General features: G+C 44.6%; 5 protein-coding genes across 13 annotated transcripts; 2 read left to right on the plus strand and 3 right to left on the minus strand.

Moving 5' to 3' along the window:
• Positions 1-249: 249 nt before the first annotated feature.
• MYOC (myocilin) lies at positions 250-5,846 on the minus strand. The gene is made up of 3 exons (XM_060232428.1): positions 5,169-5,846; positions 3,116-3,244; positions 250-1,079 (listed from the first exon to the last, which is right to left on the minus strand). Exons 1-3 carry the CDS (start codon positions 5,740-5,742, stop codon positions 295-297), a joined length of 1,488 nt encoding a protein of 495 aa, XP_060088411.1. The 5' UTR covers positions 5,743-5,846; the 3' UTR covers positions 250-294.
• Positions 5,847-13,278: 7,432 nt separating this feature from the next.
• On the minus strand, positions 13,279-30,046 carry VAMP4 (vesicle associated membrane protein 4). Its single transcript, XM_060232429.1, has 8 exons — positions 29,842-30,046; positions 27,274-27,393; positions 24,850-24,896; positions 23,256-23,306; positions 18,764-18,864; positions 16,572-16,651; positions 15,571-15,622; positions 13,279-13,924 (listed from the first exon to the last, which is right to left on the minus strand). Exons 2-8 carry the CDS (start codon positions 27,337-27,339, stop codon positions 13,896-13,898), a joined length of 426 nt encoding a protein of 141 aa, XP_060088412.1. The 5' UTR covers positions 27,340-27,393; positions 29,842-30,046; the 3' UTR covers positions 13,279-13,895.
• A 4,588-nt stretch (positions 30,047-34,634) lies between these two features.
• ITPA (inosine triphosphatase) lies at positions 34,635-42,881 on the minus strand. Its single transcript, XM_060232430.1, has 8 exons — positions 42,748-42,881; positions 41,279-41,336; positions 41,134-41,198; positions 40,260-40,333; positions 38,389-38,420; positions 37,163-37,278; positions 35,649-35,725; positions 34,635-34,867 (listed from the first exon to the last, which is right to left on the minus strand). Exons 1-8 carry the CDS (start codon positions 42,805-42,807, stop codon positions 34,750-34,752), a joined length of 600 nt encoding a protein of 199 aa, XP_060088413.1. The 5' UTR covers positions 42,808-42,881; the 3' UTR covers positions 34,635-34,749.
• Positions 42,882-43,029: 148 nt separating this feature from the next.
• On the plus strand, positions 43,030-52,433 carry METTL13 (methyltransferase 13, eEF1A N-terminus and K55). The gene is made up of 8 exons (XM_060232431.1): positions 43,030-43,265; positions 44,239-44,992; positions 45,938-46,137; positions 47,088-47,283; positions 48,327-48,491; positions 49,301-49,513; positions 51,188-51,319; positions 51,627-52,433. Exons 1-8 carry the CDS (start codon positions 43,104-43,106, stop codon positions 51,899-51,901), a joined length of 2,097 nt encoding a protein of 698 aa, XP_060088414.1. The 5' UTR covers positions 43,030-43,103; the 3' UTR covers positions 51,902-52,433.
• Positions 52,434-61,765: 9,332 nt separating this feature from the next.
• Positions 61,766-95,554, plus strand: UAP1 (UDP-N-acetylglucosamine pyrophosphorylase 1). 9 transcript variants are annotated; one of them, XM_060232434.1, is made up of 11 exons: positions 61,766-61,855; positions 67,549-67,843; positions 72,950-73,154; positions 75,184-75,359; positions 79,577-79,749; positions 81,107-81,300; positions 83,201-83,344; positions 85,149-85,337; positions 86,217-86,264; positions 91,864-91,930; positions 94,966-95,554. In XM_060232434.1, the coding sequence occupies exons 2-11, from the start codon at positions 67,552-67,554 to the stop codon at positions 95,056-95,058; spliced, it is 1,581 nt and encodes a 526-aa protein (XP_060088417.1). In that variant the 5' UTR covers positions 61,766-61,855; positions 67,549-67,551; the 3' UTR covers positions 95,059-95,554. The 9 variants fall into 9 exon arrangements, with proteins under 9 accessions (XP_060088417.1, XP_060088420.1, XP_060088418.1 ...); XM_060232437.1 differs by having other exon boundaries at positions 61,804-61,855; positions 86,220-86,264; XM_060232435.1 differs by having other exon boundaries at positions 61,804-61,852.
• Positions 95,555-107,530: the final 11,976 nt, after the last annotated feature.

Here is a 107,530-nt window from a genome sequence, read left to right on the forward strand (position 1 = left end):
CCTAGCTAGCAAAGACACTGATGTACAAACACAACCTAAGCCACATTGCTGTAAATGCCATTAGGTGCCAATAATACAAGCCATGGAGTGAGAGCTTTGGACAGAGCTGACTTATGGAAGGTCTCCTACACAAACCCGAGCCCTACCATGCTGCTCTGCACAAATCCTGTTCATTTCAACAGAACTTGCATAAGACAACTTCCTGGTGGTTTGTGCCACACGTTCATCAGTGGGAGGGAGGTGGGTAGAGGTGGATTGTCATATCCTCCCATACCACCAGCCTCTCCATGATCTTCACATCTTGGAAAGTTTAACATCATAGGCAACCATGTTGAAGTTGTCCCAAGCTAAGAGTTTTCTCTCTGCTGGGTTGTAGTCTACCATACTGCTGTATCTGTAGCGGTTCTCAAAGCGGATGTTCAGTGGTGAACTGGTGCCTGTGCCGGTGTGGTAAACAAAATTCACACTGGCCTCAGGCGACGAGTAGCTGCTGATGGTGTACAGGGAGCCACAAATCATGAAGGAGTTGGCTATTGACTGCTTGCGTATGTTGGTCTTCCAGGTCTGCTCAACTTCAAGGGTCTCTGGTTCCAATTTAGAAAGCACAATAGCTCCCCTGGCTTCTGCAGTGCTGTAAATTGCCCACAGTCCTATCTCATCAACTGCTAGGTCAATATCTGTGTATCCACCCCATGAGTAGGGGAATTGTCCATGGTAGCCGGCATTGGGCAGCTCCTTTTGGACCTCAACAACTTCAGTCTTCAGGTTATACTTAGCCAGTATTCTGGACTTGCGGCGCTGAAAATATAGGGAGCCCCGATAAACAACAGCTCCTGTGCTTTCCATGGACCGAGGCAAAACGTGAACTTTCGAAGGATAGCCCTTTATAAACTGGTCGGTATTCTCATACTCAAAGACTTGGCGGACATCTGTGCCAACGGTGTCAACTCTCCAAGTTGTCTCATGGGTGTATGGAGTCACAGGTTCTGGATCCCTCATCCACACACCATACTTACCTGCAATGGTCTCTGCCTTGCGGAAGGTCACAGGCTCACCAACCCACACCAGCTTTCCACATCCTATTTCAGGGAATAAACAAGCCAGTTACTCTATCTAGTTGCAAGAGGTAACTAGCTATTTCTCAACCCCCCTGCGTAAACTGTTTAGGCCAAGACAGAAGCCATTTTGCTAAGTTCAGGTTCTGCCTCCAAACTGGGAGACAAGGGAAGGGAGTGTCCTTAGCATAATGGAGTCATACCAGAAATCAAATCAGAGCACATGTATAGATATCTGAAATGACTTCCTATTGAGTCTAACCAGAGCTCATTCATCTGCTGTATCTGGCAGTGTTTTTCCAAAGCCTCTGTCACTGGGGGCTGAACCTGAAAACATGTGCTCGGAGTCACTCAGCCCCCTACCACAGAGCTGTGAGTTATGTGCTTGCAAAAAGTGAGAAATTGACTCTGCTTTCTGAGGTGTCTGAGGTTTCGTGGAGTAATTGTATATGGACATTCCCAGGGCTTTTTTTTTTTAGCAGGAACATACATGAATGCAGTTCCAGCTGGCTTGGTGTCAGGGGGTGTGGCCTAATGTGCAAATGAGCTCCTGCTGAGCTTTTTCTACCAAAAAAAAAAAAAGCACTGGACACACCTGGAGGTCTTTCACATTGTCTGCTAACTGATCCTTTAACTAGAGATGCTAGGGACTGAACCCGGGACCTTCTGCATGCCAAGGATACCCTCTATTGCTGAGCTATGGCTCCTCCCCTACATAGGCTAGGCTGAGAGAGACTGTTTGACCTAAGGTCGCTTAATAAACTTCATGACTGAGAAAGAGTTTGAATCTGAGTTGCCCCAGTTGTAGTCTGGCACCTTTCACCATATTTCAATGTTGGTTAAAAAAAAACACAGGTTAAGGGATTCACTAATCAGTTATCTTGTTCTTAAATGTAAGTTATTTCTGTCAAATGCACTGATATAACTCTCTTTTTGATGAGGAATAAGATAATAACTTCAGTCAGATTTTCTAGACACGCCTACCTTGAATTTCCCTATGGAACTCCAAAGCTGAAACACATGTTAAATGCTGGCATTTGATGCTGTCTATTTAGTAGTATATTAGGCTCAATACAGAATTACTGCCGTGCAAGAATGCAAGAGGAAGGAAAAAACAAAGGGATGGCGGGAGAGTGGGGGGGAGAGAACAGCCAGGATCTGTTGGTAAAAAGAGAAGGAAAGAGGAAATATGTAATAGTCTGCTGGTCTGTCAAGTACCAATTTAATTAAGAAATATCTTGGACAAAATGCATGGTATTTTTTACATTGGCAGTGCAGATTATTGGTGCTATCGTAGCTTGTCTAGCACCTGATGATGATAAATTAAAACATTTCTGTTATTTGATGTCATAAAAATGAGGATGCCGCTTTGCATTACTGGAATTGATGGAGGAACTTCTTCACAATCCTTATAGAAAGCTGAAAAAGCAGCTTGGAGCAAGCAAAGTCAGAATTGCTGCAGGTTTATATGACTATGGATCATGTTTATTTTACTACAGTGAAGAGCAAGGCCAGAGATTCCTTCTCAAAACAGTCATTAAAAAGTAGTTTAAAAACATAAGAACTCTTCAGCTGGGTGTACCTACCAGACTCAGAGGTCTAGTTTGGCATAGTTTTGCACAACAAAATCTCATGCAGAAGTCATGAGGGAGAGAGCCAGTCCCAGTTGCCTGTCCCTCAATAGACTACTTCTTGTTTAAAGAGTGTGGTATAGAGGTTAGAGTATTGGACTAGAATCTGAGAGATCCAGGTTCAGATTCCTACTCTACCACTCTTGTGCCCTCTGCCTGCCACCGCTGCCTTCTAGCTTTTGTTCTGCAGTGAAGCAGGAAGTGTTGCTTGCATTGTTTTAAATACAGTTTCTGGAATGCCAACAATTTAAAAATATTGTGAGATGAGACCCTACAGCATAGCAGGACCAGTTCTCTTGCCCCCACCCCAATCTATGCCTTTTCAGGTACAGAAATGTGTTAGAAGGGGCGCGGGGGGTGGGGGGGAGGGTTTGGCTGGTGAAGCACAGCTAGAAGAGAAATCCACAGGAAATGACATGAACTTTCTACCTGTATCTGCCGCTTCGGTACCAGGAGGGCTGGGTGATGGGTTTTCTAGGAAAAGGTGAGATGCAGGAACCTCTGTTAGTTCCGATTTCATCTCTTGGTAGTCTAGATTCTCCATATCCCACTTAGACACTGTAAGGGCGGGGGGGAGAGGAGAAATAAACACATGAATATGATATCCAAGATGGGAGAAATAACAATCGTGAGCATTATTAGAATGCAAGCACTTGGCATACATTATCTCAGTAATCTTCAAAGCAGTCTTGCAAAGTAGGTGAGTATTATCATCCCCACAATACAAGTCCCTGTTCTTTGCTTCCCTCCCCAGTTTAAACAGGCAATCTTCCCTTTCCCAGTGCTGCAGCCCTGATCCATTCTGCTACCCAGCTGTTTTAATGCACATCTGGGGATCTGAATGTAAAGCGTTACATTTGGCTCCAACAGTGAACAACGAAAAGGCCAAGAGGGAAAATAAGCCCATTGTTTTCTGGATCCTGGACCCAAAGCTATAACCTCGGCCAAGTCAGCTTTTTCTTCTTCTAGGCAACTACCTCATTTTCTTCAGCTTAAAATATGATCCCACCTGTAAATTTATCAGGACACAGAAGCCATTTGTCCTCAAAATTCTGTGTCGAGGGGAAGGGATCTTCTGAGGTACAATGGTTATTTTCCAGCTTGCAAACAGTGTGTCCTAAAGTGATGATGCTCTCGTTCCACTGCTCAGGCATCCCTTTCCAAAAATATTCCCTGGATGGACATGAGATCCCAGCACCAGTATTCCATCACCCCCTATTTCTGCTTTCTGGAGATGAGGTGAGGAAATTACAGCTTTTAAAAAAGGCCTTCTTGGAGCCAGTGGGTCTGTGTTAAGCAAACCTTGGAATGCCCCTCTGTGAAACCTCTTGCCCCCTTCACATTCCCCCCTCTAAAAGGCAACTGTGGACATTCTGAAAGCCGGGAGATGCTGCTCCATAGGACCAGTCTTTGTATTTAAACACACACACACACATAGTGGAAGGTACTGTTTAAAATTGTTAGCAGAGACCACAGGGTGAGTTTGCTCTTCCACTGGGCTGCCTCTGCTCCATTCATGAGGGGAATCTTCAGTGATATTTATAGTTTCTGGCAGGCTGAATGAATTCATGGCAAAAAGGGAGAGGAGGGGAGAAAAAACGATTGATGCTTGAGACAACAGAGAAGAGTTTTCTCTAACCTGGTCACTTTTTGTATAGCTGGTATTGTCATCTGCGCACCATAACAATTGATTTAACTCAGGACCAGCCCAGAAGGCCAAGCATCACCAAAGTGCAAGTACGACTAAGAAAGGAGTAGGAAATACAACAAAATAATTCATGATGCCGTTACAGAAACCAGAGAGAGGAACTCAGTTAGGCTACACAGTTTGGGCTGTCCCATCTCAAAAGCCTGTTCTGGGGCTAGGGAAGAAACTGCAACATAAATAAATGATCAGGGGACTGAAGCCCCTTGGAAGAAGTGTGGTTGTTGTTGGTTTTTAATCTTTTCTGACTTTTAGAAGAGATAGTGCCTCTTTTCTATCATAAAGAACATTCGATCATTTTTAGAACATTGCTTTTTTGTTTTCCTAATATTACAGTATTTTGGCTCTGTTCTGAACCTGTAGAATGCATTGACTGGTCTCAGACATACAGACTTTCTTGTTTTCCAACAGAAGGCAGAATCCCTTGCTGTAGTCCAAGGGACCCAAACTGCAGCTCTCAGAGACTCCACCGCCCCATTGGCCAGCTTGCAGAAGATATTTCTTTAAATAACTTCTCCAAGTCAAGCCAGCTGGCAGCTTGGAGAGTGCAAAGTTAAAGTTGCTTTCTTTCTACCTGTCCCTCACTCCTCCCATCTGTTTTCTTTTCTTCCTTCTTTCCTCCCTCCCTCCCTCATCTGACATTCAAGTCTTGTGGCGCTCAAATATCTGACATTTATTCTGAGAGCCACAAGACATTTATTGTGTGGCTCTTATGTTAAGCATGTTTGGTCACCCCTGCTGTAGTCTAGTCTAAATGACACTGGACATGCAGCCTACCTTCTCGAGAACCTTGCAGGGAATCTCTGCTGGGTACCTCTCCGGTCTGAGTACATTGGTTTGTTCTTAGCTGAGTCACCTCTTGGGTGCTGATCTCTACCCTCCTCACCAACTCGTCTTTCTCTTCCTCCAGCTGCCTCTTAGCCCCTTCTAGGTCAGCTTTGTCTTGGAGGAGGTTACTGATCGTAGCCTCCAGCTTGCTGACTTGGGAGTCCCTCTGGGCTTGTTCCCTCTTCAGGCTGTCTACCTCTCTTCGAAGCAGTCCCATCACGGAAAGAGATGAACCCCTCACCACCTGGCTTCCATGCAGCTGGTCCACCAGGTTCTCTAGAAGGCCAAGCCTTGCTCTAGCCGACTCCAATTCCACTCGCTGGGCATTGCCCTCCCGCTGGAGAGCCCGGATAGCTGTCACTGTTTCATCTGGGCTAGGACAGCTGGCTTCATTTTCGCTAGGGACTGTGAAGGAATAGATGCACCTGCCATCCTGGTCGTTCATCTTGCGGAGATGGACAGTGCTCCCTCGTGCTCCCCACACCACCCAAACCGAGAGCAGGCAGGTCAGCAGCACCTCCATGGTTTCAGCAGGACCTTTGAAAACCCCCACAGACTTTCCCTTAAAAGCAGAGGCTGTCCCTGGAAGCAGAGTGAGCAAGCGGCATTCCCCACAGCTCACTCTGAAACCGAGCTCCCAGAGACCTTGTTTTTATATAGCTGGGAGTTGAGGGAGGTGCGGGAGAGGGTCGCAGTGTGTGCCAGCAACCACAGCACAGAAAAACAGGAATCTCCCTGAACTTTTTTTTTTAAAAGGGATTGTGTTTGGCTTGAAAAGATGGACAACAGTACCCGTGTCTGCTCTTGAAATCTTCACTCTCAACGTTTATACTGACAGGTGTATTAAGATGTGTTGTCTGTGAAGTGGCCAGCTTGATGGTTTGAGTGTGTGCTAGATTGTTTAGTGCAATTCCAAACACTCCACTGAAGTCAATGGGCACAGAAGGAAGTAGCTCTGCCTAGGACTGCTCTGTACTTTTGAAGGTAGGGAAGAATTGTGCTGATCTAGCTTGTTTCTTGCAGTTGCTTTGTTTATAAATATAAGGTGCATTTACAATTGTGCATTCTGAATGCATAACTGCTGCTGGCAGTGTGTTATATGTATGTTTTTTGTTTTTTTACATTTGTGAGTGTGTGTTTGCCTATGCCTGGAAGTTATGGTGACCTCTTGCAACTCCTACTGGGCATGGAGGACATTCAGAGAAGCAACTTGATATTTCCTGCCTCTGCCTCCCAGCCCTGGTATTCTCTGAATATGTGTTGGCTCCTACTCAGGGCTTTTTTTTTTTTAGCAGGAACGCAGTTCCGGTTGGCTTGGTGGCAGGGGCCGTGGCCTAATATGAAAATGAGTTCCTGCTGGGCTTTTTCTACAAAAAAAAGCCTTGTGTGAAGCAATGGAGATGGCAGTGGCCATGGCCTAATATGCAAATGAGTTCCTGCTGGGCTTTTTCTACTAAAAAAGCCCTGCTACTAGATTTTCTGCTTGGTCTCACCTATTTCCCATCAGAATTACAGCCTGCCCTTTTCTCCACTCAGGTTCCATAATAGCTTTTGCTGTGGTCAAAAGGGGCCCTTCCTCTTGCCCGTGGAAGAGCTGGACTTACCATGGACCAGTGTTCATGTCAGTTGCATGAACTGGGTCCCTGGTAATCCTAGAAAAGGAGCTCTTTATAAGCAAGAGTCCCTGGCCCACTTTTCCTTCACTTTACAGTGGAATACTACTACTAAACATTTGATAACCCAGAGTTCACATAAGTGAATATGAGCTATTCCGGGATACCAAATATAAACTCAGCATGGTGTAGTAGCTAAACTAGGATCTGGGAGACCCAGATTTGAATCCCCCCTCTGCCATGGAAGCTCAGCTACGTTGTAAAGGAAAATGTACCACACTGGGTGGCTGCTGTGAGCATAAAATGGAGGAGGGGAGAACAGCACTGCTATACGGTCCCCATTGGGGAGAACAGTGGAGAATTAGCACTAAAGCTCTCTCTCTGAAGTGTTTTTGACTGCTGGGTATTTCCATAAGAATCACACACGACCCATCCCAAAGTTGAAGAGAAGAGGAAGTATTAGCTTGTCCCTCTAACCAAGAAAGATCAGGTATTGCCTTCCCCTTTACATTATAACCCCCAGATACTTCTGGGGCTCCCTAACCAAACACATACAAAGCAGATAATTTTCTAGATAATACTCTCCATATGTAGCAGACGTGCATGACACTTTGAACAGAAGTTTTCAGAGAGCTATCCACAAGCAAGCCAAGGACTCTTCATCAATTTACTGACAGACCACCAAGCCCCCCCCCCTTTCAATGTTACTGCTTCCAGAGTTTGGTTGCCAGGAACAGTGGAGCTGTGGGTGTTCACATCCACGCTCACCCACAACTCGCTACTTGCATTCTTGTGTGGCTATCAGCCTTTGAATTGATACCAGACTTTTTTTTGCTACTCATTTTCCTGGTAATTGATGAGCAGATCCCTTTTTATAAGACTCAGTGTATGAAATAATCATTGTCCCTTTGTATACCTTTCTCGGGTCTCCCACCTCCCCCCAAAAGAAGAGAGGCTACTTCAGCTGCATCCTGATCAGTTCTTGCATCAAGAGTATAACTTGCCAAACAACACGTACCGAAGCGAAGAGAGGGGCAAGGCCATGGGGGAAAGGCTCAGTGGTAAAATTCATACTTATTTAATGCTGGCCCAGGATAGGCAGCTTGCTACACACGGGGTGCAGACCAGTTTAAATGAGACACCATTTGAGGGCAAATACTGTAGTTGATTTTCTTTGCCTCAGCCAGCAAGCTTTACATCCAGAGGTAAAAACTGGCAGAGTGCAAAGTGCTTTCAAGATGCAGCTGAGTCACAGCCTGGCCATCCTGTAGGGCTTTCGAGGCAAGAGATGAACAGAACACAGCTGGTTTGCCATCGTATGCGTCTGCAGACCAAACCTGGACTTCCTTGGTGATCTTCCATCCAAGTCCTAACCAGGACAGACTCTGCTTAGTTTCTGAGATCTATGAGATCAGGTTAGGGCAAAAGGTACCCCCTGTCCCAAACAGAACAACCTTGAGAGGTTTCCCTAGATCAGCGGTCTTGAACCCAGGGGTCAGGACCTTCAGTGGGCCCATCTGCTGGGTTGCATGCTCCAATACAGTCAGTGTGGTGCAGTGGTTAAGGCTGCTGAACTGGTTCCTGAGAAACTCAGGTTCAAAGCCCCACTTATGCCAGGGAAGCTCACTGGGTCACCTCTCTCTCAACCTAACCTACCTCACAGGGTTGTTGTAAGGATAAAATGGAGGAGCAGAAAATGATGTAAGCCCCTTTGGGTCCCATTGAGGAAAAAGGCAGGGTACAAATGAATTACATATTTTTGTTGCTTTTTGGAAGGCCCTTTGTGCATACATAAGAGCAAAGATGTTCTCTCTCCAGCTTCTGTCGGCATACTTTTATTTTTATTTATTTATTTTACTTCATTTGTATCCCCCTTTTCCCCAGTGGGGACTCAGAGTGGCTCACAACATTCCTGCACTTTATCGTCACAAGAACCCTGTTCGGTAGCTTAGGCTGAGAGTATGTGACTGGCCCAAGGTCACCCAGCAAACTTCCATGGCAGAGAGCAGGGACTGAACTTGGGTTCTCCAGATCCTAGTCTGACCACACTGGCTCTACATGCTGAGAGGAGGAGTAGGATAGCAAGGCGTGGTCACTCAACAGAGGAGGGGATTCCTTTTTAGCATAGGCAAGTTTAGAGACTGGCTCCTCTTATTCTCATCACATGTCATGTGGCTTCCTACCAGATGCTCGCAGCTGTCACCTGGGAGAAGTTGAAGAATGCTGCGCTAAATGCAACACAACACAAAAGAAGGCTCTCCAAGTTTATGGCCCTGCAAAATAGGAGGTATACTGCCCCCGCACCGCTGCCATCCTCTGGGATTGTGTGATTACAGAAGAGATTTCAAATATGAACAGTTTTCAGCAACAGACACAGGCAGATGCTTGAAGCAGTGCCCAACTTGTATAACTTTTCAGAATTTCTGGCTCATATTTGCTTAGAGAAATAGAAACTCTTCAGTTGTATCAGCCATTGTTTGTTTCCTATGGATTATCTTATCGCTAAAAAAAATATTCAGAACATTCCATTCAGTTATTGCTTCCTGTTTAGAGAATCCTTAAGAGGCCCTTAAGGAAATTATTAGCACTTGCTTTCCTTCAGAATTCACTTTCATTTAAAAAAAAAAACAATAGAAAGGGGTTCCAAAGTACCTAGATGATAATCCTTTTAAAAAGTTAAGTAAATACCACTGAAAACAAGATTTTGTTCTGAGAAAGCAAAATTAACATTGGTGATACAGTTGCTGACCCAGATGCCACACTCTTTGCCTCCATTTACCAGGAGCAGTTCCCCTTTTAAGTAGTCTCCATCCTTACTCAGTTCCTGCCCCAATTCTGGCCCCTGTTGGGTTTTACCTTGTAAAAATGTTGATGTGAGTTATTAGAAGCATCATGCTGCAGAATACAGCTCCCTCCCAGCAATTCACAGAATCATAGCGTTGGAAAGGACCTCCAGGGTCATCTAGTCCAACCCCCTGCACAATGCAGGAAATTCATAAATACCTCCCCCTAAATTCACAGGATCAGCATTGCTGTCAGATGGCCATCTAGCCTGTTTTAAAACTTCCAAGGAAGGAGAGCCCACCACCTCCTGAGGAAGCCTGTTCCACGGAGGAACCGCTCTGTCAGGAAGCTCTTCCTAATGTTGAGCTGGAAACTCTTCTGATTTAATTTCAACCCATTGGTTCTGCGTCTACCTTCTGGGGCCACAGTAAACAATTCCACCCCATCCTCTATATGACAGCCCTTCAAGTACTTGAAGATGGTAATCCTAAGAATTCAATGTCAAAGTGAGAATGTGAGCACCTTGCCTGTAGCACACGTACATAAATGCTTGCATGTCAGCACTAATGCACCATACAATGCACAGCCTTCTGCACTACACTGAGATGCTGTGCATCTCCATCACATTGCAAAAACCATCCTGAGACCTGTTGAACTGGCTGGAGTGCCTTCTGGTATCATGACCGCTTGTTAGCAGGTATCTACAGCTGACTCGAGAGCAGTGGCTTTTACAGAAGAAAGGCTACTGGATCATTTTCTGTGGGGGAAGCAAGGAAACCAGAGCTAATCTGCTCCTTACACCTGAAGTTTTAAAGAAACTAGGAGGGAATGGTAGAAGAGGCGATACAGAGTGCTGATAAAGATGCAGAAAAGGACAATGCAAATGAAGATGTCAAAACAGTATATTCAGGACAGACAAAATACAAGATATGAAATTCACTACAAGATGACATTATGCCCAGAGACTCAGATGGCTTTAAAAGGGAATCAAACAAATGTTCTGAGGATGCCAAACTAGCTAAATTAGCTCAGTTTAAAGGCTCCCAATTTAGAATGGCATACAGAACAGAGAGCCTCGTGGTTAAGATCAAGTCCCACAGCAGCTTCAATATTAATCACACCTACCCCAATCTGAAGTAGTACCATTTGGAAAAAGGAAGGAAAGGTGCCCTTTGAAAGCACCAGTCATTTCCGACTCTGGGGTGATGTTGCTTTCACAACATTTTCACGGCAGACTTTTCACAGGGTGGTTTGCCATTGCCTTCCCCAGTCATACAAGCGGGGTACTCCTTTTACTGACCTCGGAAGGATGGAAGGATGAGTCAACCTCAAGCCAGATACCTGAAAACCCAGCTTCCACTGGGGATTGAACTCAGGTCATAGCAGAGTTTAGGACTGCAGTACTGCAGCTTTAACACACTGCGCCATGGGGCTATTTAGCCACCGGCTAACATGGATAGCTGCTGCTTGTCTGTCTTTGCTTCTGAGATTCCTGCTGCAACAGAGCAAGGTGAATGAAACTGGGAGATGCCGCTCTTGTCAGCATACAGGTAGCAATAAGTAGCAAGGGCCAAGATGAGAGAGATCATCCAGAGGCTGAGGAAAAATGTTCAGGATCAAGACCCACAATGAGCAAGAAACCAAGAAGCCCCAAAGGGGTCAGAGAAACAAGAGTTCAGTTACAAGCCAAGAGTAGTGTGGAAAAAAAATCAAGACAGACTGGATGGCTGATGACATCCAAAGCAGAAAACAGTAAAGTTGGATGTGCATGAAGAAGTCTGGACTGGGAAAAGTTTTCAAGGAATTCTGATGAGAGCCATTTCTGGAGAGTGGAATGGATTTGAAAACGAGAGGGAAAACTTGGACAACAAACTCGTTTGAGGAGAAATGAAGGAGAAATTGAGTGGGAGACTGGAAGAAGAGGCAGGGCAGTGGTTTTATTTTAAGGGGTGATGTACTGAAGCATGTTTGAAATAAAAAGTTTAAATGTGTGTATGGGGGGGGAGAGAACAACCAAATTTATCATCTTAGTAGTTCAGCCTCATATTGTGCTTTCTTAACAAGTATGTAACTCTTATAATCCAAGGTCATGAAGAACAAGGAAAATATGCAGAATGTAGTATTTCTCCAAATACTAGCAAGCCTACAGTTCTTATCACACAGCCATGATAAGTATTATCCTGATATTATCTTGTCCTGCTACCTCCAACACAGTTTGGTAGTGCTAGCTGGTGCCATCTTAGTTCCACAATATAAACAGCAAGAGCTTATACAAACTCCCCAGTTGCTGGTTTGGGCAGATGCAATTTTTAGAGTTACGCAGAGTTCTTCAGGTTCCAATCTCTGCCCTGGTTTGTACAAACCAAGCAATATCCAGATAGTGAAGATATTTTCCAGTGCTGCTCCACTGCTGTCAAACTCTGCTGTCCAGAAAGGTCCACCAAAGTATGAAGACCACTGGTAGTGCTTTTTGCTAACTGGGATAAAAGCAGATAGCCGGTTTTAAGTACTCCTGATGCTTCAGTTTAATTTTTGGCTTAGATTCCCTCTGGAAGGTTTTTCACAAGCAGAAGAATTTGCGCACATGGAATGCAGCGTTCTTGCCTTCCCCCCTCCCACAGCAGCCAGAAATGTCTCCCAAGATCCACTACACCCAGGAACAAGATTTGCTTGGGGAGAGAAGGGCACGTTTCAGGATGCTGCAGGACACAGGCAGTGCGAAAGCTGTCCTTGACAAGCAGAAATCCCTCCACTCTCAGAAAACCTTAAAGGGATTCAGTATATGAATATATGTATTATTAACATATTACTTTAAAAAAAATACCACCAGACAACGCTTCTGCGATGCAATGGTGGTTTGTGATCTGCTTTTATTTAGCCACTTTTTTGGTATGGATGGTTCATGGCTAACACAAAAGGAAACACACATACTGGCACTATTTATGAGAGGCTGCGGAAGACTCCTGTAATTGATCCCAAAGTCTACCCTCAAACAGATGGGAGGTGAGTACCTGTAAGCAGAGCAGAGTCCAGGAAACAGTACTAGGAGCTTAGGCCAGGTGTTTATGTTTTGCAGCTGAGAAGCAGCGGCACTCCCTATATTCTGACTAGGCAGTTCGACTAGTGACTGCACCATACTAGTTGCACACTTCAGCCAGAGGACAGGGCCCTTTGTTGTATAGCTTTTTGAAACACCTACCTATTAGTGTGCAAGCTCAGAGAGCAAGGGTGCAACATCCTCTGGTTTCATTAGCATGTATGCGCACTAAGGAGGAAGAACAGGTCAGGAAGACAAAACCGTTTCCTTTTAACGCCGGTATGTTCAGGAATTCTGCCTCCTCCTCTTCCTGTCACAAGACTGATATGCAATTTTGTGCCAAATGGCTGCAGCTCAGTGGGCTCCTCTGTTGCTTGACGTTAAGGAAGACTTGCTTAACCACACCCAACATGTCCATAAACACGCCGTTGCACATGTTTTTTGAAACCCAGCAACACATTGACTTTTATGCCTCTTCATGACTGGACAACAGAAAACCCTAATGCTGTTCAGGTTTCAGCTGTACAGGCCAAAAGCTGGGGCTTCATATGCTCACAGATGACATATCATGGATCGCCTTCATTCAAAAGAGAACTGCTCCAATCACGGATCAGGAGTCATACACTTACAGTCAAAAATAGGTTTTTACTGGAATGCTTTTTTAGGTCACATTCATAAGCAGTAATACTGAGAACATGGAGCTTCTGGATCCCTTATAACAAATACAGAAAATCCGCTTGCAAAATCAAGTTGGTTTTAAAACATAAAACGTGACATCCTTGCAGTCATTCAACTTGGATCGTTAGGGTTTTCTTAAAACAGTGATATGGATATTATATTCTTCATCCTACCCCCCCTACTCTTCCCACCACTGACCTCTGCAAGCAGTGGTACGAAACAGTTTTAAATTATAAATAACATCATTAGCAGGTAGCAATATATACAATGTAAAAAACAAAGAGAGAAATAAACGGGCAAGTTTCTGGTTCCAAATGGGGCTTCCCTTCAACAGACGGATGGTGAGGTTTTAGATTCAAAGTTGACAAGGACATTAACTTTTGGCTGGGGGGGGGAAGAGGATGACTTGTCAGGTCCTCTGAACGCCCTCGTCAGAAGGGGTCACTTGCCTCCGAGGAAAGAAACATTTCAAAGCTATATACATGTTGCGTTCCACTGAAAGCACGCAGCCACTTGCTTCGCTGTCGTCCCAAAGCCACGTCCACAGCAAACTCCATTAGCCAGTCAAGTGTTGTACTTGAGGATGATGGGAACTGCACAAGACAGAGGAACACACGTGAACTGCCAACCGACCAATTGCTCCCTGTTTTTAAGACTATTATTCTCTAGCAGTGCAGCATTCTCCACAAGGTAGACCCAGAGCACATTCTTAAGCCTACTGTTTGTGCTCCATGGTTATGCAGTAGGACGTCATACACTATAGCTGCTTTGGGCCTTTTGAGGCTGCCTGAGCATTGTCTCAAATGCTTCTTCAGCTGGGCCAAACATTCACAGTGCAATTTTAAACAGTTATACTCTTCAAAGTCCAGTGAAGTCAATAAGCCTGTTGCTCTCCAGAATGGAGCTGGCCACTGAGATACCAACAAGGGGGAGATCTTCTCACATAACCAACCCCTTCTCCAACCCTCCCCCGCTCCCGGCCAGTCTCTCTAGGACTATCTACCTGAAAGCCACGCTACAGATGCAACCCTCTCCAGAAAGCTTCTGAAAAGCTACTCAGTCTATTTACTGCACTGGAACAGAATATGCATCAGTCACATCTGACCTGTGGGTTCATTCCATCCTGGTGCAGTGAACAGACCTAGTTACGACCCCCCAAAATAAATCTGCATTCTTAAATGGAGAACCAGGAGAACAGGTAACAGACTAAGCCCATGAATACTTGGGGTTCTGTGGGGATTTCCACTCCCTCTTTTACAGTATTCACTGATACTCCTTTCTTACACACATCTACCTTGCCCCTCATTCAGCCATCTGTTTCCATCTGCCACATTTAATATATAAATACATATCTGAGTGCTAAATAGAGTGGAATTTGACACTGAGTAAGAAACACCTCAAATGAAAGGTCTCAGACACAGCTGAAATCTATTTCTAGGCTTGTGCCTCTCTGCATATTAACACAACCCAATCCTGCATGGTGCACCAACAGAACCCAAATTCTGTTGCAGACACCAGTGAATTCTGCAACCTAAATAAATTATGCAAACTGAGGCTGAAATCCACTATTGAGGGACTACATTACATTTAATCAGTGGGCCTCATAGGATTGTAATGTAAGAAAAACTGCATATTGGACTGATTTTGTATAACCTGGCTTTTGCTGGTCACAAGGAGATGATCCAAGACAATCAAGGCAGGCCTTAAAAGTATATATCAGCTCATGTCTGCTGATTTTAAAAAGACTCAATTCAGACCCACAATCCTCTAAAACTAAAGGGATGCCACTGGGTAAAGTGGACTTTTTGGCAAACCCTAAACTCACACACAGCAATTTCCTTTATTAGCACTTTTTATAATGCAAATAAACCCTAAACTTGTAAATTCGCATGGCAAAAGGCTTGTGATGCAGCAACTTCACTGAAGCTAAGTCAGGCCTGAGTGGGAGATCTCTTGGTAAGCTGCCTGTTCTTGAATTGAGCAGCAAAGTAGTTGGTGTAGATTGCTTCTGAGGGCCCTTTCAACTCTGTGGACTCCCAACAGCCCAGCGGTACAGTCCTCAATGATGTCAAAGAGCAAGAATTGAAGGGCTATACAGGTTTTCTTCAAGAGAGCAAAACCAAGGATGTCCACTTGAACAGGCTGGGGCTATTTGACATGTGGTGTCCTCAAAGAAGTTATCTAGCTACAAAGAGAGCATTCAATGTAATGTACTCCCTCAACAATAGAATTCACTCACCAATAATGACTAGAAGAACTGCAACAGCAACCAGAGCCACAATGGCTTTCATCTGCAGAAAGAAGAGCAAAAGAGTACAGTGCTCTCATTATTCATTGAGGTTCACATAGCTTTCAGTCAGACTAACCATTAAAACACCTCTGTAAGAAAGGCCAATATTATTTCCCCCATTACTGCAGACCAGGAATGAGATATGAACTGACAACATCCTAGATCATTCTCTTTGGCCAAACTAGATGATACGTGCAACACAACAGACTCACAGACACATGACATCAGCAAACTGATGTTCCCAAGCATGCCAACTCACCTCATGAGTACAGCAGCCTTCCCTCCTGTGCTGTTTAATAGAGTGGAAAGGGCCATGAGGCTGTACACGTACTCACTGTGGAATGCAGGTCCCCACAGCAGAGCAAACAAGCACAGGAGGAAATCCCTTAATCCCTCCCTTCCCTTGTGAATCGGGCCCTGGCCCACTTGGGAATGTTAGTTTCCTGATGCCCCTTGTGTCTGCAAGTCAGATCAGGGCACCAGTCCAACTTGTATCACAAGTATCATCTAGTTTGGTCCTTAATCACTCTGCAAGACCAGGCAGCCAGGCTACTGATCCCAATTTGCAAGTAGAGATGCACAATGATGTGAAGTTGCAAAATAAAGAATGCACTGATTTGCAGTACAGTAGGGTGAGTTCTAATCCCTAGTCAACTATGATGCTGCAAACATATACCAACTATGAAGGTGATGCAGCTTGGCTTTAAGACACTGAGCAAATGAGCAAGTAAAAGAACCTGCTTGGATTCAAGAACCTGCTTGGATTCAAGCACATTATAAAAAGCAGAGCATGGTCTCCTAGGAGAAAATTCAGTCCCTTAATTATTTCAGTAAATGCAGAGGGCCACAGCAGTGTAATTCCTGAGTGAGCAGTGTCCCAGGTTCACCCGTAGTAATGTTGCCTTCAGTAACATTGCCTCACAAAAGGAATTCCCCTGTCCACACCTCACCTTGCAGCCGCGCCACCACATTTGTCTTCGGAGCTGTTTAGATCGGCTGCTAAAAGCTGTTGCATTATCCGACAAACTCTCTACATTAGAGAAATCACAAATCAGAGAGAAACAGTTAACATTTTACAAATCCAGAAGCTTGCTGCAACTCTGTTCTGATTTTTTTTAAAGCAAAAGCCAATCATACGTTTACTTGCAGGACTGTGCCAACTTCAGATGATCTATTTCCCTAACAAGGAATACAGCCAGATCCTGTGGTTACATAAATGATTAACAGATGCCATCTCAAGAATATCGTGGAGTACTACACCAGCAGAACCTTAGCACTGGCATACACTGGCAGAGGGGCCAGAACTGGATGGCACCAGGGGCATGCTGAAGACAAGCATTTGCTATCATTTTGAAACTTTGTTCTTCACACCGCTTTCTTTTCCCTACATCTTCCTCTGTTCAATGAAACTCCAAAATCTGATCGGGTACTGTGTGACAAATCACTGCCAGTCTCCCGCAACAGTAGGCAGCTTGAGCCTTGTGCTACTAGAACACTAAGTGAAGAGAAGTAGGAGGCAGCTTGTCTCAAGAAAATGTGGTAGGAGCCCCCTTGGAAAAACATTCTTATATGTACTTCAACCTCTGGAAGTGGTACTCCATCTGATCTGTTACCTGTTGGCAAATAGCTACATGGCCTAAAACATCTAAAATTGCATTACTGTAAATAACAAGGTACCACCAGAGTTTGTGTATGTACCCTAAAAGGCATCCAAAATTCAATGCCTGAAATACAATCAAATGGACCACATAACACTGATCTATTTTCTTATTTTGTGCAATATATACCTTTAAAATGCTTTTGGTGAGGATACATTGCACAATCAGAGCTGGAAAAACAGAGTTCCTAGTTCCTATAGCGTCAATGATAATGTTATGGTTTGCTTTAATTAATGCACTAACTGGTTTTTAAGGTTAAATTAATGCTCAATTTTAATGTTCTTAATGTAATTGTTTTATTAATGTGCCATTGGTCATTGGGTTGTTTATTACTGTTCTATTTATAATGTACCATTGGTCATTGTGTTGTTAGCCGCCCTGAGCCTGCTTCGGCGGGGGAGGGCGGGATACAAATAAAATTTTACTTACTTACTTACTAGACTCTAGTACAAGGGTCCTCAACCCCCAGGCCATGGACCGGGGTCACGGTCTGTTAGTAACCAGGCCGCAAAGCCTCGCCGCCCCCCTCACGGTGCCACACAACCTCGCCGCCCCCCGCAGCACCACGAAGCCTCACTGCCCACCCCCGGCAGCGTCACCTCCTCCTCCCTCCATTTTATGTTAAGGCTGGGGAAGGGGCCGTGAAGCGCCTTCTGGGCTCTGTAAAGGCCGACACCCACCCCTGCTGATCAGCGGGGAAACCGCTGAGAAACTGCAGCAGCAGCGGCCAGCTGAAAAAGCCGTACTGCCCTTGCCTCCTTCCCGCTTTCTTTCTGGGCAGGGGAAGGAAGTGGAAAGGAGGCAAGGGCAGCATGGCTTTTCAGCTGGCCACTGTTGCCATGGTTTTCCTGCCAATCAGCTGATCGGCATGGGTGGGGGGTCAGCCCTTATAGAGCCCAGAAGGCACTTCATGGCCCCTTCCCCAGCCTTAACATTGTAAAAACGGAGGGAGGAGGAGGCACTGCAGGGCGGCGAGGCTTTGCGGTGCCACGGGCTGGGGGGAGATGCCGAGGCCGAATTCGGTGCCCCCACCCTGCTGGCCCTGGGGCTACGGTGGGCCAGCCCCTGTTGCCAAAAAGGTTGGGGACCACTGCTCTAGTAGGAAATGTTAGAAGTCAGCATCAGGTTTAAGCACCATCCCAGTAAATAAATCTGGTGGGGTGGTGGGGAGAAGATGCCATAGAGCAGGGGTGGCCAACGGTAGCTCTCCAGATGTTTTTTTGCCTACAACTCCCATCAGCCCCAGCCAGCATGGCCAATGGCTGGGGCTGATGTGAGTTGTAGGAAAAAAATATCTGGAGAGCTACCGTTGGCCACCCCTGCCATAGAGGGCTCCTGCCATGTTCCTCAGAATCCTATCTCAAGACTCGAAGGGAGAAGGAGCCCAAGAGTGCCAATCCAGGAATGCTAAACATTCCTATCTAGCTCCTCAGAATCCTGTCCCACGACTGGAAGAGAGAAGGAGCTCAAGAGAACATCCCTACCTGACTTATCCTGCAAGTCGTCCAGGCGCTCTCCCCTTTCTATCACCTTGGTAATGTTTTCTTGCATGACATCAATGACTTCATCAACTTGGTTTTGGACACTGGATGAAACAAAAACCATTATAAATAATGTATCATCAGTGATAGCAAGCACTACAAGCAATTAATAGCAGTTCAGAGCATTTCAGAAGATGGGACACAGAAGTTCTATGGTGCAATGGTGTTCAATCCAAAGTTCAAGATTAAGATCATCTCCTGGATCGTCCCCCTCTGCTACTAGATCATTCTTAATGCACTTTAAAAGGAATCACAAAAAAGTTTATAAAATTATTCATGGGGCGAGAGAGTTGACAAAGAGAAAAATTTCACATCAATAAACACAATAATTGGTACAGTGCAGACACAGATTTCCCCACCTTAGTAAGAATTAGGCTGAAACAACACGTCTAACAAGGCCTCCATAAGTTTATTCCATCACTTTTGGTGGGACTGGGAGCAAACATGAGGTGGCAGCTTATTTCAGACTTGTACAGATACTTTAAAACCTCTAGAAACCCAGCTCAATATTCATTATTCTAGTGGTTTGAAGGCTTGAATGAATTAACTCCCTTCCATTTTAACAGGAATCCCAATTGCAATATTCAAAGCAAGAGTCAAATGAGTGTTAAGGGAGTTTAACAAAGGGCAACAAAAAAAATAATGTGGCAACAAACCGTACCCATTAGCCACACAACTAAGACTGAAATTAACTTCCAGTGCCCAAATGACAGGAAGCTCTTCTGGTATTTAGGGTGTCTTCTTCCTGTTACTGCTCATCTTGGAATGTTCTCTCTCCCTCCTGAGGACAATTCAGTTCAGAGAAGGGTGTGGGGAGGAGGGATAAGCAAATCAGAAAAGAAAGTCCTGGCTCTGAAAGCACATCCACCCCCACACTCCCAGTAGCCTTCCAGGAGCTTTATATGCAGAAAAGCTGGCAAGGCTGGGTCCATCCAGTGTTCACTTACTTCCATTAAAATGGATTTTAAAAATGTATTTTTGGCTGCATTCAGACTTTCTTATATAAGCCAGTAGGGATATCCAGGAAGAAAATAATATTCACTCCTCTAGATCGTGAAAATATACGCAAAGGCAGCCAGCACTGGCGTATTTATGCATTATTCGCACTGTACTGATTTGCTGTCCCTCAACTAATGCGCCAGCTGAAATAAATGTGCATTTGACAGCTGGAGTAATAGATCAGAGCATAGTGACAAGCCTGTGGGAAGGAACTGCCCTACAAGGAGCCATTAATGTCTGTGCAAATACCTAACAAAATATTTAAGTTACAACCACAGTGACAAACATGTAAGCAAGTCCTTTCCCCCCGCCGCCGTCAGATTTACAATAAAGGATGTGATAGGCCAAGTTTTCCCCACCACTATGTTTGCAAACAATAACACTGCTTGTGTCACTAGTATCTGCTTCAGTCTGAGAACACACCTCGACATTAAAAATATGCACGTTAAAATTGTTTTCCCAAAAAAGTGTTATTTACTGGGAGTCAGCAAAAGGCCACTGTGCTGTTTTACTTCTGGCTCTCTCTGCTGCCAAATTTCCAAGGCAATTACAGTCAGGAATGCAAGTGAAAACAATTAAAAGCCCAGCTAAGAATCTTTCACTTGCACACTCTGTTCTCCCCCTTCGAGATTCTCATCTCTTTACTTGTTTTGACAAGGATGGACAAGAAAACACTGGCAAATGAGGTCAGTGGCACTTTAATCAGGTGCCTTCCCTTGGGCGTTGCCCTTTGTTTGGATGATACACAACCAGGTAAGTATCTTCCTGCCAGGTTGAGCACTGCACTGCCAAATCAAAAAGGTGACTAAACAGGCTACCTCTGACCTATGCAAACAGCACCCTATTTTGGTACGGCCTAAGGATACAAGGTCCAAGTCCCTAATTCTTCATAAGCCACTCTGCTTCCATCTCTCTCCACAATCTGTCCCAATGCAATCTTTGGAAACAGCACTCTAGCTGTACCATCACCTAGCCGACCACTGGGGATCCTCTGATCCCAGCACAAAGCAGGAAGGAGAGAGAGGGATGGACATCTCTATTACAGGCAGGGTATACCAAGCTTCTTCCCTGATATCTGTTGTAAGCAAAAGTTACAACTGAGAGATCCCTATTTTACAAGGGAAAGGCAAAGACACCCAGCTACTAGTAAGTAACCACATCTCTCAACACCCATGTAAAAACATGCTGTTATGTGTAGACATTCACCAAGGTTATGCTGTACAGCAATAGAAATAAGTTACACCGCAGAAACCCATATTTAAACTCACTATGAGAAAGGCTGAAGACTGTTAGCTTAGAAGAACTGAGAACAGGAGAAGACAGAAATTCACACAGGATGACCTACATGAGCGGTATTAGTAGAGGCATTATATACACCCAAGCATCAATGGTACTCCACCATAGCCAACTTGCAAGCTTCCACAGGCATCTGATTGGCTGCTGTTGGAAACAGAATCTGACCCAGTAAGGTAAGCGTGCTTACAGGGGGGAGCCAGATACATTCCCAGGTGTCAAAAACTTTTGATACACTGAAAGCATCTCCAGACTGAGCAGCAGAACAATCACACAGCTTGTATCCCAGCAGCTTTCAAATAGAAGATTAGCAGGAAAAGTGAAAGATGACCACTTTGGTAAGTACCATGTTGTTCAGCTAACTGTGTCAGAGAAAAGAGAATGCCATACATGGATCACAGAGCTACCAGACACCTAACCCATCACTCCTACAGCCTCCCATAGCCAGAGCCGATAGAGCGTAAAGAAGACTCAATTCTCTTCATCCGCTGTCTTGGCATAGCAGACAATTACAAGAATTTGTCCTTCAAGGCATACCAAAAACAAAAGGCAGAAGGAAACCCCATTCATGACTTCAGCAATCCCATATATTCTGGAGTTAGAGCTTACATCCAGTTTTCGGATATTGCTTTATTGTTAGCATGTTTCTCACTTGCTTTTCATGCAAGGAACAAATACACTTCCCCAACCACCAGCTGATCTCTGATCTAGAAAGCAAGTCATTTCTTTCTCATTAAAAAAAAGGCAGTAGGAAGCACTACTAACAGCCACTACCAGTTCTGAGCTCTTTTTAAGGACCCTTTATAATGAAAATGTGCAGATCTGGGGGAGGATTATGGTCACTGACAATGATTACTAAGAGACTGACTAAGTACATCAGCTTCCCCAATTCTAATAGGATCGCAGGACACAGTCTTCCAGTCCATGAAGGCACATGCCACAAGGACACGTCTCCAAAGTCCTAGTCTAAAAAGGCTGCACACAGGAGAAGCACCACTTAAGAAAGGTGATCTATTTCTTCAGGATCTATAGCCATGTACTGTGCAAGAGAGACATCAAACTCGCTTGCTCCAGATTTTTGGCTGCAGCCTTTAGAATTTGCGAAGACCACACAAAGGAGTGATAAAAATGTCCCTTCGGCTTTGCATTCTTCTTCTTTTATTTTCTCCCCCCTCCCCCTGTCAAGAATGCTATAAGGTCCTCTCTCCCCTTAAATACCTCCTTCTTAAGTCGTTGTATTTGTACTATAATACTCCCATTGGCTGTGCACTTTCTGTATTTTATGTAAATTAGTTTGTTTTGATCTATGCTGGCCATGGACCGTAATAATAATAAACTGAAACATCAAACCACCATTGGATTTAAGCAGCCAAACTGAACTGGTCTGTGGGAGTGAGATGAGGTGTATTTCCTCTTCATTGAAGGAATTCTTTGGATTTCATCAAGCATCAGACCTTAAAACCTATTAGCAGCAATTATTCCTAGAGTTGTTTTGACTTCTCTATTGTTCTGGCGCAGCTGGTAATTGATGGTGACATTTTAATTGCTTCCAATTGGTCAGCTGCTTTGAACCTATTCAAAAGGGTCCTATGAATCTTGTGTCAGATGGAGGAAAGGGGCATCTAGCACCCAATAGCAACAGCCTTTTGAACACTGTCATGGATACAGCACAAGGCCCCCAAGAGGCCCACTCAAGGACTGCTAATCTTTCTAGCTTTCACCTCTCCTCATCACAGTCTTTCCCTGACCTCTGGAAAGTTTACCCCCAGGATCACAGAACCCATGTGTAGTTATATGAGTCAGGAGGCTGCAGCTGAGGAGAAAATTGCTTCCGGTTATTATTTTTTTTTTTCAATCACGCAGGAGGAATAGTTTTTTCTGAGATTCGCAAAGTCTGATGGGGGGAGGGTATAGTCAGAGACCTCAGCAACTGTCAGAGCCTTCTGCTGACAGATCACAGGATCCAAGCCATTAGGAACATTTACTTGGCCATTCTATGGTTGTTGAAAATGGGATCCGCTTTCTCAAATCTTCAAAATGGTGCATTCTTAGATTCCACACCAATACTGTGAAAACCATGACTGGAAGTCTGAGGTGGTTTTATACAAACTGGAAATATGACAATATGCCACAAGATACTTACTGCCTGATCTTGTCGTTTTTGGGTCCAAACCTTGGACCAGATGGACCTCTCCTACAAAGAGATGACACAGGATATAAGATTGTCATTAGATTAAACTTAGGAGCATTTCTTATTTATTTGATTGGCAACCTGTATGGCTGATTTAGAGACAGATATCTGGACTTTGAAAATTATGTACAAGATAGGAATAGCACAAAGTGGACTAGTGGGAATAGCAATTATCCCATCTTTCTCCTGCTTCAGATTCCTCAGTTTTGCACTGAAAAATTCATATTTCCTGCTGCTTACGGTGGATTATGCACAAATTCCATTGAATTTTGGAGACAAGTCCCTGGTGCTGTTTTAAGAACATAAGAACATAAGAGAAGCCATGTTAGATCAGGCCAATGGCCCATCCAGTCCAACATTCTGTGTCACACAGTGGCCAAATATATATATATATACACACACACACACACACACACACACACTGTGGCTAATAGCCACTGATGGACCTGTGCTCCATATTTTTATCTAACCTCCTCTTGAAGGTGGCTATGCTTGTGGCCGCCACCACCTCCTATGGCAGTGAATTCCACATGTTAATCACCGTTTGGGTGAAGAAGTACTTCCTTTTATCCGTTTTAACCTTTCTGCTCAGCAATTTCATGGAATGCCCACAAGTTCTTGTATTGTGAGAAAGGGAGAAAAGTATTTCTTTCTCTACTTTCTCCATCCCATGCATTATCTTGTAAACCTCTATCATGTCACCCCACAGTCGACGTTTCTCCAAGCTAAAGAGCCCTAAGCGTTTCAACCTTTCTTCATAGGGAAAGTGTTCCAGCCCTTTAATCATTCTAGTTGCCCTTTTCTGGACTTTCTCCAATGCTATAATATCCTTTTTGAGGTACAGCAACCAGAACTGCACACAGTACTCCAAATGAGACCGCACCATCGATTTATACAGGGGCATTATGATACTGTCTGATTTGTTTTCAATTCCCTTCCTAATAATTCCCAGCATGGCGTTGGCCTTTTTTTATTGCAAACGCACACTGTCTTGACATTTTCAGTGAATTATCTACCACGACCCCAAGATCTTTCTCATGGTCAGTCTCTGCCAGTTCACACTCCATCAACTTGTATTTGTAGCTGGGATTCTTGGCCCCAATGTGCATTACTTTGCACTTGGCCACATTGAACCGCATCTGCCACGTTGACGCCCACTCACCCAGCCTCAACAGATCCCTTTGGAGTTCCTCACAATCCTCTCTGGTTCTCACTACCCTGAACAATTTTGTGTCATCCGCAAACTTGGCCACTTCACTGCTCACTCTCAACTCTAAATCATTTATGAACAAGTTAAAGAGCATGGGACCCAGTACCGAGCCCTGCGGCACCCCACTGCTTACCGTCCTCCACTGCGAAGACTGCCCATTTATACTCACTCTCTGCTTCCTATTACTCAGTGAGCAAGGTCAATAAAAGATCAACTAAGTGAGCAAGGTCAATAAAAGATCAACAAAAGACTTGGTACCAGGGACTGGAGGATCACTCCGTAGTGATCCATCCTACTGAATGAACTAGTTCTTGCTCCAGTCTTGGGGATACTTACAAGAAAAAGTCCTCCTCTTCATCTGAATCTTCCTCCAAGAGGTTTCTCTGCAAATACAAAAGGTTCACGTATCTCAGACAACAAAGCAATGCTACCTCATGACAGCATTTCCCTGTCACTGTTGCTTGCATAAATATACTCCAAGATGAGAATGAAAATGTTTTGTCAGGTAGGACAATCCATCACCGTGGGGTGACATTGTATGATAAATGAAGTTAACATGCTCCATGAAAAAGATGACACACAGAAACACCTATGTTACACAAACTGGGAGAGAGAGTGGTCAACATAAATCCTCCTCTATAAAGAAATATAAGGATTGTGCTGGAGGTATGGTTTAGATTAGAAGCACAGCTTTCTGGAGATAATCCTCCTAGCACTCAGAAAACTATGGCAAACACTGAGTTGTTACTGACCCATGGAGGTACTATTCCAATTTAATTACTTCGTTTTTCTTTTTGTTGTGTGCACAGCTGAGAGAAGTTCCAGCTTCTCATGTTGTTTGGTCGCAACCTAACACCAACACAGGGTAATATAGTACATATTCAGTTTAACCTGTTTAGCTTTTTTTGGTTTGGAATAGCAGTGTTCCATAGAAAAAGTGCTGCATTTCAGAGACTTCTAAACTACACTTTAGTTACAAACCCGCTTCCTGGGTAAGGCTCTTCTCAATTCCTCAGCTATAAAACTAATGTGACATCGATCAAAGGCTTATATAGATGAATAGGACAAGATCTGTTTCCACACCCTAATTACTCAAGGATATTAAATAAAATATTAAGAATATTAAAGTGCCAATCTCAAGCATTCTTATTTTGAGGGTTAAGGTGGTTCCTTACTAGCATATCCACAAGTAAGGCTCTTTCTTAAATGAAATTTAGGTGAGACGTAAAACTCTTGTACCATCCCCTACTCTATGATCCTTTGTGCGCAAGATCCAGCTTAAAATTGACAATTGGTATTAATTTTTAGACTCTGCAGCTTGTGGTTGTGGCTCAGTGGTACAGCATTTGCTTGGCAAGCAGAAGGTCACAGGTTCAGTCCTCAAAATTTCCAGTTAAAAGGACCAACAAGTGAGTGATGGAAGGACCTATGCAACACCCTGGAGAGCTGCTGCCGGAGATAATACTGATCTTGAAAGACCAACAGACTCACTCAACTAGATGGCAGCTTTATGTATGTGTTCTAATTATTACTGCAAGAATTCTCCGTTATCTCTCATTAGTAAACTATGCATGGAAAGAACTTTTTACTTTAATAATCCAGGCCATGAAATACTAACTGGGCTTTTTTCGGTAGAAAAAGCCCAGCAGGAACTCATTTGCATATTAGGCCACACCCTTGAAATCACCATTGTTTCACACAGGGCTTTTTGTAGAAAAAAGCCCAGCAGGAGCTCATTTGCATATTAGGCTGCACCCCCTGACACCAAGCCAGCCAGAACTGCATTCCTGCTAAAAAAAAAAAAGCCCTGGATACTAACAGTCCCTTCAATGTAGTTTCACAGAATGTATCGGTGAGGAAATTTCCACAAATTATACCTGGTTTGTTAGTTTAAAAACCCACAAACCTTTGGGTGATCTCAAACTTAAGGCACAGGCATAGCTGTGTAATGATTTCTAGACAAACTCTAAGAGCAGCAGTGCACTCAGCCACTTGCCAGGGCCAAGAGAATGGCCATCTCTGAACAAATGATACTGCCCCCTCCTTCCCTCTGAGCCCTTTTCTAGGGAAAGAGAGCATGTTACACAACAACCATGCTGGTTTCTCTGGCCAGGATGGGGTAGTAGTGATGTCAAAGCTGGGAAATACAATCCTGACAGTTCTGTGGCCTTCCTTCCCATATGGAGAAAACTATTACTGGTCTATTGTGACTATGTGCATTGCCTCTTTCATCTCTCTTACTTGTATAGTATCTAGATGCTGGGACATGAGAATGAACTGAAGAGCCAGAAATGCTTAGGTTATCCCAGGAGATAAATACTCCTTTCAGGCTTCCCAAGTGCACAGGTGTCCATCAGTCAAACTTCGCTTATATCCTGCTGATTCTCTGGGAAGCTCAGTGCAACTTATATAGGGCTACCATGCAACTTCCCAAGACATGAACAACTTTACCAACATGCTGTTATTGACCTTTAAAGCCCTGTACGGCCTGGGACCAACATACTTTAAGGACCACCTTTTCCCATACAAACCTACCTGCCCACTCTAGTCACCCTCAAAGGCCCTGTTTTGGTTGTATTTTAAATTGCTTAAATTTTTTATGTTTGCTGCCTTGTGGACCATGACTAGATGGAAAGGGAGCATACAAATGTTTTAAATGCATGACATAAAAACAAAATATATACTCCAAAACCTCAAAATGTCCTCTGACTGGATGACCCAGCACACTTAAACCAGGCCAAGAAAGTTTAAGGCACTCACCCTCTCACTTTTCACTGACCCAGTAACATCATCATCATTGAGGTGGCGCTTGAATTTTGGGGGCATATTTTCACACAGGTGTTACTTGCCCAATGAGAAGAGGGAGGGAGAAGTCAACACCTAGGAGGAGAAAGGGTGAAGAGATGCTGCTTAAAACACACACACCATTTAGCCTGCTTTCAGCCACCATGTAAAGACTTAACACTTCAAAACTGGTTGCATGCCAGTAGTGATGCCTTGGTCCGGCTGATACAGTATATATAGAACATAAATACAAAAAGATTCTTGGTAGTTTTTAAACAGTGGTGTATCCCTTCTTATATTACTCTATATTCAGTTTTGTGTCAATAGTAACACTCAATAGTAACACTGGAGAGCCAGCTTGGTGTAGTGGTTAAGTGTGCGGACTCTTATCTGGGAGAACTGGGTTTGATTTCCCATTCCTCCACTTGCACCTGCTAGCATGGCCTTGGGTCAGCCATAGCTCTGGCACAGCCCTCTCCAGACCCACCCACCTCACAGGGTGTCTGTTGTGGGGGAGGAAGGTAAAGGAGATTGTGAGCCACTCTGAGACTCTTCGGAGTGGAGGGTGGGATATAAATCCAATATCTTCTTCAAAAATAACATTTCGATTGCACTTTTAAAACATACCCCTCCTTCTAGCCAGAGTATTAGTACACTTCCCAGATCTTCAAAAGCCTTCAGCGTAGGCAGATAAAGCTTTAAAAAGCCAAAATAACTTTTCAAAACATTCATCTTCATTATCGGAGAGTATTATATCACTGGGGAAAAGTTAAGGGGGGGTTAACTTCTCCTCCCCCACAAGTTCAGGAACAGCATTTTCTCCCCAATAGAGACACAAAATGTGAGTTAAATTAGGCAGAGAGAGGCAGTGATTGAACAACAAGATCACCCAGTAAACACTTTCATGACAGCATGGGTTGAAATCATTCTAATGACTGGTACTCATGTTCAAAAGAATAGCAGCGAGAAATTTTGAAATCTATTTCTATGACCTCAAAAAATCAAGAACTGTTTCAGTACAACCTTAATTCAGTGTAGACACAAGCAGTTTAGATAAGAACTGCATTTATTGGATTTTGTTAATGACATTTCTGAAAATAATTCCAGAAAGATTTATAGTTTACAAGTGATATCTTCTGTTGAACTACATAGATTGTTTTTTGTTAAAGCCTGTTGACCTATAATGGCTTGGCACAGTAACCTAAGGTCAAATTCAGAGTTCAGTTTGTAGCTTTATATTCAGCCTCCAGCCATCTTCCGCTTCTGTTCCCAATAGATGAAATACAATATTACTGGTTCAGTAGGCACTTCAGATGTCTTTGGAACAACTCCAGCATTCTCCCAGGTAAGAGAGCAAAGGCACCATTATATCGCAAAAACAGATCACTCCTCTTGAGAGCACAAATGTTAGGCACAGCTCTCTTCCAAGATCACAAGCCCCAGGCCAAAGACCACATACAATTTCCAGGACTACCAACACGCCCTAACCTGTATATGTGAGCTTTCAAAACTTAGAATCTTTCTGAAAATGCAAGTAACTGGAAACCAATCTTTCCTTGCACCACATCAGGACTTGGTGGCCCTTCCCAAACCTTTATTCCCCCCCCCTTTCACCACAGCCCTAATTCAACTTCTTTTTAAGGCACCTAGAATGCATTTCCCAATAACCCCCTGCCTCCACAGTCTCCCCCCACCGCTCCCATTCCCTACTTCCCTGACCCCAAGCCTTACCCTTCTCTTTCTTCTCACTTCCTTCTTTCGACAACCCCGTCTTCCTCCCCAGCTTCTCAAAGTATTTTCAAAGCCCTTCTTCTCAAACCCGACTCCCATGACCCCCTTTGCTTTAATCAGGATCAAATCTATTTTGGGTTTTTAAAGCTTTACCTGTCTGCACAGCTTTTAAAGAGCTGGGGAGTGTTTCTTTATCTCCATACTAATACTTTTGGCTAGAAGTGGCGGGGATATGTTTTAAAAGTGCAATCAAAACATTATTCAATTTGTTTAAAGCAGGTCCGCCTTGTAGGCGATGTCTGAGACCAATTTCACACCAGACTTTTAATCCTGGTTTAGCCCTGTCCCCAAGGTGAACTTCTACACTAAAATCATAGAGTTGGTTTCTCTGATTGTCACTTTGGGGACAGGGCTAAACCAGGATTAAAGGTCCAGTGCGAAAGTTGCCATCCTGCCCTTGCCTGTCTCGCCTAATGGGGCAGGACTGGGCCCAGGGGACCCTGCCATTCCCCAGCCTAACCCGCGGGCCTTCCCACCCTAACCCCCAGCCCTTCACCTATCCAGAGGCCTTTCAGCATCACTTCAGCACACCCTGGCCACGAGCTTCCACCGGATCCTCCAACAGCTCTGCCTTTCCCCAGCGATCCCCCCTTCCCGGCCTCCTCTCCACAGGGCATCCCCTCCTTCCCATCTTTCCTCTCACTCCATGTCCCTTCCCTACCTCCCCACCCCCTTTCCTATTCTAGGGTCTGTCTTCACGAGACGTCTACGCCTCTCCCTCTTCGGTTCCCTTCCACCCAAAGCCCTCCTCACCTAATTCCCGTTCAGACCTGGCACGGAAATGGCCGGTGCACCGAGGATGAATCGCCGTCGTCGTCAGCTGCAGCTCCATCGATCACTCGGCACTCTTCGCAGGGGAAGGAAGCCGAGCACCCAGCATATCGATGACGGCAACCTGCGGCGCCGCGGCAGACGTCCTATTGGACCCTGCCAGTGTCCGTCACTATCCACACCTCCCACCCGCCCCGAGCTCATTGCCCTGGAAGGGGGGGGGCGGGGGAGAGGATCTGCTCCGTCCCTCGTGAGGATGCAGGAGTTTTCAATAGGAGCAGATAAAAAAAAGGTTTTGCCCCATTTTATCCTAGAATAGGGTTGCCAAGTCCAATTCAAGAAACATTTGCGGACTTTGGGGGTGGAACCAGGAGACTTTGGGGTTGGGGCCGGGAGCAAGGTTGTGACAAGCATAATTGGACTCCCAAGGGAGTTCTGGGCTCCACATTTAAAGGGACTGCACACCTTTTAAATGCTCTCCTCCATTGGAAATAATGAAGGATAGGGACAGCTTCTTTGGGGGCTCATAGAATTAGACCCCCTGGTCCAATCCTTTTGAAACGTGGAGGGTGTTTTGAGGATATTTACAGCTGCTCCTTACAAGTGCAAACATTCAACAGAATTGGAACAGTACTAGAACACTTTGCTAGGAGTAAGCCCTGTTGTATAGTCTTGAGTAGGAATTGAAGTAAGTCTGTTGAAGGTAGGATGGTTCTTTTGGTTGCCCAAAGACTCCAGTTTAACTGACTACTAGAAGCCGTTAGGATTCTCCTCAGGGCAGGGACCTCTCTCATTTATTCATCTCAGATAATATGTATCCTGCTTTTCATGTCCAAAGACCTTCTCAAAGTGGCTAACAAATTATTTAAACATTACAATAAAATAGTAGTGCTATTATAAGCAGAGTTACATCCTTCTAAGTCCGTTGAAACTGATGGGTTTAGGAAGGCTTAACTGTGTTTAGGATGCCACTGCCATCTGTTCATTCAGCAATTCCTTTTGTTCCAGAGGAGAGGCAGGTTGGCAAGAGCATGGGCTGCAGCTGGATCTTGCTAAGCCCTTGATATCAGCTGATCTTTTCTTCCTCTTGTTTCTAATTCTGTGCAGCTATAATTTGAAATAACAATCTGCATTGTGCTTCTTTCACTGGGAGGTTTCGTGGCATGTATTTATTTTCTCATGAATTTTGGTCCTGGGGGTGGGGGAATTATCTTATGGCAGTGTGTGTAGAATAGCCGGAAGATCCTAAGATTGTCTGGCAGACAAAGGTTCTTAGATGTTTTTGTGTAATGCACCACTAGGTGGTGAGCTAGATGTGTTTTGGGACTGAGAGACCTCTGAGACCTGTGACTGGCCCAAGGTCATCTAGCTGGCTTCAAGTGGAGGAGAAGTGGGGAATCAGACCCAGTTCTCCAGATTAGAGTCTGCTGCTCTTTACCATTATACCATGCAGGCTCTCCTTACTTGTGGAAATCACAAGTGAATACTGTTTGCAATATCAAAAGGATATTGCAGAGCTGGAAAAAGTGCAGAAGAGGTCAACAAAGATTATTAAGGGGGTTGAAGCACCTTTCCTATGAGAAAAGGCTAAAGAGTTTGAAAAAACAACTAAGGGGGACATGATATAGCCTAGAGGTTTATAAAATTATGTATGCGGTAGAGAAAGGGATATGGGGAACTTGTTGTTTCTCCATAATACAAGGTCCCGGGGACACCTAATAAAGTTGTTGGGCAATAGATTCAGGGGGAAATTCTGTATTCAAGGAGTAATTAAACAGTGGAATTCACTGCCAGTGGATGCAGTGATGGCCACTGGCCAGGAGTGCAGATGGCTTTAAAAGGGGATTAGACATTCATGCAAAAGAGGCGTATTAGTGGCTACTAGTCATGATGACAGAAGGGAACCTCCACATCCAGAGGCAGTAAACCTCTCAATACCATTTATAGAAGCCAACTTCAGGGGAAGATCTTGGTTTCTACATCTTGTTTTGGCAGTCCAGGGCAGCATGGTAGGCTAAATGGACCACTGGACTGATTCAGCCGGGCTTTTGTATTCTGTAACACAAGGGAAGAAGCTGCACAGTATATGATGGTTGTTTGTCATGCACATAAAAGGGATGATCAGTTAGAGGTTTCTCAGTACATGACTGGCCAGTTGGGTTGAACACAAGAAGGTAACAGCTTCCTATCAGTTAGATCTCTTTACTGTCTGTAACATTAAGCACCAAATGGCCCCAAAGCCAACTAAAGACCACGGATTCTTCTTCTCCAAGGCTTTGCCCTAATGGGTGTTAATAGGCTCCTGCTGCTCTAGGTTGTTTCTACTGGAGGACAGAGAGTACAAAAGAGCACGCCAGGAGGGGGGCTGAATTCCTGATTGTTTTGAACAAATCAGCCAAATCTTTAGCTGCAAAACTCTGGTTAGATGTTCTTGAGGCTTTTAGGTGTTTCTGTTCCCACAGAGCTTGTGACTTCCTACTTAACCCTTCCCAATTCCAGTTTGGGAATGGGAAGGATGGGAATTTGGGAAGGGAGCTCAGTCGAGATGTGAGGTAAAAAAAAAAATACATACTCCAACATTGCCATTTCCTCCAGGATAGAAAAAGAGTCCAGTAGCTCTTTTAAGACTAACACATTTTATTGTAGCATAAGCTTTCAAGAAACACAGCTTTGTCTGATGGAGAGAGCTCTGTTTCTTGAAAGCTTATGCTGCAATAAAATGTGTTAGTCTTAAAAGGCGCTACTGGACTCTACTATTTTGCAGCAGCAGACTAACACAGCTAACTCCTCTGGATTTGTTTTTTCCCAGGGAAACTGATCTCTATAGTCTGGAGATCAGTTGTAAATCTCAGAGGCCGGCAAGCCTACTCATTGGCTATTCCCAAGAATGAAATACTTATGCTCACATGGTGACAAAAGAATTGATGAAGATTGCAAAGCAGGCAGATGCATTGAGAATTCGATAATCAGCTATATATTTAGAATGAGCATTCAATCAGAAATCAGTAACACCTTCTTTAATGTTGATACTGAAAGAATGCAACTGAAAAAGTGGTATGAAAGCCCAGAGGCAGCCTCTCTGTAGGGTTTGTCTGCTTGCAGTGAGAGCACTGTCGATTTATGCTGGTCTGGTAATATGTTCATTTAAACAAATAGTCCAATGCAACATGTTTACACATATTCCAAGTGGGACAGCCTTTTATTTTCTGGCATCTTCCCTAAGTCACTTTCTGCTACTTCATACTTCAGGAAATCGGAACAAAATTTCCTCCAGAGGGTCTGCAGAAGTTAAATCGTCAATTTTACTTTACTCCATTTATGTCTCACCTTTCTCTCTAGTGGGGACCCAAAATGGCTTATATTGGTTCAACCTCTTCTGTTATTTCCTCAAAACAACACTGTGAGGTCCTTGACCTGGATAGCCCAGGCAAGTCCAATCTTCTCAGATCTCAGAAGCCAAGCAGGGTTGACTCTGGCAAGTACTTGGATGGGAGACCTTCTTGGAATACCAGCAGCCAGGAGGCAGGCTTTATTCAGCCACTTCTCTGAACATCCTCCAGGCCCCCAGTAGGGATCCATCACCAGAGGTCATCATGACTTCCAGAATACAATACAGAATATAACACCACCCCACCCCACTACAATGCTGTGAGGTAGGTTAGGCAGTGTGTGACTGTTTGTAGGATTTCTCAACCGGCTAAGAATCAGGGAGGGAGTGTGCAGAGATTCCAGCCTTTTTCCTCCTTAGTGGTATTAGAGCTAATCCTTTTTAGTAGTTCAAGCTTTATTCTACTCTCATTGTTATCCACTTATTGAAGAGTATAACTGATATTATGGCTTATTTTACAGTTAGTATAGTAGCTGGCCTTATTTTATAGCTTGTATAGTAGTTTATTAGTTTACATAGCTCACCCTGTTTAATTTGTTCTCTGTTTTGTTCAGCTTTATTTTGTTGCTGGTTTTTGTTTGTTTGTGTGAAGGCTTATCAAGTTGAAAAGATCCTGGCTATGTGTTAGAAGGGAGTGGGGAGGCACACACACAGAGTTCTTTAATCCACAGCAGCAAAATAACAATTGTTGTTTTTTTAAAAAAATCAGAGTGGAGTGGCTTTAGGGCTGAAATCAATTGCAAACTTAATATTAGTTTAAAAATAAGTATGAGGAAAGAAGGAGAAACTCTGCTTCCAGGTGCAAGGCTTATCTAAACCAAGGGAACTTATTTGGAAAGGGCTTGGGAGAACAATCTGCTGGAACTTTTGCGAAAAGCTTATTGAAGTGCACAGAGGCATAGAAAGAGATCCTGTCTGGGTATATCCTTTCCCTGCTTTTCAGAGAACTGCAGGAACACCTGCATTGCAAAATGAATCTGGCCTTAAACTAATTTAATAGCCAAGGCCAGATAATGCGTAGGGTTCTCAGAAGGCTGCATACTTCACCTGAAATAATTACACTTCTTAGGGTCTTTTGAAAAGCCAAGACCAGTTTATATTTACACTCTACCCCTAAGCAATAAAGAGTTCAGTTTGTTATAGATGACCTACTGCCTGAATTATGTATTTAGGTAGGCAAGTGTTTAAGTCAAGATTGGCCATGATCTTGAAAGGACACAGAGGCCAAGTGTTGTGAGGACAGATATAAGCAAATCCACAGGTTGGGAAACACTGTTCCAGAGCATCTTCAGATTCAGTGGCGCCCCCTAATGTAAGCCTCCATTTTTCGCTTTTGAAATGCCATTTTTGCAAGTCCTTTTTCAGCAACAGCAAAGCCAGACATGGGTCATCTTTAAAGGAAGCAGCTTTATTAGAGATGGATGTATAGATAGCCAAATGCCAGTTGCACATTTCACACATAACTTTCTATGCAAAACCCTCAGACCCCCTCTCCCAGCAGGCTAACTGGGACCACCTGTGACCTCTTTGTGCTGCTGAATAAAGTACGTAGATAGTTCGTTCAGGGCTTTGTAACGGTGAGAGATGGAGTTCTTCACAGACTTGGGCAACTCGGCATACCTGCGAAGGGTCAGAGAAAGGAACACCCTCAAGTGAAGCAGAATGTCTTGAAAGCTCATTAACTCGTTCACTGTATTCAATACAATCAATCATTTTACATGGCACCGCTCAGCCCCTCCAAGCTAAAAACAATTATGTTATGCATCCTTCGTTTCCCTTTGGAAATCTCAGCACAAAACACGTGAATTGCTTCCATGTGAATTCCTAAGCAATCCTAAACAAAGTTATACCTTTCTAAACCCAATTAATTCAGTGAGATTAGAAGGGTGCAATTCCTTTTAGGACTGCTTTGCAAGTGTTGATGATGATAATATTGGATTTATATCCCACCCTCCACTCCGAATCTTAGACCGGCTCACAATCTCCTTTACCTTCCTCCCCCACAACAGACACCCTGTGAGGTGGGTGGGGCTGAGAGGGCTCTCACAGCAGCTGCCCTTTCAAGGACAACCTCTGCCAGAGCTATGGCTGACCCAAGGCCATTCCAGCAGCTGCAAGTGGAGAAGTGGGGAATCAAACCCAGTTCTCCCAGATAAGAGTCTACACACTTAACCACTACACCAAACTGGCTCTCAGTTATCCTCCCAACCGCTATTCAACTAAGGCAACAGAATCTAGGATCTTCATTACAAGATAAGCATATTTGACTGGGCAGAACTGGCATCTCCCTGGAACAGAGTCTGCATCTTCCTAGAGGATCCAAGCACACAACAGGCCCAGGTTATTCCTTGCAGAAACTGTGATGGTTTAAAACTGCAAAACAAAGAAGCAAAGTACTTACGTCCGGTCATATCCTTCTGGCTGGAAGCATGGATCCCATCCGAAGTCTCTGGGTCCCCTTGGATCAACTATACAACCCTGTAAGTGAATGCATAAAGGGAAAGATCTTGAGAGCTCGGTTATACTTTACAGTCCTCACTTCACAAAGTGATGTACACTAGCCTGTGGTTGCTGAGAATTCTGAAGCCTCCTCCAATCCTCAGAAGCCCTTTGGGAAAGCAGGTGTGGATAGCAGGTAAATTCACATGGAAGCAAAAAGTACTGCCACTTCCAATGCATTTATCTCATCTTCAACAATCAATCCTCCCTGCTCCTTCTTTGTCCCCAAAGGAAAAACAATCTCGTGACAGAGGAAACAGGTTCTTCCCCTGTGCATTGATTTCTTCCAGTTTCTCATCTGGTGTCGCAGCCATAGATTCAGAATGCTAAACTGCAAGAGCCTAGTTTACCTGTGGCTACCTCAGCTCAGCTCTTAAGCGTAATAAAGAACAAAATTCTGAAGTCTAGCTTTGGATCCAAGAAAGTGTCTTTCCTTGGCCTCCTGCAGATTAACCTATCCAGTGGGACCGTACGTTTCTTAAACAGGGAGGGAGAGACCAAGCAACATGCTACAGAATGGCATGGGGCATTGTCTACCCCATCAGGAGCAATACAAATGGACCAGGCTAAATTATGCCAGAGGTCACTGAAACCACTGCTTCTGGGAAGTTTTCAGGAATGCAACCTTAAGTGTATCTTCTTAATCTGCTGCATCTGCATCTTTGAGTGCATAAGATGCCCTGGACAAGGTTCTAATCAGGTCTCCCTCCAGCCTTCTCCTCCCTCCCACTTTGTCTCTTTTTTTCCTGGAGCTACCACAAGCCCAAAGCATTCAGCTGCTTTTTCCATATCCATGGGAAGACAAATATGGCTATAATGGTTGAGCAGCAACATTAAACATTGACCTTCTATCCTGGAAGAGGGTCCCTCCCTACAGCTAAGAGGGCAGTCACTTGTTGGGGTCTGCAGTAGTCCAGAAGCTAAACTGAAGATCAAAAGGCCAGAGTAGTGGCCAAGAGACTGAACTGGGAACTAGGAAGTCCTTGAGTGACATCTCACCTTGGCTATGAATTCATGAGGTGATCCAGGGCTTTTTTTGTAGGAAAAGCCCAGCATGAACTCATTTGCATATTAGGCCACAACCCTGAAACCAAGCCAGCCAGAACTGCGTTCTCGCTCAAAAAAAGTCCTCGATTTCCCCATCTGCAAAAGGGGAATAATAATCCTGGCCTCCTTTACCAGGCAGTTCAAGGGATTACTAAAACAGCTTGACTAAAGAGCTATAAAATGCTAAGCATGTTGGGCATGAGTGTGGCTGCCCAGCAACTTTTCATCGAGTGTCTTCTACAGGGCAAGTGTCTGGAGATAAAGGCTGATTTGCCCAGCAAGCAGACCTGCTCTCTTCCATTCTTCTCTAGCTTAGGTGCATCAAAACCATATGACGGTGGTGGAGGGCACAGGCTATTTGGTACTCACATGAGTCTGACCTTTAAATAACTTCACTGGTTCCTCTGGATTCCCACTGCTGAAGGCAAATGTGCAGAGGGCATAAGCAGTCTTGTCTTCAAATCCTGCCAACAGTTTGTACAGACCTAAGCCACAGAAAAAGGGGTGTCAGAAGATTTCTTCAGGAGAAACAGACAGTTGCACTGAAATCAAGAAGTATGCACTTTTGGGGAACCTAGGCAGGACTCTCACATTTCCCAAGATAACAAAAGCCAAAGCACACTACATGATTACAGCGATTACTTCTGTGGGACCCCTGCACTCCCCTGTAACTACAGGCCATGTTCTTCCCTTGGTATTCAATTGTTTCCACAACCATCTCAGCATGCACCATGAGAAAGGGAACTTTTAAAAGATTTGACAAGGAGTTCAGCTCAATGAGTGGTTCGATCCAATGGTCAGACTGGGATTGAGACGTCTCTCTCAAGAAGAAAACAATGGCCATTTTTGCCAGGCTGGTATTGTAGCCCTGAAACAGATGCAGTCCTGGAGTAGATAAACGTATCTGTCCAGAATTCTATTTTAAAAATGACAATCAAAGTTGAAACAGAAGGAAAGCAAAAGAGCCCCACTAAGGAAGAAGTACAGATTTACAGCTGATTTGGGGAAGAAGGAAGGTGAACAGAAGCAAGTCTGCTAAATAAAAAATTTCAGAGTGCTACACCAGGATAAAGTCAATTGCATGGGTCCTCAAATCTTGCTGAGTCTGCGGGCACTTTTGAAATTTTGCAAATAAGTAGTGGGCACCACAAAACAACTGCCATGGGGGAGGGACTCAGCCAATCACAAACCATCAGGAGGTTGTATGCCATGGGTCCTCCCAAAATGGAGGCAGCTGTTTCTGTATGGGTGCTCCCTGCAGGCACAAAGAGTCCCTGGACTCTTCTGAAGAACCTCCTGCTGCAGTTAGGTGGAGGAAAGCTAGGAATAGCTTTTCACTTTGGGGAAAGGGCATATGAGGTCAATAAACCCATCAGCTGGCATCACGGAATCCATGGTGCCATGTTGGGAATCACTGGTTTATTGGAAAAGAAAAACACAACAGCTTAAGAATTAAAAATAGGCAGAAAATGAAGAGCAGGAAGGTGATGGGATTGGTGGCACACAATGGAGACACTTCCAAACCAACCAAGCAATCCAAAGGAGCGTCCTTATTGCAGCAGCAAAGCAGTATGTGCATCCCCAGGCTGAATTACCTTCTGGTTTCAGCTTCTCCAGAAACCATTTGCTGAAATGAAAAGACACAGATCACTTTAATCATTCCATCCGATATCATTCCAACAGCAAGGAAGTCTAAGCCTTTTATAGTCGACAGGCCTTTAATACCTAAGTGGAAGAGGACTGCCACCCTACACTGCTGACCCACATCACTTATGAGGAATTACGATCACTATAGGATCACTGTCAAAAGGACGAAAGTTATGATCCCGCCTATACTGACGTTTGAGCAGTACCACAAAATGCATTTTAATTGTTATTTTATTGTTTTACATTGTAACCTTAAAATTGTTTTTGAATTGACTGTTAGCTGCCCTGAGTCTGCTTGCAGAGAGGGCAGAATAGAAATCTAAAGAAAAAAATAAATAAACAAAACAAGCAAAGTCTGTCCACCTGCCAGGAAGGACTCCTGGAAGGAAGGGAAATCATGCTTGGACTCTCCTTGCTCTTGTTCAAGTGCAACAGACCATTCTTGTCAGCTGTGCCACAGCAAGACCAAGAAACCCAATGGAATGTCAATGTAGCCAAAGAGATTCGAGGCATTGCCCATCCCCTACTACTATCAGTTCTGCCTCCATCCTAGCTCATTCTGCCTTTTCACCCCTATGTTAGGAATAAAAACAAAGCCGGATAGGCTACTGGGCTTCAGGCAGCACAACTAAACATATGTTTAGAGGGAGAAAGGAAAAGAGGAAAAGAATGAAGGAAAAGGAAAGAAGGGGAAGAGTGAATGAGTGAGAGCAGGTCTACAAACTGTTTAACTAAGCACCCCCTGATTGTTAAGTTTCTCTTATTGTATAGTTGTAATTAATGTAATATCTGAGATCACTGTGCTGTATTTTACTATTATCATTATTATGTAGCGCTATAAAGTGCTGTACTTATACTGTGTTGTTATTTTTTTTCTTTGAAGTTATTGCTATGCCATTAAAGGTTTTTGGAATTGGAAAACCAAAGCCAGAAGGGCTACTGGGTTCCAGTGCTTAGATCCACAGACTTCAGGCAGCAAATAGAAACAACCATGTGTGTTGCTGGGATTGAGTTAGGAGGGACAAGGAGATGAAACTCACTCCTTTCCTTAGCAAAACTGTAGCACCTCCAACCAGTTTGATATTGTAACTCTGCATGCAAGAGGATCTGGGAGAGAAATTCTCTCACTCAGGTGCAGTCAGCCCCACCCTCTTCTTGGTTAGATGCTGAGCCTCTTTGGCTCTTACTTGCCTTCTGTGTCTCATCTTACATGGACCTCTCTTCTCTCTCTCTTCCCTAGGCTTGAAGCTGTAGTAAATTAACCCGTTTGAAGTTAATCTGTCCACAGTAAGTTAAATGTACCTATGTGAATACATGATATAAGGTGTGTTTCCATTTTCATAAGTAAAATTTCTTTCTCTTGTTACCATTGGGAAATGTGGAGAAGTGGGGATACTGTGAAAAAGCTTCTGAGCTTTCAAGGCAAATGGTATTTTTTTGAGGAGGGATGAGATGAAACACACCCTTTCCTTAGCAAAACCATAGCATTCCCACCTACATACCTGTTCCTCTGCAGGGGTCCCATGGCTCTGAGGAATGCAGAAAAACTCTGCTTTCTATGCACAGGGTGGTACAATACAGCCCAATGTTTTTTAATACTATATCTTCCATTTAGCTTTCAGAATGACCGCTAACAGCAGCAAATCCATTTTCCTTTCTTTCCCTCTCTCCTACTACTCGCTGCTCCAAGTGCTGCTTGAAGTAACAGAACAGCAAAGATTTGGCAGATTGCCCTGACAGAATTTACACAGCCTAATTAAAAGCTTTTTTTTTATCAATGTCAACTATGCTTTGAGCAAGTGACTCAACTCCTACTTACATATATGGCCCTGGGAGCCCTCCGAGGGCGTTGAAACACAAACAGGTGTCTTCTACTATAACTGGTCCTTGGACCTGTTAAACAGAATGCAGCAAAGTAGGTATTACAAGCAAACTAAGATGAAGAGCTCCTAGATTAGATTATAGAATTCTTTAGACTCTCTAACAATGCCTAGTAGGTAGAAATACCTGGAGATTAAGGGAGGGGTGGGGAGTCTGGGGACATCAATGGGGTATAATGCCACAGACCCTCACCTTCCAAAGCAGCTACTTTCTCCAGCTGAACTGATCTCTGTTACCAGGAGATCAGTTGTTAGTCCTAGGAGATCTCCAGCCACCAGATCATGCATTTAAAGAATGTTTGTAGCTAACAGTCTTTGCTTGGGAAATGTTTTGGGCCACACAGCATTTAAACTTTGAAGAATTGTTTTGAAAATGTCTGAATTTGTTCAAGAACCAATTACAAGTTGTCCTGCTGAACTATCCCAACTCTGAGGAATTGTGGTGTAAGCTGGCTGCCTGTTGTGGGGGAAGTATATATAATTATCAGAACATATTGCTTGAACATTTGGACAATTATGAGATTGAAACATTCCTGATGAACTGAAACTTTGCCATTTGGACCTCAGATCTCTGAAAGGACTGTGGACACTGGATTCAAATTGCATCTGTTTCATGCATTTCTACTTGTATACATTCAGTTTATTAGAACATAAGGAAACAATAAGTAAATACACATTTTTGCTATTAATTTTGTCATGTTTTTGTTTGTTGTTTGCGAGTTTTCCATGATTCACTCTTATTCTTTTCCTTTACCAACAAGAGGTTGGCAACCCTACTGGTAGGGTATGAAAGACAAGATCAGGAAAAAGCACCTGCTTTGCTGCTTCTTGGCACTTCTGGATAGAAATATCATCAGGCTCCCCTTGGTACTCAGGCACTGCAGAAAGCAAAAATGACTGAGGTTAATACAGAGCAGCAACAGCCAGCTAATTACAGACTATGAAGGCAGGCACTCACAATCTATCTTCTTTGCAACCAGTTTGTATGGAAAAGAGTCCCCTAGGATCTGAATCACCTGCAAAAGAGGAAAGAGAGGTTGCCAGGCTGTAGAACTGATAAGGAATCTGCTACAAAGTAGTGAAGACTTGCTTGGATAGATCTTCCCTGCCACGAACAGCAGCCCCCATCACCACCGGCTGGGCCAGCCGCTCTTTAGACCATTGTTTCCCAGTCTGTGGATCAGGACTTAAAGTGGGCTGCAAAACCTCTGAAACTGGGTCACAGGCAGCCCCCCTGAATGGCTGCCTCTGTCCTTTCCATTGTTCTGTTCTGTATTTTGGAAACCAAGATCTGACCCTGAAAACAGTATCTTACATTGGTATTTTTTTCTTCACTGCATATACAGGTCGGTCAAGTAAATATGTCCGTATGGTTACTAGACTGAGTTTCGTAGGGGAGGAGTTAGAGGGAGTAATGGAGAAGAGGGTGGTCAGAGGTTGGAATATAACCTCCATATGTAAAGGCTGTATATATCAGAATATCACTTCTGTTCATAGTGGGGGCAGCTTTGCCCTTTGTGTGATATTTGTTGGTTTCTCAAAAACATCTGGTTAGCCACTGGAGAAAGCAGAATGCTGAACTAGATGGGTGCCAAAAGTAATAGCTTGCCAGGGTGCCAAAAAACCCTGGGTTAACCCTAGATGGGTCACCATACCAAATAAATTTAAACCTACCAAACTAGACAAGGTGGCAGCATGTATTTTTACTCCAAGCACAACCAGGACTCCCATCCACTGGAAACTAGGTGTCTCCACAATCTCAAATATGAGACAGTACACGAAAGAGCCTTAGTCCATGTATTATTGCACACCAAAGGGTAAAGAGATAAACAGTCTATGATCCTGGATGAGAAAACCTGGGTTTGAATCCCACCTCATAAATCTCAGAGGGGGTAGCTCCAGGTACATCTGCGATATAGCCCATCAGTGACATTTTGTTTTGTTCCTGATCTACTGTTAGCCTTTATGGTTTCCAAGTTCATACATGCAATATATTTGCACAAAGTGCAAAAGAACGACAAAAAAAAAAGAGTCAAGCTGAAGATCTGTAGGTAATTAGATATAGCAAAATTTAAATTCTGTCGTTTCCTAAAGGGCACGCTTTTCAAACCAGTATTAGCAAGGCTGATCCCTTCTGGGCTGATTTGATCTTCAGTGTACGAAAACAGCAAAATCAGAATAAATTTTATTTCCACTTTACAGTGCACTTAGTTTCCTGTTCTAAATGAGTACAATAATAGTTTTACACTGAAGTTCTAAGTTGTTTCATAAAGCGATACAAATATAATTACAACTGTTTGCAATTTCATGAATTAAGACTGCAATTTCATGAATTTAGGCAAGTCTCATTATTTGGTGCAGGCCCATCCCTTCGATTTAAGGAGATACGGTGCCTCAGAGGAGGCAATCCTACCACTCGTATCTCACCTCCTCCAGCTTCTTCGCATTGCCGGTGACAAACACCACGCTTCTCCCGGCAGCCGACATTCTCGCTATCGCGGGTCTGCGCAACTGCAGATGCTCAGCCAATCACAAAAAAGCAGCTTCACTCTCCTACTTATACTGGCCAATGACAGGACGCATTTTTAATTATTTCGCTGCGACTGGCTTCCGAGATCGCTACGCACAGGGAGAAATCCAGCCTATTGGCGGGAGGTGAAACTGGCCAATGACCTTTGAGGATAGCGGGTGAGCGGCGAATAGTGTGGCGGGAAAGGGGGAGAGGAAGATAGTAGTTCGGGCATCTTTCTCTTTGGCGGAAGCCATGCTTCTGGTTAGTCGCCATGGAGGAGCTGCGGTTGCTGCCGAGACGGGCGCAGGACTTTGGTTCGGCTGGCTACTGGGAGCGCTTCTTCCGCGAGCGGGGCGAGCGCGCTTTCGAGTGGTACGGCGAGTGGGAGGAGCTCCGCGAGCCCTTGGAACGGTACCTGCGCCCGCGGGACTCGGTGAGACTTCATAGGTGACGAGGAGGCGGGAGTGGGGCTTCAGATGGGGGCCGCAAGAAGCGTCGAAGTAACTGAGGAACAGGGAATTCCCGTGCTTTATACTGTGTCCTGGCAGCTGTGCTTAATCAGAAATAAATTTCATACCGTTCAGTGAGGTTATTCTCAAGTAAAGTGGCGCAGAATTTACAGTGTGAAGCAGTTAATAGATGTGCTCCCATATATGGTGGTAAAACCAATCAGGAGTCTAGTGGAACTTGTGAAGGCTTATGTTAGAATAAAAACTGCTAGTCTTTTAAGGTACTTCGAAAACAATGACACCTCTCCGTGTATAAAGTGGGAAAATCCTCCAGTGTTCTATAAACGTGTTTACTAAGGAAATCCAAACGATAATAACATTCAGAGCATATAGTAGTTACATAGACATAATTCAGTGAAAATCAACCGCTACCCACCATGCAGCTACTGACCGTATGTAACAGCTTGTTTAGATTTCACAAAATTTCTGATATGTCTGACAATGGGAGAACCGGTCCAATATCATTTCAGATTAAACAGTCCTTCCTGGGACCGTCTTGTAGTATACAAAGTCCAGTAGTGTGGTAGTGTCACAAATCTTTTCACAATTCACTGTGATTACATTTTTTCTGTACAAATAATATGTCATAATGCCTTGTCCAGACTGGACAATCTTACAATAAGCATAATAAAATCCAACAACTATTACTCACCCTGGCTTCCTCTAATGTATATTCATTTGCTTGTGGAATGCTGCTGCCAGCTTCCCCACATGTCAGCATTGAAGGCATTCGATTCTCTATGGAATTAGCCAAGGATAAAAGCCAAAAGTTAATTGTGCCTGTCTGTTCTGCAGATGTGCTCTTTGACCAGGTGCTGGAGCACTGTTCTCATGTTGTTCATGTTAAACAGCATCTTCTGGCTCACTTATGAGGGACTTTGCTTTTCTTCCCACTAGATCCTTGTTGTTGGATGTGGCAACTCAGAAATGAGTGAGCAGCTCTACGATGACGGGTACCAAAGTGTTGTCAATGTGGACATTAACGAAATGGTCATCAAGCAGATGGGGAAACGCAGTGCTCACCTGCGGCCCAAGATGAGCTACCTGGTCATGGATGTACTGCAGATGGATTTCCCTGATGGGTGCTTCCAGGTGGTCCTCGACAAAGGCACTCTGGATGCTCTCCTGACTGACGGAGAAGAGGCCACTTTGGCCAGGGTGGAGAGAATGTTTACCGAAATTGGCCGTGTCCTTCAATTCGGAGGGCGTTATCTGTGTGTCTCCTTAGCCCAAGCACATGTCTTGAAAGCGGCTGTGGAATATTTCTCCAAGGAAGGCTGGATGGTTCGAGTACACCAAGCTTCTGGGAAGGAAGCTACCACTTCCGAAGGCAAATTTGCCCTGCCAGTATTTATCTACATTATGACGAAGATGAAGCCAGTGCCCAGCTCAGCTTCTCGAATTTTAGAACTGTGTGCAGAGAAACATGACAAGCCTGTCCGGTTTTCATCTTTGGAGCATCTAATTGAGGCAGTGAAAGAGCGGCAGCAGTATGCTCTCCTACGCAGCCAGCTCAATAAGAACCCTGGCATGGGGGGCACCTCTCTGGATCTGTGCAGCAAGGACAGTGGCCAGGTCCGCTACACCTTGCATGTGGTGCACTGCCCAACCGTGAAGGTGTCGCGGGACAATCGCTTTGCCATCTTCATCGGTGAGCTTATTTTGTCCTCATTAGCTGCCTGGGGAGAGCTGACAGATTTTTCTCCCTCTCCCAAAATTTTAGAATTTGAAGGCATCCAATGAAACTGATGGGAGAGCCAGTTTGGTGTAGTGGTTAAGTGTGCGGACTCTTATCTGGGAGAACCAGGTTTGATTCCCCACTCCTCCACTTTCACCTGCTAGCATGGCCTTGGGTCAGCCATAGCTCTGGCAGAGGTTGCCCTTGAAAGGGCAGCTGCTGTGAGAGCCCTCTCCAGCCCCACCCACCTCACAGTGTGTCTGTTGTGGGGGAGGAAGGTAAAGGAGATTGTGAGCCGCTCTGAGACTCTTCGGAGTGGAGGGCGGGATATAAATCCAATATCTTCTTCTTCTAGTAGGTTCAGGATATAGACAGAAGGGAATACTTACTTACAAAGAGTGATTAAAAAGTGGGATTTGCTGCCTGAGGATGTATCAATGGCCACAGGACTAAATAGCTTTAAAGGGGGAGTAGATAGATTCAGGGATGATTGGTCTATTGGTGGACAGTGTTCCCTCTAAGCTGAGTTAGTGTGAGCTAGCTCACAGTGTTTTAGCCTCTGGCTCACACATTTTTGTCTTAGCTCAGGAAGGGTGGTCCCTGAGCAAATTAATTTATGCAGCAGCTCACAACTTTAATGCCAGTAGCTCACAAAGTAGAATTTTTGCTCAAAGAGTCCACAGCTTAGAGGGAACATTGTTGGTGGGTACTAGTCATGGTGGCTGAGGGGAACCTCCACATTCTGAGGCACTAATCCTCTGAATCCAAGAGCCAGGAGGCAACATCAGAGGAAGGCCTCAGCTATCCAGAGGAACTGGTTGCCCACTGTGTGTGACAGGATGCTGGGCTAGATGGACTATTGGTCTGATCCAGAAGGGCTCTTCTTATATTCTTATTTGCTGTCTCGTTTCTCCCTAGTTCCACAGGGCAGAGAAACAGAGTGGGTCTTTGGGACTGAGGAAGGACGAAAGCAATTGGCTGCCAGTGCAGGGTTCCGACGCCTGGTCACTGTGGCCTTGCACTGGGATCAGCACTATGAAAGCATGGAAACCATCCAGGCGGAGCTGTCAGAAAAAGTGATGGAGCTGGCCCCACCTGGTCTCCAGGCCCAGCAAAAGGTAAACTGTTGAAAAAGCCATATAGAAAACTTAAGTGAAATCGCTGACTCTCTGCCTTGAGGGGACAGGGTTTTGTACGCTGCTGCTTCAATCCTGAACCTTTATGTGCTGTTCAAGACAGGCAGCTGTCTCAGGTTTGTTGGAGTCACAGACAGATTTGCTGCCTTTGTGGCCAAGTCGGTTTTGGCATAAGATTATGAGCCACATGAAAAATAACAGGAAGCTTCAGACTCCCCCACCCCTTCCTGGATGTGGAAGCTGGCATTGCTTTTGAATTCAACCCCCCTCTGCCCACTTTGGGCTGGAGTCAAACCTAAACAGTCAGGCTTTTCCCGAAAGGAGTGAGAGTTTTCACTCTGTGACTGGTGCTCGCTTGAGAAAGAAACAGCACATGTGCTTTGGGATGATAAGGTGTATTGTTTTTTGTTTATAGGATGGTCTTATTGCTCAGAGAGTAGTTTTTACACATGTAAGGTACCAGGTTCAGTTCCCATCTCCAAGGATCCCAGGAAGTGGGTGTTAGAAACTCCTAAGACCCTGGAGATTTGAAGCACATTCAATATGCTTGGTGGTCTGTGACAGAAATAGAGCTTTGCACGTCCCTGTGCTTAACCTTGCTGTTTTAGTGCATTTTGCTAGACCCAGAACATAGCTTTTTTCAGAGGTTGTGTCACACCTTTGGAAGGCCTACTTTAGATTCCTTTTTGTTAGGCCAAAATGTATCTCTTTCGTCTTAGCTGAGGGTTCCATTGTTTTAGCTGTCTGTTTTTGGCCTGGAAACTGTTTTTTGAATAACATTTTAGGCTGCTCAGTTCATTTTTTAATGCTCTGGCTCAATATTTATTTTATTAGTTTAGTGTAGTTGTCTCCTTGATCAGGTCTCTGGAGAGGTGGCCGAAGTATTTCCTAAATAAAGTTGCCTGTGGCAATTTCCTGTTCTCCTCTTCCAGGTTCCTTTTCTGTCGGTGGGTGGAGACATTGGGATCCGCACTATTCAGCATCGTGATAAGAGCTCCCTCAGCGGGGAGTATATCATTGAGGATGTGAAGGGAGATGATGCCCACTACTTCCGCCATCTTATCTTCCTCAGCAACAGGAATGTGGTGCAGTCAGAAGCCCGATTGTCATCCGGAGCACCTTGCAAAGGTGAAATATGTGGGGCATGAAATCAGACAGTGAGAGACACCCCACCCCCCAAGTGAGTGCAGGCTGCTCTGTAGTATGAGAATTTGTCGGCAGGACTGATCGACATGGAGCGGGTGAGTGTAGATGCCAGAATCACTTGGAAGTTATGGCAAAAACCCAGGGTCAGGTGGCCTTAGCAGAATCCAGAAATCTTGACTTTAATTATGGCAAGGATAACATCCAGTTCTCATGGCTTTAAAGATAACTGAAATAGGAATTGCTCTGGTGCATCCGAGGAGGTCTGAGCAGTGAGAACCAGTGTGGTGTGATGGTTATCGTGTCCGACTTAAGATCTGAGGACTCAGGTTCAGATGACTTTGGGCCAGTCACACACTCTCAGCCTAATCTACTTCACAGGGCTGTTGTGAGAATAAAACGATGCCGAGTGGCCTGAGCTCCTATTAGGAAGGCTGGAATCAAAGTACACAAATAAAATAACTTGCTCTTCGCAGAATGCTCCTGGATTCCTAATTCTTTCTATTGCACTGCAAGGAACATGCTCCCAGTCTTGATCATCAAATCCCTTGAAGCTAAGCAAACCTCTCCTTTGTAGAAGTGCCAGGTACGCAGGCAGCAATAGAAAAATGGCACTTTTGGACTGGTGGTCCAGAACTGGTGCAGTTCTGGCTTACAGAATAGGACACAGATTGCAAGATTGACTTTCTTGAAAGCCAGCTGCCTGCTTTTGCCGTCTGATTTGCTCAGCTTTAAAAGACCCCTATCAACATAGACCCAGCTAGGGCTTTTCGGCTGGCTTGTGCTTGCTGGTACAGTGTGCAGAAATAACTTGCTCAGTTTCGAAGGCGGCACACAGACTGTTTGGCCGTGGCTCCATTGGGGGCAGCAGGGCACTGATGCTAAGCCAGGGGTGGTGGGTGGAATGCAAACTGGCCATTGGGAGCAGGTGCCTCGTGCCCCAAGTTACTTCCACAGATGCAGTTCTGCCCTCTTCTACTATAGTAATCTGTTCTCCCCCCAATTTTTTTAAACCTTGCATTGGTCAGGAAATAAGAAGCCCAAAAAGAAGAAGAAAGCAGCTTCCAGCAATCCTGTGAAGCCTGTTGAAGTGTCCACGGGTATGTCCATTGACAAGAGCTTCCTGTGTTGTGCTCATCACAGAGCCATGGTTGCGGGCCTGTCCCTGCTGAAGAATCCCGAACATCTCCCAGGTAAGCTGTGTTTCACCTTGGCCCACACCTTGGCTGTGATTCACCTTGGAGTAAGACTGTGTTTGCTCAGCCTTGTTCCAAATTCAAACGTAGGACTTGTTCAAAGAAGCTGTAATGGTTCTGATGCTGCTGTCATTTTGCAAATTGCTGTTTTTGCAAATGAGGCATTTTGCAAATCGCTGTTAATTCTGCCAGTTCCTTTTCCATCCTCAAGGTTCATTTGCATGCTCAAAGAATCTTACGGCGCTGGTAAAAATCAATAAACAGCAGTTTCATTGGCTAAAGATGTATTTTATTAGGTTGGAGGGCCATCCGAAGTTAGCCTTTGTGCATGGGCAGAGGTGTAAGAGATTGGAACCAAATGGCCCAGAAAAGGGCAGCAGTAAGTGTGTTGCATTTTCTGTGCAAAGACCATAGTAGATACTTCAGAGGTGGGCTTCACTTACTGGCGAATGTTGATTTCTAATGTTATCTTCCTTGAATCTCAGCAAAAAAAAGCAAACTGTAAATTAATGTGGGGGTGGAGGTAGTGTGGTTAGGAGAAACTTGTGCCTTCCACGGCACAGAGATGTATTGCTTTAGAGAATTTCTGTGCTGTGCCTCCCAGTTACTTGCTTGAAGCAGCCTCCAAAATGAAATGGAGTTGTGACTGAGTGGGCCGTTACAGCACAGAGCCACCAGATGCCCAAGAGGGTGGTTTTGCTGGCCCCAAGGAGAGCGATACGGAAACATTTTGGCACAATGCGTCCCCGTGGGTGGTTGTGTTCCACTAGCTGTGTGCCTGCTAATTCCCTGACTGTTGATTGCAGAAGTCCCGCTCCGTGTGCTGGTGATTGGCCTGGGCGGCGGCAGCCTTCCCCTCTTCATCCACGACTACTTCTTGCAGTGCACTGTTGAGGTGGTGGAGATCGACCCAGCCATTTTGGAAGTGGCCACACGCTGGTTTGGCTTCTCGGTAGGGGACAGGCTGAAGGTTCATATTGCGGATGGCTTGGTCTACGTCTCCAGCCTAGTGGAAGAAGGTAACTACTTCTCGGGGCCCTCCTGGTTGCAGCCGGGCTGAGGGGCATATGAGTTTTTTGTGCCCTTGTCCGCTGGAAAAGGTTTTTCGAGGAACTGTGAGGATTACCGCCCTCTGTTTGTTCTGTCTATCCAAGGGGTAAGCATTTCCCACTTCTCACACAGAACCCTGCTGCTTAGAGGGTTAGGAATGCTTTACGTTACGACATAGCATTGTGAGTTGTGTTGGTTGTAGTTTGGGGTGACAGGACAGTTGCAAGGAAAAGTTCCTTTGTAAGAAACCTGGCCTTGACTTGGGTAGGAGACTTGGTCTGGTCTCAGAGCCTAAGTATTGTCAGCCCTGGTTAGTACTTGGATGGGAGAACACCACGGAAATCTAGGGTTGCTGCCCAGAGGCAGGCAATGGCAAACCACCTCTGAACATCATCTCTTGCTTTGAAAACCCCCATGGGGTTGCCGTAAATCAGCTGTGACTTGGTGGCAAAAAGAGAAGAAACCTGGCATAACTATTGCCTGCCACTAGAGGGTGCCTTAGTTCCGTGTTTTCTTTCAAGCCGTATTGTAGAAATAGAATCCCTTGCCTGGTTGTGAAAACAAAATGCCCTTTGATTTTGCTGCAACTACGTGCGCAGCTTCTGTTTGGTAGGGCAACCTTTTGCCTTATACCAGCATCGTTTAGCATCGTTGTGCATTAATAATTGCAACTACTTAGAGAAAGGTTGCCCTGTCCTGGATGTATGGCTACCAGCTATGTATGGCTTTACTCACTGTGCTGGAGTCCTCGTCTGATGAAGCGTGCTTAGGAGCACATGAAAGCTTACGTTCTAAATAAAAATGGGTTGGTCTTAAAGGTGAAACTTGACTCCTGCTTTGTTCAGCTGCTTCAGACCAACACGGCTGCCCACTTGGACCTGTCCTGGATAGCTCAGGCTAGCCTGGTCTCATCAGTTCTCAGAAGCAAAGCAGAGTTGGCCCTGGCTAGTGTTTGGATGGGAGGACCACCAAAGAAGCCCAGGGTTGCTACGCAGAGGCAGGCAATGGCAAACCACCTCTGGATGTTTTTTGGCTTGAGAACCATATAGGGTCACCTTAAGTCGGTTGCAGTTCCCACGACGGCAGTGTGAAGGCAATTTCCACCATTACAGAATTTCACAACTTAGGTAACCAAATTGCTCTTGAGGCTACCCCAGTGTCTAGGGCTGACTCTGGTCAGCAAAACAATGGATTATAACCAGGGGTGGAATTCTAGCAGGGGCTCCTTTGAATATTAAGCCACACTCCCCTGATGTAGCCAGTCCTCCGAGAACTTACAAAAAAGAGCCTTGTAAGCTCTTGGAGGATTGGCTACATCGGGGGATGTGGCCTAATATGCAAGGGAGCTCCTGCTAGAATTCTGCCCCTGATTAGAACAGAACACAAGATGACTGATACAGCCCTCTTGGGAGGATGGTGATTCTTTTCAAATCGCCAACTGTGTCCTTTTCAATGCAGACAAAATAAAGTAGGTGACCATGTTGTTTGATCTCTGCTGGGAAAGCCCCAGAGGGAAAGCACACCGTGTCATCATGGTTCACTGTCAGGACTCTTCTATACCCTCTCATTTGAACGGCCAAACTCTGTCTCTGTAGTTGATCTCTCAATGTGTTGCTCTGTTTTCTCTCCCTCTCCTTCCCCAGCGCCAGCCTCTTACGATGCCATCATGTTTGATGTTGACAGCAAGGACGCTGCCGTGGGAATGAGCTGCCCACCCCCAGCCTTTGTGGAGAAGCCTTTTCTGCAAAAAGTGAGAGCCCTGCTGAAAACAGAAGGTGAGGGAGAGGATCCATGGGCCTTCTGCAGCTCTGCCCTGGCCTTAGCAGGGATTTCTCTTCTGAGGGCTTGATCTTAGTCTGGTCTGTAAAACTGCAGATACATGGAGAGCGCAAGCAATGGCTCCTCCAAAGGCAGCTGATTTGCTAGCCCCTCATGGTTGTAGAGGCAAGCTGACTGAGGCAAGGGCGGCTTTATGGCAGATTTGAGACTGGAGGGGGAGTTCTTGGAAGTGATCAGGATAAGTGATTTTGGGGTGGGCTTTGCTGCCAATTAAATAAGGGTTCCTGTTTTTACTTCCTATAGGTGTTTTCATTCTCAACTTGGTGTGCCGAGATGCCAAGCTCAGAGAGACTGTTTTGGCTGCCCTTAAAGAGGTGTTCCCTCTGCTCTATGCCTGGCAGATCGAGGGGGAAGTGAACAAGATTCTTTTCTGTCAGCAGCAGGGCGGACGCAAACTACCTCCTGCAGAGCTCCAGGCGTCGGCCCAGGCTCTGGAGAAAGCCCTGCGGCAACCTGGCTGTGCTTGGGACAGCACTTACACCCTTGCAGACATGCTGGAGTCAGTCAAACTGGTGTGAGGGAAGGAAAGGCCTCCTGTCCTGCATGGCATCTGGCATGCTGAGAGAAGCAGCAACCCACAGTGGTGTGGGGATCAGTTGCGCTCTCACTGTCCTTGCACAGCGTTGCAAGAGGGAGAGGAAAGCTCCCCCCTCAAGGTGGCACGGAAAGGCTGTAATGGTGAAAAGGAGATTGCCACTCAAAGAGACAGTGAAGTGCTTCTCAGGAGTGGGTTCTTGCATTGCAGTTGCCTGGAAATGGCAGGGGATACCTAGCAGGCCTCTGTGTGCTCTTTGTTGGGGAACTGAGAAGGGCAGCAACAGCAACAAGAGAAACCATCTGAAATAAACATTTTTCTGTCTGTTATGTGATGGGTGGTGGGATGAGGCAGTGTGAACCAGTCACCTTGACTAAAGCTTAATAGACTATTGAATGTGCAAAGAAGGATCATGGTACTTTTCTGTATAATGAAACCAGTGGACTGTAAGATGGGGCAAGTGCTGGCAAGTACCATGATCCAAAGACTCCATTTTTAAAAAGAGCATATAAGGGTTTGTGGTGTGGAAGTTTTCTTCAAGCTTGTCGCATCTTTCCCTCTGGATTTATCCCCACCCCACCCCACCGTTCTCTTGGGCTGCTGTCCACGGTTCTTCAGAAAGCAAAGAGACCTCCAGACAGCTGTGCTCTTTCATTCTGCTTTCCTCTGAATCATCCCAGTCCAGACACAAGTTGGGCTGTTAGTAGGTCTTTCGCCACATTACATACTTGCGTAATGCCTACCACTAAGCCTGACTCATATAAAACATGCAGGGAGGAGGGAAAAGGAAGCTCTGAAAAGGTGCAAAAAACACCCCAAAACCTAACACCAAAGTTCAGTGCCTTATTTTGTGGCAGTTGTCTACTCTGTCCATTCACAACAAAAAGCAGGAGACAGTCCAATCAGGTTTAACTGAGGCCTTTAAAAAAATTATGCTGTTGGAATAACTGGTCGTATGAACATCCCTTATATTGCTGCTGCAGATGGAGTCAGACCAGTGGTCTACCCAGCTGATACCAGTGGTCTACCCAGCCCAAAATTGTCTGCTGTGTCTGACAGAGGTACTCTTTTAGCCAAAATTATCTTCTCAGCTGAGCTACCAGGATCCTTGTTATAGATTTAACAGCAAAGACAAAAACCCTTTATTAATTAGGAGGCAGAATTATTCTCTCCACCCCATTTTTTTAAATTGCAAAATGCTTATGAAAATCACAGGTGGGTACCTTTTTGGAAGAGGTATTCCCGCTGCTGTAATGTAGAGTGCCCATTGTGGCTAGTGAAATGGTACATTCTCAACTTAACAGCAAGACACACTGTCTTTGAAATAATTCTTCCCATGTGAAAATCTATGCAGTCCATCTGCTAATGTTCAGAGAGTTAATTGACTTTACAATTTTTTTGAAGTCAAATTAGAGCTAGCGTTGGAATTAGCCTTCAAAACAGCCAATATGTATGTCACTCCAGTTCTAGTCTTCCTCTTGGAACATTATCGGTGTGATCCTTGAAACTGTTATGCTTTTCTAAGCTGGAATTTTCACTGAATTTAGGAGGGTGTAACTCTGCTTATGATGGAGCTGTAGATATAGGAGCTGGTATATAGGCAGAGTTGCTGAATGCAATTGGAATAATTTTGTAACGGGGGGAAAAAAAGTACCAGCATCTTGCCTGTGTAATTACTGACAAACTGTCTGGTGTCATCTCCTCCCCCTCCCGAGACTGGATGTGGTGTTACTCCACCCTGTGCTGTGAGATCAGCACTTGAGGTCACTCTTGGGTGAAGCAGAGTTCTTGCTCACAAACTGTGTAATGTGACAAGCTATGTTTTTTTAAGTGTTGTGGTCCTGGAGACAGATCTGGGCAAGTCTGAAGAATCTTGTAGTAGATGCAGCATTGAAAGGGGGGGGGGGGGGGACTGTCTTCGTGGGTGGTGATTGGAACCATTCCAGCCCTTATCATAATATATTGCCTAGCTCACGGGTTGGAGCATGTTTCCTACATGGATCCTCGATTTCAGGCATATTGTGCCTACTCTGTGGTGCCCCACACTTCCATAACCTCACACTGCCAAGTGTTGCAGACATTCAGATGTCGGGGCCAGAAGAGAGCTTGGAAGTTCCAGAGTGTTTCCATGGACAGAAGGGTTTCCACTCACAGAGCATGACTTTCTTGCTTCCCCCTTCCCGCTGCATGCCAGAATGCCACCTGAAATGCTGCACAGAGGAGGGAGGGACACAGACACAAAATATACACTCTGGGTTAAGTCCCGCTGAACTCAGGGGCCTTTTTTCAGTTGGAAAGGATGCAAACAAACTACTTCATGGGACTACCCTTTACTTGATTGTCACAGACAATCATCCGAATGCTGTTTTAGTTATTTTAGCAGATATCGTCTCTTGTGAGGGGCGCAAGGCATGAACAGCAATGGCTTCCTTTGCTACCTGCAATGAAATCAGTTAATTTGTAACCTCTTTTGGTTGTTGCTGCGGCTCAACACAGATAAGATGGCTGGGAGATATGTGTCTGAATCTTCTCAGCATCTTAAAACCGATTAGAACCATGGGGGTGGGGGAGGATTAACCCCTTTACCCCCACATGGCTTCACCAATGGAAAATTTCCCTCTGCTGTTATAGGTCTTTTTAGAAAAGAAAGACGATTATCCTTTTTTCTTTGAAAAGGCCAGGGCTTTTTTTTTTTGAGCAGGAATGCAGTTCTGGCTGGCTTGGTGTCAGGGGGTGTGGCCCTGATATGCAAATGAGTCCCTGCTGAGCCTTTTCTACAAAAAGCCCAGTGTGAAACAATGGCGATGTCAGGGGGTGTGGCCTAATATGCAAATGAGTTCCTGCTGGGCTTTTTCCATTAAAAAGCCCTGGAAAAGGCTGATAACAGTGGGAGGGTGAGTGTGAGTGAGTGAGAGAGAGTGTGAGTAAAATCCTGCTGGGGAGGCATCGGTTAACTCACTCAGCTCCATTGCTTGGTCCTGATCTGCTTTGGAAGCATATATGGCTGTATTTTCCTTCTAAACAACTGCTACCTGACATACGTTGCTATCCGATGTAGTGCGCTGCTTTCTTGCTAAGGTGCTAGGGCTAATTAATTGGAACAATCTGTCCAGTATTTAAGTAAGGAAGATGTGTAATGATAGCCTTTAAAGCATATCCTACAATCTGGGAAACATGGCCTTGTGGCCTGCGAAAGCTCTGCCTCATGCTTGTTTTCTTGTCCTTGACAGAAGCCAGGTGTCTACTTAGCTCATCTTGCTGAGCCTAGAACTGCAGGCTCATTCTGAAAGGATGAACTACTTAAATGTGGAACAGTGTCCAACATGCTTCCCCTGAGTATTCCTAGAAAAAGATGCGTGTGCTGTTGTTGTTAGGGGTCTGAAGTTAAGGGACTTCATACTCTGCTGCCTGATGTTGTGGGCTAGTTCCTTGTTAGGACACTTTTATGCTGTTTCGATGCTGCTGCTCTGCAATCAGCCAGAAGCAGAATGGCATCAGAGCAGCCTCGTGGCACAGAGTGGTAAAGCTGCAGTACTGCAGTCCAAGCGCTCTGCTCATGACCTGAGTTCGATCTGGGCGGAAGCTGGGTTCAGGTAGCTGGCTCAAGTTGACTCAGCCTTCCATCCTTCTGAGGTCGGTAAAATGAGTATGCAGCTTGCTGCGGGGAAAGTGTAGATGACTGGGGAAGGCAATGGCAAACCACCCCGTTAAAAGTCTGCCATGAAAACATCATGATGCGATGTCACCCCAGAATCGGAAACTACTGGTGCTTGCACAGGGGACTACCTTTACCTTTTGGAATGGCATCTGGGGTTCCAGGTGGTACTTAATGTGCTATACCAACAGTAGCCCCATAAAAAACCAGCAGTGTTGGTCTCTGCAGGCAAGATGTGCTAAAAGAACACTTGAAAGTTCTGTTCAACGCATGTTCTGCCTTGCCCTGCAATTTTCCTACGATTTATAGCCAGATGGTTTTTTGTGGTTGTGGCATTCCGAAATCAGTGGTTGAATTGTAGGCATGTAAAACATTTTTCACTTCCCAGTCAAATCAGTTACTCGTTTTTAGAATTAATTTTGCAATAGCACTATAAAGCTATTTTAAAGTGGTTTTTTTTTAACTGTGAATTGCAAACTAGTACTTATTCTCTCTTCCCTATTACCCAAGCAGAACTAAAAAGTAACATTGAATGCACAGAGAATGGGAATAAAACTGAAAGAAGGAAAAGGTAAAGGGACAATTACCCTGAGAAACTTCAGTTGTGCTTTGGGTGTCAATGTGACACAGCCTGGAGCTGCAATTGAACCCAACATCGATATAAATCACCACAAATCAGATCTTTAAAAAAGGAGGGCATCAGGGGAAACACTGGAATATAAGGGGTTCCAATTATGTCATCTGGGTTCTCTGTTCAATCTGAGTGAATGAATAGCATTGATTGTGGACTAAATGTTTAGTGTGAAAGAAACAGTTGTCTTTAAATTCAAGCTTGGTGGCTGTTGTGATACGTAAAATAGTTGAGATGCATTCTAGATCACAGAGAGCTATGCCAAAAGAATGAACAAAAAACAAACCGGTGCTTGCAGATCGGGATGTAAGATGGGAGCTTACAGTTTAGGATTAGGGTATGTGTGTAGTGGGTGTCAAGAAACAGAATTACTGCCAAAATGGTGGCGGTAGTGGAGAGAAGTGCAGAAAAGGTGTCTATACAGAACATAACTAGAGCTGTTCTATTAAATACTGCCTCTAGTAGGCAAGGAGCCTCGTCACAGTTACCCACAATCTGGTATTACCAAGGCTGGAGTATTACAAGGCACTACATCTGGGAGCTGCCTTTGAAGGCTGTTCTGGAAATTTCAGGACTTGTTGATCTGAGTGTATTTTTGCTGGTGTTAAGTCCTTCACTGACATCCTATCTGTTTCTAGGTGCAATTCACAGTTCTGCTTTTGTCCTATAAAACTTTAAACAGCAGAACACCTGGGTACTTAGAAGACTTTCTCCAATACAAATAACCGCTAGGTGATTTAAAATCAGCTTGGATGGGCGGGGGTGTCCTAATTTGAATCCCAAAGTTAGGTGGATGGTAGCTTGTCTATGGGGTGCCTTCTCCACAGACATTTGTGTGACATTAGCTCTCTGTAGTTTTGCCACTACTTAAATGCATTTTTCCTCATGGGGTTTTGATGACCAGTGCATTTTATAGCTGATGCTGCTGTTTGAACTATGTATTGCTTTTATGGTGTTCTGGATTTTATCAATTGTTTTAAAATCAGTTATTAGTACTCTTGGAGGCCTATAGGTAGAAAAGACTCAGCAGAAATAGCTTGGAAGTAGGAACCTGGATAAGTGATACAGAGTAGGAAGCATGGATGAGGCTTGGACATCTCAAGTTTTGTGGCCATGTGAAGAATCATTGAACTGAATGGCCCAAGTCAGAGTGGTTCTGGGGTTTCAGCCTACCAGCCAAAAGTTCTAGTGATCCTTCGGTCTTCTCTAGTGGCTGAGGGGAGTTAACTCATGAGTGGGAAAATGGCCTCTTATTGAGGTCCAATTAGTGGTTCTGGGGATGAGGTCTGCAAAAACTTGTGGGAAATTTCAAGTTTAACCAAATCTTTTTCCTCCTGTAAACTTGCCAGAATTGGTGGCGCAATCCTTTCCTCTTCCAAGTGAAGAGAGCAAACCGGGAGGGTGGGGTGCAAAGCTGACGCAGATTACTCTTTGGTATCCACAACAAACTCGCTAACAATTCCCAGCAAAGATCATGTCAGCCAGATTTTTTTTTCTTCCTTAAAAATTAATAACTGACCATAGGTTTGTGCTGTAGGTTCTTATTAACAAGACACATAAGGCAGGGTCTCCAGGGCATTTCACAGGCGAGGGGAGGTTCACAGATTTTTTTAAACTTGTTGATTTGACTCCTTATGTTGGCTCCCCACCTATTACAGCAGTTGCTTTGTAAAATCTCTGTTACACTAAGCAAATACACCAGATCAATATGATGTAGTGGATAGAGTGTCACGGTAGGATCTGTGAGCCCCGTGTTTGAATCCCCAAGCTACCCTGGAAGCTTTCTGAGTGATGTTGGGTCAGTCACATACTCTCAGTCTAACCTACCTCACATGGATGTTGTGGGGGTAAATTGGAGAGAAGAAAAGCAATGTAAACTGCTTTGAGCCTCCACTGGGGAGAAAGATGGAATGCAAATGTAAGATTGAACCTATACAAAATGATGCTGTGCAGAGAAGGGGAGAGCAGGATTTTGCCCCTCCCTCTTCAATTATGCAAAAAGACAAATGCAGTCTACCAATTTGTGTGTTAGTCCATTGTTAAGATACCCCCAAATGCCACTATATTCCTTTCAAAGACAGCAGAGTAACAGGAAATGGAATGCCAGGTATCACTCTTTAACGTAAGAGTGCCTTTGAGCATGTGCAGAGCAGTTTTCCGTCATAGTTGAGTAGCTGTGTGAAGTTAAAAGTTTCTGGTTCCAGGTTGTCTTGTTTCTTGCAATATTTATTAAGCATAAAGTCACCAGGTTAGCATGTGTCCATTGCAATCGAAAAGGTGGTCCTTCACTGTCTGGTAAGGCTGTTTTTGCCATGTGTGACTGTCCTGGATTTGGCAGCAAAAAGCTTCAAATGACTGCCAGGGGCCACCGTAGTAGCTGCCAAGTGTATGAGTTGGAGAAAAGAACTGAGTGCAGGAAACCAGTGTGTGTGGTGTGGGGGGGGGGAGGGGTAGTATTAGTCTACAGAACTATGAATGTATGAAGCTGCCTTATACTGAATCAGACCCTCAGTCTATCGAAGTCAGTATTGTCTTCTCAGACTGGCAGCGGCTCTCCAGGGTCTCAAGCTGAGGTTTTTCATGCCTACTTGCCTGGACCCTTTTTAGTTGGAGATGCCAGGGACTGAACCGGAGATCTTCTGCTTACCAAGCAGATACTCTACCACTGAGCCACCATCCCTCCCCCATGGAACACTGCACCTGGCTGTACTTATCTGAACAGTGCCAGAATCCTCCCTTCCTTGTGAAATAACCTGCTACCTCTTTTCCCAGTCATTCAGTACCTGCTGCCAGGCAAGTACCACATAGATTTGTTGCTTTGGTCTACCCTGTGCTTTTCTACATTGGGTGGCTTTAAGGTCTCGCTCTGAGTCCCTTCCCTCTGCAATTAAGGCTCCTCAGCATTCCAGGCTAACAAAGTCTAGTCTATTTTGACTACAAAGGGTTGCTTCTTCAGAAAACCCACCCCTTCTGAGATTCCAGGGGCAAAAAGGCACGTGCAAATAATGCTTTTTCCACACTTCAGTCTTCAATTAAAGTCCAACAAGAATTATTACAAAAGAGGAATCAGATTAAAACAAAAACACAATTTTCATTGCAACGGATAGTGAGTCCTAATAGCAAACAGTCAAGTCATTAAAACTCCACACTGGCTTGGTGATTAGGGAGGAACGCTCATTAAGTCTTTTCTCAAGCCAGGCTGTGGGACAACACTCCCAAAACAACAGAAGCAACAAAAGGAGCATGCACAACTCAGTAGATTCAGTCAAGTGTATGAGGAGTGAAGATTGCTTTCTTCTTACTCCCCTGCTGACAGCCTTTACCAACAAGAAGAGAAAAACTTCCTCCTTGCTTTTCTTTTTGCTACTCTGCTAGTTAAGACCAAGAGTTTATTACTTGTAGCTGCGGCTATTTAGAGTACGTACCGGATTTCCAGCTTTTCTTAAGATCTGGGCTAGCAACATTTCCATACACAGCCTGAGGACATGTACATTGCTATCTTTTTTACCTAATGTCTAATCTGTGTGTTATCTAATAGCAGTTCTGCACCACACAAGAGCATTCCCAATGATAGTAGAGAGTGGTTTTTTTGCTAACTCCCTCGCTCCCTCTGCAAGAACCTTGAATAGGAGGGATGTGGGCTTCTGGGAGTGGTGGTGCAACCAACTTGCAGTGACTCCACAGAGTTTTCAAGGTAAAATACAAATAAGTGGTTTGCCATTGCCTGCCTCTGTATAGGTGATCTCCCATCCAAGTACTTTTGAGATTGGGTCATCCAGGTCAGGATGGCGAGTGGGAAGGGAAAAAAGACTGCCTGCAACTGACATGCTAATCACTAATTGGATAAAACTCCATAATAACCTGTGTATTGACATAGGATCAGTTTAAATGCAGTAAGCACTTTGTGCTTCCATGCATGTTTCTGAAATCAGAACCTGCCTCATCCAGTTCCACGAAACCTACATGACATTTCACAGGTCGACTAGACAGCTTGTGCCGTAAGGAATTTGCAACAGACGTTTTGGCAGTCAAGCTGCATACGAAGCCCTGCAGCCAGGATTCCCCAGAGACTTTTCCACCAGCCATCTTGCAAATGAACCACCTTTCCCCACAAGAAATCACTTCAGTGGGTATCTTTAAGTCCACGTTGCTCAAATTTGGGTACAAGGTGATACTGGATAAGGTTTTATGGTTTATTGGTGGGTGGGGCTTTCAATATTTTACAAACTGCTAATTTTAGGATTGATCTGTTTCCCTTAGTTTCCTACTTCATATCTTTGTGAAGTCTACTTCATGCTATTGAAAATGGCCAGTTTCTTCACAGTTTGCTTTCTCCCAGAGGTTTAGCTATACTTATCACTTGTGGAGGATGAGTGGTGTTGATGGGTAGAAGGATGGGCCCTTTAAAACTTTAATAGGTTTATTATAGCAGAATGTTGCACTGGGATCTGCAAATGGCAAGGTGTCTGAAGTGATCCTTGAAAACTTCCTGTTTTTCTACATCTTGTTGGCGGCCTTTGGCTGAGTCTTTTGTCTTCTATGGTGTGAGAGTGTGAGGTAAAAAAGGCAAGATCCCATCAACCATGCCAACTGGCTTGTGGTTCACTTAACACAGTTCCTGCTTACTTTTTGGACTAAGCCTTCTCTTGTCACCCTGTTTGGTTGCATTTGCTGCAGCAGACCTAATATAGCTAAATAGACTTTTTTTTAAAAAATGTTAATTTTCCAGAGGTGCAGTAGCTGTGTTTCATCTACTGCAGCTTTGTATCTGCAATGAAGTAGGCTGTATATATATCACAAGCTTTGCCACAATACATTTTTTTTCAAGCGATGCACTGCTTTTCAGCGTTGTTTATTAAAAATTTTAACAGCCTGTCTTTGGTGTGTTGGTTTTTATTTTCTCTTGCCAACCTCAGTGGCTAATGGCATTGTTGCAGATCCCGACTCAGGGGCCTTTGCCCATGTTAAGTTGATCTTCCGTTGGAAGAAGAGCAGCTTAAATTGGGAGAAGTCTTCAATTTGTGCTATGTAACCTATATGTCATCATTTCAAGGTGCCCAATTCAAAGTCTCTAGCCTAGGGCTAAAATATGTAGATCTGCTTCCATACTTTGACAACATATCTCCATCTTGCAGCCTACTGTCATCGAAGTCTCTCACCTACATCAGACTGTGAAATGTTGGGAGATTGCATGCTCTCTCCAGTGTGGTGCTGTGGTTAAGAGTATTGGGTTAGTATCTGGGAGACCCAGGTTTGAATCCCTTCTTGTGCCATTGAAGCTCACTGGGTAGGGTTGCCAATTTCCAGGTAGTAGAAAAACACAACAACAACCATGGAATATTAACCGTATAAGACTCAATGAAAAATATCAATATTAAATATTTTTCATTAAGCTTTTTGTATATTATTATAGGTAATTATATAGCCTTCTGTGTGACAGTAAAAATGTGATGTACAGTTTAAAATCTTAAATATTGTCTGCCAACCCTTTTGTTAGTATGTAAGGGATGGGACAGCTGAAGTATGTGACTTTTAAGGGATGGGACAGCTGAAGTTAATTTGAGTTACCGGTATATAGAGAGATTAGTGTGTGGGAGCGTTTGAGGTATTTCTCCAAGCATAGTGCTGTGTAGGGGGTCTGTTGGAAGGTGGTAAGAATTCTGGATTTGTTTGTATGAGTAGCAATATAATTGAATGGTTTGTAATGTGTGATTTTGTATGGTTCTGTGATTTTAGATGAGTGGGATGCCTTTTTAAGATGCCTCTTTGAGAAAAGGTCAATTGGAAATGGTAACACAGGCTAGCGTTCCTGTTGGAGGTTGCTGTCCTCCCCACACTTTTGAATTTCATTTATTGGAAATAATTGAAGCCATTAATCATGCATTTTGGAAAGTGAAAGAATTCTCTAAGAAGAGAGAGGAACTTTTATCAACGGAATCTTTTTTGAGCACTAGGACTTTAAATCAACCCTAGAGAGCAGGCAGATAGTCTTTGAAGCTTCTAAAGTCTGAAACTGACATGCACACACAATGGACTAAGAACTTTGATCTATTTTGTATTTCACTGTGATAGAGGTTTGAATATGGCAATAGTTGCACTGAGTCTTATATCGTTAATATTCCACAGTTATTATTGTGTTTCTCTCCTCTATTCTGTGGTATTCTAGGGTTGCTAATCTCCAAGTAATCGCTACAGATCTCCCACTATTACAGCTCGTTTCCAAGCAAAAGAGAGCAGTTCACTTTATGAAAATGGTCCCTCTGAAAGGTGAACTCCATGGCATTATAACTCATTAAAGTCCCTTCCCTCCCCAACCCCCAGCTCCTCATGCTCCACCCCACCCCCCCAAATCTCTAGGTCTTTCCCAACCCAGAGCTGGTAACCCTATCACTGGGTGACCTTCAGCCAGTCACACTCCCAGACTAACCTACTTAACAGCGTTGTTGTGAGAATAAAACAGAGGAAAAGAGAACAATGTATGCCACTTTGGGTCCCCTTTGGGGAGAAAGGTGGACTTGAGATGAATTAAATAAAAATAAAATTTAAAGGCAGCTAATAAAATCCCTGCATATAGAATATTAACATGGTGAGGAGAAGGGTTGCTTAGGTTAGTGTTATTATACTTAAGTGGGGGGGTTGTATTAAGGTGTATTCTAGCATTTGACACACACCCCTCCCCCGCCCAATGTAGTATGTGCCAGGTCCACGTCTACCACTTCAGTGAAGAGACCTAAGGAAACTGAACTGAAATAGAACTGTCAGCCCAATCTCCACAAGCATTACTGCAGGTAGCTGGCAAGTTCAAGAGGGGATGGGGGAAATCCAAAACCAATATAAACACATATCCGGGAGTGGGGTGAGAAGGGGGAAGGCCCTGGCAGCAAGTAAACTGTTTGTGTGTCCCCCCCCTCCCCCGGAAAACAACAGTTGCCTTTTATCTGCTTTGGAAAGCACTGGCTTTAGAAGTGGAGGAAGTTCTCCAACTACTAGCTGGCCTTTTGCCTATTTCTGATGGAGAAGTGAAAAGACAAACTACAGTCTCTAGTTCCTGAGCAACAGTTGCTTAGTTTGGCTTCTGTTGCCTCTAAAGTTAGTATCTGGCTTTAAAGTAGGGCTGGCCTATGGATGCAACTGGGTCAGGTGGTAGAGTGGAGGCAGTGTGCTGAGGTGGTAGGATGAACTTTGTGCTGCAGAGGAGCAACCTTGAATAAAACTTGTTGGTCTTAAAGGTGCCACCGGACTCAAATTTTGTTCTGCATTTCCACTATAAGTGGAAATCGGGCACGGTTTGTAAGAGTTAGGTTTCTCTTGTAATTCCTTACTACTTCTACAGCAAGTTTTTAGAGGGTGAATATTAAGACTGTGACCCCAGGCTCCCTCCTGCTGCAGTGCTATAGTCCAATCCAACACCTGTGAATTCTACCTAGGATTGCCAGTCTCCCCTGACACTGGCGGGGGATGGGTGGGTAGGGCTGCCAATCCCCAGGTGGGGGCAAGGGATCCCCTAGTTTGGAGGCCATCCCCCCGCTTCAGGGTCATCAGAAAGCAGGGGGGGGGGAGCGGAGGGAAATGTCTGCTGGGCACTCCATGATTCCCTATGGGGACCGATTCCCATAGGGTATAATGGAAAATTGACCTGTGGGTACCTGGGGCTCAGGAGGGGGACTGTTTTTGACGTAGAGGCACCAAATTTGCAGCATAGCATCCAGTGCCTCTACCCCAAATACCCTCCAAGTTTCAAATGTATTGGACCAGGGGGTCCAATTCTATGAGCCCTAAAAGAAGGTGCCCCTTTCCTTCATTATTTCCAATGGAGGGAAACCATTTAAAAGGTCTGCGGTTCCTTTAAATGTGATGGCCAGAACTCCCTTTGGAGTTCAATTGTGCTTGTCACAACCTGGCTCCATCCCCAATATCTCCTGGCTCCACCCCCAAAGTCTCCAGATATTGCTTGAATTGGACTTGGCACATTCAGGTAGGGAAACTGGAGATTTGAGGATGGAGCCTGGGGAAGACAGGGACCTTAGTGGGCTAAATGCCATAGACCAGGGGTGGACAAACTGTGGCTCTTTCACACATACTGTGTGGCTCTTGAAGCCTCACTGCCCCATTGACCAGCAGCCGGGAGAATGCATTTAAAGTTAATGCTGCTTTCTTTCCACCTCTCCCTCCCTCACCTATTTGCTTCTTTCCTGCCTGCTCTCAAACATCTGACGTTCATGTCTTGTGGCTCTCAAGCATCTGACATTTATTCTATGTGGCTCTTATGTTAAGCAAGTCTGGCCACCCCTGCCATAGATTCTATTTTCCAAACCATCCATTCTCCCCAGAAGAACTGATCTCTGTAGTCTGGAGATGAGCTGTAATTCCAGGAAATCCTCAGGCCCCATCTGGAGGTTGGCATCCCTAGGCCCACAGCTTCTGGGTATTAGGCCTTCCCTTTCACTCTGCACCGTCAGTCTTTCGCTGCTTTATCACATTTCTGCGGGCTCTCCTAACACGTCGACGCTGCGAACGGTCAAGACGGAGCATCCAAGCCATGACGCAAGCGGCCGTTGCCACGGCAGCACCCGCCGCCTTACGCCCCGCGCGTCGCTTCCGGTTCCTTGCCCTGCCCCTCCTCTTTGCCACGCGCCTCTCTTCACACAGGCGGCGACCTTTTTCGTCAGTCCCTCCTCCACGCCTGGCGTTGAGCCAATAGCGTTGCGTGGTTTTGGGCCGTGACTCGCACCGCCCTCCAGCGCTTGCTCTCGCCTTCCATCAGGGAGAAAAACCGCCCGGGGCATATAGGCTCCGCCTACTTTGCCACTATTGGTCCTCGTGAGATAAGGAAGGCGGGTCTTGCTGAGGGGCTTGGTGTGAGAAGAGGCAGACAAACGAGAGTGGCTTTGCAGGCTGAGGGAGACGCGGCGCTTGTGCTGGACCCTGTGGGAGGGAGAGGTGAGTGGGACTTTGCCTCCTCCTTCTGGCCAGCCTGAGAGTACCAGGGGGAATTCCTCTTTCATGATGGGGGAAGAAAATGAGCATATTTAAGGTTTCAATAGGCTTTTTGAACACAAGGTTGTCAGGTTTGCGAGGAAGAAAGCCAAAACGCATATATCTTGGTTGTAACAATACCTGGGCCTCCCCAAAAAGTTTTAATTTGTAGGCAGTGTTTGAAATTTTGGTTATCCCAAATGAGCTGTATGGTCTGTTAAATATTTGTGTAACGTTATTCGTGCATACGGCACTTGACGAAATAGGAGGAACGAAAGACGTCTGTAATGTAAATTCGCTGCGTTCGTGTGCTTTATAACAGGGGTGGCCAAACTTGCTTAACGTAAGAGCCACACAGAATAAACGTCAGATGTTTGAGAGCCACAAGACATGAACGTCAGATGTAGGAAGGGAGGTGGGGAGGGAGAGGTGGAAAGAAAGCAACTTTAACTTTAAATGCATTTCCCAAGTGACCGACTGGCTTGACTTGGATTTAAAGTGATTTAAAGAGAACAATGCCTTCTCCAAGCTGGCTGACAGGGTGGTGAGGGCTTTGAGAGCCACACAAGATATGTGAAAGAGCCGCGTATGGCTCCCGAGCCGCAGTTTGGCCACCCCTGGTTTATAAGATGTGTTCTTTGATTACTCCGTGTGTTGTGTCTGGTATGCCCAGGTTAAGAGGAGTTCATATGGTCATGGGCTATGGTTGCAGTTCTAGATTCACTTGCTTAAGAGTCAGCCCCCATTGAATTAGGTTTTACTTCTTGAGTAGACATGTCTAGGAGTGTAGTAAAAGGCTGCAATCCTCTGTGTGCTTCAGGATATTGTACACAGGGCTGGGTTCTGTGGTTGTCCTAGTATATCATTGTGGGTGTACATGTTCAAGTTTTATATGTTCAAGTTTTATGAGCTGCTCTGTTGGAATCTCTCTGTAGTGGTTCCTGGAGCACTTATGGTTACAAAGATCATATCCTCATTACTGTATACTAATCTCTGGAGCAATCAAGAATAACTGTAATCTTTCTTGTTCTGTTTATCAGTGTAGTGTCTCAGTGCCCCATGTAAACGTGCCAGGAGACAGATAGGAGTCTGGCTGAAGTGTGTTGCAAAGCATCCAAAATGAACTTTCTCTGACTTTCCTTTTTACACTTGATGTGAAATCAGACTTTTTAAAGCTAGCTGAGTGAACCGTCTCTTTTCAAAGATCAAAATGTGTGTTAAAACAATACATCTGTTGTGGATGGTCACAATATCAGTGGGTCAAGTGCTGTCTATAACTGGCACTTGAAAGGGGACATTAATCAAAGAGTGGGGAGGTGTGATTCACAAACCACTAAGGAAACTGGCCATAAGAGCGCCTTTGAGTTAAACCAGCTTTGCTTAAGGTCAAATGTCTCCTCACTCATCCTTGTGAGATGTCGCAAGAATAGACTGGCTATGTTCATGCTTTGAGTTGGCAGTTCTGGGGAGGGGGAGGAACTCTTGCACAAATTTTGTTTGTACAGTGGAAATCTGGTTCAGTATGCGAGTCTAATCCCAAAAGCTGCTCTTAGTGGAAGAGTAGAGACTTGTATAGCCCCCTACTAAATTAGTGTAATCACTTTAATTAGGTGCACTGTTGAAGGGGAAGGGGAACCCTCCTGTTCCCTTGCTGGTGAGTCACACTGTCAGAATGTCAGTCAAGTTGGGTGGAAATCACAACTGCGGACACATAGCCTGTAGTCTCTTTTCAACATCTCAGCATTGTTTCAATGTGTTTACTCCTTTGGTACTATATTTTAAGCGTTGTCGATGTATCTGTAATGATCTATTGGGGAAGGGCTGAAGCTAGTTACCATGGGGGCAGTTTATAGCGATTGTAATAAAGAGGGATACAAAACTCAATGAAGCTCTTTCCGTGTATTCCACACACACCCCTTTGAAAAGAAGCTCATATCTGTCCCCCAATAGATATCCATATATCTATGCTATATACAGTGTAGACTTGATTTTTCTTTATATGAGCATTGAGTAATTATATTCCATTCAACACATGTACAGCTTAATGTGTGATTTTTAACCCTGCTTTTGTAAAGTGAGCATGCATTGGCTCTGTCTTAAGAAACGGTGTACTCGCATGCATTCAGGATGTGTGTGTGACATGTGAACAACAGGGCTTTGTTGTTTATCCTTTGAGAAGGGTGGTCTGCTTGGAACAAGTGGAGAACTTCTGAGGGAAGTGGCTGTTGTTCAGCATCCTTCTGATCTTTTTCAAAAGCTCCATGTGGATGTGTCATGGACCACTTCTGGATCAGTGCAAGAAAATCAGTTGTGTTCTGAATCTGTCTCTAGTGATTCTCAGGATCTTTAATTCTCTTTCTATCTGTAGGTCATGGATGGGGACAATGATCTCTGCGTGCTCCGACGCCGTTTAGCTGAAGCTGGACAAAGCCACCTGCTTCACTTCTGGAAGGAGCTGCCTGTGGAACAACAGCAAGAGTTATGCACAGAGTTGCAGAATATGAACTTGGATGAGCTGGCCCAGGCCTTCCAGCGGGCCATGAGGAACAGTGACCACTTACCAGGGAAGGAGAACTTAGATGCCATGATGGAGCCCGTGCCGTGGGATGTGTTGGGGAGTACAACCCGAGACCGAGATCAGCTGCTACTCTGGGAGGAAGAAGGTACCAAGAGGGGCCCTGTTTGCTGTGTAAAATAGCTCTAGCTTTCCCTCCCACTGATTTCTTTGTATTGTATTAGATTACTAGGCTTCAACATGTGCAGTAGCCTTCTTTGGGAGGTCTGAATTGGTGTTGTTCCCAGATCCCTTCTTGCACGTTTCTTGAAGGAGAGAGCAGTCGATAGCAGCTAACCTGATATTCTCATCTAGAGCAACATAAGGAAGTCTTGATACGCTGTATCCATCTAATAGCTGTCTGCTGGACTGAATAATTGTTTTTCAGTAACCATCCTGATTTCCCACCTAATGTTTGGTTTCACTTACCAACTGCTGCGGTCAGCCTGGCATAGCATTGGCTGCTTGAGGTGGAAACTGAATCTCATTACTTTGCTGGTATGTGTAGATGTTTCAGGAACTGACAGGGTTAATATTTGCAAGTGTGAATGCTAGGATTTCTGACCTTCCAGTCTGGAAATGTTTGATCTTGAATAGTATTCCCTCTAAGCTGAGTTAGTGTGAGCTAGCTCACAGTTTTTAAGCCTGTAGCTGGTCTTAGCTCAGGAAAAAATGGCCCCGGAGCAAACTAATTTAGGTGGTAGCTCGCTACTTTAATGCCAGTAGCTCCCAAAGTAGAAATTTTGTTCACAAGACTCCACAGCTTAGAGGGAGCATTGGTCTTGAGTGGTAGGCAAAGGTAAGTTCTTGAACTCAGTGTCTCAGAGTGGGGATCTGAGCTTGGGTCTCTTAGATCCTAGGCACTTAACTATTCACTACACTGCTCCTTGGTACTTTAAAGGTTTAAACTAAGTAGACTGGAAGCAGATTAATGAAGTTGTTTTGAAGAAGAAGACTGCAGATTTATACCCTGCCCTTCTCTCTGAATCAGAGACTCAGAGTTGCTTGCAATCTCCTATATCTTCTCTCCCCACAACGGATACTCTGTGAGGTGGGTGGGGCTGAGAGGGCTCTCACAGCAGCTGCCCTTTCAAGTACAACTCCTACAAGAGCTGCAAGTGGAGGAGTGGGGAATCAAACCCGGTTCTCCCAGATAAGAGTCTGCACACTTAACCACTACACCAAACTGGCACCAAAATTAAACCTGCCTCTCTGCTGTTAAAGCAGTATTCATGGAGCAAGTTCTTACAGTAGTAGTAAAAGATGCTCTTTCCTCTCCAAAGCTATCAGGAAACAGGCAGTGATATTTTGAACCACGTGAAATTTCTGTACATTTCAGGAGCAGCTCCACATACAGCACATTATAATATTCAAATCTGGATATAAGCAGTGTGGATACCTTTCACTTGTGTGTTTCTCTTTAGATAACCTGTTTCTCAGATGTCCTTCAAGGTATTATAGAGAAAACTGAATCATGATCCAGTTCTTTCTTGGTGGAGGCGGTGACAGCTAGATTCGAGTGCAGGAGCACCTTAGAGACCAAGAGGGTTTTCCAGCTATAAGCTTTCAAGAATCAAAGCTCCCTTTGTAACATAAAGTATCTGATGAAGAGAGCTTTGACTCTCGAAAGCTTACATCCTAAAAATCTTTTTGGTCTCTCAGGTGCTCCTGCACTCGAATCTAGCTATTCTACTGGAGACCAACACGGCTACCCTTTGAAATGATCTTCTGAATGGGGGAGGTTTGTGCACTTCTTGTCTTTATTTTTAGAGGAGCTTGGCAAGTAGAAGAAGCATGGTGCCCTGCATGTTAGGCTGCCCTACCCATTGTGTAAACAAAAGAAAAAACAAAATTGACTGTGCTGATTCATGTGGCAACTCCTTCAGACACCGCACACAGTATAAATACAGATTGATCAGGGCCTTTAGAACTACTTACAGCTGTGGGAATCATTCCAGTGGTCCTCTAGTCTTGTGAGGTTCAACAGAACTTGGCCCTCTGGGGTCACAAAAAAAACCCTTTTCTAATTCTGCTGTCTGCAGTTCCTTGCTGTAGTTGTTGGGAAAGGCCCTTGTATATACCATACATGCCATATAGAGAGAGGGGGGGGGGGGAGGAAGAGAGAACTTTCTTTCACATAATCTTTTTTGTGCCAGTTTCACCTCCTGGGAGAGTCAAAGTGATTTACTGGTTTAGTGTAGTGGACTTTAATCTGGAGAACCAGGTTTGATTTCCAGTCCTCCATAAGAAGCCTGCTGTGTGATTTTGGGCCAGTCACAGTTCTCTCAGAAGTCTTTCAGCTCCACCTACCTCACAAGGTGACTGCTGTGGGAAGAGGAAAGGAAGGCGATTGTAAGCTACTTTGAGGGTAGAGAAAATTGGGATATGAAAACCAACTCTTTCCTTTTCAGTTAGCACCTTGTGTACCAGTAGATTCAAACAGTGCCTTTAAAATCCTGTTAGACTGTTACCATGGTGGCTGATGGTTGAATCCAGCAATACCATATATAAAGGTGCCAACATCACATGCTTAGTGTGTTTGGAGCAAAGATGGTTGCAGCAGATGTGAAACCTAAATGTTTGAGGACAAAGTGGAAATAATATTGGGGTTGTTTCCAGTACAGCATTCTCAGGGGTGCAAGAACTTCTGTCTACAAACTAAGACTTTCATAGAAGCCTGAAATGCCCCCTCCCTTCAGCCTTGTTCCTGGGGTTCCCCTCTGTCCCAGGAATAGGATTTCCGGGAGCATTTGGAGCTGCTGGGGTGCCGAGAAAGTTGTGATCTGTGGACAGAAGTCCATGCACCTGTAGAAATGTTGTTCTGGATGCCAGCCATGTTGAGTTGTATGGCATTCTTCAGACTGAGAAAATTTAGTATTTTGTAAGGTGCAGCTGAAAAATAACTCATAGTGATTAATTTTGTCACCCTATTGGTTGAGTTTACTTATATGTTCCTCCTTCACTTAAAGGTCAATTTACCTAACGCTTAAGTAAATTTAGGCTTGTTTCCAAGCAGGAAGTCATTCAGGAAACATTTAACCTTGAAAAGGCCAATGTTTTAGCTATGTGCTACACAAATGTTATCTGGTTAAATGCCAGTTACTGGAGTTTCTGTAAGAAAGCTGTAGGCTTTTTTTGCATTTGGAATGTGGATGTTCTGTCCCATTTTGTGCAGGCATCCTTTTGCAAAATTGAATCTTGAGGAACGTAAAGGGCCCAGTTTGGAGGAATCATGAGTGCCTTTCCTTAGGCCTGGACATCTGAGACCTGTGTAGGCTGCCTAAAAATCTCTTTGTGGTCCTCTAAATAAAATAAATGCAGCCTCTGAATAATACTTGGGCAGTAGTTTAGAACACAAGGTTCATTGCCTGTTCTAAAGCTGAACAGATAATTGTGCAGTGTATTGCACTGGATCGGAATCTGCATGGAGTGTTGGAAGACCAGATCAAGTAAACACTCTCTCTTTTACTGTTGCCCAACAGGGCATGATAGGCTTGTAGTAAATGGAAAAATAAAGAGAAATGAGAACTATCATCAATAAAATAACCATATGCAAAATGATGAGAATAATGACAAAAGGGCAGATGTTTTGCTTTTTAAATGAATGTGGGTTTTTTGAAAAAGAAATGTCTTCTAGAAGGCAGTAGGGAGGTGCCAAGTAGATGTGTGTAAGTGTACACAGACATGCTGAGCTAATAAAATAGGATCCCAGTGGTGCTTTAGGAGTTAAATACAATCTGTTCCAGCATAAGCTCTTCTGAGTCAAAGCTCACTTCATCAGATGCATGAAGTATCCATCCATTAGGCTGTTGCATTTGTTAAAAACAGAAGGATTTTGGGTGTGACATTCTGAAGAGAGGCTAGTTTAAAACAAGAGAGTAATAAGTTCACTCATTGTGTGCTGGAACAGGTTATTAGTCTCTAAAGTGCCACTAGACTCCTTTTATTCATTTTGCTTTTACAGATTAACATGGCTACTCACTTGGAATTCTTAGCTCTGTTCTGCTCCTAGCTGGTGGGCAGGGGACGAGACTGGGTGTCTCCTACCCCAAGGGGATGTATGATGTCGGTTTGCCGTCCCACAAAACCCTGTTCCAGATACAAGCAGAGCGCATCCTGAAACTGCAGCAGCTGGCTGAAGAACGACATGGCATGAAATTTTGTTCATAGTATGCTGTGCAAAGTCCATACTGACTTATTTTCCAAAGTTCAATATGTCAAAAGTCTTTGTTGGGTTTGGGATTTCCTTTTGGCAAAAACTGGGAATGGAACTGAGGAAGAGAAAGGACTAGGGAAGGGAATGGCAATTAATGGAATTAAGAAAGCTACAGTGGTAGAAGTGGAAAAGAGATTTGCCTCTGTGACTTTAAAAGCTCCATCTCTTACACACTAGAAATCCTGTGGAGGCCTCTTATATCTGAATTTTGTCAAGATAGAGCCAGGTGGGTAGCCATGTTGGTCTGAAGCAATAGAACAAAGTTAGATTCCAGGGTATGAGCTTTTGTGTGATCACATACTTTGTCAGACAGAATGGAATGAGACTTACCAATCTATACATATTAAGGCAGAGTATGGACTGGTAAGTCTTATTCCATTCTGTCTGACAAAGTGTGCACACACACACAAGCTCACACCCCGAATAAAACTTCATTGGTATTAAAGCTGCTATTGGACTCTAACTTTGAATTTTGTCAGGCAATTCCCACAGTGCTCCTAAGCTGTTTGCTGCAACCATGATGAAGAAAAACACAAGTTTAAGATACATAGATCCTTAGGATATTGAATGTCACATTGCTCTTGCTGCATGCAAATATCCCCAGGTGTGCATTTGCAGACTTAGATTCCCTCCCCACCATGCGGCCTTATCCTTTTTGGAGGTAATGTACACATGCACGCTTCTGGGTCATCATCTGGCCACATAATTCAATCTGGTGGTGGAGCTTCTGTTTGCAGTACTGTAGGCACGCTGGCATGGAGTTCCCTTCCCCATGCTATTCCTGATTTGCAAGGTACAAAGACTGCACCCCTGTGTCCACATATTTGAGAATAAGTCCTTCTCTGTGGGACTGAGACATGGTGTACATGTGCAGCAGAGTGAACTTGCTATCCTACTTCCATAACTGGTCCAGTAACAGATCTTCAGAACTGTTTTGGCTTCCAGAGACAAATTATTAACTTTCTTTTCCCTTTTCCCCCTCTCCTTTCCTTGGTTTAGGTCTTCGCCAGATTTCCCAGAACAAAGTAGCTGTTCTGCTCCTAGCTGGTGGGCAGGGGACGAGACTGGGTGTCTCCTACCCCAAGGGAATGTATGATGTCGGTTTGCCATCCCACAAAACCCTGTTCCAGATACAAGCAGAGCGCATCTTGAAACTGCAGCAGCTGGCTGAAGAACGACATGGCATGAAATGCGTTATTCCCTGGTAAAGCACTCCTCTTGGATACCTCTGTCATTCTACTGAAGTTATTTAGTAGTGGATTGCAGGTAGTGATCTGAAACACTAGGTAGTACTTTTGGCTTGGTTGTTGTTTTGAAGATAAGTTTTGGTAGCCTTATAATTAATGGACTTCTGCAGGAATCCCAAAAAAGCACACAGTAAATACCTTTGTCTTGCATTTTGCTGTTGCTTTTTAGAACGTTTGTTACTCTGAAGGTTGTAAAGATAATTCCATGCATCTTTATTCCATGCATCCTTCCTGCATGGAACTCAAAGCATTGTATGTTGTTCTTCCTTTCACTCTCACAACAATCCTGTGAGGTAGGTTTGGCTCACTCGATCAGCTTTCATGTCAGAGCGGGGATCTGAATGTGGGTCTCCCAGATCCTAATCTGGCACTGTAACCATGATACTGTGTTTGCTGTAAAAATATGCTTGAGAACATATAGGCAGTGTTTCTTGGGATCTTAGTAGCTGGAGAGATGGCTAAGTAAGATTTCCTTCTGCTCTAACTTACTGCCCCTCCCATTTCTCACGGAAACCAAAAGCAATTGGGCAGAGAGAATAAAAGCTAAAGAATAAATTCATAGAAATCACATTTTATTTCCATGTAGACATTACAGATTCCAGCCTTATTTTGTAACTTAATTTGGTATGCCATTATTTCTGACGAGGAGCACACACAGTCTTGTTATAAACATTTCAGCTTGTCTCAGTGGTCATTCTAGTTGGAGGCAAGGGGAGCTGAAGGTATTTGGAGAGCCAGTTTGGTGAAGTGGTTAAGTGTGTGGACTCTTATCTAGGAGAACCGGGTTTGATTCCCCACTCCTCCACTTGAAGCTGCTGGAATGGCCTTGGGTCAGCCATAGCTATTGCAGAGCTGTCCTTGAAAAGGGCAGCTTCTGGGAAAGCTCTCTCAGCCCCACCTACCTCACAGGGTGTCTGTTGTGGAGGAGGGGAAGGTAAAGTAGATTGTAAGCCACTCTGAGATTCAGAGTATAGGGCAGGGTATAAATCCAATATCATCATCATCTTCTTCTGTAATCTTTCAGACACAAAGAAGACTGTATAGGAAATGTCAGCCTCATAACCTGTGGTGCAGGTTTTATTTCTCCCCCCCCCCCCCCAAAAAAACTCTTCTAGATTGCCCTTTTTTGCATATGTAAGAGTAAGATTTTTATTGCTTCCAGAGGAGCCCCCTCTCTGCATTTCTGGGCATTTCTCCTGACTCAGATAGAGGCTGTATGCATCTTTTCAAGGGGGGGAGCAGTTGGTACAGATGTTATTATATCACAGCTGATACAGAGATGCCACAAAGCTGCCTGCCTACCCCATAAGTGGATGGGAAGGAGGCAGTTCCACAGCTGCAAATCATTTATTTATTTTATTTTATCAAATTTGTATCCTGCCCTCCCCTGACAGGCTCATGCATGTGGGATGCCTGCTGTCTTTAGGCTCACAGCAGTCTTTTTGTCTTTTACAACATACAGTTTGGTAATAATACACCGGCATCACCTTGAGTGAAGTCTTGGATTTAGGAAATGTTTGCTTCCTAGTGTCACTTGGAGGTAAAAGGCAAAGTAATTTCATGGTCCCCTGCACTGTTAATCTAGAACAAATCTGTACCCAGAGCTTGCACGCATTGTCAGCTCTGTTGCAGTTGTTAGCCATTTCCTGGAGGGAATTTCCCCTTCTCACTGCTAGTGGGAGATAAGACTCTGAACACTTGATTACCTGTGATCCAGTCTGAATTGCACTTGTGATCTCTTGGGAGCCCTTGGGATACAGCCTTTTAAAACCTAACAAAAAAGGATGGGGGGAATAGAGTACGTGTGTGTGTGTGTGAGTGAGAATAGGAGAAAAAATATATCATGGCTTGGGTGTCCCAGGATGCAATCCTAGGGACACTTTTCTTGGAATAAGTACCACTGAACACAATCGGGCTTGCTTCATAGTAGACCTGCCTATGATTGCTGTCTTAGTGAGCTAGGATTCTCTTCTTGTGCTGGGACAGGTACATCATGACAAGCGGCAGGACGATGGAGTTGACCAAAGAGTTCTTTTTAAAGCACAAATACTTTGGTTTGAAGAAGGAAAATGTGATCTTCTTCCAGCAGGGTATGCTGCCTGCTATGGACTTTGATGGGAAAATTCTCCTGGAAGAGAAGGGCAAAGTTTGTATGGCACCAGGTGTGTGGTTTTTGAAGTATTTTTATAGTAAACAAGAATACAAATTTATGTTATTGGAATAGACTTGACAGAAAGCATCCTAACTCGACTAGACTGAGACATTTCAGGGACAGAAAGTTTCATGTAACTACAGCTGGCAACTGGTGGAAAAGATCTTAGTTACTCTGACCTACTGTCCTAATAGGCAAAATTATTTAATCACCTCTCTCTGTGTAACTTTTAAAAAATCATTTATACCAAATTACAATGCTTCATACTACTAAATTTTGTCATCCGTGCCTTATTGCATTGTTTACTGGACATTTCATGCTCTCTAATTACGTTGTTTTCAGTGTATAATCTGCCAATAAACTTGTCGTTCAAATTAAGTAATGATTACAGATAGTTAAAAAAAAATTGCAGCATTGACTACATGGGGTTTTCAAGGCAAGAGATGTTCAGAGATAGTTTGCCATTGCCACTGCATAGCAACCCTGGGATTCCTTGGTGGTCTCCCCTTCATATACTGAGCGGGGCTGATCCTGCTTGGCTTTTGAGATCTGACAAGATTGGGCTAGCCTGGGCTATCCAGGTCAGGGTTGGTCATAAATTACACTAAGCTTAATATTGTCAGTAACTGTTTTCTTTTATTCAATATGGCATTGTCAAAATATATCAAAAGAATATCAGTACTTTAATCTTTTTAATATTTAGGGTCATTGCAGTAGTATCTTGGAGTCAAAGTGACATCTCAAAACCACTTCTAAAAATAAATAGACGTACTCTCAGTTTGCCATGCCAGTTAAAACTGAGCCTGCAGTTAGGACTTCGAACTGTTTGATGTAATATAAGTATCAGAAAACAAAATGGTTGAGGACTGCAGTGGTTATGAAAAGCAGTGGCCTCCTGGGTTCTTTCCCTCCTCCTTTATCCTTTCCTGTTTAAGATCCCTCCCTATGACTAAAATATAGCTTGTATGCCATCCATCCAGCTGTATTGTGGGATTAATATATGGTGTCAACTAGCAGTTTAATTGATGAATAGTGTTGGATTTTAGCTGCATTTTTTATATTATGTACTGTTGTATATTACATATTGTAAGCCACCCAGAGTGCTGCTTGTGGGAAATTGAGTGGGGTAGAAATCAAATAAACTAAACTAAAAGTGGCTGTACAATCTTAAGAGAGATGCATTGGTTTTTACTGTATCCCAGTTGGAAAACTTAAGCACCATTTCATCCATGACTTTCTTTAAAACATTATGTAGTGGGCATCCTATTATTCCATCATTTGGCCTCCCTTGTGGTGACAATTGTGCTTCATTGCAGTGCTATCTTATTGTTATTACCATCGTTTAAGGTGGCCTTACAACTGGTTACTGATACTCTGTGCCCTGTCCGCTGGAGGTGCTTTTTATTTATTGTTTTTACTCCTTTCCTATGGTGTTTTAACTTTGATATGTAGGTTTTTTATTGTTATTATTATATGTTGTGATCTGCCTTGAGCCCGTTTACCGGAAAAGGCAGAATATAAGCCTACTAAATGAAATAGTTCCTTGGGGAAAAAAAACTATTGATCCAGCACTTTACAAAGAACAGCTTTAGTTTAGGTGTTTAATCTGAAACAAGAAGGCATCTTGTGAGGAAAATAGGCAATAGAGATTTTGTAGGAGAGAAGAATGACATAGTAGGTTGACATAGTCATCTTGTTCAAATCTCTCTCTCTTAAGCTGTTTCTTCAGCTATCTTAGGCCACACTGCTCACTTCTTCAGATACAGCTAGAATGTGAGTCCATCTGCCCTGTATATTGGAGAGTGAAGTGATTTCAGATACCAGATGACATTAGCAGGCAAATTATTGTGGTAGGTGTGATTGAATCAAGTGTAAAATGACATTAGCATTAGGAAATCACACCTAATCCAGTCAGATATTATTTGCCTGCTAAAGTCATTTGGCAGCTGAAATCACTCCACTTTCCAAGGTATAGGACAGGTGGACTCATGTAGATAACTTGTAATGTCTTCCATGCTAGAAGTAACAAAATAGCCAGTAGTTGCAACCAATACTGTAAGCTGTGGAGTCTTGTGAGCAAAATTTCTACTTTGTGAGCCACTGGCGTTAAAGTTGTGAGCAAGCAATTGCTTGGGATGGGGGCTACCGTGGGAGGGCTTCTAGTGTTCTGGCCCCACTGATGGACCTCCTGATGGTGCCTGGTTTTTTGGCCACTGTGTGACACAGAGTGTTGGACTGGATGGACCATTGGTCTGATCCAACATGGCTTCTCTTATGCAGGAACACCTATCTGGAGTCCTTAAACAGAGAAAGGCTAAAAATGTCCTTGCTATTCCTGTATCTAGGCTGTACCACTTCCAGTGCATATGGGGCTTTGAATGCTCCTGCATATATATTGTTTGAACACATTACAGTATGGTGAAGTACACAATTATCTCATTGTGGCTGCACGTTTCCCCTAGCTTGAGAATACTGGTTAATATTTCACAGTCCCATGGAGGGAAATTTATTAAGAACAGTTTGAATACAGGTCTTTCCAGATCTTTCCCATAAGTATCCACTTTAATCAGGGGAGGCAGGCACAGAAGGGAAATTTACCAAGAACACTTCATTTTGAGTACAGGTCTTCCCAGATTGTTCCTGTAAACCTCCGCTTTAATCAGGAGAGGGATTGTAAGAGAGTTTATCTAGCCAGAAGCTATGAAACGGAGCCTTTGGAATGCAGCCTTTTTGTGACCCCTGGTTCCTTGCTGGGAAGACTTCCGTGACTTGGGAAGGGGGAGAGGACAACTTTCAGTGTCCTTGCCTTTGCCTGCAGCATCTCTTGCCTCTTATGTGGAGGGGCATGGAAGTGTAAGCTTTCAGGGGCTCCAGGGCTGGGAGATAGCGTGTGATTTTCTCCCTTTCTCTGGAGAGGCAAAGTTCTCTCAAACAACAAAGCAAAATAGAAGGCTCCCCAAGTGAAGGAAAGGGAGGCAGTGGTTAGTAGCCTTTTAGTAGCCTTCCTTGCTCCCAGTGTCATTTGTGTCCCAGGACAATGTATGTGAGCCTTTTACTTTGACCCATTGGCGCAGAGTGGAAAAGCTTCAGCACTGCACTCTGAGCTCTCTGATCGAACCTGAGTTCGATCCCGGCAAAAGCTGGGTTCAGGTAGCCGGCTCAAGGTTGACTCAGCCTTCCATCCTTCCAAGGTTGGTAAAATGAGGAAAGTGTAGATGACTGGGGATGGCGATGGCAAACCACCCCGTAAAAAGTCTGCTGTGAAAACGTTGTGATGCAATGTCACCCCAGAGTCGGAAACGACTGGTGCTTGCACAGGGGACTACTTTTACCTTTTATTATGGCCCAAGTTGTGTTGGAGGAAAACACAAATCGAACATGGCGGGGCTGTACATTGCCTGTCAACGTGTGTATGCTTTCTTCAGTAACTTGCAGCTGCTTTGCTCAGTTAATCACTTTCAGTTAAAATGCTTTTTTAAAAAATGGCCTCTGGCATGAGGTGCTTGCCTTTCAAGAACAAAGCTGTCTGGGCCCTGGATACCAAATGAAATTTGGAGAGCCAGTTTGGTGTAGTGCTTAAGTGTGCGGACTCTTATCTGGGAGAACCGAGTTTGATTCCCCACTCCTCCACTTGCACCTGCTAGCATGGCCTTGGGTCAGCCATAGCTCTGGCAGCGGTTGTCCTTGAAAGGGCAGCTGCTGTGAGAGCCCTCTCAGCCTCACCCACCTCACAGGATGTCTGTTGTGGGGGACGAAGGTAAAGGAGATTGTGAGCCGCTCTGAGACTCTTCGGAGTGGAGGGCGGGATATAAATCCAATGTCGTCGTCGTCTTCTCCTGTGGGAACCTCCCTGGTCCCTTTGGCCTTGGAGGAGGCACTATTCCAGGTGCTGTGCCAGTGGTTGATGTAATCCTGGGGGATAGGTGAAGTGCTTCCTTTAGCTATAACACCCCCATGAAGGAACGTCTTGAGAGCCATAGCAGACTTTCTTCTGACGGAACAAGAACTTAGTTTCTATTTAGAAACTATTTGTGGCAAAACGAATTAATGTCTGTAGTGGTTCTTCTGATGCGTCTGTTTATTGAGAATATGATAAATTATAAACTGCTGCACATAGCCTGCCCTTTTGGGGCTGGCGATGCCCAAGAATGATGGGATAGAAAGCGAGTTCAATTGGTGACTGTTTGGCACCCTGAAGTATTCTCTCTTCCCATATCGTTCTTAAAGATGGCAATGGTGGTCTGTACCGAGCCTTAGGCACCCATCGGATCATGGAGGACATGGAAAGGCGAGGTGTCGGCTACATCCATGTCTACTGTGTCGACAACATTTTGGTGAAAGTGGCTGACCCCTGGTTCATTGGGTTCTGTGTACAGAAGGGAGCTGATTGCGGAGCAAAGGTACGTGGTGTTGGCAGGAGGCTGCATGCAATGAATTCCTCTCCCCTCCAGTCCTCCTTTTCTGTTTCTCTGGTACAGTGACACTGTGTAGTCTTGGGGATCAGGCACGGACAGCTGCTGTGCTGTTGGATCCAGAAAAATAACAGATGGAAAAATAGATGGAAAGAATTGCTCTAGTTTCAACCATAACCTCACTAGGTGGCCCCAGGCAAGCCAGCGTTCTCTCAGCTTCAGACTCTCTCCCTCCCAGGATGATGTTGTTGGGATTGCTGAGAAAGTATGTTTGATTTTTATCTAAGTCCTTAATGTATACTGTGTAAAATGGTGAGCATTGTCACATAGCTACGAAAATAGTTGGCACGTTAGCTTCACTGTCAAGTTGGGAGCATGCAGGCTTTTGGGTTGAATAGAGTCCTGTAGAACAAAACAAAGTGCAGATGAAATCACAGCAGAGATTTCTGCAGGAAAAAAATCCATTGCAGAAGGAGTTCTTTGTTGTTCTTCTGCCACCTCCTGGTCTAAAAGGTTTCCTTATGCGGTAGAACCCATCCAATTTTTCCCCTTCAAGGATTGCAACGCAGCTTTATTTAATTCCCTGTACTGTGTAAAGGGAGTGTGTTTCAGAATAAGTGGCCCACTACAAGACTCCAAGGATTTGTCTCCTAGTAGCTCCATTTCCCAGTTCTGTATTTCTAATTAAGTAGTGAGCAGGGTGACTCTCTCTTCCAGCTGATGGAAGAAGTTGAGCATTCTTACACTGACTTTTTGTGCTGCTTGCTGAAGGAGAGGGATGATTGAGCTGGCTGTGTAGTTGGCTGCATGAACAAATAGGCATGCAATGCGGATTCCAGGTTGGGGTTCGATCACTTTGCCATCCTTACAGTTGTCTCAAGGACTCCGTTTTGTTTTCCTTTTGTTGGATTTGTATTTGTCTTTTTATGGCACAATGAACACATGAAGCTGCCGTCAGACCCTTGGTTCGTCAAAGTCAGTATTGTAGTCAGACTGGCAATGGCTGTCCTGGGTCTCTGGCAGAGGTCTTTCACATCATCCTTTTAACTGGAGGTGTCAGGGATTGAACCTGGGACCTTCTATATGTAAAGCAAAGGCTCTTCCACTGAGCCACAAGTCCCTCCCCACTGTGATGAAATTATTAGCTTCACCCAAACACAGAATAACCTATCCTTTACTTTGGTGTGATACTTCTTGGGGAGGGCCCCGTACGATGCCTTCAGAGCTTATCCAAGCCTAGCCTTGGCTTTGAGGATACATCTGTCCATCTTCTGTTCTGGCCATATGTTTCCCTTGCCATTTCTGGCAGCCCTTTGAACTGCATGCTGCGTCTGTTCTCTCTTAGGTAGTGGAAAAGACCAATCCCACCGAGCCAGTTGGTGTGGTGTGCCGAGTGGACGGCGTCTACCAGGTGGTGGAGTACAGTGAGATCTCTTTGGCAACGGCACAGAAGAGGAGTCACGATGGCCGGCTTATGTTTAATGCTGGAAACATCGCCAACCACTACTTCACGATGGAGTTCCTGAAAGATGTTGTCAAGTATGGCCATTCATGGACTGTTTACGTAACTTTATGCTAAATATTTTTCACCCTTCTGCTACAGGTCAAATTTTTTTTATTTAGTCAACACTCTTTTCTTTCAAACATTCTTGGGGTGTTGCATCTTTTCCTGGTTTATATCTCCCCCCCTCATCCTAGGTTTTCTGCTGTCTCCCTATTCATTGCTGAGAATGTAGAATCAATTGGTATGTGCAGCAGAATCAACTTGGGATCCTTTTTTCTCTGGACTGTACCACTTCTAAGTGGAGATGGAAGACAGGAATTGTATGTTTGAATTAGCCTACCATGGTTTGCTGCAGCTTAGTTTGGTGTAGTGGTTAAGTGTGCGGACTCTTATCTGGGAGAACTGGGTTTGATTCCCCACTCCTCCACTTGCATCTACTAGCATGGCCTTGGGTCAGCCATAGCTCTGGCAGAGGTTGTCCTTGAAAGGGCAGCTGCTGTGAGAGCCCTCTCCAGCCCCACCCACCTCACAGGGTGTCTGTTGTGGGGGAGGAAGATAGAGGAGATTGTGAGCCGCTCTGAGACTCTTCGGAGTGGAGGGCGGGATATAAATCCAATATCTTCTTCTTCATATTCCTCTTCTTAGCTTTTTTTGGGGGGGGGGTCCCGAGCATGCTGTATTCCCCTCTCCCCATACCAGGGAGGTCTTTTCTGTCTCCCCTTCAGATTTAGGGAATTTTGAAATGTGCATCTACCTACTTAGTGTGCATCTACTTAGGGTCTAGTTTATGAAGGGTTATGCTTCAGAAAGTCATTATTTTTGGCCAGTGTTCTTAAATGGAAGAAGAGAAACAGTAGAGTACAAATTTACCCCCATTGGTCCCCCAGTCAATGCACATGAAATAAAGAAGGGTCTTGACTTCTTGTTTTTATCAGGTAAGGTGCCCCGGGGGAGATACCCCAAAGTTATTTAAACCATTTTTTTTTTTACTGGTAGGCCTCAATATTGACCAATCTGTACACTCGGATTAGTCCCACAAGTATGTTTCCAGATGGGTGGAAACAAAACATAGTTCCAGTGTTCAGAAAGGGCATTGAGTAGGACCTGTGTAATTACTGTCCAATACACCTTTTGGACATATTCTCCAAAGTTATATAGTAAATTTCTCTTGGAGGAATCCAGTCATGTAATCCATTCTAAAAGCTTATACTGTGATAGGTCTTTTACATTTTTTAAAACATTGTATAACTTTTAAAAGTTTGTTTTTAAATGTTTTTCCCGCCACCAGTCTTTATATTCCAGCTTTGGGATGATTTAGCAGTGACCAGAGCAGTAAATCTATAAACAAACATTCACCCCAGGGGCTTCTGCCTTTGCATGCTAAAAGCTTCTGCAAATAAGTGCCATATTTAGTTAACGTGGAGGGTCAACTGAGGGATGTTAATTAAACTGTCTGAATTCTGCCTGCTTTTGGCCCAAGGCCTCCCTGTTCAGGTGTCCGTAAATACAGAACTTTTCAAAATTCCACTAGATTCTGCTTCTCCCACCCTGCTTTTGCAATTGTCCACCTTCCCTCTCTCTCTTCCTTGTTGCAGTGTGAGGTTGCCTTGTCCAATATTCAGTTTGCAGCAGCAGCTAGCCAGATGGCTTGCAAGCATGGCATGAAGGGCGTTCCCATCTGTTGTTGCTTGCCCCCAGTATCTGGTATGTGGAAATTGCATTTGACCGTTGATAGATCCAGCCCTCCATGTGTGATCCAGCTGCTGATCAAACTATGCATGCTTTGAATGGAACCTGCAAGGCTGTGTAAATTACCTAAGATCCTTTCAAGTTACCTGTGACAGGCTCAGACATTTGTATTGCGTTTGTAAGCTTCTGATCTGCCCACTTTAAGCATCTTTGAGTCTGATTTTTTTTCTTAACTTGTTGTTCCAGCATTTATGAACCACAGTTGCAACACCACATAGCCCAGAAGAAGATCCCATACATGGATGAGGCCACTGGGAAGCCTTTGAATCCAGACAAACCAAATGGGATTAAGATGGAGAAGTTCGTATTTGACATCTTTCAGTTTGCCAAGTAGGTTCACTGGCCTTTCCAGCTCGCTTGTCTGTCTGTGGTCAAGAGTATTGTGTCTGCCACATTGCCTTTTGCATTCTGTACCACTCCACCAGTGTGGTCTGGTGGTCAGTGTGTTGTGCTATGAGATTAAGAGCCAGTTTGGTGTAGTGGTTAAGTGTGTGGACTCTTATCTGGGAGAACGGGGTTTGATTCCCCACTCCTCCACTTGTAGCTGCTGGAATGGCCTTGGGTTAGCCATAGCTATCATAAGAATTGTCTTTGAAAGAGCAGCTGCTGTGAGCCCTCTCAGCCCCACCCACCTCACAGGGTGTCTGTTGTGGGGGGAGAAGATATAGGAGATTGTAAGCCGTTCTGAGTCTGTTTCAGAGAGAAGGGCAGGGTATAAATCTGCAATCGTCTTCATCTGGTCAACCCAGATTTGGATCCCTGCTCTGCCATGGAAGCTGGCTGAGTAACCTTGAGCCAGTTGTGCTGTCTCAACCTAACCTAGGCCCTGACCTGGATAGTCCAGTCTAGCCCGATCTCATCAGAACTTGGAAGTTAAGCAGGGTCAGCCTTAGCTAGAATTCGAAAGGGTGACCTTCAAGGAATAACAAGGTCATGATGCAGAGGCAGGCAATGGCAAACCACCTCTGAAACATCTCTTGCCTTAAGAAACAAGTCTAGCTCACCACTTAGTAGGGCATGATGCTAAAAGAGTATAAAACTTCTGCCTGCTAAACAATCTTAGGCTCTTCTGGCTATATTATACAGAATGCCATATGGCAATGAATTAATTAATTAGCCTAACCTAGCTTACAGGTTTGCTGTTGTAAGGACAAAATGGTGTAGGGGAGATTAAGTGTTGCAAACTGCCTTGGGAAGGAAACCAGAGAATGAAGAAATACATCAGTGTGAACAAATAAACTCTGTTGCATAACTTTCAGTTTTTAAAAAAGCTATGTTTTACTTCTCAGGGCTTCCGAATGTAAAAGGAATGCTCATCGTTTTATGGGGTGGTGGAGCGGGCCAGCTCTGTGGCAGGCTGGGGAACTTTGCTGCCCTGAAACTTCAGACACAGACAGCAGGGGGAGGTGCAAGAAGGTCTCATTATACAGAGATCAGAAAGAAGTATTTTGCATGACCCTCTGATAGTTGAGGTGTATATTCACTTCAAGAGGTTTCTACTCCACTCTTCTCTCCAGCAGGGACCTGATGCAGCTTACAAAATACAATTTAGATAAACAGGAAAAAGGAAACAAGCGATGCAACGCATGACATCCTAGGCTAGTCCTGGATCTGCTGGCCCAGGTTGTTGAGGGCCACAAGCAGCGACGCTTGGGCTAGAGTCCTTGAGCTAGGGGGTGACCAAATGGGCCAAACAGCTGCAACAGAGGGAGTGGGGAGGAACAGAAGCTTCAGCCCAGATCTCATTCAGCTGGCAAGTGTTCCCAACCTTTTCCCCATGGGGATGGTGTGGCTTGTTTGACATGCATGTGGCTTTCAAGGATCATTCATTAATTTACTGTGAGACTGTCTTGGGAATCAGTGGTGGGAATAAGTTACGGTACCTTGGAAATCTGCTCAAGGGACCTGTGGTGTTTCTGACCTCATTCTGTTGCCCCATCTTTAGGCTGCTGTGGCCTCTGTCTGAAGGCTTCGAACTCTAAGGAGACTGTAGGCGGGGTTTCCATTGTAGGGTTTTCCTTTTGTTGCCTTGTCTCAGTCTTTGTCACTCCATGTGGCATCTGAACTTACTACTAATGCCCAGCTGCAAGTTGGCACGTGCCAGACCTTCTTCTTTCTGTCCTGTCCTGTCCAGGAAGTTCGTGGTATACGAGGTGCTGCGAGAAGATGAGTTCTCCCCATTGAAGAATGCTGATAGCCAAAATGGCAAGGACAACCCCACCACCGCACGTCACGCCCTCATGTCGCTGCACCACCGCTGGGTCCTCAACTCTGGTGGCCACTTTGTGGATGAAAATGGAACCCGCCTTCCTGCCATTCCCTGGTAAGATGTTTTTGGCCTTCCTCCTTTTGCCTCTAATATTTTGTTATTGAAGCATGGGGAGGGGCTGTGGCTCAGCCATAGAGCACCTCTTTTGTACGCAGAACACCCTAGGTGCTTTTCCCAGCATTTCCACTTAAATGACTCAGGTAGCAGGTGAAAACCTTCTACCTGAGACCCCCGGAGAGAAGACAGTACAGACTTTGGTAGACCATTGAGGCAGGATGCAATCTTTCTGTGTTTCACATGACAGCATTCCCAAACTTAACAAGCTGCAGACGTCTCTGGTGCATAATCTCCCTGCACCCCCACAATCCCTGATGCCATTTTCATTGGCTAAGGCCATTGTACTGTGATGCAGATAGCCCAGGCAAGCCTGATCTCATCAGATCTCGGAAGTTAAGTAGGCCCAGGTAGCAGATCCTGGGAAAGATACCTGTCAGACCCAGTGATCCAAAACACTGGGTAATGGGACTTGACTGATCAAGTGAGTTATTAGTCTTGATTGTTTTGGGGGCAGGGGAAATCCTGGTAGTTAAAAACAGCATTCATGTGAACAAGGAATGGCCTGAGACATATTATCTTAGGAATCACATGATTTTTCAGAAAGATGGACAAGATGTCTGGCAGGGGAACTGAGTGCAAAGGTCAGGCAAACTTTCTTCTGTGAATGTGTGGAAAGTTCTCTATTTTACAAGTGAACTCTGGGGGGTGAAGCACAACTGATTCAGCCAACAGCACTTCCCAGCTCCGCTCCAGATATATTGAATTGACTTTGTTCCCAAACCCCGTATTGAGTGCTGGAGGGGGGTGGGCAGGAGGGTGCTAGTTAAATTGACAGATCCTCTAACTCCATTCATCCTTTTTCTCCCCATGGGACAGCAGCACAAACGGAAGGTCAGATGCAGTCTCAGCTGATGACAATCACAAGTAAATATACCCTGCTGGACTGTTGGGGGATGCATGGTTATGGGGCTCTGCTTGTGATCAAACTAACATCTTTCTGCAGCATGCAGGATCTTCGCTTGGTTTTGCAGAGGAGGGTTGTTTTGTCACTGGGATAGATTTGTCTCTCTTAGTAGTTGTCCTTGGAATTGTAACCCGTGTGTGCGTGTCTGAAAGATCCTGTAGCTACTGCTGGTTGCGTGGTAGCTTGACCACATTCCTCTGGGGAAATCTGACTCTTTACAGGGCTTAACTCAGAACTTCCAGGAGCTGGCGTCTTGTTCCCTGCAGCAGCTTTTGAGTCTCAACAAGATAGAAAAGCGTGTTCTTAGGTCTGAATTCTTTTGGATTTTATTCTTTTTCTTGCTCAGAAAGCTTAGTAATATATATACATAGATGTGTGTATACATGTATTGTCCAGGGTTGGTGCCACTGCCCCTGTACTTACCACAGGGGACTACAAGCCCCACTAACGGCAGTGTGCTGCACCAGCAATCTGTGAAGCTGGGGAAGTTGTCTGCCGGGTTGCAACAGGGCATGGCCTTGACCAAGTCTGCTTGCAAGTTGGCTGGCTTGAAGGAGCCCGACTGGCTCTCAGCAGCATGCTTAGCACCAGAAGCCAACTCAGCTGAGTTTCTACCAGAGGCGACACTGACACTAAGACCCAGAGGAGCTCTTCTAGGGGGGGCAGGACAGCAGGCAGCACTGACCTTCTTAGAAGAGGTCGTGTAGGGCAGCCAGCTCTTTAAAGAAGTTCAGGGGGAAGGACCAGTGAGCTCACTAATCCAATGGCCTAGGGGCCTGTTACTCCCTTGACTGGGCTGAGGAGAGAGGGTTGGCTGAGTCCAGGGTTGGCCCTCTCTTGGGGAAGCATTTAAAGGGTGTGCCCAGGAATTAGCCAGGGAGGAAGAGTCACATCTATTCCCTGGCAGGTACTTGGCAGAGTTGTGTGGGGAAATTGGGTGAAAGGACCTCCCCCCTTGCTTTGTTCAGAGGCTCTGTCTGAGGGCAGTTGCCCAACAAAAAGCAACCTTGGAGAGTGAGACAGCTGTGGACTCAGGCCCAGCTCCAGTGGATCCTGACATTATTTAGAGTCTAAATAATGTCAGAATCCACTGGAACTGGGTCTGAGTCCAGAGCTGAGGCTGGTGTCAATCACCTGGCCCGCGGGCCAAATGCGGCCCACCCAAGGCTTTGATCAGGCCCCCGGGGCTCTTTTCTCCCCCCTCCTCCCCCTCCTGTCCTTACCCTTTGAAGCTCCCAGACTTTTACAGCTCCCAAGCTCTTTGAAAATTCCAAGCTGAGACTCTTTCAGTTTCAGCCTGGAAACTTCAAAGGCTCTTTGAAGCACACTTTGAGGCTCTTCCTGCCTTTCTTTGCTGGCTGCTGCAAGGAAACGTGGGGTGGATTTTAAGATCCATTTCACATTTTCCTTGCAGCTTTGTCTGTACTCTGCAATGGTTTCAAATGGAGTGGAGATGGTTACATTTTCAGCTTTCCTATAGCTAGCTGAAACTCATGCTTCCTGGAGTTGTGTCCTTGCAAGCAAGGGTTGTTGCTTCCAGCCAGCTTATCTCTCCTGAATGGACCTAACCTAGTGAGGCTCTAATGTGGGAACCCACAGCCAAAGGGGGATATTATACTGGAAAGGCTTTGCCAGTCTGAGTAGACTGGTGGGGAGAAGTGTGCAATGCCATTTCATTGTTTCCACAGAGTCAGAGCCTTGTGTTTTTTCTTGATATTTTATTTTAAAAATTGCATTGCCAAATTTCACTAGTCCCCCACTTTTCCAACATAAACCATTGGAAGAGTTTTAAGCATGTTTGTATTTTAAGTTTTTAAAAATATCTTTAATTGGGTTTGTCTGTGTCCACTTTAAAGTCTATATCTCCACTACCTGGCATATTTTATGACACTCATGGCCCGGCCCCACAAAGTCCCGTTTGTGTCAGATCTGGCCCTCCTAACAAATGAGTTTGACACCCCTGATTTAGACATTATACACAGACATGGACATACAGACAAATGGACATATGATTTTTTTTACTGTTTCACTGTGAGTGAGACATCTATCAGAAAGGCACAGCTACATTGGGTGGGGGAGTTCATGAATATGTGAAATGAAGCAAAGTTGAGTATATTTCAATTGCAGTTGAAAACAACGTGGCAGGTGCTATTTTGATGCATTCTTAAGATGTATCTTGTTGATGGAAATCCCTTCTGATGGCAGAGTTTTCCATTGGATCTTACCCTAGATCTGCAATATCGGAATCTATTTTTGTTTGTTAGGTGCCTGTCTTAACATGTATGCTGTCCTCGCTTTAACACCCCCCTCCCCCAAACACAGGGTTGGAACCACTCCCATCTTTACTAATTCCCCACTTTACTAGTGCCTGCATTCCATGTGGCACTTGTCCTTGTTGTTGGCCTACCTGAGAGTTCCACTGATGGAGGTGCTACTCCTGCTGTATTAATGTTATTGCCTCGTGCAACCAAAAAGGGGCCAGGCTTTAGCTCTCCAGGAGCTAGTTTGGGCCAGGGACCCTCCTGTTGCTGATCTTTGCTTCTAAGAATTTAGAAGATTTGGAAGTCCTGGAAAAGAGAGAGAATGTTCTTCCTGCATCTTCCCTCTGCCTCTGTTGAGAGACTGGCATGAATACCCAGTGGCAGTGCTAGGTTTTGTACTTTTGCAGATTTGCAGTCAAGATGTATTCTTTTGCCTGCTGTTACTGCGTCAGTTGCACACTAGTGCAGGATTTACAGTTGTTAAAAAGAAAGGGAGGTGAGATGTGAAAAGTTCAAAACAAGCAGAAGACTTTCCAGAGGGGAGACCCACAACCACCTGGCATGAATAAAGGCAAGGAGACTAAGAGGAGACTAAGGGGAGGGATGGTGGCTCAGTGGTAGAGCATCTGCTTGGGAAGCGGAAGGTCCCAGGTTCAATCACTGGCATCTCCAAAAAAGGGTCCAGGCAAATAGGTGTGAAAAAGCCTCAGCTTGAGACCCCGGAGAGCCTCTGCCAGTCTAAGAAGACAATACTGACTTTGATGGACCAAAGGTCTGATTCAGTATAAGGCAGCTTCATATGTTCATATGTTCATGTTCAAGAGAAAGAGAGCGTGTCATAGATACAGGAAGCACTGGAAAGTGCACTAAACAAGGCAAGCCCAGCATTTGCAAGTTGTAATCAAGTAATTTTGCAGTCTAAACACAGCTAGAGGGGTTTCTATGCAGACTTCTCTAACATATTCTTCCATCCAAGAGAAGTCCCCGGGGTTACTTGATGTAAACCATTATAGTATTAGTGTTGCAAAAGCCTTTGTGACTATTGCAACTGTCTTTCCAGCTGATGTCTGACTTTACACAGTTCTAGTGGTGACAGATCACAGGGCTTCTGTCTTGTGCAATGCTTTTAAAAGCTGTTATCAGATGTATCCTACTATACAAAGAGTAATACAGTCAAGGTTTTCTGCCAGATCTGTAAATATCTATTCTGGAAGAAAGCTTAGGTTATTTGACAGACCCAATGAAACTATCAGGGAACCAAACACACATGGTCCTTTTTTAAAAAAAAACCATGTTCGCACACATATGCATAGTCAAGTGATTGACAAGATGTATTGGGAAAAGTTAACTTGTAGTCTCAAGAAGCAAAGTTGTTTGTTTCCTTTAATTTGGGAATTCTGGCTCAGTTCTAGTTACAGTGTATCTTAGTTTCTGAGTAGCATGCAGAACTTCCACTGCAGTTTAGTTCCAAGCAACACTGAATGACATTTGAGCTTTGAGCCCATTTGGAAAGACCATTGGGGTTCGTGAAGCCATCCATTCACTGGTAACTTACCATGGTGTTGTACAGACAGCACGTGGCAAGGCAACTGTAGCATCCTGTAAAGCTACAATGTGAGTTTTACCATCACTCTTCTGCTTCTTCATATCTCGAATCAAGTACAAATTGTGCGGGTAGAGATTCCGCCTCTTGGTGGGGCTGTTTAAAGGGCTCATCAAGTGGTTATACGCACCCTGTAAGTCACCACTTAATGTGGCCTCCTGTATTGATCCTGCATAATGTTGGCCAAATGCCTTGGCATCCTTTCTGGAAATCCTGTAAGAAGCAAGGCGGGGTAGTACCTATCACAGTGATGGTGCTCTTTTGGCTTGTTCTGCTGGTCAAGGCAGCTGTCTTGTTGAGTGTGCTGGAATCATAAATGTCCCCTCTCTAAGCCTTCCTCAAGGTTCTTTGTCTAAGCAAAGCATTCTTGTAATGAGAAGGCCTCACACCTCAGTGGTAGAATATACATTTAGCATGGATAAGGCTTGGATTCATTCCTGAGAATCTCCAGTTGTTTGTTTTTTAAGACCATTCTGCCTTAGATTCTGAAGATCTGCCAATATGGGATAGGTATCTTCTACCCAGTCAGACAATGTCATACTCATTTTACAGCTGGGATAACAGGAATGGGCTAGGCTAATAAACCAAAGGAATTGCTTCTTGGCTTGAACAAAGGAGCTGTGAGTCTCTTGTGAAGGAACCAATATGAGCAGGTGTTGCTTCAAACATTGTTTTTCTGTAACTTCACATTGGAAAAGCCCTTCTGCGTAGGAAAAAAGCAGTGTTTGTGGATGTGTTGAACACAACTGGTTGCCTAAGTTTTATCTGCACAAAAATGCTTTCCGTGAAAAGAATCTATTGGACTATCAACTGGTTAATCTGCCTTTTAGTAGAAGAACCAGTTTGTTTAATAATACTGACATAAATTAAGCATGCTAGCTTTTTTTGGAAGCACAGAAGTAAATAGCGTAATTGAGTGAGCGAGACTAATCAGTCCTGATGATTGTGTAGAAAGTGGCTTTGATATTTTCTTGTTCATTCCCTATTAGAGTAACCACCCTAGAATCAGAACAGACTCAACATATATTGAAATACATTCTTCATTCGCAGCCTTGTTTTAACTTTGGGTGCGTTCATGCTACACTAAATGAGTTTTGCAACTGGGTTTTTACTGTGTAAAAATAGCAAAAATCCACTTGCAAAACACATTATTTGGTGTAGTGTGAATGCACCCTCAGGCTGATCTGCTGGTTTCCCACCCCCACCCCACATATTAGCAATCCTGGAAATTCATGAATATTTTGAAGTGGCCCAGATGAACTGAGTTGAAGACCTGAAGTGGCATTTGGGTGGCTTCTAACCATTCACGTCCTCTGATTAACGACTTGTGCTGCTTGTGTGTGTGTGAGAGAGATGTGTACATAGGGAAGAGGTTCTGTGCTTAAAACTCTCCTGCTTCCTTTTATCCATCACTGCTGGTGTCTTTCTCTTTTTTTAACAAGTGGAAGAAATTGTAGTCTGGGCTTAATTAATCCCTGTGAATCCAGATGCCGAGCACTTTTACGTGGACTCTTTCTACGCTTTTTTTCCAGCACTGGGCTGTTTCCTTGGCATGAGTGCTAAACCAGCAAAGCTGCAAGAGCACTCTCCCAAGTGCAAAAGGGTTGACATTGTAAACCAACATAAATATATATCTTGCCTTAAACTGCTGTGTTTATCTTTCTCCTCTCTCTCCCCCACCCCCTTCTTCTTTAGTCTGAAGGATGCCAGTGACTTGCCAATTCAGTGCGAGATTTCTCCTCTCGTTTCCTATGGGGGTGAAGTAAGTTGCTATGGATGCTTTATTTCCCTTCCTGTTCAAATTGGCATTTCTCTTATTGTCATGCTAAGGTCAGGTTAAACTAAATGTTGGACACAAGGCACCATAAATTATCTTCTGCACAGGCTCCATGGAGATGGAACTGGCACAGAAGATGCAGATAGGAACAGCATCTTTGGGCCTCCACCCTGAGATGGGTGTGGTGGGACTGGGGCAGCGACTTCTTTAAAAAGAAGGGAGAAATTTGACAGAGGAGAGTTTCATTAACAGCCGTAATAAGCACAACATGTTGAATATGACCCTAACTGCCACCACACTAAGAACAAAAGCCATTATAAATAAAATAAATCATTGATAGCACATAAACACATTTGGGTCAAATCCCAACATGGTCTTCAGAATTCAAACTGCTTCTCCAGAAAGCAATCTTCCTTCTCCAATCTTCTTCTCCCCTTAAATCCAATAAGGCCTAGGCCCTGCGAAGAAGCCCTCTGCAGAGGAAGTTGTACTGTGGGAAAAGACACCACTGAAAAGGCCCTGCCTTTTTTTTTCAAGTGCCTGTGGTCAGTCTGGTGCAGGGCCTCGCCCAATCGTGGGAGAGGATGGGTGGAGCCAGATAATTCTGTAATGGGGATAGCAGAAGGCTATCTTTGAAACAAAGGGGACCCTTTGCATACACTTGAGATTATGGATATCCAGTAGCTGAATCTGTTGGGATTCATTCCTGTATTAAGCTTTTTGTTTGTTCCCCTGCTTTTGCTTTGTTATCCAGAAAGTGGTGCTGGGCAGAAATAGAACAGCCATGAGAAGCCCGGTACTCTCTAGCTAACCAATAGGAGAGCAGCTTCTCTACTTGATACCACCAGATCAGGTCATGCTGATCGAGTTCATGCCAGAGCCCTCCATAGCACAGCATGTTTCATATACCTGCTTGGGGGTGGGGGAATTCATTAGCAGGAGCTGCCAGATATATATGTATGTTGAGCACTTGTGTGGCAAAGTGCCTAAAGAACTGCAGCTCCGGGGATTATTGCTGTGAGTATATGCTGTGAGAGAGACATAGTGTACCCAGAGTGACTGGTTCAAATGCTCCATATGTGTGGGAACTCCAAACAGACACAATTATTTGTCTTGGGCTGGCAACATTGAAACAGCTACTTCCTTATTTGCATAAAAACTAATTGCTCCTGTGATGGAACCGGCCCGATTCTGCCTTCAGACCCAGTCCTGTCAACTCCCTTTTGAGTTGCCAACTCCTGAAGGGAGCTTATCATCTTCCCACCACTAGGGCATGCTTCCACCACCTGTTCAATTTAGGGGTTCCTGACCAAGGAACAGGACTCCCAATCCCCCTTCCTGCCAGTTCTGTGGCCTCAAGGTCCTCTGCCAATCCAGCACCTGGTTAACACAGAGACCACAGTCCTTCTTTGGGAGACCCCTGGAGGATTGGCACCCTTGCCAACACTATGCCTTCCCTGGACTCCCCTCTAACAGTAGCGTGGTCTAAGGCGGTTGGGGAACCTATGTGGTACAGAGGGACTACCTTTTTAAACAGGCAAAATATTTAAAATTTGTAACTATATATAGGCATTTTTAAATACAGGGTGAACAGAAGTAATAAATGAAAGTAGGGATAAACGCTCCTTCTTTCCCTAATATATAACTGGCCCTGACCGTACCATCCAGAACCGACTCACCAGTCACCAAGACTCAAACTGCTTTTCCCTCCCAAAATCTATAATATAAAACACGGTTCCCGCCCAATAACTGGTTTTTCCCCTTTCAGCCTTCTGGGAGACCAGCCTTGAAAGACTTCCTGTCTCTCTAGGAGGCCTCCTCAGAAGTGCTGCTTCCAGACAGGAGAGGAGGGGGAAGGAGGAATAGACTAGGCCAAAGCCTTGCCTAGAGTTTGATAGACTTCTCTAGCCAACTCCCAGACAAGCACAGGCCTAAAATGGTGTTTCTCCACAGCTCCTAATACCCTTATCTAGTTAATACCCAAGATAACCCTTTGGGAATCATTCATCCAAATTACAGACAAGCGAAACCCACAGGCCTAAGGCTATTCATCAAGCTTGGGGCCAAACAAGAATTTGAACCAATCTCTACCAGGTGGAAATCCAAAGCTGCCTGTTAGATAGTAATTAATTTTTAACTATCTAGCACCCAGTACTGTGAAACCTGCATGGCCATTCTAGCCATCTAAATAGTCCCTCTGACTATGGAACATGGTAGAAGCACATGAAGTTACGTGGAGGTGGAAAACGTGGATAGGCTCCTGTAGTACTGCAGCTCGGAAGCACCCAGTTAAGTTGATGGGGCAATAGGTTAAAGGAAGTATTTCTTCACTTAACAGGTAATTAAACTGTGGAATTCATTGCCAGTGGGTGCACCTACTGCCACTAGCATTGTTGTTTCTAAATGGGGATTAGAAAGGAAGTTGATTTATTTGAAATGTGGTGTTGGAGGAAAGTTTTATGAATACTGTGCACCACCAAAAATAGAAATGTGGGTTCTAGACCAAATCAAACCTGAACTCTCCCTAGAAGCTAAAATGACTAAACTGAGGGGATCTTACATAGGTCACATGAGAACACAAGAATCACTGGAAAAGACAATAATGCTAGAAGTTGAAGGCAGCAGGAAAAGACGAAGACCCAGCATGAGATGGATTGATTCAATCAAGGAAGCTACAGCCCTCAAGGTTATTAACGATAGGATGTTCAGGAGGTAATTCATTCAAAGGGTCACCATAAGACGGAAGCGACTCAGTGGCACTTAACACAAACATGCAGGTTCATAGAGGAGATGTCCATTGTCTTTTACCATAACTAAAGGATACCTCCATGTCCAGAGACTGTAAATCTTGGAATACCAGTGCTAGGAGGCAGCATCAGAGACCTTGGCCTCTATGACCTCTTTAGCCCACTAGAGCAACTGGTTAGTCAGCATGTGAAATGAGGTGACGGACTGGATGGTCCACTTGTCTGATCCACCAGGGCCCTTCTTAACTTCTTGCTGCTTCTTCTTTTCACTAGGGCCTGGAAAAATTTGTGAAGGACAAAGAGTTCCATGCTCCTTTGGCTATCGACACAAATGGGGTTCACGAGCTGGTGAAGAATGGAGTGTGAGATTCCTTGGAAGATCCAGAACGTTGTGATCCTTCTTGTCACCCTGCGGGATTTCACCCCCTTCACATTGAATCCTCTCAAAATGCAGGACTTGGTTGCAATAAGAGGGCAGAAAGAGAAATCCCTCTATTCTTGACGTGCCTTCCATGCTGCAGTGCTTCAAGTCATAATAGTATTTTATATTGATCTCTATTGTTTACCTGCAAAATGTCTTCAATGGTACGGGAGTTGATCTGAAATTTTAAGAGAAAAAGTACTAGGCTGGATCAGTGAATGGTGGAGCTTTCCTTTATTGGAAGGGGGGTTCCTTGATGCAAACACTACCACTAGTGAAAGCGAGATCTGTGGGGACCCACATGTTGTGGGGAACTTCATATGGGTCTGGAATTTTGTATCTGCTGCCCATAGTCTTTTGACATCAGTTGTACCTTGCAGAGAGGTTGCACAGATGAAAGAATAAGGGAGGTAATAAAGGGAAAAAGTCACTCTGCATGAACAGCATGTCTCAAGGTTTTTGGTCTCTTGAGTTGTCTGTCTAAAATGTGCTCAACTGTATGTTCACCCACTTTCCAGTCCACTGTCAGCAATGAGTTTCACTGGTGGAGTTTGGTGCAAGCAGCTTGCTGTAGAATGTGAACTGCAGTGGACTGGGATGCTATCCTCAACAATGCCATTTAGAAGAGGATGACAAAACAAGGTTGCGCTTACCTGTAACTGTTGTTCATCAAAATAGGAGTCAATTGCACCTTTAAGACCAACTTAGTTTTATTCAGAACATAAGCTTTCGTGTGCATGCACGCTTCTTCAGATGAGGAAAGTGCTTTCAAGTGGTCTTTTGTTCAGGCGCATGGGAGGACTGCGTGGTTGCAGGCCATCCATGAAAGAATGAGCTTCCAAAGGATTTTGTTTATTCCAGAGTCCAGGAGGTCTCCCTCTTCCCCTCCAGCTTGAGCCCTGCTGTTCCAGCCCAAAGGGTCACATGATGGAGGCAGGGAGGATGCTCTTCCCCCAGTTCTTCCTTCAACACCAGGAGGTGCCGAGGACAACAGCAGAGCGGCCCACAGCAGGGAAAGGAGAGAGGGAGGGATGTGTGCCTGCACAATCGGACACGCGATGAACAACGACAGTTAAGTGCAACCTTGTTTTCATCATCATCATGGCTTCTGTGCAGTCCCACATGGGAGAATAGCAAGCCCATTTACCAAAAGAGGTGGGCATGGGGTGATCAGTGAAAGACTGATGGAAGCACTGCCTTTCCCACAGTCTTTTCTACAGCACTGCCTTTCTCATGAATCTACATCCATGGAGTAACATTTGGTGAACTTTGAAGGTGGTGACCAGGTCACTGCTTTGCAGATGTCTTCCATCGCCAGCCTGGGGAAAGAGGCTGCAGAGGAGGCCTGGGTCTGGGTGAAGTGAGCCCTCAATGCAATGAAGGATGGCATATTTGATTCAGCATAAGCCAGCCTTATGGCAGGGACCACCCACCTGGAGAGTGGGCTGAATCAGCTTTGCCTTTATTATGGGCCTTAAAGCATATGAACTGATTCCTCTTTTGTACCATCCAGGGCTTTTTTTGGTAGAAAAAGCCCAACAGGAACTCATTTGCATATTAGGCCACACCCCCTGATGCTAAGCCAGCCGGAATGGCATTCCTGTGCGTTCCTGCTCAAAAAAAAGCCCTGGAACCATCTAAATAAAATCAATCTCCCAGAAAAAAAGACTGGGAGAGTGATGTCTTGCTCTCAAAATATTTGAAAGGGTGTCACCTACAGGAGTGCAGGCAGCTGTTCCTGTTGGCAGCAGAGGACAGAATAATGGGCTCAAATTATGGGCAGAATTGGAGTGGCTGGATATTAAGGATTTTTTTTCACAGTAAGTGTAATTCAGCAGTGGAATCAGCTACTTATGGAGGTGGTGGGCTTCCCCTCACTAGCAGTCTTTAAGCAACAGCTGGAGAAACACTTGTGAGGGATGCTCTCGACTGATGGCCTGTATGGCCCCTTCCAACTCCATGATTTTGGTATGGATAGTCCAGCCTGGAGATGACCAGGAGATGTGTTTTGTAAGCCATATCCTCATTACTTAGGCATGCTCTCAGCTTGCAAATGAATATCAATCAGATCCTCCCGATCCACAACTACCATCTGAGATTCCAGGAGGCTGTTCTTCAGGCAGGTCACTAGGTAGCAGTGTTGTGCACAAAATCTCTTCTCTTAAGGAAGAAGTGTTTGTAAAGGAATAAAGTTAGAGTCCAGTGGTAGCTTTAAGACCAACGAAGGTCTATTGCTTCAGACCAACATGGCTACCCACTTGGATCTATTTGTAAAGGAGGTGGTGGACCTGATTTTCAGACGCTTCACCCATACAGTACACTGAAGGTGAAGGGGGAACTCGTATCCTCCTTTTCAGCCACGATTTATTGTAATGATGTACTGATACATGAAATGTTCTCATTGCAGCAGCATCTGGTTGAGGTGAGTGGCTTGCTGGCTCTGTTATTCCCCTCTTTCCTTTCTCCCCCTGTCCTATCACCCCCGTCCTGAATCACTTGGTTAAACCAAAGAATTTGTATAGTTTTTTCCACAGTTGGTTAAAATCAGTCTTGGGAGTCTTAAGACAGAAGGGCAGTATATTTAAAAACTATTTTTAAAAAATATAGACTTTTCTTAGAAGTTTACAAAGAAATAACCATTCAGTGTGCTGAACAAAGTTTGAGAACTGTTAAGCCGGTGTGGCGTAGTGGGGAAAAGCGGCGGTTTCGGATCTGGCGTGATCAACCGGGTTCGATTCCCCGTCTCCTACTCCACGAAACCTGCTGGGTGACCACGGGCCAGTCACGTTCTCTCAGCCCCACCTACCTCACAGGGTGCTTGTTGTGGGGAGAGGAGGGGGAGGTGGTTGTGACCTGCTTTGAGGCTCCTATCGGTGGCGAAAGGCGGGAAACAAGCGCCGACCCTTCTTCTAGAGAGCCGCCCTGAGCCCGCCTTCTGGTGGGGGAGGGCGGGATATAAGAATAAAATTTGATTTGATTTGATAAGTGTGCTGTATAGAAAGAGTGCCTAAGGCAAGAATGGTCAAGCTTGCTTAACATAAGAGCCACGTACAATAAATGTCAGATGTTTGAAAGCCACAAAACATGAATGTCGGAGGGAGGAAGGAAAATGGATTGGGGAGGTGGAGGTGAAAAGAAAGCATCTTTAACTTCAAATGCATTCTCAAAGCATCTGGCTGGCTTGGCAATGGAGAAGTGATTTAAAGAGAGAAATGCCTTCTCCAAGATAGCCAGTGGGGCAGTGAGGGTTTGGACAGCCACACGGTGTGCATGAAAGAGCCACATATGGCTCCTGAGCCACAGTTTGGCCATCTCTGGTCTAAAGCATTGGGCGCCTGCTATCTTGTACATATTCTCAATGTTTGTGGCTAGTTTTGTTTCAGTTATCAGTGTGAAATTCAGACCTGTTGTTGCCCTCTGGCACTGCTGGAGTGATACAGAAGCCACAAGAGACAGGATTATTTTGTTCCTACAGTTATATCATTCCAAACAATTCAGGATACCATACATGATCCTCTGTTTTTCCATTTTCTCTCCACAAAAATCCTGTGCGGCTGAAAAACAATGACTGGTCCCAGGGATTTGAACCTGACTCCCTCCAGGTCTTTTTTTCACTTTGGTTACCCCATTCACTCTTAGAGCATTTCTGCTCAGACAGCCTTTCAACCTTCTCTCACAAAATTCATTAGGGGAGGGGCTGTAGCCCAGTGGTAGAACACCTTGATACGCAGAAGATTCCAGGTGCAGTTCCTGGTACCTACAGATAAAAGGTAATAGGTGATATGAAAGACCATGACTTGAGACCCTGGGAAGCCACTTCTATTCCGAGCAGACACCTCAGGGCTTGATTGACCAAGTGCTTGGATTCAGGTGTCTTCATCGTTGCCTGAATAGAAGAGAGTAGCAAATTGATTGCCATAATGCTAATATGCATCCTTGCTAATGTAAGTTATGTTCGTGTTAGAGATCCAATTTAAGTTGCATATGTAAGAATGACCATAAGGAAATTGCTTCGTTGTGATCTGTGCTCTACTGCTGCTGCCCACAGAATTGCCAGCCCTTCAAACCTCCCTTGCCTGCTTCCTTCCTGACCGTAGGGCACAGCCTTATACAACTTAGAGACTCCGTGATTAGTTTTATTCTGCTGCCCCTTGGCTGCTCTTTTGTTCAACTCCTTGTGCAGTTTGAGAGACAGTCAGTTTGGTGTAGTGGTTAAGTGCACAGACTCTAATCTGGGGGAGAACTGAGTTTGATTCCTCACACCTTGGGCCAGTCACAGGTTCTCTCAGAGCTCTCTCAGCCTCACCTACCTCTCAGGGTGTCTGATGTGGGAAGAGGAAGGAGACTGTAAGCTGCTCTGAGACTCCGAGTGAAGGGATTATGAACAACTTTTTTTATACAAAATTTTTAATAAAATGACTAAATAATTAGTTTGGGGGCTAGTGCTTTAGGGATTTACCATAATGTAGGGTCCTAGCATTTCTTAATCTGGTCCTATTCACCTAACCTGTGCTTAGATTTCCATTTCTTCATCCAGTTACTGAGGTAGCTGAGGGAAGGATACCCTGTGCTCCCTGTTGCATCTAGGATTTCTTCCCAACCTTAACCGTGCCTCATAAAGATCCTGTCTCCATAAGGAGACCATCTGATGTTTTAATTCCAAACAGTTTCCTTTCTCCTGCAGACACTGGGCGCAAGAATTACAACCGCTTGCTTACCTGAGCTGCTGGAATGTTTGTGAACATTCCATAACGGCAGACTCTCCAAAGATCTGAGTCAGAGAGGTTCCTCCACAGCCAAGCACTCTAGGCTTCCTTAAGAAAGCAACACATGATGCTAAGTGATACAAGTTGCTGGAGGATCTGGGTGTGTCAGTGGAAATTAAACTAAAATGGTAGCCTGTGGGGCTACAAGTAAGTGGTTCTCTAGAACAGACCTGGGAACAGTTGCAGCATAAGTCTGAGTCGTAAGTTACAGAAGCCATTACAGCTGGATTCCTCCTACTCAGATGCCTTCAATACGTATAATGCATTCCCTAAAGATGGTGGGACAACTAGAGCAGAAAATTCTGAGACAAGTGTGCAGTTGTTTGAGGAATGTTGTAGCCCACAGTGTTACTTATAAAAGGTACATGTTCAGAATGCATCCTCTGAAGGAGAGAAGAACGAACAGCAGAAGACTTTGTTACACGATTGAGAATATACAGTGTTAACCAATTTACATATTAAAGATTAAGTTATTTCAGAAAGCTGTAAGTTAAATACGAACATTTGCTAAGAGAAAGGAAGAGTAAATTCTTACATGCCAAATAGAAAAACATACACATGTGTATTCTGGGAAATTGAAGAAGATATTGGATTTATATCCTACCCTACACTCTGAATCTCAGAGCAGTCACAATCTCCTTTGCCTTCCCCCCCACAACACACCCTATGAGTTAGGTGGGGCTGAGAGAGCTCTCCCAGAAGCTGCCCTTTCAAGCACAACCTCTGCGAGAGCTATGGCTGACCCAAGGCCATTCCAGCAGCTGCAAGTAGAGGAGTGGGGAATTAAATCCGGTTCTCCCAGATAAGAGTCTGAGCACTTAACCACTACCCCAAACTGGTTCTCACTAAATTGCACAACTATGTAACAGGCAACTATTAGAACTGCCTAGAAAGCTGCAAGAAATGGCAATTTGGGAGATTATGCCACAGCTTCATTCCTAAGGTCTGTTGTCAGAATTCCTGTTCTTAAGGGCATGTTTTGCATCCAGGTGCAGGCTTTTTTTTAGTCCCTGTTCCATGTTTGTGGAGTAGCCCCTCCGCGTTGGTCCAGGTGGCTTCTACCTTCCTGGCATTCCAGTGAGGCTGCCACATGGAGTTATTTGAGAGAACTTTTTTGTGCTGCCTGAACAAAGGGGGGCTAGCCTGTTAGAGGGGCATAAATGGTTTTTGATTGGTCTCAATGTATTTTTTTTAACCTGGTGTTTTAATGATCTAAAAAAAAACAACCCAGATTGTTTTAATGTAGGTGTTATCTACCTTGGGTCACAAAGTATTCAACAGAAAAGCTGGTGTGTAGATATTTAAAACAAAAAGATGTAATTGGTTGCAGAGAGATTGCTATAGATATGTCAACTAGTGTGTGTATAAGAGATGCCCAGATTTTAAGATGAAACTTCATTATGCCGAAACATACAGAACAGATAGGAAAATGCACATATTGAGTTGGAGCCACATTTCTGCTGATGGAGGGTGCAATTTTTGCCATCTTTCTCCTCCCTTTAGAGGGAGCTGCTTGTTCCTGTCCTCCGAGAACAGCATTTCGGAAGGCATCTGAGGCTACAACATGGCAGGGAGGGAAGGATATCCTGCCCTGTTGATGGAAATCCCTTCTGTCAGTGGAGATTTTCCATGGGATCCAAGTCAAGTCCAGAGAGAGACTTCGTGGGCAAAGAAGAGCTGTTTTTGAACTTCATCAGGGGCGGAACCTACAGACACAAAAGATTGGATAACCAGTAAACTCACACGCAGAGCTGAGAGTGCGCTGGCAAATATATTAACAGTATCAGAAATGCAGAGTTGTAAGGGATAAGTAAAGACTTAGAGTCAAAAATCAAGATTTTAATAGAGGAATACTTTCAGTTTGGGGGAAAATTAACACTAGATCGGACATACAGAGAGGAAATAGTCTGAGAGACTGATGGTATCCAGAGGTAAGCAATTATCTTAGGGCTCTCTACCCTTGTGCAAACTTTGTCGTTCTGAAGGAAATATTCACTGCAGACAGCCAGTGGGAAGGAAAAAAATACTATATTAATATTTTCATTAATATATGAAGAAGTGTTCAATTTAGGAAATTATTATGCCACCTATCCAGAGTCCTGATCAATGTTGCTTACAAGGAAACAACATTACCAGCTCACAAATATCAATTTAAAAAAACAACAACCAAGAATAGTAACGATGTAAAGATATCATTAAAACAGGTTCAGACCAGAAGCAAGCCATAAAACATTTTTTTAAACTAAACCCTTCATTAAAAGCTGGGGTAAAAAAAAAGAGAGAGGTTTTATTCTGTCGAATTTCTAAGGAGAGGTGTCATGGGCAATGCCTTGTCTCTGGTTGCTGCCTGTGTTACCGCTGAAGGCAGGTGCACAGAGGGCAGAGTTTGGGAGGATGCTGTTAACTGATGGCTGAACAATATGGGACAGTGGGGGCTTCAAGAGCCGTACAATATGTGTGAAAGAGCCACATGCGGCTCCTGATCCGCAGTTTGGCCACCCCTGCTATAGAGAGTTCTCCTGAAGCAAACAACTGCTTTGGAGGGTGGACTCCTAAGGTTCCCCAACACCCTCTCCACCCAGCTCTACTTCCAAATCTCCAGGGATTTCCCAACTCAGAGTTGGTAGCCCTAATGGGGGGAGGTAATCCTTCAAATATGTACTAGTCAAGGATGTTTCCCAGCATCATACAAAATATAGCTCAGGGAAGATGTTACCCATGATGCCCATTTCTATTGTTAAGATTGTCCTTTAGTTTAGGATCAGCGTCTGAGGTTTTCCACAGCACTATCATTCCAGCACTTGAATATACAACTGAGGTAAAAGCCGTCATTGACGACATCCCTAATTTGGGGGCAGTCGCATCAAAGAGCAAAACAGACTTGTGAGTACAGGAAATTGCAAAAGTGAAGGCTGTTCAGCTAAACAAAACAAAACACTAGATCCAAACAACAGGGATGACACATTTAGATGAAAGATTATCCTGTGAGGAATTTTGCCAGATGAATCAAAAATACAAACCACAGTGAATAGACTGGGATCAGAAGACACAGGAATTCAAAGACATCTTTCTAGGTTTGCTTAACTATGGTGTGTGTGTGTTTTAAATCATACCTTATCTTGTGGATTGGCTGGCTAATCTGAAACATCTTCTCATGGGTATGGATGCCAGAACCATGAGGTTTAATAACAGTGACTTGTAACAGATCCTGATAATAGATTTGGGAAATGGAATATTCTGATTCACTAAAAGAAAGCTAACTTTGAGCAGATGTCTCCACAGAGTAAGGTTGCCATCTCTGGGTTGGGACATTCTTCAAGATTAGGGGACAGAGCATGGAAAGGTTGAAATTTGGACAGGAGAGGGAGTTTAGTAGGGATGTGACGCCTGGCCATCTGCCTTCTGACCCTGCCATTTTCTACAGAGAAACTGTAGTCTGGAGGTCAGTTGTGATTCCAGGTCCAGGAGAATGCCAAGCCCTACCACATGATGAATTGGGAGAAGGATATTGCATAAATGGAAAACAGATTAGATGCTGGTCTCTGCATATGAAGAGCAATGCCAGACGGTCCCGGACAACATGGCCCCTTTCACATTACTGTTCTAAACTGGATGTTATCCATTGCTGGCCTGGTTCAAGTAAAGAGATTCAGGCAGGGCTTTTTTTGTAGGAAAAACCCAGCAGGAACTCATTTCCATATTAAGCCACACACCCTGAAACCATTTCACACAGGGCTTTTTGTAGAAAAAGTCCAGCAGGAACTAATTTGCATATTAGGCCACACTCCCTGATGCCAAGACAACCAGAATTGTGTTCCTGCTAAAAAAACAAGCCCTGGACTCAGGCATGGGGGTTTCATACTGTGAATTTTCTTCTGTTAATGAGCTGTCTCTGAAGCGCTATGGTAATTTCAACCAGTTTGGCTCCCCTCCCAGCCCTTTTTCTCAGCGTGATCTTCCTTGAACTTTTTTTGAACATTCTAAGTAGAGTGCTATAGCACTAGACCAATCTAATGGTGCCAAGGCATCTCAATAGCACTGCTGTAGCACTGAAGTGCTGAATTGATTTAGCACTATAACATTTAACTTAGAATGTTCAAAAAAAGTTTGAAGTTTGGGGAGGGACGGTGGCTCAGTGGTAGAGCATCTGCTTGGGAAGCAGAAGGTCCCAGGTTCAATCCCCGGCATCTCCAAAAAAAGGGTCCAGGCAAATAGGTGTGAAAAACCTCAGCTTGAGACCCTGGAGAGCCGCTGCCAGTCTGAGAAGACAATACTGACTTTGATGGACCAAGGGTCTGATTCAGTATAAGGCAGCTTCATATGTTCATAAGATTGTGCTGCAAAAAAAGGATGGGGGGGAAGCAACATTATAGGAGCGCTATGGACATTTTAAACAGCACACCACAGCAATTTAGAACTGCGATTAAGAGGTGAAAATGGAAGATAGCTGTTTCTCTCATAAATGGCTTATGCTTTGCTAACTGGACCAAGAGGCTTTGTATGAAAAGGTAAATAAAATCTGTTAGCAGCCGATTACTAAAACGGGTCTGTCTGAAATTACAAAAAAATCCCATTAGCAACTGGCTACCAAGCAGAATATAGTGGCTATTTGAAAGGGGCTAGGTAATGAGCTCAGACTTAAAAACTTGTGCTGAAAGAAACTGTGTTTGTTTAGAAGGTGTCACTGGACTCCTTTTTTAATATATGCCAATATAAGTCGTCCAGGTGGGTTGCCATGTTGGTCTGAAGCAGTAGAACAAAGTCCAGTGACACCTTTAAGACCAACTACGTTTTATGCAAACGATGAGTTTATGTGTGCACATGCACTTCCTCAAATAGCTGAGGAAATTCTGGGAGAACTCCAGACCCCACCGGAAGGTTGGCCACTGTCTCAGAAGCTGAGCAGAACTGGCCCTGGTTAATAGTTGAATGGGAGTCTACCAAGAAGGTCCAGGTTTGCTACACAGATGCAGGTAATGGTAAACCTCCTCTATTCAATCTCTTGTCATCTGTGATTGACAGCTCTAGCAGGAATTTTGTTATGCAACACACATTAAACAGATCTTCCATCAAACTTATCTGTTGACTGATGTTCTGCTTGACATTCAAAACTTAAAAAAAAAAAAACGTTATTCACAGAAACAGCTTCATGCTTCTCTTATTAGGTATAGCCTTCTAGTCTTGGCCTCCTGGGTGGGTTTCCTCTTCCTGTTGACCATCACATGGTAGGAAAAGGTTTCTGGAACATTCTGTTCTGGGGGAGGGGCTTATTTGAAATGTGCTGTCTTATCTCCATAGTCTGATCAGATTTCCTTATCTTTGTACTGCCATCTGATAGAAAACAGAATAAGTGGTAGTTGAAGCTTTTCAGGATTATGATTGTGCTGACTTTTTAATAACCTGGGAATTGGGCAGTGGGGAGGGGAGGAGATCCCACCTCACAACATATTAGTTCTTCATTCCAGTCCCAGAACATGTGACTATATTCACTCACAGTAGGGTTGCCAGGTCTGTGTTGGAAAATACCTGGAGACTTTGGGGGTGGATCTAGGAGAAGGCAGGGTTTGGGGAGGAAAGAGGCTTCAGCATGGTTCAATGCCATACAGTCCACCCTTCAAACCAGCCATTTTCTTCAGGGGAGCTGATATCTGCCAGCTGAAGATTAGTTGTAAAAGCTGGAGATCTCCAGGCCCCCTCTGGAGGCTGGAAACCCTGACTCATAGAGTGATTTTCTATTTAATAGTTCTGGTAGAGATTGTTTTATTTCTAAAGGCAAGGCTAAAACTGATGCCCCCTTCCCTGTTCTGCAAGCATATGTGCATAACAAGATAGAAATCCCTCACAAATCATACTTGTGGTGCACTCAGCCATTGTTGTCTTTATTTATTGTCCATTGTTACTATTTTGATGTAAATTAATATATAACTGTATTCCATTTCTATGTGATTATATGTTTGATAGTAGACGGTGTGGTTGTTGGAATTCAGCATTTGAGTGAGAGAGTCAACATGCAATTGTATGCACTTGATAGTTGGCAGTGTAGTGGTATTTTGTATCTGGCAACTGATGACCTACCAACATCCAATCAAGACATGCCAACAATGCTTACAGTACTCTTGAATTCTGAGGTAAAATGTCACATGCACAATTTGGAACTTTGGGAAACACTGAATATTTTTAAATATATAGGCCATCTCTACCAACGACACCGTAGACTCCAAGAGTTCGAAACAACTATCAGCTATATTCCTGGCAATAATTTTGACTGTTTTGACACGTTCCCCCCTGAATTTATTATTTATTTATTTATTTATTTCATTTATATCCCGCCCTCCCCCACCACGGCAGGCTCAGGGCGGCTAACAACATTCTACAATCATACAATAACAAGTAAAACCTTAAAATTACAATATAGAGCAATAAAACATTAAAATATTAACTTAAAACCAATCCAATAATACAGTTGTGATGCGGTATAGATCTTTAGACCGCATTGGCGGACCCTTGGTTACCGTTTTTCCTAGCAGTCCGAGTATGCTAATTTAAAAAGGGTGGTCTTGCAGGCCCTGCGGAACTGTTCAAGGTTCCGCAGGGCCCGCACCTCCTCTGGGAGTCGGTTCCACAGGGTAGGGGCCGCGATCGAAAAGGCCCGTGCTCTGGTACTCTGATATTTAATTTCCTTCGGCCCAGGGACAGTCATTAGGTTTTTCCCGGTTGACCTCAGTGCTCTCTGGGGTTCGTATGGGGAAAGACGGTCCCTCAGGTAGACAGGTCCTCGGCCATATAAGGCTTTAAAGGTAACGACCAACACTTTGTACTGGACCCGGTATATAATCGGCAGCCAGTGCAGTCCACGTAGCCCCGGCTGTATATGTTCCCGTTTTGGGAGTCCCAACAACAGCCTGGCCGCCGCGTTCTGCACTAGCTGCAATCTCCGGGTCCGGCACAGAGGTAGCCCCAAGTAGAGGGCATTACAGTAGTCTAGTCTTGAGGTGACCGTTGCGTGGATCACTGTTGCGAGGTCCCGGCGCTCAAGGAAAGGGGCCAGCTGCCTTGCCCGCTTCAGATGGAAGAATGCTGACTTGGCAGTGGCTGCTATCTGGGCCTCCATCGATAGTGAAGGCTCCAGTAAAACACCCAGACTCTTTACCTGGCGCGCTGCTTTCAATGGCGCACCATCAAAGGTCGGGAGAGCTATTTCCCTTCCCAGAGCGCCGCGACCCACGCATAGGACCTCTGTCTTCGCTGGATTCAACTTCAGCCCACTCAGCCTGAGCCATGTCGCAACAGCCTGTAATGCCCGGTCGAGGTTCCCTGGGGCGGAGTCGGGCCAGCCATCCATTAGTAGATAGAGCTGGGTGTCATCTGCATATTGATGGCAACCCAGCCCAAACCGCCGGGCAATCTGGGCAAGGGGGCGCATATAGATATTAAACAACATCGGGGAGAGAACTGCTCCCTGAGGCACCCCACAATCCAGTGTGCGCCTCCGGGACCGCTCGCTCCCGATAGCCACCCTCTGTCCCCGACCTAGGAGAAAGGAGGAAAGCCACTGCAAGGCCGACCCCTCAACCCCAATGTCGGCGAGGCGGCGCGTCAGTAACCGATGGTCGACTGTATCAAATGCAGCCGACAGGTCTAACAACATCAG

The sequence above is a fragment of the Heteronotia binoei genome, chromosome 2, assembly GCF_032191835.1.
Source record: "Heteronotia binoei isolate CCM8104 ecotype False Entrance Well chromosome 2, APGP_CSIRO_Hbin_v1, whole genome shotgun sequence".
Taxonomy (NCBI): domain Eukaryota; kingdom Metazoa; phylum Chordata; class Lepidosauria; order Squamata; family Gekkonidae; genus Heteronotia; species Heteronotia binoei.

Excerpts from the sequence above, each read along its gene's own strand:
- MYOC (XM_060232428.1), bottom strand. The coding sequence starts at position 5,742 with ATGGAGGTGCTGCTGACCTGCCTGCTCTCGGTTTGGGTGGTGTGGGGA. Across the intron at positions 3,245-5,168 it reads CCTGCAAGGTTCTCGAGAAG|TGTCTAAGTGGGATATGGAG; the intron begins GTAGGCTGCATG and ends CCGCCCTTACAG. Across the intron at positions 1,080-3,115 it reads TACCGAAGCGGCAGATACAG|GATGTGGAAAGCTGGTGTGG; the intron begins GTAGAAAGTTCA and ends TCCCTGAAATAG.
- VAMP4 (XM_060232429.1), bottom strand. The coding sequence starts at position 27,339 with ATGCCCCCAAAATTCAAGCGCCACCTCAATGATGATGATGTTACTGGG. Across the intron at positions 18,865-23,255 it reads AAAAACGACAAGATCAGGCA|TGTCCAAAACCAAGTTGATG; the intron begins GTAAGTATCTTG and ends TGTTTCATCCAG. Across the intron at positions 16,652-18,763 it reads CGACTTGCAGGATAAGTCAG|AGAGTTTGTCGGATAATGCA; the intron begins GTAGGGATGTTC and ends TCTCTAATGTAG.
- ITPA (XM_060232430.1), bottom strand. The coding sequence starts at position 42,807 with ATGTCGGCTGCCGGGAGAAGCGTGGTGTTTGTCACCGGCAATGCGAAG. Across the intron at positions 41,337-42,747 it reads ATGCGAAGAAGCTGGAGGAG|GTGATTCAGATCCTAGGGGA; the intron begins GTGAGATACGAG and ends CCTCTTTTGCAG. Across the intron at positions 37,279-38,388 it reads GGAGAAGCTGAAACCAGAAG|GTCTGTACAAACTGTTGGCA; the intron begins GTAATTCAGCCT and ends TCTGTGGCTTAG.
- METTL13 (XM_060232431.1), top strand. The coding sequence starts at position 43,104 with ATGGAGGAGCTGCGGTTGCTGCCGAGACGGGCGCAGGACTTTGGTTCG. Across the intron at positions 46,138-47,087 it reads GTCTCCAGGCCCAGCAAAAG|GTTCCTTTTCTGTCGGTGGG; the intron begins GTAAACTGTTGA and ends CTCCTCTTCCAG. Across the intron at positions 49,514-51,187 it reads CTCCAGCCTAGTGGAAGAAG|CGCCAGCCTCTTACGATGCC; the intron begins GTAACTACTTCT and ends CTCCTTCCCCAG.
- UAP1 (XM_060232434.1), top strand. The coding sequence starts at position 67,552 with ATGGATGGGGACAATGATCTCTGCGTGCTCCGACGCCGTTTAGCTGAA. Across the intron at positions 75,360-79,576 it reads CAAAGTTTGTATGGCACCAG|ATGGCAATGGTGGTCTGTAC; the intron begins GTGTGTGGTTTT and ends TCGTTCTTAAAG. Across the intron at positions 81,301-83,200 it reads TTCCTGAAAGATGTTGTCAA|CATTTATGAACCACAGTTGC; the intron begins GTATGGCCATTC and ends TTGTTGTTCCAG.